The sequence below is a fragment of the Simochromis diagramma genome, unplaced genomic scaffold, assembly GCF_900408965.1.
Source record: "Simochromis diagramma unplaced genomic scaffold, fSimDia1.1 OVJJ01000501.1, whole genome shotgun sequence".
Taxonomy (NCBI): Eukaryota; Metazoa; Chordata; class Actinopteri; order Cichliformes; family Cichlidae; genus Simochromis; species Simochromis diagramma.
In genome coordinates, this window is record NW_024387320.1 from 5,477,998 (window position 1) to 5,618,671 (window position 140,674).

Here is a 140,674-nt window from a genome sequence, read left to right on the forward strand (position 1 = left end):
TTATAATACAGCTCACTTAAGTCACAATAAAAGCTTCATGCAGACAGTGTCACCTGCAGGTTAGGAGCCTGCTGCACTTCAGGCCTAAATTTCATGCTCCATTAATGATATTGTGCCCTGAGTTAAACATCTCATACCATCTGAAAGATGTGCTGGAAAAGGAAAAGACAGTCATTCGTTAAGCCCTCACTAGGTGTCCTGAGGGTATCTCAGTGTTAAATTCTGCAGAAGCTCAGGAAGACACGAAGGGAGAAGATTATCACCAATCCTACCCATGCAGGGTCTCTACTAAAGCCCCAAAATGGGCTTCAGCAGTACCCACAGAGAGATTTAAAACCTGGGTGTACAAGAGAAACATAATACACAGCACATTGTGCATTTGAATGATATTTTGTGTTCTGACAAATACCTGAAATAAAATAAGTGAAGAAAACACCAGTGGCAGCAGCAGCATAAAAAGTTGCACATGGTAGTTTGTAGTAGCGTGCTTGCAGTTCTCTGGGTTGATGGGTGTGTGACATGAAAGGTCTTAGGAAATCGAAAGTGACGACCCAGCATGGAACATGCATGGAAGTCACTTCTCAAAAATGTGACCTTTTTCTGGTTGTTAAGTCAGGGGTGGGCTAAAAAAAAGGAGGGGGTTGAGGAGAGAGGGGAACAAAGTGATTTGAAGAGAATTACACAATACTCAATGGTGCAACTCCAGTCCATAAAAGAACACCCCAGAAGGCATATCGTTTTAAAGGCACCCTCACGGTGGAGGGGAACCAGGGGTGTGTTGGTGAGCCAAACTGGGAATGACTTCTGGTGTCCACAACATGTGTAGGATAGTCAGCGTGGTTCCACAAATGATGCCCAACCAAATTTGGGATGTTTTTTGCTGCCAAAATGAATTGCGTGTGAAACTTGCCCCACTCACACAAGACACACAAAGTGTACTTTATTAACTTCACTGTGCTGCTGTTTATTTGTTTGGCAGCCAAATAGAAGAAATAATGACTGGAAGAAACAGCAGGTTTTTTTTACTTTAACACAGAAATGTCAAAAAAAGAAAGAAAAAAGAAAAGAAAAATCTGTTCTTATGTGCAGTGCTAATTTTGGGATAATTGCAATATAATATAAAACCACTAGAGGGTGGGCGAACATTACAAATCCGAAGGATAAACTAACTCATAAGTTAGCAATAAGCAAAAGCTTTAATCATTTTAAAACTTCTTTTTTTATTAAAACTGTTATGTCTGCATTATTTGCGTTTGCACGGGATCACTGTGGTAGTGTTAAAATTGCGTGCTTGTGTGAATGCGTGCATTTGTGTGAGTGTGTGCGTGCGTGCATAAGCAGTCTGGTGGACATACCGCAGGGGACTCCTGCGCTGTCAGTGGGCCTCATGTGGCTCGTGTCTGGTCTCATCAGTCGCATCAATCGCCGCCTGCCCTACTCAGGCCTTGTCCCCTTTGCCACCATGCTCGCGTGAAGACTTTCCTTTCACACTTTGGTTCATATTTGTCACCTTTATCACTGATGAGTCCTTTGTTGTTTTTCTGGAAACAATTTAACTCCGCTCGCTTCGGAGAGGCGAGGGTGCTACACGACTCTTGTTACTATGGGAGAGTAACGAGACTGAATGAGAGCGTATGTGCGAAAAGCAGCCGTTAGAAGCTGTCACGGGTGTCTGTGATTAGCAGGCCACGATTTCTCTCACATTTCATTCTGGGCCTGTCTTAACGTAGGGGATCACAGCCTGTTTTTAACACGCACCACACCATTGCGTGTCATCGTTTCACAGCAGTGGACATGCTTTGAACTTACTGTATATGAACTGTATGCCAGACTCTTTACGTGTATGAATATATAAAAATCAATACAAACTCACAAGAGTTGCAACAAAGCACCAACAAAACGGCCCATCTAACTAACTTAAAAGTTTGAACAAAGTTTAAAAAACCGGCATAGTTTTTAGGTTGCAAAATGTGCACGTGGTTTTAAAACGAAAAGAAATAAGTAAGAAAGCGTGTTTTTGTACATGCTATTTTGCTTTCTAATGCCACTTAACAATATACACTAATCACACTGTGAATAAATGACAATATTATACACACATTTATCTGCAAAGCTACATTAAGCTGGAATATTCAGTGTGAAATCTTGTTACATTGGCGGTGCGCTAAACCACCATGAATATCAGCGTTTGCAGTAATAACATGTTAAATACTTCCTCATAACATGACAAAGTTTTCTGTGAACCCCCCCCATTATATTTATAGAATTATAGAACCTCATGTCATGTCGAACCACCCACCACCCCAGCTGCGCAGAAACTAGCACTAGAGGGCAAAGGTATTCAGTGATTTTCTGTTTAACCAGAACAGATCCGTTACCGGAAAAAGGATCTGAGCTCGGTTAACACAAGGTTTGAAGTTAGTGCGGTTTGCAGGGGTTTTCATTTTCGTAACCATTACAACAGGAAGCGCGCAGCTGAGCAGCACCATCTTCAGGCTCAGCAATGAAACAATACTTAAGCACTCTAAACTCTGACTTATATGTTCTTCTATGTGTTTTCATATTACCTGGACTGCTGCAGGTGTATTTTCTGATGATTTGTTTTTTGCAAAGAAGTGTATACATTTTAAAGAGGATGTAGTAGTTAGTGAAACTCTGTTTAAAAAAGAAAAGAAAAAAGAATAAAGAATAAAATGCAAACAGCAGATAAAAGAAACACACACAATTTTATGAAGCAGTAAAAACAGTATGCAAACATGAAAATGCAAAAACGTGAAGGTAGACAATAATATCAATGATATTACGAGCTATTCCAAAAGCTTTGTGTTTATGGAATTCCTTGTCACTGGTCTTCCATCAATATTTGTATACCAAGCTTAAACAAAGCATGCATTCATCTGCAGCCGGTGACTCTGATTGCGTTTAAAGATGTGGCCTTGTTCCGCTGTCCACGCCACGGCCAGTTTTCGGGTCATCTGAGGCGATGTGCATATTTTGGATGTCATCTCGGCTGTTGTATTATTGTTTTATTCACAAAGCATGGACTAATTATTTCAACAGCTCTCTTCATTGGGGAGGAGACTGACAGTTGCCGTCATTGGAGTGATCAGTCTGTTCCTTGGACTCAGCCGAGGCTATTTGATGTATATTAACAATAATTGGTGCCACCGCCACAATGATGTTTAGTAAACCTTTGTGCTATTTTCCAGGAGGATGCCCATGAGGAATTTTTTGAGTAGCTGCTCTGTCTACAGACACGCCTTCAGAGGCAGGACAGATGAGATGACTGCTGTCGTCTGCAGATCAGAGACACCACGACCTAATCATCATTATCACCTTAAAGGGCATAGTATCTCTGTGTTTCTCTTCTGATCAACAGAACCACTAATACCCACTAAACACCACACTAATTCTATTACTGTAACATTTAATTATTAGATCATGCAAAAGAGATTTATAGAATGTGGCACTTGTTATTCTAAATAATTGCAAGATGGCTTTGGAACATTATTTAAATCATTATTTACCCATCTTACAATTGTGACATGCAAGAAAGTCATGAGATTAGGCTTGATTAGGTGTGTATATAAAATAGAAAACTGCTAGCATGAGCTAAAATGATTTTTTGATTATTAAAAAAAAATATGTTTCAGTTAAAACAAACTGTTTTTGTTTAGTCATTGAAACTTTTTATTGCCTCTGTAAGAAGTAACCGTTCTGGTTATACTTTCTCACTCTTCCTGGAAGACAAGGAATGATTCAAATATGTGTGTTTTGTTATTTTATATCAGCTATCAGATTATTTGGTAAAAGCACAAGTTGGTTAGTTTGTGAGGGTTTTTTATTTTATTTATTTTTTGCAATCTGGCAACCAGTGAAGTAACAGTGTCTCAAGTTCCAGCATCTAGCAGTGACTCCAGCAGGTTTTGAGTCTGCCAGATTCTACAAGTGAATGAAAGGCAGATGTGTGGTGACAGCACTATGCTCATTAGGCCGAATCAGCCTCACACTGTGACAAGTGGCCAACTTGAGGCTTCGCTCGTCACTCACTGCTTACTCCATTCAACCAAGACCAGCTCGGACTGTCCCACACCTAATTTAAAACCTTTAACTGTTCTGGCCTTTTCTCTTTTGCCTAAAACAGAACTCTAGGTCTGGCAAACTAGTTCAATTTTTACCAATAATCTCCTGCTCAGGCATTTCTTTAACTCCTCAACTCATTACCCAGACCTAACCGTGATCCAAACGGCATCTCTGACTCTGACCACTGGTCAACCCCTTCTTCGCAATCCCAGCTGTGTGGTCAGTGCTGGCCCTCAGGACCTCTATCCCAGGGCTGAAGCTGTGCTATCTATTTCAGTCCACTGCAGACCAGACAGCCGCCACTGTGGCTTCAGAGAATTCTCTGGCCGGCGATTGCTGATGGTCACCCTATCCTCATATGCTTTAGTATCCCCTTTGTCCAAACTGCTTAGCATCTGATGGGTCGCTCTAAGCCATTACGGCCAATCTGCAATTATAGATGTGTGGCTGCTGGACACAGAAACAGATGTGCTTTGATCTATTTATGGTGTGGGTGGATGGGCTTAGTGTGGGGTGTGTGTGTATGTGGGGGGGGGGGGGGGGGTGTTTATAACAGCTTATGTCCATGCGTGGGTCAAGTCGTGAGGGTTTTGACATCTCTTGTCTTTACGTTCACTTGACATGCACTCGTGTTTTTCAATAAACAAGAAGTCCAATGATGAACGATCACTGAGAGAGAGCGGCAATCGCAGCTGTTGTGGTCGTGTGTGCATTTCAGCACATATTCACTAAAGTGTGAATGCTCTGCATGTGTGTATGTGTGTGTGTAGCACTAATCTCAGTATGCCAGCTGTAACCAAGCATGTGCAGAGGTGAGAACTTGTTGCATGGAAATTCAGACAAGCCTGCTACACTAAGTAAAAAGGAACCAGTTTGAGCCCCATCTGTTTAAGCACCGAAATTTACCAAAGGGCAAAATAGTTAGTGTTGCAGTGCATTTTTAACGCCTTGTCTGCTTTTTTTTTTCTCCTCAGATTGAAGTGCTTTGGGTGGTGAAAAATGGAAAACAAATGTACTGTTGACAGCTTTCCTATGCCCAGGGTGTGTGAGTATTTATATCATAAAGGTGCCAACACATCCTAGTTTTACAGGCTGACCATCGCTGCGAGGGGGGTGGGGGGCAAATGGGGAGCAGGGGGGCTATCCTGTAGCTCATTCTGGTAATTACTAGATCAGTGATGAATAGGCCTTGATAAGCCTGTGACAAATTACCTTACAACAAAGTCTGCTGTTGCATGAAATTTTTATTCATTTTAAAAGAATTTTGCTTTATAAAAGTGGGACATCTACAAATGGAACCTGCTGATACCACATTCACTCCCGGCGTGGCTACAGTACAGTCTGGACTACATTGAGATTGGTGTAATTGCTGAAAGTGCCGTGGCTGTTTTGGTGTTTCGAGCCAGAGTTTTAAGCTTCACTAACTTCCACAGTCATTTTTCTTTCTTGTCACTTATCTTACTGTCGCCGCTTTGCTTGTATTAAAAATTCACGGGTCACTTGTATGGCATTTAGTGCTTGTCTCCAGTGTTCTGCATGCCCATGCTAAGTAGTCAGTTGTGACCACTTTACACAGCAGCAGCAACGCCTTGGGCGAACTGTGATTTCATAATAATATGGTGTCAGTGGCAAGCCTGATGGGAAAATGGTAATAACTCCACTACCAATATGAATAATGAATGGACTCATATCATTTCATAAATCGGATGGGATGTACAACATATGGAAATAAGCATGCATATTTTTTTTGCCAGTGGGTTTTACTGTTAAATAAAAGCAATGCAGTTTAAAGTGCTTTTGCAGGCCAAAATACTACATCATACATAAAACAGTGGGCAGCATGCTATGGGAGCCTACTGTCTACTGTACATTTGACAGAGCGCATTTGACAGAGTGCACAGGGTGAGTCCAGCACTGACTTTGCTTTGTAAGGTGGTCTGTCCTGAGGTGAACCATGTGTACACAGCTTTAGGTCCTCTCTGATGTATGTGTTTCTCAGTCAACTGGTGTCGTGTTTCGAGGCCACCATCCCACTGTGTTTGCTCAGTGTCAGTGTACTGAGGCAAGTACCGCTGGAACACTCTTTCATAAACCTACAAGCAGTTCTTAAATTTCAAGAATTAAGAGTGCTGTGATGTTCATTTTTTGTTCGCCATCCAAATAATTTGTATCTATTTAACTTTTTTCCCCACTTGAAAGCATACTAGGAGCCTTGAAGCTCTTTTCTGAACTGAGTGGTTTCTATCATATTTAAGGCCTGAGGTGTCAAAACCAGTCATTAAGTGGGAATGTGGGAAAGTGTAACTGAAGCAGGCCCAAACATGTTTACTTATTGTGAAATTATTCGCATAATTGCTCAATCCCTCAACAAAATACCCAAGAAGTTAATATTCTGAAGTCTGGCTGAACCTGCTCATTAATTCAGTTAAATGAAGTGAAAGAGGCAGAATCAGAGTGAACCGAACGGGAAAAAAAGCCCTTAAGACCATTTCCTATGATTTGGCTAGCATGTGGTAAAGTCCGGGGGTCAGTATATGTCTTTCCCTTTCTTGTTCCTGAGTTTTTTCAGTGTATTAATCTCACATTGGTTTATGCTTAAATCGTTTCCTTTACTGTTCCTTCCCTCTCTCCTTATTCCTCTCATGATTGCTGGGTCAGTAACTTGGTGGTGGATTGGGTCAGGGGGCACACTCTGGTTTTGTCCACCAGCTCTGGGCTGTGAAGACTAATGCCTCCTGACACTCTCAGCTCCATCAGTCCTGGCAGCATCATTTTTGTAATGCAGAAGTCATCAGGGCCTAGGATTGCGTGAGGGCTCTCATCTGGAAACCCAAACAACCTTAACCTCATTGAATTCCTGTTGATGCATACAAAAATTAATGACTGGTTTAAGTTGCTACTTTGTCTCCTGGGATTACACCATATTCCAAGGGATTGCTTTACAGGAAATCTCTCTAAGGTTAAATAACCGATCTGGTTTTGAGGATTAAATAGGAAAGATTTTAAAACCCTTGATCGTGTGTATGAGTTGAGGGTTGTTTTTTTTTTTTTTTAATGATTTCAGTTAAAAGGCCAAAGTTTAATCTGAATTGCATGGCCTCTTTGACTGGTGTGCTGGTCGTTTCCAACCACACTCCACTTCCTTTATGGGCACTCAAATGAATTGTTGCTTAACCTGCGCAGTGACCCTGCCACATGCTATCTGCACCCCTCTACGCAAGATCCACCACTACACTATTTCCCTTCTGGGCAAGGGTTTTGCTCAGTGTCAACCAGAGCCACACACTTGTGAAGGGAAATCCATAAACCTTGTGTTAGTGCGGAGAAAAAAAAGCCAGCACCAGTGCTTACTCATCTGTTAAAAACGGAGTGATCTGCAAAGTTTGTATGAGAGGGTTTTTGACGGTGCCCTGCTGCTTTGTCAGTGCAGCACATGCTGCAGGCACTGGCATCCCCTATTGCCTTCCAGGTCATTGGCCAGGCTCAGCGGGAGGTGGGCTTCTAGCCCCATGACACGTCCCTGATTCACAGCTGGATCCGTAACAAGGTATCATAGCAAATGAGTCGGTAAAACATCACTGGTTTGAAGAGCATGGAAAATTGTCATGATATCATTTGTAATTCCTGATCTGGACTGCCGTTGGTAGAAGAGAGAGAAAGAGAGTGTAAGAGAGATCTGATAATAAAGGGATTTTATTCCCCCGTATCATCACCACCACCACCAACACCACCAGTATCGCCCCCTTCTTCCACACACCACTCCAGAACCTGACCTCCAAACTGATGCCTCAGGGGGGAGATTCAAGCTAATGTAAGGAGGCAACAATTAAACATCTCATGATTCTCAGCCAAGTGGCTTATAGGTGTTTCCCTTGTAACATGAGAGCTTCATGACACATTGTCCACATCCTGAATATGGTTTTTGCTCCTCATTACAAACGACTCATGAGTGGTCGTGATGTGTCAGACCAGGCCAGCCCTGGTGTGTTGTAATGCTAGAAGTGATTTTAGGAGATTTTATCTAGGTTAAATTAGTAGCAAATATGGCTAAATATTAGAAGAATTTCAACAAATTGACCGATATTCAGATTTTTTTTACTCAATAAATATTATAGTTTCAAAATTTTGTGCAGCGTCTTCTTTCAGAAAAAAATATATATAATTGAAGTATATGTTTTACAGATCACTGGTAATGCTGCAAACAAAATGAATCATTTCAAAAGAAAAATAATATATATCTTATTTATATTTTGTTTTATATAATTACAATAAATCGTCTCTTAGCCAAATCGTGACATTAATAATAATGAAAATCTTGGCACAGACTACCTTGATCATTTCTTCCCTACATCATCAAAACAAAACAAAAACTTGCTGTATTAAAAACAGTTTGCAGTAACACTGGATATGTAAACCTTTATGATCTTTAACCTTTCTATGCTTAGAGTACAGTTGGCTGTGAGGCTGTGTGCGGGTTTGATGGATGCAAAGAATGGACAAACATCAGCTCCCTCTAAAACCACAATGGAGACCTTGGATCTAAATGTCATGGTTTCATAACGGATACACTGACATTTGTGTGATGGGATTTAGCCATGGGTTAATATAGCCATTGCTGGCACACCGCATTGATGTCCATCTCACTTGGGCTGTGAAGTCTATCTCACCATTTTCTCTTTCTGGTGCACTCGCAGAGGTTTCTTTCAAAGGGATGAATTGGATTCTATGCTGGTTTAAACCAATTATTTTATCAGAAAAAAACTGTTTGATATGTAGGTTTGTTTTATATGATGTTAATGTGCCTCAGGAGCTGTTCAGATCTTTCTTTTTTTTTTGGGTGAGTGTTGGGCTTGGGGAGGGGAGGGTGCTACTGGGGGAAGGCAGGCGATCAGCATTAAAATCAGAGCCATGTAAATCTAATCAATTATACAGTTTTTCAGATAAAATGTTGGTAAATCAAAACACATTTTCCAAAAGTCACAGTATAATGAGAAATTTAAATTGGAAACAGAAACCATTTGTTTATTATAAATGCCAGGGTGAGGTGGTGACTTGCCATCCATAAATTTTGTTATCCTTTCATATTCCTTTTATCTATGACTACAGCTTTGGCACTCGTTCAAGATTTTAATGAACCCAGACTTCTGAGGCATCAAGGCCTAGTGATGCATTGTCCATTTGGATGGGGGGTAGGGGGGTACAGAGTGGGACAAAGGCAAAAAGCTTTCTCCTTTGACATAATATTTTATATTCTGTTGCCTTACAGGGGGGTCATTAGGTGATTGCAACATTCAACAACATAACAGATTGACAAGAATAAACACATATTCTGCATATATCTGGAATTAATACCAGACTGATGAGCTTGTGCATGTGTGTGTGTGTGTGTGTGTGTGTGTGTGTGTGTGTGTGTGTGTGTGTGTGCGTGCATGTGGAAAAGGGTGACTTGAATCAAAAAATAATTTTCTGTGCTTCATGAGGACACGGAGAACCCTCCTGCTCTGGCGCGACCTGTTGTCGGCTGCTTTCTTGGGCTCAGAGGTTCCTAGGGGAGACCAGAATGGAAGTTGAGCATCTTGCTGTGATCCAAAGAAAGTGTGCCAAATGCTATCAAAACTGGATTAGTAGACAACAATTGTGTTCGATGAACAGAAGGGGGAGGGAAAGAAGTAGTTTCCAAGTAACCCATGGATGGAATTTTCCAACTCCATCGCAGTTTTATCACATGTAGAAATGACCTTTCTTTGTTTAGTTGCATGTTTTTAAAAATGTAAGTTAGCCTATCTAAAAAAGATTTCAGATTTTTCAAGTGACAAAGAGGAACCAAACTACTTTTTTTTGTCATGTTTTCCATGTATTATTAGTCTATGACAAAGATAAAGTAAATAATGGCAATCCATTCCTTCAGTTGTCCCTGGCGTTTTTGGCTTTTTAGTCTTGAAGGTGATGCAGTGTCTATACTTTAACCCCGTGTCAAGGGTGTAGTGTACTGTATATTTAATAATAAAAAAAGAAATTCAAAATGTAAAAAAAATGAAGAAATAATGCAGAATAAAAAATACATTAAGTAAAAAGTACTTTAACTTAGACTTTCTACTTTATGTAAAACTGGGGCAATTATCTTATCTTATTATGAGGAGAAAATAAAATATTTTGTTTGGTATGATCTGTAGTGGATAGATTTATTTCTTTCATTTCTTACATTTCAAAAAGCAAGATAAAAAAATAAATAAACAAATCATGAACTTGAGACGTTTTCTCGACTTTTTCTCAAGTTAAGCTAACAGATACATTTGGCTCTATAGCCCTCATGAAGTAAACCCTACAATAAATCCAGCAGCACATTCACATTTAAATTCAAACACAGCCCAAAGGCTGTCCTCTGAATGCTGACATTTGGAGCAAATCTCCTGCTGACTTAATCATGGCAAATACTATGTGTCATTTGTGCACCACACTTGGACCTGGCTGATGGTAGCTGTAGTAATTCACCACTGCTGCGAGAGACAACTCCTGGGGTGACGTGCCTTGTGCTCAAATCTCACTTTCACTTTGTTTCCCCCATTTCCTTCCATTTGAAGCTCCGGGCAGTCTGTGCCTTCAAAGAGCAGACAGTTCATGTGAGGACCAGTTCAGAGAGACAGTACTCTGAGATGATGTGTAATCCACAGAAACTTTGACTTTAGTTTTTAAGCAGCTGCTCTTATTTTGTTGAATTACTCTTTATTTCTGCTACTTTATCACAACTGTTGGACTGGAAACACATTTCATCCGCTGCACTTTATCCTCGACAGCAGTCTCAGCCAGTTACTCTCTGTTTACCACCCCATGTGCTAACAGCACTCCAGATACGCCCCTTTCCAGGCTGTGGCCAATCACATGATTCAAGCTGCACACACGCGCCGCTAGTGAAGCCAATCGCCGCTTGCTCTTGTAGCGTCATCGGAAAACATGGCGGCGCACATTACTAGAGCTGTGAAACAACTTGTCCCACAGTAAGTCAATTTATTTTCAGTTTATCTCGATTGAAAATGATGATTTGACCTGTCGGCTGAGGAGGAAAAAAACAAAACACACTGTAAATATTTAGGCGCTAATTTTTATGAATAGGTTTTCCTGCACATAGCGTGCAGCTAGCAGCTGCTGGTCAAATGTCACTTGTTTTGTAGGCGGTGGAGAAGCAGCTGTGTTTGTAGCAACATGTTTTTACAGCCTTGCGTTTTCCAAAATAACGGAATACACAGTTTTTGTTTATTTTTATTGTAGCAACGTGGTTGTTATTTGTTGAACGACTTTAGTAATGTAGTGTAAGAATGTGTGACTCATTCTGCCCAGGGTCACAGTTTTACAGCACATCTAATGTGAGGTGGGAAACGAAGTAAAAATGTTACTGGGGCCAAGAGGTAGTGTGTAATTTGATAACTAAGTAAAACATTAAACACAGACCGTGTGCTATGCAGGTTTGGCTTTTGTGAGGGACATTTGCTTTTTTTAATGCAACTTTAATGCGACTTTGCAAAGAAAATATAATAACATAAAAGTTTGACAGTTATTTTCTTGCATTGCGGTAGTCGTCCTCCACTCCACTATTGCCCCTTTTCTTTCCCGTAACTTTTAAAGAAAAAGTTATTTTACTGCTGTTCTCTCTAGTGATCATCTTTGGATGAATTCCCATCAAAATCCAAATATATCACCACACCTCTTTTTTTATGTTTTTGTTTTTCAGAGACAGACATTTCTTATGTTTGTGTCTAGTGTTTGTCACTCACATTTACAAGATTAGATCACAGGGTGCATTCTGCTCCTTGAAAATAACCTGGGGAAAAGTTGCCTTCCTTTGGCAACTTTATAAATATCTACCTGGGCTTTGCTGTAGCTGCATTTCATTTTCTTTGCTGTACTTTCGGTCATAAATTGTGACTTCACGGTGACTCGCAATTTTCTCCATAGGCAGCAGAAGATGGTGACAGGTCAACCTTTGCTCTAAATGTGCACTGTTTGATAGACATTTAACACAGTCCCATAATGACAACGTTCCCTCCTTTCTCCTTAGACAGTGGATAAAAGGCCCGGCTTTAGAAACGCATTCGTCCTGCAGTGCTCACTTTAGAAATGCTGGAGCCAGTTCAAATGCTGGATATCAAATGCTGTGCACTTACGCATAACATGGGATACTCTATCATTTTACACTGTTGCAGACTTCTTTGATATGCTGTGGTTGAGTGATGAATAAAAGATGCATATTCATATGAAAATCAAACCAAAACCACATCATAATTGGAGGAAAAGTAAATGATCCTCACTGTTAAAGGAGCTCTGTGCAACCTCGGAGAGCCATTCTTATTAATGATACTCAAATGAGGCTAGTGTACTAATCTTCACCTGCTCACTGACACAAGCAAAATTCTAGGTGAACTCACATCAGTGACATACTCTAAGTGCTCAGCAGCCTTACTTTGATTATAGGAATATAACCAGAATACAAGCAGTTGGCAACCAGTTGAATTGAGTCTCCTCTTCCAAAGAGGTGTCCTGCAGATGAGTTGTGCTCAGCTTGTGTGCTGATGCTGTTTCACGTTCAATTAATGGGCAGTTTGTGAGTAAATGTTACAAAAAATTCAGTGCAGTCATCGTGCAACCACTGATTTTTTTCTCCCTTCCTAGTTGCAAGGAAGTTGCCAGTTTCCAGTTATGCTGCTGTGATAAATGCAAATGCTAATGACTTTTGCGACATATAATCAAATCAATGGAACAATATACCAGCCCTGCAATAAACTGGACTTTCTTCAACAGTTAACTCAGGTTTTTAGGTGTGGTACTTTGTGGTGATGCTGAGTGGAGGTGTTTCTTTTAATTTAACCTCTAAATGTGGAAAATTTGTGCTGAATTGATATAAGTATCTGGAATACTGGTAGACCAATACAGTGCACATAAACTGGTCATTACAGTCATAAAACTACATTTATGGAATTGCGCCTGATTGAATAAAGTGCCTGTTACATTTTACAGTTAGTCTTTTGTTATTATCTTTGGACACTTTTTTTGCCATCAGAACTACCTTCGTTCTTTGTGACGCATATTCAACTAGGTATTGGAAACAGTCTTCAGAGATTTTGGTCCATATTGACATCACAGCATCACGCAGTTGCTGCAGATTTGTCACCTGCACATCTGTGATGCATGTCTCCCATTCCACTACATCCTTTGTCACAATGTGTGATATCTTGTTGGAAGCACCCTTCAGAAGATGGGTACACTGTGGCCATAAAAGGATGGACATAGCCAGCAACTATACCGGGGTAGGCTGTGGTGTTTTAATGATGTTCATTTGGTACCAAAGTGTACCAAGAAAATATCCCCAGACTATTAGACCATCAGTATTCTGAACCGTTGATACAATTCAAGATGGATCCATGCTTTCATGTTGTTTACACCAAAATCTCCCCCTACCATCTGAATGTCACAGCAGAAATGGAGACTCGCCAGATCAACTAATGTTTTTTACAATCTTTGCTACGTTTTTAGTGTGAAAGTTCACTAAAGTAAACTGCAGGGGGAAACTGAAAATGTTCCTTACAGCAAACCTAATGAGACTCTTACATATGGTCATTTTAAAGGAGCTAACACAGGAAAAGTGGCTAAAGATAAAGCTAACCAGAGACCAGAGCATGTTGGAAGGCAGCAGGCTCAATAAGAGCAAACGATCAAAGGAGTTATGGGAAAATTATGGAGATGAGTGAAAAAAAGAAATGGTTGACGTCCGTTTATCTGCTGAAGCTATAAACATACTAGAAAATGATGTAAGTACCTGAAATTTGTTTTGTTATATAATTCTGGGGAACTTGCTGTTGATTGCTAAGTAAAACCTGTCATGTAAACGTGGGTGTACAGCAGCTCATTTTATCAGTATGTCTTTTCAGTAGAAGAGCACTTTATTATCAGTTGTTTACTTGATATACATTTGGAGAGATCGTGAAGTTTAATAATCTCTTTAAGTTGACTGTATATGCAACGGTATTGCCAGGTCACACTTACCAAAAAATCAGAAATTGGAATTAGTCAAATAAATTGAAATCAGTGCATCTCTACACTGGTATCAACAAGGAATTTTCACCCAGAGAACTGCCACTCACTGGATGGTTTCTCTTTTCTGGATCGTTCTCTGGAAACCCATGGATTGGTGTGAAAATTGCAGTACATCAGCTTTTTTTTTTTTTTTTTTTTTAATATCTAGGCAAGCAAATGTGGCACCAACAACCATAAATCACCTTTCGTCTTCACTCTGGTACTTGATTTGCTCTTCAGCACATCATCTTGACCATGTTTAAGTGCCTAAAATGTTTTTGGTTGCTGCCATGTGATTGACTGACTAACAAGTAGTTGAACAGCTGTACCTAATGAAGTGGCAGGTGTGTGTACCTGAACAACAGGCACAGCACAGAGTAGGAAATGACAACAACCAACTTTACCCAAATGTTTGAGAAGAGGAAATGTCCAGACTACAAATAGTAGAATAAAAGAAGGTAATTTCTTTTTGGTGACCAGCGATCTGTTGAAAATTACTTTAATAATGACTTTGTGTTTAAGAATGACAATTTTCAGTCGGTAATTTAGCAACTTAAATACTTTTAAAGTGCTTCATCATATAAAAGCATATAAAATTCTAAATCAAGATTGGAATTTGTCTAGAAGTTTGACAACACATTAGTGTACTTACATTCTTACAGAGACAGTACTCTTGTTAGGCAGGTATGTTTTTCTTTTTCGCTTCTTAATATTGTCTACTAGCATGATATTATTGCCAAATTAACAGGAGGCGAAAACCAGTTAAGCTAATGGGTATGCCTTTATGGGTTTGTAATTGGTATTCATTAAATTAGGAAATAATACAAGATTCACTCATATATTGGCACTGATCACCACCTGCACTCATGTATATATCTTTCAACGTAGCACTCTTAATTCTTACTCTCATGTATATATCTCATGTATATCTCATGCACATATCTTTCCACGTAGCACTTTTAATTCTTATCCCTACTTTTATTTTTTCCATGTCTATTTAAGTGTTATTTATGACACCATGTTTGCACTGAAGCACCGCAGCAATTTCCTAATGTTGTAAACCTGCTCAACATTTGGCAATAAACCCCATTCTGATTCTGATTCTGATTCTATAGCTTTTTCAGCTCAGTTGTTTGTTACCAAATAATAATAACAATGGAGTCTCTTCTTCCTGTGTGGCACCTGTCAGGCTTGTGGTACTACAGAGAAGATGATGTCCCAAGTCACTAGGCTTCATCCTCTGCAACAATAAATGTCTTTTTTTCTTTCTTTTTTTTCAATCTTTTCATTTTCTTTTTTGCTCTTTTTTGCATTTTGTTTTTGTTATTTCCCATTTTGTTCTCTTTTTTAACATTAAACCAGTGGAAAACTGGAGCAACTAATAAACACTGGCCACTGACATAGGTAAATCTCATTAGTTGTATGCCAGTATCGGCCAGTATCAGCTGATACTGATATTTGGCCAATGCAAATGGACTAGGAATAGTCGTAATTTTCATAAATAACAATTATTAAGTTATTTAAAACAAAATAAACAAACAGTATATGTGACTATTTTGTGTTAAATATTTTGCATCTTATTACATGTAAAGTGTGTGTGACACTGAGATTAGATGTGACTATATAAACAGGAGAACTCCTGTGTGGAATTCCTGCCAAAATAAATGAAAATGAAGTCGATGTGTAAACTGCCAGGTATGTGTAGTCATTTGAGAGCAGTTTGGTGAAGAATAGTTGACTGAAAATCTCTCTCCTGCGAGCTAGCACAGCAAAACATGCCAATATTGCTGTAAAACATGGCACACAAGGGCAATGTTATAAGATAGTCATGGGATAGTTAAGAGGGGTATAATGATTCCAAAATCAAGACACAAATGTAAGCAATATTTCCATCTCCACGTATCATGATACCCATGTGTAGCTGTTAATACTCGGTCAGATTTTTCAGCTAACAAGTGAACTGCGGATCTGTCATAGTAATGGATTTAAATGTTTGTTTATGATGTGTTAAAAATGTAGCTAATTCAATTTTGCTGTCATTTATCCCCACTAAAGAAAAAGGGGAGCAATAGTTTTTGTTCATTTCTGTAGGAAAACATAAGAATGAACAAATTTAAATGTAAACTGTCATAAAACAAACAAACAAAAAAAGACCGGTGCTGCCTTCCAATCTGCTCTTTTGATTTTAACCCTTTTTCTTGCTTATGACTTATAAGTTCATAGAATTCAAATATTATATTGCTGGGATACTACTGCTACACTTGAGTGTGTTTTTGTTAGATGGTTCACGAGATCCATTGACAGGTGGTTAACAGTCAGAGCTGCTTATTGCTTTCCTACATTTGTAAATTGTCATGCATGTCTCTTAAGAGGTATAATGAGACACTTCAAACAGTTTGCATGTTTGTCACAAAGAACTTTTAGTGAGTTTAATATTCTATTAATGTGTCTGTTCAGGTCAACAACATCGTGACATGTGGCTCTAATTCAAGGCATATGAATTTCCAGAGGCACAAAGCTGATGATCCTGCCACATTAGAGTGTGAAGTGACTGTCACGCCAGTCTGGTGTGTGTGTCTGTCTTCTTTCGCTTGTGGGGATAGCATGAAAACGTTTGAAAGAAAATAGTTTCTTTCCTAATCTTACCTAATATTTGCTTAGCATGTCATGTTTTTAATACCACTTTGATAAGAGAAACTGTTTTAGTGGATCATTTAGAAATTGTTTTTCTCATCTGTGCTGATATGAACTGCAGAGGCATATTAAAAAGTCCACATTCTTAATAGGTTTCATAGTGAATTTGCACTGGTGTCTCTGGGAAGCAGTACCTGAATGGTTAAATGGAGCCCTCTCAGATGGCTGGAGCTAGGAGAGGAATGTGTGTGCTTGTTTTATGGACAGCCTAGAGCCCTCGCCCTGGCATTGGCGGCAGACTGCTCTTTGTCACAAACACCCTCGTGTCAAAGATGCAACAGCATCCTGGAGGAAACATTGATTGCTGCTATGAAGTCGACAAGTGATGAAAGTAGCCTAGAGGTTGTCAATTAAGAGAGCCAAGGCCTGGACCTTATAAGTTAATGGGCAGTTTCCCCTCTCAGGGCCTGCTAGGGCTTTATAGCACAGCTTATAAAATCCTTAAGTGTAATGCACCCCTATAACGTTTTCAATTAAGAGAAAGGGCATAAAGCAGCGCAGACACTTGGCAGTCGTGCTAGAATGTTTATAAAGTGGCATTTGGCATAAATTGTGAGGGGAATTTTCAATTGCCCCAGTTGTTTTAAGCAGCAGCTACTGTGCAGAATTTTATTTTGATGGCACTTCATGCTGACTGGAAGCATTACAGACTTCCTGTTGTCTTCCCATTACCAGTTCTTTTAGCTTGGTCATATGGATGCACAGCCAGGAGTTTAAAAGCTTCGTATTCCAAGTTATAAAAGAGATTAGAAACATGCAGAATTTGAATATACATGTCTAATATTATAATGTCTTAATTGTAGCGCAAAGTGCTATTCAGTCTGAATACATTAGTAATTTCACACTAAATTGGCTAATTTAATTTCAAAACTATATAATGCCACAGGAATTTTCATGCAAGGCAATTAAGGAAAATAAAATAAAAACCAACATTTTATTAACTGAAAAAGCAATTAGCAGTTGCACGCCACAGAAAGCCGTGTTTGTAATGCTCTTAGAAGTATACAGTTATATGCAATAATTCTAAATGGCTAACGAAAATCCCTCTGCTCATCTGGTGTCCTCTGTGGCTGAGCTTTCTTTGGCTTCCGGTAGGAAAATAAATGAGTGTTAAATAAACACCAGAGTGTTGACACTTCATTTCCTCATTGATTGGTGGTGGAAGCTGAGCTTAAGGTGTGTGGCCGTAATCCAATCAAGCAAGAAAACAACCGTGGGGACCTTGAGTGAGCAGGTTGGGCAAGTAACATCAAACCCTTCCTTTCTTTATCTGTTTTTTTTTTTCTAAATCTAACCTTTTTTTTTCTTTACTTTTCATGTTATATGTCAGCTGAGCTGGTGTTTTATCAAGCTGAATTATGCAACACCCCCAAAATACAGGATATGACTTAAATATACCAACTATACTGATACAGCATTAGTGTCTATATTTAAAAGTGACTATCAAGTAGGGGCTTTTCACTTTAGCCTCAGAATCAATAAATTGCTCTATTACCTGTTGTTGACCCAGCTAAGCTCGCCTTTGAAATCTGTTACAGAGCATTAACACATGTTGCTGTGTGAAAACAAAGCTCTGACGACTGGCGTGGGGACCAGCTGAGTAAACAGGGATGAGAGAGAAGAGCTGGCAGAGTAGAGAGGCCTACACTTGTCCCTTAACTGACCAAGGTGGATCCATACGGCCAACAGATGGATATGTTAACCTGTATCTACAGAGGGGGAGGGAAAAAAAATCTAATCAAAACAAGTATCTCTGCTCTAGCGCTTAAGCCTTTGATCAATAGCACATCTTCGGCTCCAGAGTAGGACTTCTTACGACCTCGGTGCGCACATGGAATTGCATCTGTATAAACACGACCAGGGAGGAATGTGTGAACAATGCAACAAAAGAATTTTGTTCTAGAGACATGCGGTGGACTTGGCTAGCGGGTGGTTTATGTGGTTAAGAATTTGAGCGTGGTGGTCGAATTGAATGAGAAGCTGGGGAAATATTCTGTTATTAATGAAAACAAAAGTGGGGAAACTTGTGTTTTTGCTTTTTAGAGATGTGAGCCAATCCAAGTGCTGTGATGAAAGTATAACGTACAGGTATTTTAGTTCTAACCGCTGAAAATGGATGTAATGCATACATTATATAGGTTTTAGTGGCATAGTGGAAGCTGTTAAAAACTAAATGTATCAGTAAATCATGATCGGCATGTTTTTGATTGATTAAAAGCCAAATTATAGGTCATTTCAATCTCTTTTGATTGCCATGACTCGTTTTAACCTACTTACAACTGATTTAACTCTACCGAAGCATATATTGTACAGATGACTGACAGTTTCTCACACAGACTCTGTTTGGTTCTTGCTGTTTAGCCCATGTACCATTAATTGGGTAGCAGTCAAAGTTGTGTGTGGGCAGGATATTACTTCCAGGTTTGGAGTTAGCTCCTCTGTCAAAAGGCCAGAGTTTTTTGGAAGCCTGTTAAATTCATAGAGATTTGGATTCAGTTAACAACTCAGAAACCTGTAGGAGTAGATTTGTGTCACTGGGACTGAGCGGTTATTAACAGGGAATGATATATCTTGTCTCATCACGTCTTCCTCTGCCACGATCGTGTTTAGGTCTTCTCACGGCACCAAGGTTGGCTCATTGCCATGGTGATGGTCGGCTAGTTCCAGCGCGATGAGGTGTAATTTACCCAGCATTTCCTGTCTGATACACAGCAAACTAATGAGTAAGAGGCCTGCTTTTATAGCAAAGTGTTGCTAACTGGGCACAGCAGGGGGGGATTGAGTGTGTGTGGTGTATGTGTTAGCGCTGTTCCCTGTATCATTTTGCGCTAGGAAGCTTATGTGTATGTATGCCTATATGTGAAAGTATCTGTAAGGGTCAGTGTTGTGGCCACATGGCTGCAGTTCTTTGATTAACCCCTCGGTGTCAGTGTTGACAGTGGGTCTTCTTATGAGAAAGTCTTTTAGAGAAGCTTCTGAGTTTTACTCTATTAGAAGGTGAAGCTTTATCTCATGAATTTCCCTCATTAAATAGTCACACACTGTCACTAAGTGACTGCCCAGAAAACCTGATTTGGAACATTAAGAACTATGTCTCGAGATAAAATTCTGGCAGGGGCCCTTTTCCTCATATGAAAAAGTACCTGATTACCAAGAAAACAAATATTATAAATAATATGTACTAATAATAATATCAAAACCAGAAGCGATATTAGTGGTGAAACAGTGAAGCTAAAATTAAACTATCAAAAAGAGTTCAAACTAGAGCTGCTTTGTATGCCCGTAACAACCAGTCAAGTTGCAGTTTACATTCATGTCTGCAAAAAAACTGTGTCCCGATCAAGTGTGAATGTAGCATTGTGGCATCAAATACCTTTAGATGTCTGATATTTTGCTCTACGTCACAAACTAATTATTGAGTTTTGGTATAAATATGTTTAGTAGCATCACGGTGAGCTTTGACCACACGTTTTTTAATCTGATCATAAGTTTGTCGAGTTTGAACCTTTTTTTCTATCATATGTAATGAAGTTTACTCTGGTATTCCTGAGTGTATTCTCAAGAAGGTGTGCTACTCTATATGATTCATAGAAAATTTAAAATTTAACAACACTTAAAGCTAAGCCTTCGGGTGAAAAGAGTAGATAACTTATTCTTCTTTCTGAATTTTAAAAAATAAGGAAAGAAAAATATGATTTATTTGGGTGGGAAGCAAAGAGTTTTTGGTATTTTGCAGAATTTCAAACTTGGAAATTTTGGTTTTATAACTTCTCATCAAATCCCTGGCACCAGCACTGGTTGCAGACAGGCAGCCTCCTGTTAGCACTACACTTCATTAGAACCAGGTTTCAGTGGTACCACACACGTTCAAACAGCAGGACCATCTCCCCAGCATCAAAGGATATTTTATACAAAGGCTTGTCTCTGTGTCTGTCTTCCTATCACTGTCTGCTAATGATGCATGCTGCACACATTTAAACATTGATACCTTCCCTTTTTACACTCTCAAACTCTTAAAGCCAGATTTCACTTCTCTTTCTCTCTCTTTTTGGCTCGCTTTTTCTCTCTTGGTGTCTTTCTCTCTCTCGCTCTCTCCCTCTCTGCCGTTCGTGGTGTTTGTTTGGCTGCTGGGTTTTGTTTGTTTATTGTTTCCAGATGGCAGACGCAGACTTCATTTGTGTGGCTTTCAAGTTCCCAGAGAGCTTTTTACTGCCTTGGCTCAAGCGCTTATCCTGTTTCCTCTAGCCAGGCTTTATGATGGGCCCTTTTATATGTAGCAACTGGAAACAACTGTCACTACCAGTCTACGTCGTTGGAGATGGGGAGAAAGCCTGGAGAAACTTTCTTGCTTATCATGGGAACATCTTCATTACCCGGAGAACAATGGAACGTCAGATGAGGACAATGTTTTGGTTTTTTTCTGAGAGGGCTAAATTTTCTAGTGTCATAAAATTAGAAAGAGTACACTTGATGTTGTTAAGATACAGTGCACAAAATGAGAGTAGGGTAGCATGCTTATAATAGTGATGAAGCTGGTAGTGTTTTTTTTCTTTTCTTTTTTCCTTTTTCCAGGACCTCGCTGAGTCTAGTCTGGGCATCATTAAGCGCTGTGACATCACTTATTTACAGGAACCCAGGAGGGCAACTTGCCCAGTAAATGTGGGGGAGGACCAGTGCATGTCTTTACTCATCGGATGCGGTTTTAAGACGGGGCAGTAATCAAAGCTCTCGGCTATATAAAACCCACCCCTTCTCCTTAAGGAGGCCTTTTCTTCTGGCTGCTGCTGAATGGGTGATTACCTTGGCATACCAACCTGCCTAATCCCATTTCTAGTAGTGATTTAACAGAGTATAAATGGACAAAGCATTGTGTTTACTCACCTACCCCACAAAAGCTTGTCTCTGCGAGGAAATATAAAAATCTTTGGCCTGTTATTGTTTTGGGCTATTGTCAAGAAAGTCGGGCAAGCAGTCATATTTCCTGAAATAAACACCATTATTTGGCAGATTCTGGGAAGCCAGCTGTTTTGCTGTTCCATTCTTCACCCACTAAAAGTGGTAGCACGTGTCTCTGATGATGTAATCGCTAATCGCAGGATAAGTCCTCCGTTTGTTTACGATCAGCAAAGTCCACGGTGACTGCCAAGGTAGAAGTAGCGTTGACATATACTGTAGGTTGCAAATGGCAGCACAGTCATTTTACTGACCCACTTGTGACCCTGCACAAGGGGATCTGAGCTAAAGTGTGAGGGGATCCGACTTTAATGTTCACATAATCAGTGGTGTTTGTGTTTTACCACCACTGAGCGCCTGGCTGGCCAGCTAATCTCATCAGGGTTTGGGCTGTGGTGCTGGGGTTAGGGAGAGGACAGTCTAGCACGACCCATATCTCTGTGCCAGGAAGGCTACAACACTCCGGCTCTACTGTGCCGTACCATCAGAATTTACTACGAGGCCCTTTGCCAGAGGGTTTACTACTGAACTGTCTGGCTCAACAAGATAATGCCTCTACTAATGCCCTCTAAAGACACAGACACTCTCACATAGGGTTTGCTTTACAGCACACCAGAACCCTTACTATTAGCTCATGCTCATGTTGTGGAGCAAAAACAAACATTGCGGGCAAAACAATTATACAAATAAACAATGTTTAAAAAGTCAGAAGAGACACTTTTACCTTTTGATTTGACAAGGTTGGAACAGTCTTATCACACTGGCAGTGGCAGTGTTTTCCATTCAAGATGTCCTAATTGAGTGAATAATATCCATCCATCCCTTTTCTTCCGCTTATCCATTTAAAGGGTGCGGGGCAGCTATTTAAACCTATGATCAAACTATCTCGGCTGCTGTAAATGGAAGCTACTAAGAAGAAAACAAACTGTTGGATCAAATAAATAAAGTGTTGGCTTTTTGCATCAGAATAATGCACCAACATGTAAAGAGTGCTGATTTTTTGTTTTCTTTTGTTAGCAGGATTGTTTAAAAAGTTCATGTTATGGAGGGATTTTTATGAAAATTTTACCAGAATCATCAACTGGCTTTTATTTTATTTTTTTAAAATCTTCTGGTTAATTCTGAAAACCATGTGCTTTGTTATTTAAAGTTCAGCAGCTCCTTAGAAAGCCTTATTGCATGTTCTCATCTGTTTAGCCTTCGGCTGTCTATAAAAATGCTTTCTCTCGAAATCTCCGACCTACTTGCACGCAGCTTTTTACCATTTTAGTTTTCCATATGCTGACATTTGATTACATAACAGGTGAGACTAAGTTAACAGTGACATCATTTGAGTACGCTTTATATAAAACAACCCAGGATAATGGCATCTCTGACTATTGCTATAAAAAGTCATCATGACTAAACATGTACCAGGTGACCTGCCCTCAGGCTGGGCATAAGGGTAGGGTTTGGTTGAAGTCCACTCTTTTTTTTCTTTTAAAGAATTTTTGTCTATTTGGAAAGCGCAAATAGAAAATCTATGTTGCTTCTTGATAAAACAGAAATCGGCCACAACCTGAGACGAGGCACAACTAATCTGATGGATGAAAGGAAAAAAAAGTAGGTCATTTCACCTAAGTTCACCTAATAAACAAGTATCTTGTGGTACAACACACTTGTCACAGATTAAATGTGGAGTATCAACAATGCCCCTCTCATTTAAGAGAAAATAAGCATTTCTTCTTGATGTTCTTGATTATAAAAGATGAGTGGGAGGACCCTGCCTTGTGGAATTGTCCTTAAAAATGACTTGTAATAGTTTACTGTTTAGACATAAAAATTCCAGTTTTAGACCCTTCTTAATATTGTCGCATAAGACTAAAAGGTCTTACAGTATGTATTAAAGTTTGCTTGAAATGGCCTATTGCACACATTGTTGTTTTAGTCAACTGACTCCGTTGCAATCACTTTTCTGCACCCGTGAGAGGTCAGAAACCTGCTCGGTCCTCTCCCTCAGTGCACCATCCAACCACAACATACACACATCCACACTCCAACATGTGCACGCGCACACACAGGAAACAAATCAGCAGCTGGCTGTTTGATGGTCTAATTTAAACCAGTAGTTATTTTTGAGTCAGCTTCAATCCTCTGACATCTCTGCAATTGTGTGGATTGACACAAGGGCATAATAAAGGTAGTTCCTTTATGCGAGGCATGGATAGGTTTCCTGTTTTGATGTTAAGACATATTTCTAAATATTTAGTTTTCCATTTTATTGCAGGGCTAGTTATTGATGTAGCGGCCAGAAATAGCAGCACCACCCCTTTGCGAGCACCTCTCCATCCACACTTCACGTTTACGAACGTTTCATCTGCCTCGCTCAGCTCCAAGTAAAGTTCACAGCTAGTATCAATTCACACCAAAGCTAAACCTACCACAGTGATTAAAAACATAAGAGAAAATCTGCACACCCACCTATGCTTACTTACAAAACTATCTTACAGTAAGACATGTGGGTTCAAAAGAAATATTTGTTTTTCACCCCGTAGTGAGGAGAACTGCATACTGAGGCATCAGCATCATCCATCTTTGCACAGGCTGGATAATACTTCAATTTACAATAATTAATGCAGGATACTCAGACATCCATCTGAGAACACGTGTTCAGATCAAACAAACCATTTAGGCGAGTTAAAATTCTCGCCCAGCCTAATTATCACCTAATAGTTGATGTGACAACAAACAAGTAATTATCTCTTCTTCTTCTGTTAGTCTAACCCAGAAAAGGAGGTACCTCTGTGTATGGCAATAAAGGGTTAATGTGTATGAAATTTAATCCTGGGTGCTAAATGCTTTAAATAGATTTTAGCATAACTCTGCCCTCAAACTCACAATTTTAGTTGACAGACAGCCTCGTTTCTGATCAGTCGATCAGTTATTCAATCAGTCGATCAGTCAGTCGATTTTTTTTTTTTAAACAAAAGACAAAGCAAAACAAAACAAAACAAAAAAAACGCTCCTTGATGTGAAATGTTAAAGACTTGAATGCAGACTTGCACACATAGACACACAAACACAAGCAGCATGGTATATTAGCTTAGCTTTGAAGTGCATGGATTGACAAAGAGACTCCCTCCAATCAAAGGATTACAAACTCCAGTGGAAAAAAAAAACAAAAAAACGTGATGCACAAAAGGTGGCCTATGTTCTGTCTGTTTGTGTTTGTCTAAAAGAAAGTCTGTTATGAATTTGTAGTTTGTGTATCTACTTTTGATCTAAATGTACCACATGATGCCTGTTCTTTAAATAACAGAGTTTGTTAAAGATGTCCTACCAGCTTAAGCTCTGGCGTACAAAAGAAGTGTTTGCTGTTGGGCTATATTTTGCATGAATGGTGGATGATGCACCGAATTAAATGGCAGTATAGGCCAGACCACGAGCAAATTGCCATGCCTTTTAGTCCCATCTTCGCTGATGCGGTACTTCCTCAGGCTTTTGTCTTCAGTTTGGGGCACAGCTGTCAGGCTAGGTGCTATCCACGCTCCCCTCCCAAAAACCTCAGTCCACGCGCCACTGCACCCCAAACGCTAAATAGGAGCATTAGACACACCATGTTAAGGGCTGCTGGTGTTTGAGCTGTGGCTTTGGGTGCTTGTCTTGTCCCACGGCCAGAGACATGTGCATTATCACACAGGCACACTCACAGCTGCACACCACACTGCAGAAGTTATCCTTTGCTCCAGATCCCACCATAAAATAATAGATTTATTCAGTTGTGTTAAATGTCCATTGTCCTGTTGCTGACTTCTGTTGTGTCTGTGTGTTGGCCATTGACTGCACTCTGTCCTTTACTTTTTCCCACCCAGCTACAGATCTGCACAGTGAAAACACCCACAAGGCCTATCTACCAATGTGTAGTGTTGCAGATTTTGATTATGCACCACTGGCATCACACCTCAGCAGGATATATCCAAACATGAAAATTAATTCACAGCTAAATGCTACTATATGCAGTCCGAGAGGGAGGGGAAAAGGAGAAATCAAACACAGGTTTACACAAGTGAACAGCCCCAGCATTAAAGAGCCAGCATTAAGGAGCCTAAAGGCAGGCAGAGAATGCAGTGTTCATTAATGTGCAAAGCAAACGAAACCTTACTCCCCCACCCGTCACCACACAAAACAACACATGCATGCAAACATGGATACACGCACATGCGATGGTTGTTTCGGAAGAGGGAAGAGCCGTTTAATTTGGGGGAATTTCAACTTGTGTGAAACACTGACCTAAATAAAACAAATGTAAAATACTTCTCCAGCTGCTTAAAAATCAGGTTAATGAAGAAGAAGAATAAAATCAGCATAATGAGCTGAAATTGTAAACAGAGTCTCACTCACAGGAGAGCTCCATTGATGAGAAAGTTTGGAGAAGCTGCGTGCTGTGTTTATATTGCAAACTTTTGGGGATTTCAAATACCAAGCAAATGTTTTAACTTATAACATTTATTTAAAAGTCACACCACTCTCACATTCATGCATTTTATTTGGCTGAAGGTATTCTATCGGGATGACTTTAAGCTGCACCTATAACTTCCATTCAGGCTGTCTGTTATGAACTTAAGCATGAAAGTACTTGTGCATGACTTTGTCTCAGAGCAATGCAAATGGAATTGCCCCCTGATGGTTTGGAATGCACCCAGCTGGCCTTTAAAAGGTGATAATTGGAAAATACAGGATGAAGCCACAGTCAAAGTAGGGACCTTGTGTTGGACTGGGTTAGCCACTGCAAAGATGGAGAAGAAAGGAACAAAAGAGATGTACAAGGAAATATAAATGGGAAGAAATACATTAATTTGGTTTTATTCTTTGGATTGCGAAGCCAGAATGCACTTTAAAGTGGAGGAATACTTGCTGTTCCTTCTTTAGGAGGCCTTGTTAAATACTATATTTGCTGTAGTATTTAACACACAGTATTTGAAGTGAATTCTCTGTTCCACAACTAGGAGGTGTGAACTAAAGATGTCACTGATATTTGTTACTATGCTAATGACTAAAATGCTACATTTTGAAAAGGAAGAATATAACCTCTGACTTGGCTTTATGTTTTTGGATGAGGACGATAGGCATTTGTCATTTGCACATTTTCTTACTGAAACTGCCATAGTGAAGATTTGGCATAGAATATGATTTTAATATGGAATTCCACCAACAGGATTTAGAAAGATTGATCACAAACCTGCTGAATGATATTGTTCTAGTTCCTGGGGAAGACAGAAACTATTGAAACCCAGGCCACCAAGTTTCTCAGGTGGAAGCGGCAGTACCACAAGTGGTGGTGACGTGTCATTTTGCAGTGTTACTTAAAAGGAAAAAAAAAAATCAATTGCCCTAAACATTTTAAATTCACGGAGGTTTATCTTGCTGTAATACATTAAATCTCTGAGATCATCAGGATGGCAGTAACAAAATTTGTCACACAGGTACATCATAAGCTGCAAACACACTGGAGAGGTTTAGTCATTGCACTTGGTTTTGAAGCTGATGGCTGATCAATTTAATATATTCCAGCTGCCTGGAATATCTAAAATTTAAGACAAGAATAATGAATGAGTCAAGCTGTGTGTCATCATGCTGAAATGAGTCATCATTTCTGCCAAAAGCTCTGGTTGGGTGAAATATGGCTACCTGGTTATGTGTCAGTCAACGGTATTTCTGACTCTCATTGGTAGTTACTTCAGTCTTTTGCCTCGAAGTTGAGAAAAGCGTTTCTTATCCACGTCCATCGCCAGCAGTTATTGTGCACATAGTCGCTTGAATTCATGGACCTTCTGTTTTGTCTTTTCACCAGTTGCTGCAAATCACCTCCAAGTTTATGGTGTAGCTTTAGCCCCCCTGAAGGTTGTCTGTATCACTGTAAGATGGTATAATGTTACCTAGCAACCAATGACCAACATAGTGTTTTTGCAACTACAACAACTTCTAAAAGTATTGTATTATTTTAATTTGGCAACAATGGCATCACATTTTTATCCACAAATCATGACTTATGAATGATGCTTTATGATCATCATGTTGCCTAGCAACCATCTAATGCACTAAAATGACAGACTAAACAATACTGTAGCATGGCTATGTAGTAGTAAAAGTAAAACTGTTAATGCACATAGGACCCACCTGTTTGTGATTTAAATAGGCCACACCATGAAAACCATGAAAATGGAGGAGAAATGGGAGAAATTTGTCTTTCTGGCAGAAAACCTTTCACAAGTGCTAAAAGTTGTGAAACCCAAACCATGAAATTTTACTAAACCTAGTAAATTTAACCATACCAAAGAAACAAAACCATGTGTTTACCACCTCTGCCACCAACCAAAACCCCACTGCACTTGCAAAAAGACACCACATATCACTAACCACTTTGTTTTGCGCGTTCATTTTCTAAATACCATGATGTCTTTCTGTTGATGTATTTTGTTATTTATTTATGACAAAGTATTGCATAGGACAGAAGTTTTTATCCACTTTGACAAAATGACCGTAGAGCATTTTTGAAAAGTCACTTTTATTGTTTGGCTTCTTTTTAATCTTAATTTAATGATCTGTTTTAATATTTTCAGTTATTTATTTGTTGGCAATTTAAATACACAGTACCGGTTTATGAGCACTGTTTTTGTGATTTTTCATGTAGTAAAATCAACTCATGGAACACGCTCAGGTTTCACACTTTTCTGTAGATGCTCAAAGTGTATGTGAAGAAAAGCTTTATTTCTCAGCAGTGCACAAAGTCTAACATGGTGTGGGATCTTAGTCTGATTTAAAACTGCTGTAGTATAGAACCCATCGCCCAATGCAAGCAAACATTCAAAAATGTTGCCTATAATAGTTGTCTAAAGAAGGCTTCAGTTAACTCATTAAATTTAATGTGCCATTTTTCCATTACATTTTTGTTATTTGTAATCAATTCACAGGAGCATGCGGGAATTAATTGTGGAATCTGCTATGGGGAAGTTAAAATACACGTCTTTACTAATTCATAAAACCTGACACAGCATTCTTTTACTTCTCAGGAAGGAAGTGGAGTGGGAAGGTCAGGGGGGCGATACAGGAGCTCTTCCTTTTTCAAAGCATCATTCAAAGCATTTCTTCACTCCTCGTTATGTTAGCCTAACCTAGTGTAAGCTTGTACATCCGGTCTCCATTACTGTGTTCTTTTCTAAGAGAATGACGGTGATAAGGCTCTTTTGAAATCCTGTTTTACTGGGACCCAAAGGAAGGAAAAAGCCTGAAACCAATACCGAAGTGAATACTCGGCCAGGTTGTGTTTTTTTTTTTTTTTTCAGATTTCTGAGCTTAAAGTAGAATTTTTCATAAGTCAGAATTTCCATTAAAATATTTTTGTATCTTTGAAATACATTTCTCAATCTTAACGTCACCAGGAATTGGATAAATAATAAGAGTTAACTTGGCCTTGTGAAATGACCATATATCTGTGGATTTATAAAGATTTCCATATCATAACATTTGTGGAACACTTTGATCTTTAGGCAGCAGTCCAGTCAAAACAGCACGTCAGTCCTCATGCCCTGTGTCAATCAACAGACATTTCCAGTAACAACATGCCAACACCCATTCTGCACTGATCAGGAAACTTTTGCTAACTCCAAATGGAATCTTCTTAATGGCTTCCTGTACCTGACGCCTGCTATTGCTCGATTTCAGCATTGGATCAGTTTTACTATGCTCACAACTTTCAAGCTTGGCATTACGTTTCTTTTGTGTTCAGAAATCACCAATAATAATACTGTCACTGAAGCACTGGGTCCCAGATTTGCTTTCATAGTCATAACGTCATTCTTAGACTGGATTTAACCAGGATAGTCATTGATATCCTAAGATTATATCATGATGCATTGCAGCTATTATGTACTAGTTATGAGAAAAGTCCTAATTATGTGATTTTTTTTTTTTTTTTCTTTCGGCATCTTATATTAATATGTTTGGCATTACTTCTTCTAATTGCAAAAGCAAATTAAATCCCTAATATATATCCCTTTGAGGCACATTCATATGTTACAGCTGGGTAAAAGCAGAAGCGACTTTTGGGTGTTGAGCATTCATCAAAGTTACTGGGATACCACCACTACTTCTGTCCTAAACATTGCATGTGTTTCGGCAGTTTGTTTTCTCAATAATTCAGTGACTAAAATACATTTTGATTTGTAAAACAAACTCTAAAAACCCAACAGTAATTGTAAGTGTAGAATTTATAAAATGAAGCAGCTAAAGAATATTATTTTTTTCATTAGGTTGCCCTGGGTAAGGTCTATTGAATTTCCTAAAAACAACTGGAAGACGTGAGCTTTTTTTTGAAACCTTTCAATTAAATATGTTGTTATGGTCACACCAAATTAATTGGAATGAGATGTTAATTGGTCCTGGGACTTGTTACTGTGCTAATAGACATTAGCATCATGTGGTTAAAGTACAGCTTTTTGGCCACATGCAGTTTTGATTGTTGCAGTAGCAGTATTAGACAAATTGTACATTTTTGTGTTGTTGAAATAGGATCTCATTTCCTTGTTGGATTTCTCTCATTTCAGTTGTTTGTGAGTGATTCAAGTCAAAAATCCATCTGATGGCCTTTGTGAGCCACACTCAGAGATGAACTTCGAAATATGAGGGAAAAAATTATGGCCTTTAGCAGAAAATGAAAAAAAAACATTTTTTTCAATGACATGAAGTTTGGCAGAAACCTTTATTTTCTTGGGATTATCATTAGCAAGATAAGTAACATGATTTTGACCTCATGTGATGTGATCACACGATATTTGTATTTGTTAAATTATGATGGGATATTTGCATGGAAGTTTTTCTCTTTTTTTCTTTCTGAAATCCACACATGGCAGATTAGCACGCAATCACCTCAGCATCAATTACAAACGTGGATGTTTTTGTCAATGCTTTTGACACATTGGCTTATATGAAACTGGGCAGCAGTGACTGGTGACTCGTCCAACTTGTCCAGCTTCAAAAGTGTCACTGGTCATGGTCCTTGCTGCAAATAAAGGCTGTTTTAAAACTAAAACTTACTGTACAGTGTGAATTAACACACAGCCATGTTTTTAGAAGCTAGCCTTTCTAGTATGATAAATCTGATCAACTAACTTAACACCAAGAACAATAAATGCATGTACTATTAGTAACAATATAGTTTAAACCTGAAGTCCTCAACTCAGTTTAAAGGGGATACCCACGTGCTACCAGCTCTGTTATATACTGTTCTAATATACTTTTTTTCCTGAGTAAAAAAATGATCACTTTTATATTAAAATGCCTAAAAGACCTGATTTAATATTTTAAGTGAGTTTATAACCTGTATAATATTTAATGTGGTCCTGACACAAGTTGATGATAAACAAAGTGAAAATGTAACTCAGAGTTTAGTTTCCATGATCCTCCCAGTAAGGGAAGGAAGGGGCACTGGTTATTTCCCACCCTCCCTCACACCACACCCTTAATGGAGAAATAGTCCAAGGCTGGGTCTTGATGTTTCCCTGTGACCTATAACATTGAAACTGGGCTTATGTTAATGTTTTTTGTTTTTTTTAAAGCATTGCATCTACTAACACATTATTACTGCTTCAGTTATTGCAAGTATAACAATAGTTTTAGTCCACATTTAGACATATGTCTTTATTCTCTTAAAGAACATTCACAGTATGCTATACTAGGGCTGGGCGATATGGCCTAAAATTCATATTGCAATATAATTTGAAGCATGTGCGGTAACGATATATATCGCGATATATTCTTTTCTTCTGTATAATGTATTTTCCACACTATAAGGCACACTTAAAATCCTTTAATTTTCTGAAAAATCGAGAGTGTGCCTTATGTGTGAATTCTGGTTGTGCTTACTGACCTCGAACCGATTTTGGCATGCAGAAATCTGTTAAAAAATGTTTTAGTACAACTTTGGTAAGCCGCACTGCTTGATGGATTGTCAGAGCATTACGGCTGCCGTAGTGAGGAGCTTCGCGGAGTAATCTGGGTCCAAAACACTGTCCCCTTCAGGTCCCAAAGTCAAACGAACACTGAGAGTTAAAAACGGTCTAAATTCTTTCATCTTTAATAAAATCATCAGCGTTGCTGCTTTACCAGGTGTAACAATTAAGTTTAACATCCAGGCATCCATGAAAACAGAATTTATTAAATTTAACGGAGTTAGAAGTTAACAGGAAGTTAGCTCACTAGTTTCCACCTAAACATGACATACCATGTTCTGACTGAGAGATTTTTGAAACTAATTAAAACGTATAGCTCTGCTACCACTTCCAAAATAATGAAGACAGAAAACTAAACAGCAGTGGGGTTTGCAGGGTTACTGAAGTTGGACTACCTGGTATATAATGTTGTGCTACATGATTGCTAGCAACACAGCTATGTTAGCATAACATTAGCACAGTGAAGCTGGAGGATGAACGTCAACTTTTTTCCACTCGATAAAAGTTAACGCGAGGGATTCTGGTGGTTGGGGACAAATGCAATCGTATAGCAGGATGCTATACACGGGCCAAACTTCAGTCAGGAGAACAACTGAGATCATTCATCCACAATACAAGGTTAGTTATTAATATACTGCAATATGGGGGCGACCGTGGGCGACCGTGGCTCAGGGGGTTGGGAATCGCATCTGTAACCGGAAGGTCGCCGGTTCGATCCCTGGGCTCTCTGTCCTGGTCGTTGTGTCCCTGGGCAAGACACTTTACCCTACTTGCCTACTGGTGTTGGCCAGAGGGGCCGATGGCGCGATATGGCAGCCTCGCTTCTGTCAGTCTGCCCCAGGGCAGCTGTGGCTACAACTGTAGCTTGCCTCCACCAGTGTATGAATGTGAGAGTGAATGAATAGTGGTATTGTAAAGTGCTTTGGGTGCCTTGAAAAGCGCTATATAAATCCAATCCATTATTATTAATATAGAGCAGCTGCGAGAGAATTCAACATTAATGAATCAATGTTACGGAAGTGGAGGAAGCGCAGTTTTTGGCTTTCCCCATATTTCAAAAGTGCTTCATCTCTTTGCTATGACTCTCAGCATAATTTGCAGATGATAATTGTTGTAGCCACTGCGATGCTTTCGACCAAAACAGGCGCAGCTTGATGACATCATCAACATGCGCTATCGCGATAGAGCGGTATAGTCAAAATCTCTATCGTTGGCCAAATTTATATTGTTTCCATCATATATCGTTTATATCGCCCACCCCTATGCTATACTTAAATTACTATGACAATTCTATTCATGTTGTGTGTCTACAGTGTGATTTCTTAAATAAGATTACACTGTCTAATACAAATCTTAAATGTAACGTATACACATATCAAAAAGTATGCATCTTGGCAGTAACCATTAGCAAAATAAATTTAAAATATTTACATCAATATGCAAAACAGTTACAGACATTAAAGGTTCAGCAGGTAGAATCAGGAGTAATATATACAAACAGGCCTCAAGCTAACAGGCTAACCAGCACTCAACATGGTGGTAATGTATAATAACAGATTTGGTGAGTTTCAGAACTCCTATGGTTTCTTTATCTTACAAACTGCTGTTTGACATGTAGAGAGTGAAGTGAGTAAAAAGTAATGTCTTTGTTATTAGGTACTGATAGACAATATATATTGCCAATTATAGTGTATCAGTTTTCTTAGGTTTTTTAATTTTTTATTTTGTGGAACCAGTTGGTGTGATTGCTAACAAAGTTAGATCTTTCACTAGGTTATTCCCCCAAATGAGTTGAAGATTTTAGAATTTCACTCCACCATGAAACGTACATTAAAACACCAAACCAACACTATAATTTAGGGAACCAAGCATGGTACAAAGCAGGAGCACACACAGTGAATGCCGCAGTATAAACGGTGCATTACAAACACAATGCAAAAAATCAAAGACTTTGTCGGGAAAATCCAAAAAATATGATAAAATAATAATGAAGTATAAGCTGCATCGGTTCTGGGTATGTGGAAAAGAAGTGTGTATATGACTCCTAGTGTTTGCCATAGTTCCCAGGTGATTTAAGGTCTGCACAGCGTGGAATAAATGACTCCCCATATTTTCCACAAGATCGAGACTACCTGCAGAGCCAGCGATAGGTGCTAAGCTAACGGGTGCACTGAGAGCACAGGGAGACCTACTCTGCCACTTCTTTATAAGGAAGCTGCCATTTTGGCTTTTAGCAGTGCCACATTTAAAAAGAGTAGGGAATCCCCATGGCAAATAGGAAGATTTAATGTAGGTGTGAGCTGAACACTCATTTAAAGATTAAAAAAGGAGAAGAAAAACAAAAACGCAGTTTGGCGTCAGATCGCCACAATATGTAAATAGCGAACAAACCCAATTGTGGTACACAGGGAAATGTGTGTTAAACGCTACCTACTGGGTTTTATGAAAGCCAAACACAGACTTAAATAGACATGCGGAAGGTCCTCAGGTGGAGAGTGTCCTTGATTCATCAGTCCCATCCTCACATCTATGTTGTAGGAATTTTCATGAGGCTCTGTCAGACAGTAAAAGGTTAAAGGAGTTCATCTGGACTACATTCAGCAAAGAAAAAAATTGGATACAAGATGTAATTGGGTTTTTTTTATAACCTTATTTACATTTTCATCCTTTTGTCAACTAGACATTTTAGTATTGTGCTTTATTTATTTTTGTTTTTTAATCTGCATATAATCTACTTTATTTGTAAAATTTACCTTATCAAACAGTTCTGGTGTGGGGGAATATGGGAACACCATGAAATGAAGGCAGCGTTTGTAGAGCTCCTGCACTTTCATGGGGTTTACTGACTCATCAGTGGCTGTGTTGCGGTGAAAGCCGGTACAAGAATTCTCTCCATGTGGTGCGCAACACCCGCCGAACACAGAGCTCTGACAATCTTACTACCCAGCTTCCTATTTGCATCACAGCTTTTGCTACAGGAAATGTGTTGTTGATTTAATGATGTGGTGGTGTTTTTAGGTCTGTTGTTCGGGAGAAACTGCTGGAATTCACAAGGTTATAAATGAATGTGTGTATTAAATTCGGATACAACTTGCTTTATATTAGCAAATAATTTCATAATAGTTTTGTAGCTAATTTGCAATCTCAAGTTTGATATCCAGTGAAAACAATACTTAAGAAAAATGATTGAAAGAAGTGTATTGCTGGCCCCTGTTTACTTTGTTTCTTGTTTTTATACTTGCCAAAAACTCTAATCACTTACTTAGACAAGCGAGAATCCAGATGTTGTCGTTCAGGGCTGATGCAAAATGTACAGGCATACCTTATTAATGCAGGGTCCCACTGGACCAACTAGAAGGGCTTTCAGCTTACAGTCCTTTTTATGTGGCATGTAGGGAGGGGCTCTGGGATGCTTTGGGGGGTTGTGGCCTATATAATACTTCCATGGTTTTGGCAGTAAGATTTTCAAGAAACTTCCTGGTGTGTCAGGATCAATCAGGCCTAAGCCAGTCTTAATTAAAGGCTCGGGGCTGGGCAGAAGTCGAGGGCAAAAGGCATCCCCGTTGGTTAAAAGAATGAATTGTCTGTCATTACAACACTATGGGGAGTATCAGCTTTATTACTTAAAATTCCTCTTTAAAGAGACTGACCATTCAGGCTTTGACGTGCACAAATTATAATATAGTAGTGCCTCATAAATAGCACAGTCAGATATCATTCTGCCATCTTGTGACTTGTTGAAATTGACAAGTTGAACCAATTTCATGTATACAAGAGGATGTCCTGTCATGCATATCGTGTGATTTTGGTTTTGGACATTTGACTATGAGAGAATACCAATGTTCACTCTGTTATGAGAAACCTTCATTCAGCTCTGGTTACTGCTTACCGTTTCTGTCACAGTGAGAAGTACTTTATAGTGCACCGTCTAAAAGCCCTTCATGTGTAGTCCTTTTTCTCAGCGCTTTTTGAAGTATACATATGTTAGGATCTTGAATCTAAAAGTCGAATTTATAGTAAAAGATGTCTTGTTAGCTGAAGCAGATTTATTTATAATAATAAAAAAAGATGCAGTTATTATATTAGACCACTTGGGGGCACAGGCAACTTACAGGGATGGAGCTTGAAGATGGGGTGTGAATGTTGTACATGGGGGGGTTCATTAATTAAATGGAATATGATCCAAAAGACTCAATGCTCTCTCATAACACATCATATCCCACAAGAGAGAAAATAAGGCAAATACCACAGATGTCCCCTTTTTTCCCTTTCCTGTTTTTCTGTGGTTATAGTTTCCTCCAAATCCAAACGTCAGACAGACAACGCCTTAGTATGTTTTGGTCTCCTGAGTGGATCTTTCCAGTACACCCATCTGTCAGACTTTTTTTTTTTTTTTTTTTTTTTTGAGGTCTGAGGAGGGGTATGGGGGTGTAGTTGTGTCTGGGCTCGAGCGGGTAAATGGGTGGGGGCAAGGAACCAGACGCACATATCACATCACAGGCCAAATATCCTAATGCTCTGATCTACCTTCTGATCTACTGTCCCAGTCATATCCATATCCAGGTTCATATCCACCCAGACACAGCCCAGCCTAAGTGCTTGCATAGTAGGTCTGTTGCTACCATGCTTTATTTTTAAAGCTAACCCATATAAGTGCTTTCCTGCGTTATTCACTCTGTTCTGCAGCAAAATTAACCAATGCTTTTCCACGACCAGGTATCATGTCATCAACTTCATCTTCAAATTGTGCGGTTTTATTTTGAAGTTAATTTGAGGCGCTAGTGTTGCTGAGCAGGGACAAGTGTTCTCACCTGCAGAACTGATACCCTTAATGCATTCATATAATGGACGGTTATGTAACACTTAGCTAAGATGGAAAGTATAGCCACCTTGCCCGTCTTAATGCATTCAGGCTCTACGGTGTCACGTGGCTCCAGTGGTCCACAGGGCTCAAGATGGCAATGCTGTTTAGCAGTCAGGATATGTGTGTCTGTGTGCTGGTTAGAATATGTGTCTGTGTGCTGCAGTGTTTGTTAGATTAGCTCAGATATGTGTGTCCATATGGTTTGGCGGTGACACATTTGAATCCTTCTGGCCTGGTGCCAAATGTGTGTAGATGATGCTGTGCAGTGTGTGGATGTGTTTGTGTGTATATGTGCCACTGTCTTTACGCTGAACCTTTTACCTCACCTTGCCTTGTGGCGTTTGCTTCCAGATAGGCCTATTTAGGTCTTGTGAGATCATATACCCACAGCATCTATCATGCAGCCAAACGAGGTGGGAGGTGGATTAGTTTGGCCCATGAGATGCTGTCATGGGAAGATGATGTCGTGCATGCTAGCTTCCTTGGTTTCCCATTGGTTGAGAGGCAGCGAAAAAGTAAATGCCAATCAGTGCTACCTTGCCCCATATCTCTCTTTTCTTCCTGTGCTACTGTGACACAAACCTAGTGACATGAGTTGCGGAGAAGGCTCCCCACCTCTCCTCCGCCTCTTTTCTTCCGAGCACTGTAATCCTGACACTAAAAAAACGCCCCTCAGAGAACAAGTGTCAGCCTCAGAATAGAGTGTGCTGTCAGCTCCCCCTTTCCCCCCTTCTGGTTCGCATGTTAGAAAGTGTTAATGTTGATCGAGGTGACAATTAACTATGGAGTGATCACAAGTAATGCCGCTCACTCTTAGTGCTGATCACTAAAACGTTAAGTAATTGATCTCGATATGACTGTGACTGGGAAGATGACATAATGAGGCAGTCACTTTGGTGAGTGTCGTGTAAGCTTGTCCACCAGATGTACTTCAAGCCTTTGCATATGCATATTTGAATTACTAATATCAGCAGAGCATCTATAGTTTTGCCTTTGCTTTAAACCTTAATATATACACATATCTATCATATGTCTACATGGAATGATTTTCTTGGAAGGAACTAAATTTCCTTTTGAAGCAAACCGTTATACTGGGAAGCACACCTATCTACTGTTGCTTCTACTGAGATGGACCTCTGATGGCTGATTCTGAAGAAAAGAAGAAATATTTTGGGGACACGGCACAAGATACCGATTGCATTTTAGCCCTTGCTGTCAAGTTGTGAAACAGCCTCTAGATATTTGCATTAAATAAATGAGAATGTCTCTCATATCCAGCCCTGTGTGGCCAAAGGTTTACTGTCGCAGATGCATGCTCCATCTGGCCCTCTCCTTATCTTCATTCTTTAACTGTTCAGGTACACAACCATGGTTGGTGATTATTTTGCATAACATTTGTTAGATGCTTAAAATGGAATATTCCTACTTTAGTATTAGAGTGAAAAAAGATACATTAAAGAAGTCCTGTTAGACGGAGCTGTCACAACATTTCCAAATTGAGTCATACCTCTTTGTTTGTCTAGCTTGGGATTTTGGGTAATACAGGGTTGAAAGGGGTCAAGTGTTCCCCCTATCCCAAGCAAACATGGACATGGTGACAGCCGATGCGACAACAAATCTCCACGAGAACTATGCTGTCCTGCCAACATTGTCCCCGCCTCTCCGCTACCAGCACAAACCCCTCACCCCTCAGCCCAGGGCTGTGATCCTGCATAGCCAGTATAATGAAGCCATATAAGCCTGTTATTTGCTGCTTTACGGCTTGTTTTATGAAGGTGAGCTGACAAGCAGCTCCCAGAATGGTTCCTGCCACTTTAACAGACAGCATTACCAAGAGAAAAGGAGCTGTGAGGAGGGAGGGCAGGGCTCACCGGAGAATGTGCTGGGGACCTTTATGTTAGCCCTGCCAGGGCTTTTGATGGGTAGAGGTCTGGCTGCAGGCTATCACTGGTAAATTTTACGTCTTCCATCTTTTGTCAGGGGGACATTATTGACGTTTGACCTATGTTACTATTCCCACCTCCTCTTCACTAATCAATTACCACATCGATCCATTAATCAGACAGGGTGATGGCCAGTGAAAGGGCCCATGGGTATGTGTGAAGAATTGTGGGATAGGCCTCAGGCTATCGTGGAGGAGGGCCTACATTTGTGGAGTACAGTGTTTAGAGTTTGGCTTAACAAGTAGTGCCAACCGTTGATTTAAAAGAATAAATGTGACTTAATACAGAAGATTTCTTATTCAAATGATGAAATGTCAATGTTTATACATTTGAAAGCTATTTAATAATTTATGCAAACTTGAGCAGATTATGAAAATTGCATTCATTTTGCACTAATCATGGTTTTTATTTTAAATTGAGCCAACCCATCTATTGTCACACACAAATACATACACACATGGCTTTTTTCTGTTTCATCATATTGATGAAAAAAAAGTATTTCATGTACTGGGAAAAACACAGCTTTTTTTCAGCTTAGATGTATTCAGGCTCAAAAGCGTCATCTAGCTTTGTTATTAACGAAGCATTATTTAGTATGACTTATGAAATGCTGGGCCAAATATCAGCCATTACACTGTTGCTCTAAAAACAAGGATCCTTTTGAGCGCAAGCAAACATTTGTGTCCGTCTGACTGTTTCCATGGAGGTTGGGCAGTAGCATAATTGTGTTTAGGACACAAACAGAAACAGATCAGACACACAGACAGCCAACAGATCAAAACGGAAGCTGTGGGAGAGGAATCCACCACGCTTTGATTAGGTTTGGTTTCGGTTTGGTGTGTACAGACTAAAGCCGTCACCCCAGTCTGTCTCTGCCCTTGCCAAGTTGTTTGCCAAAACAGGAAAAGATTTGGGAAAGAAAGTTAGAGAAAAGCCGTGGGCTGTTTCACCCCCCCTCCTCAACACACACACACACACACACACACACGCGCACACACACACACACACACACACACACACACACACACACAGTCTGACCAAGGTCCAGCCAACTCACCCAGCTCTTGTGGGTTTAGTGAATTGAGAAGACACTTCTTGTGTGGATTTTTCAATTCTTCAACATGTCATTTGGCTGGGAGTGCTATTGTCCCCTGCCCCTTTTCTCCCTGCTCCTTCTGCTGAGACGAGTCGTGTCATCCCCTCGTGATCAGCACTTTTGTTGCTTTTGTTTTTGGCCCTACCTCAGAAGTCCATCTTGTCTTTTATGTCACTGCCTTTCATGCATAAGGGAACAGTTGTGGCCTGTTGTGGGGCTGTTCCACTGCATTTCCACCAGTGGGGTTTCCTTTCATTCTCTTCAAAGTACTACAATGGGGCTCTGAAGGCCTGAATGGCCAATGCAGAGTGCACAATCCTACAGAGCCCGCTCATTTTGTTTTGTCAGAGTCAATAAAAATGCTAAGTTAAAAGCTAACCCCCTTATGCCCTCCTCCAATAGACCGACTTGTTTGACCTTTAAGTCCCCCTCTCAATTAACTTTTAATAATAAATTCATTGATTTAGTTTTTTGTCTTAACACTCATTTCAAGTAGATTATTCTGCATGTGTTTAATGTTGTGTTTTCTTTTACATTCTGTATAACTAATTAATCAAACTTATAGTGTGCATACAGCATGACATTGTTGAATACTGTCTTGAGATTTGAGCCTTTGACAGACAAAGACAATGCGGGGAAGCTGGAGTGATATCTGCCAATCATCACGTAACATTGCAAGCGACTGCAAAATATAAGACCTGTGTCCTTTGCATCGTGGCTTTTTGCTGTCCTGAGATCTAGATTAAGATGTATCTATTCAACCAGTTTTATGTGGAAGGATAAAAAAGAAGAAGAAAAAAGGCTGCTGTCGTCTGTGAGCATTACGATGGAGGCCTTGCATAAAAGCATTGTGGGCCAATTTGTGAGCTGGAAGAAAGCCGGGGACTTTGAGAAGGATTACAGGTAGGCAGACATTGGCTGCTGAAGATAACTGCCATGACTTTGTCCTCATTGTGTAGATTAAGGCATAAAACCCAAACTAATGAGATTGGAAAGGGGAGAAGATGTGAACGGGAGGATGTGTAAGGTGAGGGACATTGTTACTGGAAATAGCTTTTAAAAGAAAAGCAAGAAAGATGTAGCATGAGCAATGTTATAATCTGACATTTTCAATCTCTGCTGCAAACACATGAAGGTTTCTTTAGTTGAATGAGTGAAGACTTGGGTTAAAGAAGGTTTTTTTTTTTTGATGTAAAATTAAATAATTTAATCTTTATGTTGGCAGTGGAACAGCACATGATTCTATTGAGGGGATGTGGATTATTCAGAGCAAAATGAATAAAACAAATCCTATCCCTTGCAAAGTACAGTCAATACAGACGTCAGCAACAAAATGCTAGCGTGGCCAGTAAGCCATTGTCTCTCCTGCTTCTCTTGGTAAAAGAGAGACTAGCCCCCAGTAAATTCTGAAACCCCCAGCTGATCTATACTGGAGGGGAACGGATTGCTCATCCTGAGCTCCAACTTGCTAGAGGGCAAGCAAAGAAAGCAGGGGGCACAAAAGTAGTAGAAAAGTGTTTGATTCTTTCCTCTCCCTGTCTTGGGTGTCTCTGGTTAATTTTTCAACATTTCTCTGCCATCCAGTTGTGTCCTCAGTCCTGAGGCAGTGTGAAAAACAGAAAACAAAAAACCATGCACATACAGCATCATGCTGAGAGGAGGACCATGTGCGGGGAATGCTTCAGCTCTTTCATTCTGAAAAAACAAAAAGTGTCAGACAGGCAGGTGGACATGAAGGTAGGTAAATATTGATGACTTTTTGACCATTTTATTTCCCACCCGCAGACAGCTTTCTGCAGACAGAGGGCTTGTTGATGCTTCAGTAACATTGATTTCCTCCCTACTCTTTATTCATCTTTAGTTTCACCAAATTTAATCTTGAATCTTAAACGCCACAGACCTCGGAATGTAGTTTGCATATTAAAAAGTAGCTGATTATTGTGGGGTAGAAACACAGATCTTTAATTTTGTGCATTTTAGACACAGCTTCTGCCTGCACCACCATGCTGGAGATAATTGTAGAAATCTACATATTGAGAGGGAGGCTGTCACTGGCGTCTGTTTTGGAGTGGGCCTCTTGTTATCTCCTGTAATTCATGCAGTTGGATGAATATGACCACCTGAATTAGGCTATTATGCTGCCATGTGGAGGGCAGTAGAGTTACAAGAAACTGTGATCATCATGTCATGATAATGAAGCAATTACTACTGATATCCGGAATACAATATTGAATGCCAGAGTACAATAAACAGTGCTTTGAAACTGTTATGTCACACACATATCTTATGACAAATTGATTATTAATCATGGTCTACAGTAGTATGCAGTTAAACCAGCAAGAACATAAAGTAAAAAATTGTAATGATAAAGTTAAAGAACACTGTTGTGTCCCAAGTTTGACCAACCCCCACAAACACACACACACACAGATACAAAAAGGTTAAAGAAAAATTAGATTAAATGAAATTAAAATACTGGATTTTTAGTATTGTTAAAAACAAATGTAATCATTGTAAATACCATAAAGACTAACATAAGATATCTAAGCGTTGAGATTTTTTGTCTTAATGACTCCAAAACCTGTGTATTTGTGTATATTTTTTCATACATGTACAAGTTTCATTGCAATAGTGCATCCCCATACCACTACAGATACACTGATAAAAGTCCATCTCATCTTTAGCCCACCTTTCAAAAAGCAATTCCACATTTTGGTTTATTCAAAATAAGCCTATATTATCCAAGAAACAACATTTCTCCCAGAAACACTTCATTTGTTGTCTGTCAGACTTACAAATGTTTGCTCATCGGTGGAATTTTGTCCATTCTAAAGAACAAGCAGGGAGGATATTTGTGGAAAGCTGTTCTTACAATGTTTGTGGTTTATTGTATTCATATTTTACTCAATTCTTTCCAACTTTTTTGGGGGAAAATGTTTTATAGAATTGAAAGATAATTTTTTTTAAAATTTAAAATATAAATTATGTAGCAATAAGCTCGTCTATAACAAACAAGGCCTTTCCTGCTCAGTGAAACTATTAGTAACTACTACTAGTAGTATAGCTTGAGATTGCCATCTTTGACAGTAGGGTCTACACTTTCCCAACCTCAGCAGATGTTTGTATCCATATCTTGACTGCTTCTCTCTCCTCTGAGTAACTGTGATCATTCCCACAGCAGCAGGCTTTGTCACTTAAACATGCAATACCACCCAAAGCTGTGGTGAACTTTCATGTGTTCACAGGACCCCCAAATGCCAGAAGCAGAATCTGAAACAGAACACAAACTCCTCAACGGTCTAAACAAGTCGGCGGAAGTGTGAAATCCTTACAAAGTTTGACATTTCTTAGTGACATGCCTGTTACCTTGAGAGATTGAGAGACACATTGATGCACCTGCCTGGATTAAATAACAGGGGATTTCAGAGATAAGGACATGAATATGGTGAACGTGTACAGTAGTCAGAGTGGGGTAGATAAGATGTGTAGTTCAAGGATTTGTGGTTCAAGGTGGATTTATTGTAGTTGGAGTCTACAAAGATTCTGACAGTGAGTGTCACATCATCAGAGGCTAGTCTGTTTGGGTTGAAGATCAGTTGGTTGTTCTGTACTTGTGAACAGCTTTGTCCAAGACACTGTCTGGTGTTGACGAAAGACACAAATCTGCATGTAAAATACTAATTGACAAGTTACTGTTAGATGGCTGGTCCAAACATAGTATACCATAGTCGGGGTTTGTACCCATGTACAGTCTGACACTGAGCTTACCACCCTTTTTACTGCATTCTACCCACCACCCCCACCTCTTTTAGTGCCGCCAGGCCTGTGTCTGTTGCTGCCTCTCTAATAAGAAACATTCGCACCCAGCACCATATAACCCACTAACATATCGCTACCTCTGATCTAAGACCAGTAAACACAGTCAATGAGGCAAGCCTCAACCACTTTACAGCTGCTATATGGTCACATAGCCCTGAGTTGTCATAACCCCTCATGTAAAAAACCAGAAAGTAAAAAAGGAGTATAGGGGAAAACAGCACTCTAGGGACTCTTTAAATATGTAGAATGCAAATATATCATGCATTGATCTAATAATGTGGAAATATCAAACAGATGTTGTATGATGTAAACAGAAATCTAGAAGTTATGTGTGTATTTGGTTAGGATGCTCAGATTCCCATTTGTCGGAGCTCTCCTTCATTCGCTGTTGTGGTTGCTTGACTATATAAGCAGTTCCTTTAGGTTTTCATGAAAACTTTAATGCAAGTTAAATGCATGTTTAATGCAAACAACCACACTCACCATCTTTAATCCCAATGCCAAAACAGCAAATTAAATTAAGTTCACCATTTTCCGTCAATGACCAGTTACAATGTGAAAAATGAACTTTTTGGTTGTAACTGAGCAGAAAGTTAATCTTTATATGTTACAGAATCTACCTGCTGCTTCTGTCTTCTCCTACATCATCTATAAACACTGGTGACCTGATGCCACTGGAAGCTATTGACGCTCATGCCATTGCACTGGCTCCACTATGTTTTACAGATGATGTTGTATTCTTCAATGATGAGCTTTTACAGATCTTCTGTGTATGCATTTTCTTCTTCCCATCATTCTGGTACATTTTGAATTTAGGGTAAAGATGGAGAATGTTTTTCACCTGGCTGGAAGTCAGTCCTGCCAGTTACTGACCAAAAAGCTCCCAGGAGTGGTCGATACTAGCAGCTAGTATCGACCACTCCTGGGAGCTTTTCAGACATTCAGACTACACCCATTATGAAAATATTATTTTTAAACTCCATATGTATCATATATCATATCAAATCATACGGAGAGTTATGAGCACATTAAAATTTAACAGAAGCGTAAATACCCTGTCTAATCAATGAGTCAGGGCAGAGCTATGGATGTAGCTGCACTAGTCACTGTCTTCCACATGTAGATTTTCCTTTGCACCTGGGCGTCCTTCTTATTCTTAATCATATAAACTACAACACCTGTAGGTGTATGCTGCCCACTTCAGCACTGGAGGAATTGCAGACCGGGTACATATGTGGCCTAAGGTATCCACTGTAATGAAAAAGTACAGTAGCGAATTCAGAAAGAGTATTTTTCTCTATGTCAGACTGCACCTAACTTTGATCTTGACTTTCAGTTTGATTAAAACTAAATGAATTTAAAGTTTCTAGACTGTAATTATCATGACTGTGTCATTAACATGTTGGTAAAATGCAGTGCTTAACAAATTTGTCATGAATAACAAGAAAACACAAATAATTTATAAATCTGTCAAAAACCTGTTTACAGCTTAAAAAAATACAGTTATTTATTGGTCAAATAAACTAAATTCACAGTTTTGTATCCAAATTTGAGCTGTTACAGTGAGAAGTCAGAAATTAATCAAGCATGACATCCAGCCAAAGTATTTTTTTCTGATCAGGAAATGAACTGTAGTTTGGCCACTTAATCAAAAAATAATAATTTATCATTTTTTGTCTTTTGTCTTTTTTGTCTTTTTTCAGTAAATTGATTGGATATCTACTGTAATTATACCTTAGCATTTAAAATATTTTGATTAAAGGGTTACACACATTATAAAAACAAACACAAACATTTGTTAGTTACCAATGTTGTTAATTTAGGGCGGCTGTGTCATAAACCTTACGCTGGGTGGTGGTCTAATAAATTAGTTATGCACTGTGTATCCTGTGAGAATCAGCTTTGTGGCAGTTCCCACTTTGGTATGTGTCTCCAGAGCCACATTTTGGCATTACAAAGCCAGCCACTCAAGTGTTGCAATGCAAAATGACCTCAAATTTGATTTTATTGTGCAAGGTGCTATTTCTGCTTGCTGAGTGTCAGTACATGCCACATATAAATATAAGAACTTTTCACATTCATGGCATTTCACACAGTCTTTTTCAGCGTGTATATTGCTCATGTTCACATCATGATGCCGATGAAAAAGTGATTTATCGATTGGTACTTAGTATAGCGTTGTAACAGTTCCCCTGGTGCAGTGTGCACAGAATAGACTCATTTCATTTTGAGACTCGCCTGGATTCTTGGACCCGCTGTCTTTCTTTCTAGTTTCAGTGCTGCTGTTTTTCATCTCTTTCTCACCAATTTTTGGTCCTTTAGATTTAAGTTCCTAAACGTATTGTGAGCTGTACCCATTTTAACGGGTCTACAATTTGCATGGGGTTGGCCGTAGTTCTCCCTTCAAACTTTGTCCCCAAGCCTTTTGTAAACACACTCAATGCCTGGAAGCACTAAAATGCTGGAAGCATTTTAAATTGGTTTTAACTGCCTGCTACAACTGCAACATCTCAGTGTAGATTAGGCCTTATTGGGACTGGAGGGCATGTGGAAGCGTAGTTGACAGGATTAAGTGGCTATTGAAGTCACTTTAGCTCCTTTAGAGAGCGAGAAACATGAAAAGAGAATAACTCAGCCCCTCTTTACAGAAGGGATATCCCCTCACTTGCTTTCTTTCTTTCTTTTGCCCTCCTCAGGCAAAGAAAGACACCAATCTACCAATAGGATCCTCAGACTTCTGATACCCAGAAAGAGTACAGCAATGTTAAAAGGTGTTTTCAGGAACCTTTCCATAGTTGCAGGAGCTGATGAATGTAGTACCCTATTATTTCTGTGTCTGCGCAGCAGATTCTAGGTCCTATTGTAGTCTTTAGAACTCTGTTTTTGGAGCTCCTGCTGTCAGTGTCTCAGGCATGCTATAAGAGGAATTTTTAGTGACATAGGCTTTCATGATGGGTACAGATATAAATACAGCATTGGCAACTACAATTAAAAACAATGTAAACAACTTCTTTCTCAACAGAGAAATGAACTGACAGTGACTCCCAGGCTTTGAGCCTGTGTGCACACAATTACTTTTGGGTTTTCATTCACACAGAATCGATTTATTTGAATATCACATTATCTCCACAAGAGGGCAAACCATATTAATGAGAGACATAAATATTTATTTATACAGAATGGACATCCGGTGCCCTGAGAGAACTCTGCTGTAAGAAAACATGAAACAACAATTGTTTTCATTAATGCAAAATGGGCAATACTCAGGAAGTGCTCAAATCCTCATAGATCTGTGCTTCATGAAGTTTCCCCCCAAGCTTCTCATAAGGTTTAATAAATATCTATTCAGTCAGCACAGATCAGGTTCCACAGTTTCGACCATATACCGTCAGTCTTTCTGGAGCTCAGCTGGGTTTTGAACTCTCTGCTGTCATTACAACACGATTGTTGTTAAAATGTTCCAGACCTGAAGTGACCCCACCTTCTTTGAGCAAAGGATCAGCAGGTATCGGGGAATTTCCTTCTCTGTTTTTTTTTTTTTAAATATTTTTTTGGCTCGATACCAAATGTTAGCTGACTATAATATCTATAATTTACTTACTACTACCACTGACAATGCAATTTGTGACTTCGTAACATGGCATACTTGCAATTTAATTTTAAATTGCATTATCTTTATGTATACTTAGTCATTTGGGAATTATGTGACTAAAAGAACACATTATTATGTAAAATTGATTTTTACCTTCAGAGCTCATGGTAGGAATAAAGATCCGCACTTTTAAGACAAGTTTTTCTGTGACTCAGCACTAAACAACAGTGACTCTGATACTCATTCACTTTCTGCCGTGCCTAGATACTCAGCAGCGTGGCAATAATTAGCATATGAGTGGCTCGGTGTTTGGGTGAGTTTGTTCTCACAAAGACTGCCAAAGCACAGGTCAGCGTCTCTCATTCACTTCAATGAAAAGCTGAAGGGCAAACAGAACTCCCAAAATGAAATGCATCCAGACTTTCACTCAAGTCTGAGCGAGTCCTCCTCACTGGATCTCCATGAGTGTTATAAATACTGTACATATATTATGAATGCAGCAACAGCCTTTAATTATTCATGGCCCTTAGCTACTTATTGATACTGTGTGTGCTCATGAGTAATATATGCACCAGAGACATGAATTAGTGCATTCATAGTACACCTGCCTGCCATTTCTGTGTATGTACTCTGTGCACCAAAGCATGTATGTTTATGTCCTTACATCATCATGTCCTTATGTATGTGTATGTTGTTGTTGACAGAAAGGGCGGGTGGCTCCGGGCCGCAGTCTGGCAGTTGTATGCTGAAGCATGGCGTCATCACTATCACTCTGCAGGCTCCTCTCTGCACTACATACCCCGCAGGGCAGTTCTCTACTGCCCTGGCAATGATGAGCGAAAATTGAAGAAACTAGCCTCACTGGATGTCGACTGTGCTGTGCTGGACTGTGAAGATGGAGTAGCCCTCAGCAAAAAGGTACATAAGTACTAAGATGCATGCTTGTAAATGAAATTCAGCTTGGTATTAATAGGATAGCGGGGAAGCCAGAAACACTCCCATAGCTGTGTGATCTTGGATATATTTTAATTCCCATATCTCTCTATCAGACAGGTGCTTGGTCTTAATCACTCAAAGGAAAACTACCTAAGTGAGATGTTTATAACAAGCACATTTCACCCCATTATGATAGTATAAAGACAGCGCTCCCCCCCCTCAACCGCATTAGAGTCATTTAAAACAAGGTGACCATGTCCCACTGGGATAGCAGTGGGAAAGCACCAGATGCAGCAGGTTAAAAGCATTCTCCTCCTGCCCACGCTACCTCCTCATTGGCCCTGCTGGACTGCCCATGAAATTGTGATTGGAGAGTGGGATAAAGAAGGGGCCCGGGCAAAAAGTTAACTAACAAAGGTTTTTAAGTCATGATAATAAAGATGATTGATATGGCTGGAGGCTGTTCCTGTAGTAGACAAAGACAATAAGATGATGGCCTGTGTGACTGACAGCTAAAACTGTGACCCTGTGATGGTGTTGGTGGGATGTAAGAGCTTCTGTCTTTATTGTGTGATAAAGGGGAATGTGGAGAGGAATGCAGCACTGAAGGAGCCATTCAGGCTTCAGATGCTGGACTGTTGCACTGTCAGCAGGTCCATGTCCCCATCTTCCTTGTGTTTAAGCAGAAGTGTTTTGCTCCAGCATATTCTTTACACCAACATATTCATTTCACCTGAAACATGAACATTTTGGGGGGCTGAATTTGTAGGCAACAATTGCAAATTCAGAATTTTGTTTTTCTCATTTTCAAAAGGTCTCCTCTGTGTTAGCTACTGCTGGGTTGTGCCTATAGCCCCAGTATGTGCTTTTACAAATAAAGTGAAAATGTACATAGCTACAGGATATACCCATTTATTCAAACTGCAGAGTAATGTCCCTCAGCAGGCATACCACTCTACCTTCCACTACTACTTCTCTGAGTAATTCACATAAAAATACCAATACATTAACTTCTGGAAAATAGTATTGTCCACCAGTAGTTTCCTACCTAATAATCCCATTACTTTCTCCTGTCTGCACTACACTGCAAAGCAGAACATAGCGTCAGAACAGATTTGAGCTTTTGACACTTTTTGACATGTTGGCTTTCGGCACAGTGTGCAAAAAGTCTTGTAGCCTATTATGTGTTTGCTAGGTCGTGCTGTGTAATATAAAAATTAGTAATATACTCAATAACAAAATGCACCTTCCCTACTGGCACCCTTTCTTCACTTTCCACACTCTTGGCGTCTTTCTCCACTGTGGCAATTGGAAATCCATGGGGGATGTTGTGTAGTTCTACCTTCCCTTAAGATGATATTTTTTCCTTTTCGATGAACAGTACTTTGTGTGAATGTGTGTGTGTGTGTGTTTCTGTGTGTGTGTGTGTGTGTGTGTGTGTTTGTGGGTTTCTGGGAATACCACAAACATTTGTTTTGGATTTATAAATTTCTATGTGGAAATGAGTTGACTGAAATAATTGTTTTACTTTTCACTGTGTGTTTAAAAAAAAAATCTTTTTCAAATTATTTTCATTACATAGCCTGGGAGGATATTTATCGCGATTTTTTTTTTTTTGACCCCTTTAAACCATCAAAGCCAGACTGACAAAATATTGTGTCTTAAGTCTGGCATTATTTTCAGCAGTTCTTGTGGAGAGAAGCAAAACACGTGAGGAAACAGGTGCTGATACAAATTTTTACATTTATTGTTTTTGAGAAATTAAACAACTAGTTAAAGGAGGTGAAAAATCTTGTCAAAAGGTGTTACATGCTTCAGAGGTGATGCACTTCTAATGATGCACTTCTAATTGATGCCTGCTGCCTACAGAGGCTGTGTAATGGCTCATATTTGATGCTTTATGGTTATATCTACATCCAAAGCATACTTTTATGCTTTTATGATTATTTTATTCAGTTATGCATGCATAAATCCAATAATTGTTTATTAGGCTCTCAGTGCTGCTAAAACACAGACGAATTACCTGACAGCTCTGTACATAAACACACCTGGAGTCAGTGAAAGAGAACTGATGCTGCTCTTTTGACGGACGTTGTGCGGACCCTGTGTAATGTGCGCACACAGGTTGGTTGAGAGACTATTTACAGTTTATTGACATGAAAACTCAACACACCACTAAAAATATTATTAAATGTCTTCAAAGGAACTTTTCGTTTAGTGCCAAAAAAACGTTGCCTGTTACTTTTTTCTTCCACGTCTTCCTGTTTTTATGTGCTTTCTCTTGCGGCTCGTGGCTCACAGTAAGTTTAGTCAAGTACCTACATTAAAATTTTTGCCAATTTTTGATGCGTTTTGGCTCCTGCTTAGTTTTAGGTTTGGATGTGTTTGTTGGAAGTCGCTGTGCCAAAAGCATCTGCAGAGTAAATGTAACTTTATGCAAATCAGATGCAGATGCTGCTGCTGGACACGCATGCATCTTACTGCCCAAGTAAATACCAAGCTCGATTGAATAATGCACTGACACAGTTGTGTGTACCTAGTGAATGGTAATTTGCAGGAAGCGTTGAAAGCATACCCCGTAATTGCTTGTCAAAAATATTACCCTTACCCTGTCTTTTATTAACTCAATTTGAGCTGTGCGTTGGGACCAACTGATCTATAAATGGATGAGAGTTAGCTATTACAATGTGGGTGTGTGTCTGCTGACAATTTCAACACCGTATAGCCTAGAAACGATTATCTTCACCATGACAACTGCACAGTCTGCACTGTGGGTTTGGCAAGGCATGCCAGGCTTCAACAATGTCCTAAAGTCTCATAATGCATATCTAATGGGAGCAAAGCAATGACCCAGCTTGCTAAATGCCATTCTGAACCACTGTTTTGGTGAATATAACAATGGCGAGATGGCGAAATGTTGAGTGCAGTTACTGAGTATGCATGAGTAGGCCTTAAATGGGGCTACTGCCCACCACCACACTCCTATTATGTGTTCATTAATGTATTCTTTTCATTATCTTTCACCTTCACCTTAAAACAGGAAAGGATGTTCATGACAAAAAGGTACGTGGTGAAGGTCACTCTGGCCCCCCCTCCCCTTTTAAATTGAAATCCAGGAATGCTGGCTTTAATTGCCTGCCACTTTGACTCTAAAAATGTCTGCACTCCATCTTGGCAGTAATGCTGGCAGCTTAAGAGGTAGGGAGAAAAGAAAGGGAGTAAAGGGTAGGAGCCACCCAGAGCTTGCTAACTGTCGCCACGGACCCAGAGGGGAAAGAAGGAGGAGGTGAGAGGGGAGGGAAGACAAGGCTGACTGCTCTAACACTCTTACACATATCATCATATCTGTATGATCAGTGGGGTGGAGGAAAAGGGAGGGCAGGTTGAAACCCCAGAGCGGAACTGACGGCTACACCTGTCCTCTCTCCTCCTCACTCCCTCGCCGTCTTGTTCTTTACCGTCCCCCTCTCTCGCTCGTCTCCCCTCTCTAGGGTCCGCAGGGTTAAGATTGTTTATGTCTCTCTCCCCCCATGTTCTGTCTCCGTCTCTTGGTGCCCTTTGGTCCAGTATTCCTCCTGGTGTTTCTCTTTCTGCCTCTCTTTTCCCCACATGGGTCCCTCCATCCTCCATGACTCCCCCCTGCCTCCCTGCCGCAGAGATTCTCTCCTAATCCCTGGAAGTTTGGAACTAATGAACTAACTGCTGAGCCGCTGCCACGGAGCTTGGTCCCAAACTATACTGTACTTCACACTCGATTTCCTCTCCAGATGGCATAGTGGCGCGGCCGGCACAACGGGGAGCACCTCTCACACACCCGCACGCGCCTGTAAATGCACACAAGACCAGCAGAATACAAACATGCACACATGCATGAGTGTGTACGTGTAGTCACATACGGACATTCGCACACAAGTACACACAGATAAACACATACACAGATTGTTACAGTTGGTATCCCACTGTACATCAGTGTCCTGCATTCATTTCAGTATGTTACTGAACCAGGAACAGTTGTTAGGGCTTGAAAGGAGGTAATTCACTTTAAAGTGTAGGTAGTATATACAACTAAATAGAAAGTCGGTGAATAAATGCAGTAATCAGAGCCCAAAGTAGTGTTTAAAGTGCTAATATGAACAGAAATCGGTCAGTAGTAGACTGTAAGATTAAATAAACAGAAGGTTGTGATTACAGCCATACACTGTACCTTTGGTTTTGCATTATTAAATCTCATTTATATATAATAGTCTTACAGAAGATGCACAAAGTCTTCAGGCCTCCATAGAATAAAATGCAAGGCAAACTAAAGCATTAACACATGAACAGAATATTGAATGTGACATTTTTACGACAAAAATAAACAAATAAACAAAAGTCTTGTTTGTTGGAGGGCAGTTGTATATAGGTGGATAATAATACACAGTTGTCATGCGCCCCCTGTAGTCTAAGAAAATATGATTTTTTTGACCAAATTGACCATATTTCACATTTTCAAAATGAGTAATCAAATTATATTTACAGCACTTTACATTGACTTTACTTTGTGCTCTACTTAGTGACTTAGGAAGTGATGGTTAAGTGTACATGACAGCATCTAATTCGTAATGCATAGTGTTAAGCCAGACATTTCTCTTTCTTTGTCTTTTCTCTGTAATTCTGTTTTTACAGTAACACTAATATCCACTGGTCTTGGTACTTTCAGTTGAATGACACATTGTGGAGTGGATGTCATCATTATAGTTGTATATTAACTTTATCTCATTGTCAGTCAATGCATGAGCTATGGTCTATGCATGAACTGTGTCTGACACCAGAGAATTGCAACTTAACATAAATTATGCAGCCAACTGTCAACTGATACGTGACCTCAGTTCACTGCTCACTGTGTTGTTTCAGAGGACACTCAAAGGCCCGCTCCCTGTTTAAGTGGATTCAAATGAATAAACTCTTGACAGAAAGTGTTCCTGGGGAATAATGGTAACCGGTAGAATTATGAATGCTAAACATTTCTATTTAGTGTGTATTATACAGGATGGGACTGCACACGTATTTACATCCTTGTACGTGTGCTTGTGCATGTGCTCTACACCTCAGAAGACCCCAGAGACTCCAGAGAAACTCCCAGTCTGTCTGCCAAAACTCACAACTGAGATGTAATGCACTCCGCCAGAAAGTAGACCCTGTCCTGGCCATACGAGAAATACCATCCAGTCCAAACCTTACTGTTTAGAGTGCGTGCGTGTTTTAAGTGTCATTTGTCAGGAATCAATTGGTCTGTTTGTTGAGAGAACCATGGGTAGAGTAACCAAGTGGTCAGGGTGTACAAGGGAGGGATGACAGTCCTGTGATTAGCATCCTTTGCGATGAAATGTTGATGTATTTGTTGATTTTTTTTTTTTTAATTTATTAATTTTTTTAGCAGCAATACTTTTGTGTGTCTGTTTTTTTTTCAGTTTCAGAAGTTGTACACTTGCTATTAACAGCTTTTTTTCGGCCCCTCTGGTTGCGTTTTGAAACTCATTTGTGCTACAGCTTCAGTGGACTGAGTGCGAGGAATGAACCTGAGCAAGGCAGTGGAAAATGCCGAGATGGAGAACAGAGAGGTCCTCTCTGCCTCTCATTATCCTGTTACACTCTTGTGTTTTCACTGGCCAGCACCACTCTGTGCTACGTGGCTTGCGCAACCCACCCAGTGCTTAGAAAGTAACCCAGTATGAGTAGTGTTGATGGAGAGGAGTACAAGGCGATGAAAACATTAAAGAATGGGAGGAAGAGAGGGGATGGAGCAGATGGGAGGATGAGATGGGAATATACTTTAGCTCTTATTTCACAAGAGATTTAAATATAAAATTTAATATTGTGTTTAAGTATTGGTGGGCATTAAGGGAACAAGAACTTGAATTACTAGTTAGCGCTATAAATAACATACACTAAAGCCTATGAAAAAGTTTCTTGCTCTAAATCATAATCACTTGAAAATAACATTTGTATATATAACAGTGAAAAATGGCAATATAAGTTGAATATGTCTGTTTTTTGCACATCTTAAATGTATGTCTTATTTTTAAAAAATATATCGTTCACCAGTTCTTGTTTTCTTTTATTTTCTTTTTGCTTATTTGTCCTTTAATTGTTTCATCTATTTTGGGGCAGATACTAAATTGTAGTAGAGGTAAATGAAAATCCACTAGAAAAAGAGAGCATATTTCTCCTTTACTGGCTTCTCTTCATTGGCTCCCTGTTAAATCCAGAAATGAATTTAAAATCTTTGTCATCATATACGAGGTCTTGAATATTTAGGTCCAATCTTTTTCTAAAGACCTTATAGTACCATATCAACACAATAGAGCACTTCGCTCTCAGACTGCAGGCTTACTCGTGGTTCCTAGGATATTTAAAAGTAGAATGGGAAGCAGAGCCTTCAGCTTTCAGGCCCCTCGTATGTGGAAGCAGCTCCCAGTTTGGATTTGGGAGACAGACACTATCTCTACTTTTAGGATTAGGCTTAAAACTTTGCTTTTTGACAAAGCATATACTGTAGCTAAAGCTTGATCAGGTGACCCTGAATTCTCCCTTAAGTTAAGCTGCAATAGGTTGTTGGGAGCTTCCCACGATGTGCTTCTTCTTCATTCACCTTTTTCACTCAGTGTGTTTATACAACACTCTGCATTTAACTCCACAGCATGTCTTTGTCCTGTCTTCCTCCCCTCACTCCCAATCAGTCATGGCAGAAGGCCATCCCTCCCTATCCAGTTTCTGCCGGAGGTTTCTTCCTGTTAAAAGGGAGTTTTTCCTTTCCACTGCCTCCAAATCGCTTTCTCATAGATTGTTGGGTTTTTCTCTGTTTTATTGAACTGAGCTGTAGTTTAACTGCAAATGAGCTTTAGTGAACCTGTATATTAGTAGCATGAAGGTAAATTAACATGTTTTAATTGGGATTGTGCTCACTTGGTCAGTAACTATATAGTGCAGCCTTCAAGAGTGCCTACTTTAAAACAGAACCCTAAAATGATTGTGTTTAAGTCTGATTCATGGTTGAATCTCAGCAGGAAATTAATTATAGTTCTGTGGTAATGTTCAGAGAATCTGTACAGCACACAAATTTCACCTTAATGCATTTAATATACCTTCCACATTTTCTTACCTTGTTTTTTCCTGATATCTCTAATTTTAACTGTGTATGCGTCCATTCCATTTTTTAAACTGCTTAGTCAATTCAGAGTTGCGAGAGGGAGAAATGTGGGAAGAAATACAGTCATTCACGTTCAAATTCACATCTATGGTCAATTTAGACCAAGGGAGACACTAATGAACCTAACCTGCATGTCGTTGGACTGTGGGAGGAAACCAGAGTAGCTGGAAAGAAAGAAGCCACACAAGCACTGGGAGAACATGGAAACTGCACATAGAAAGGCCCTACTGGCAAGGGGATTCAAACCCGAAACCTTCTTGCTTTGCTTTTAAATGCACTTTGGGAGAGAGCTTTAGCAAGTGAGGGCACACTTGGAGAAATCCCAGGTATATTGCTTGGTTCTGTATAAGTGGGTGGTTTTAAGGGGTGCAGTCTGTAGTAAAGGGTGTGGTTGTGAAGACTGGTGAGGTACGAGGTGCTTTAGGGTGGAGTTTGAGTGATTATAATAAATTTGAATCAAATGCATTGTGACAGGGACTCATTAAAGGTTCGGGAAGACTGGGGCTTACTGAGGATTTTGGATGATACACAATGAATATGATAATGTCAAAATTGAGTCTAGATGTAATGAATGCATGGATGAGAGGTTTAAGTCTTTAAATCAGCTGAGAAGCAGTAAAATGGTCAGACTTCATTGGTGGGCGGATAGTGAGAAGACAAAAAGCATCACTCAAAAAGCTTGTAAATGCAGCAAATGTTATATAAATATATGTATGGTGAATAGGGATGGATACCGGTACCCATCTGACAAAAACGGTAGTAACCAGACCGAAAAGCAGCGCACATTTCGGTGCTTTATTTCGGTGCTTTTTTTTCCCCTGAGATGCCCTACACTTTGGATTCTAGCCAATCATTTTACCTTTCTATCTAAACAACATTGACTGGAGGTTAGTCCTGTGCAGAGTGTGAACCAAAGAATCATCTGCAGTACAGGAACAGAAATCTCATAGATGACTGGGGATGGGTACTGGTATCCGGTGCCATTATTGCACAGGTCCTGACATAAACGGTAGTAACCAGACCAAAAAGCAACGCACATTTCGGTGCCTTTTTTAATTTGAGATGTCATACACTTTGGATTCTAGCCAATCATTTTACCTTTCCAAGGATAGTAGGTGGGCCCGGGTACGTACGTTCTTTTAGAGCAGAGCTACGGGTTAAAAATGCCCAAGGCGAAGCGGTCAAAAGTCTGGCTGTACTTCACAGCAAAAGATGCAAACTCAGCAGCCTGCAACAAGTGCTTTAAGGTGATACTGTGCAAAGGAGGTAACACCTCGAATCTGATGAAGCACCTGGCGACGCATAGCGTTTTTTTTTAAAGCCGAGAAATGCGCCGTATTTGATAGCTTGCTGCAAGACCTCACACCGAGCACATCTACTACGGGTGTGTAACTATGATGATGTTTGCTAGTTCACCTTACGTGCATTAATTTAATAACGTGGTTAGCCTACTTAACGTAAATTACACACAAACAACATTAAGCTACTCACCCAGAGAAGAACGGCTGCTGCTGCCATCATCATCCGTCATCATTTCTGCTACACTGGCAGGGCTAGGGGCCAGGACTCTCCTCTTCGGGTTCTTGGGGGATGTTGCTAACTCCGGGTCCAATAACAGGCACCACACCTGCAGTAGATGTGCTCGGTGTGAGGTCTTGCAGCAAGCTATCAAATACGGTGCATTTTTCAGCTTTTAAAAAATCGCTATGCGTGGCCAGGTGCTTCATCAAATTCGAGGTGTTACCTCCTTTGCACAGTATCACCTTAAAGCACTTGTTGCAGGCTGCTGAGTTTGCATCTTTTGCTGTGAAGTACAGCAAGACTTTTGACCGCTTCGCCTTGGGCATTTTTAACCCGTAGCTCTGCTCTAAAAGAACGTACGTACCTGGGCCCGCCTACTATCCTTGGAAAGGTAAAATGATTGGCTAGAATCCAAAGTGTATGACATCTCAAATTAAAATTCGGTCTGGTTACTACCGTTTATGTCAGGACCTGTGCAATAATGGCACTGGATACCAGTACCCATCCCCAGTCACCTATGAGATTTCTGTTCCTGTACCGCAGATGATTCTTTGGTCCACACTCTGCACAGGACTAACCTCCAGTCAATGTTGTTTAGATAGAAAGGACACATACCAATAGAACTAAACACACACATACACACAATTCTGATATTATAGAGCAGTAATCAAACTATAGTGGGTTTGTTTTGGTTTTATTTGTTTATACATGTTGTTATTTGGTTATTCGTCAAATGGCACTGTTCGATGTTCTTAGTATCTGCCAACATATTGGAGTTACTTCTTATAATCAACAGACATTGATCCAAAGCTCACAAAGAACTGCCAGCATTGCTGAGAGTTTTTGTCAGAAAAAGATGCTGGTTTAGGAGGAAGGTCTTTGAATGAGCTGGGTTCTTCTGTAGTTGCAACAAGCACTGAAGTTGTTGTGATCACCATGAATTTGGCAGTCTCCCAACTCAACATGACAGCATTCCAGGAAATACAGACGAAATGCGTCTGGGATGTATGAAATGGAACTACATTTGTGACTTATTGAGGAGCTGCCCACGCTTTTCAGAAGTCTCTGTCCTACTGCTTGTCTTGTGTAAACTTATTATCCTCATTGGCTTGGCCTATGGTATTGATTAGAGAATAGTCACAATGTTGCATCAATCCAAGACAAAAGTAAATATATTGTATAGCCACCCTCAACCCCCAAAACAACTCTGACCTATTGAGTGGTCCTCAATAGGTCCCTGTTACAGAGTCATGTAATAGGGGCCCTAATACAACCCTAATACGGAGTCATATATATATATATATTGTATTGGCCATAAACTCAGAAAAATGTGTTTTGAGGTATCAAATCAAATTGTAAACAATTAGACCAGAGAACTCTGCTTTGGTTTTAGAGGCCCAAAAGCTATCCTGGAATAAATAAAGATTTTTAAAACTACAAATATGAAATGATAAAAAACCTGCAGTATCCAAAAGATCAATAGTTTGGCACTAGTTTGGAGAAGACTGGTGGAATCTGAATTTTTCTTATTTTACAGAATGTAAAATAAAAATGTAAACTGTATTTTTTTCCCCCATGGATTGATATGGTATCGTGGATTTCAGCTTGTAATGAACTGTAACCAAAGATTTTTAATGAGCTCCTTTCATGGCTAATTAAAGTGTGTAATAACTAGCTGTTTTTTGCCTCATGCTGTCAGCTTTGACCATCAATGACAGGCAGGTTTCATGATTTACAAATTTCTCCTCCTCTTTCCTGCTAGTTATGTCTTGTTGTCTGCACTGACAGTGTAACAGATAACACAGAGCGCCTCCGACTGACAGAGTGAAGGCCTGAATCTCCTCCTGCTACGTCTCAGTTATCTGCATAGCCTGAATTAGTCAGTCATCTCACTCCCACTTTATAGAGTGCAGCATGTCACTTGTCAAAACGCATCCACGATAACTTGAAGCCTACAAAAACACACACACACGCACACAATCTGGCACACACTAACAAAGACAGATGAACAAGTGCGGACAGTTACACTTGAGGCTGGCAGCCTTCACCTGCGAGAGTCTACAGCTCATTGTAAATGGCATCACGAGTTACACAGCAGGGTGCAAAACAACGATCTTAAAAGGTATTAAAAAAAGGAAAAACAACTACACGCATTGTGACTCATGATCTTGCACTTCTTAGACATGAAACCCTATATCCACTTTCAGGCTAAAGATACAGCACTCTACTGTTTGAAGGCACAATGGAAATGATAAAAGTGGGATGAACATATAAGCTGTTCTTGTGAATGCAAGTGCACAGATGTGAGTAATTTTTTTTAGAATGACATTGACTTTTTAATGTTGTAAATAATGCTAATTTATGACATCTTAATGTTTTTGCTATTTACTATAACTATAACAATATTATAACAATATTGTATGAGGAAAAAATAAGTCTAGCCCAAATTATGCCCTTTAAAAAAAAGTCACATATCCTCTGTATATCCACCATAATCATGCCTCTACTGAAAAAACAATTCAAGCTGAATGAAGGGACAGACTGTGTGTACACGTATACATGTATAGACTATCCAGAGGGGGTGTTTGACGTTCCCTGTTTCAAGCAACGTGGCAGAAGGGCTGGAAGTCCATGATCTGATGCTGAAGAGGAAGTTGGTCCTGCTGTGGACTGCACATATACCAGTTTGGATGCTGTAGTCTGATTTGGTGTCTACAAGGCGGTAGCCATGCTGTGTCACATATATACAGCACTCTGTAGGATTCTGAGTGTCAGAGCTCAGGCTGTGTGTTAAGAAGCTGCCCTCGCTCTCCTGGAAGGTCAGCCTCTCTGCACTTGAAAAGCTTCTCATGTGCATCTATGCGTTCGACGGCCCTGCCTGCCTGGGTGACTGCTTGCAAGCTTGCCTGCCTGTGTGTCAGCCTCTAATGATGAGGATGATGGAGGGAATCAAAGAGGGGATGGCGCTGACGTTGGGGCGAGCTCTCCATAGGACACCAGGTGATTGGGGAGGGAGCTTTGAAGCAACTTGTTGGATGGCTGTCCATTAATGTAAAATATCTTCTTTTCAAAGAGCTTTATTCAAGCTCAGAGTAGCGGAGCCCATAGGGGTCAAGGTGTCTGGCAGAATAATCTCTCTCTCACTTTAGGCGGAAAAGAAGATAAAAGTAAGGATAGTGAATAGTGACCTGGGGCCTCATTTATAAAAATGTTCTATGTTTGAACTTAGTCTTAAGATCATGTGTTCAGATGTCTAGATCGCGTGCTTACAATCGATTCATGAAAGATGCTGAGGACTAAATAAAGGTGCTTAGATGGGCTCTGAGAATGTCATTTTCTGTTTCAGATCACAAAACAACTTAAACTGACCGCACCTGCCTTGTAGCTTCCCATTTTATAATGTTTAGTGGATAACAAAAACAGAGAGATGCTATTTTGAAAGGCAAGGCAATTATGTGCAAATAAAGTCTGTCAAATCTGCAAACTAACTTTTCACTGTCCTTCCATAACTCAAGGACAAGAAAGCCTTCGGTGTGACAAACAATTCCTGTCACCTTTCACTAACATATCTTATTGTTATGTTCGTAAATGGCAGCACAGTGGCCTTCAGTGTGGAGTTTGCATGTTCTCCCAGTGTTCGAGTGGTTCTCTCCTTCCGTGTACTCTGGCTTCCTTCCACGGTCCAAAGAAATGCACTTAGTGGGTAAATTGGCCATAGTTGTGAATGTCAGTGCAAGTGGTTGTCTATTTCTTTGTGCTAGCCTGCATCAGGCTGGCCACCTCCAGCCCTCCCACGACTCTGACAATGACTTGCAGAAGAACCACAGGCCTGAGTGTCTCTACGTAAACAGCAGAATAATCACTTTTTCAAAATTCAAGTTTTCTTGGTACAAAATAACTCACTGTTATAGTGTTCTATGTTTTCCATCTTTAAGGATTCTTAAAGGATTCTTAAGATGAAAATTGATTGTAAGAGTTTTTTATATGAGACCCCAGCCCGTCTCCTTGACCACTTCTGCTGCCGTGGCCTTGGAAAAGAGAAGAAAAGACATCTGTCCTTTTCATGAGTGATTTCTGCTTACATAAGAAGAATTTTATACACGCGGGTCACCAGTATATCAGGTTGAGCCTTGAGAAAGATATTGGGAGCGTTCCCGTCTCTGATCTGAGGACGTTATAAGCACGCTTTTTGATCATTTCTGGGTATCTATTTATATAATTTGGTCAGGGATCAATGTGACTCCTGGCACATAAAACAGCCAGCAGTTCTCACAGATCAATTTTCTCTAGTCACCATGAACTACGCAGGGACAGACAGAATTTTATCCACCAAGTAGCAGGTTTATGAATAGTGAGTTATGGTTGCGTAAATCGCCTCCATCCGTTTCAAGTTACTGCAATCGAGTTGCGGGTCTGTGTTGGCTTATGGGAGCGGCATTGAGAAAGGAGGAGAGAGCAAAATTTGAGTAAGAGTCAAAGATCACAGTGCCCTCATCATATGGTGTGACAATCCCTCTTGTCTCTTTCAGTGAGGCAAAAAGGAGACAAAGATGACACACAGCAGCTCAGCCTGTTCATGAACCCTATTAAATCCAAGGAAATCTTTGATATGTACTCTGATACCGCATTTTATTGATGCTGGGAGGGTGTTTACAATATCACATACAGTTCTGCATTCCAGGAGATCAGAGCTAGGACTGGTTTAGTCCTTGTGACCCTTGAGAGTACCCCCTAAACTCATACAACTGAACCAAGGTTGACTCTTGTCCGCTTGAGTTTTTACAAGCGTTTGTGATATATGGGCTCAATATGTTATGTCTGTCTATATGTTCTCTTTTATGCACACACTTATTTTAGTTGTCAGTCTGCTGATTATCACCCTGTTTAGATGCACTACTATATGCTCTGCGTGATCCAGGGAGTTACATCACATGGCATCGTGCCACATGTGCCAGCATTTTTCGGTGCAATATTTGAATTACTTGAAATTTATTTCACGAGTTATCGGAACATTTTTGTGGTTCACCCAGCAATTGGCATCAGGTTGAGTGTACATTTCTTAACATTTTGTTAGTGGTAGTCTTTGAATCAGGAGAAAAATCCCAGTATGAGAATTCCCAAACACACACACATTTATACACAAGCACTCAAAGGCTCCAGCTTCTGATCTGAGCTGACAACTCCTAAGCCACCGTTTCCTCATGCTGCTTAACTCAGACCACATTTCTCCCACTGAGCCTCTCTGCTCTCCCTAGTCTGGCTTCTCTCCCCATTCCATCCATCTTTCTCTCCGTTCCTGTAGCCAGCATCTGGTTTGAATATTGCAGTGCGTGCTACTGTGTTACCGATAGAAGTAGGGAGTGTAGGCTTCTCTTTGATTTTTCATCATCTCTCTTCCTGCTCAGATCCTACGATGCCTACGTTGAGAGAACAAAGCTGAGTGTGCAGCTTCTGTTCTGACAAACTGGATATAGATGCACTACAGAGGAAAAAAGAGTGCAGATGTATGTTATGTTATTTTGGTTTTGTATTTTCATGCACGTTTAATGTTTCATTTTGAGGTCATTCATTTCGTATTTGTGTGCTTTGTCGGCCGCTCATTTTGATCACACAGTTTGTGTTCATAATGCGAGGTTTATTTTCATGCTCATCTCAGTGTCCAAATTCACTTTTGTAGTTTCCTTGATGAAAACTGAATTTTTCCAATGATTTTGCAAATTTTAAGAACTTGCATTTTGGTATATGTTGAATCAAAGTAGGTAGTTTTCAGCACCAGAGAGATTTTTGTCCCTTTTAAGCATTTTGTTTTAGTAGATAACTACTATAGCAATGATGAAATCTAACTGTACGTGCTTTCAACATGCAGAGTTTTTAATCTAACAATGTCACACACTTTCATTTTTTATTTTAAAACAACTATATGCTGCATATTAAAATCATGGTTTCTTTCACAGACAGAAGCCAGGGAAACTATTCCGAGGATGTTAGCGGAATTGGACCTGGGCCGTACAGAAAAGTGTGTGAGAGTGAACTCGGTGTCTAGTGGCTTGGCTGAGGCGGACCTGGAGGTAATTTTGAAGGCCAAGGTTCTCCCTCGTGCCATCATGTTGCCCAAAGTGGAGGACACACAGGAAGTGCAATGGGTGAGTGAAAAATCATCATCGTCACGTATAAATAACTGTTGTTTTTCAAAATCAAAATAGGCTCAAAGTCACAAGTTGAGTTTTTTTCTGAGCCTGTAAAAAATGTATGAAAAAGTAAATAAATTAAAAAAAAACAGCAAAAAAACAGCTACACTTAAAGTTCCCATTGCATTTCTTTCTTTGAACTCTGACAGTCTTTTAAAAAGCACTGGTGATCTTGCACAAACTCATGAAGTAAGAAGAAACCTCGGGAATCTTCAAAGCAGTCATAACAAGCTTTCCCGTTTCCAAGTAAAAGAGGGAATCGATCCCTGTCAGGGACAGACAGAGTGTTTTTCTTGGCTGCTGCTCAAGAAACAGATGACATTTCTTCGGTTTAACTTCAGAAGCCTGATAACTTTCTGTAACAGCGCAATGGTGCCTTCTGCCTCTGGTGAACTCACGGAGGACTGCTGTGAACAGTGTCCTGTTGTGTCTAAGAACTGATTTAATCAAATGTAATACCCGATAGCCAAACCAGAATGCCTCAGATTCATTACTTTCTCTTATTCTTATACACCTTTAAATATAGCATGTTGCAAATGTTTACACATGTGCAAACTTGCAAAAAAAGGCAGTGCAGTCGTGGTTAGGCTATCAAAAACTGAAGCCAGATATTAAAAAGGTTGATTCTCTGAAAAAGGTCGCTAAACTGAATTGATGAATCTAATATGAAGCAATAGTGTTAGATGTTTTCCTGGTATTGGCCCTACCTCTGCTTTCTATAGATTAAAGGTAGGGCCAATACCAGGAAAACAAACCAAGATGGCCAAGACCAGGAAAACAGATGTAGAGAAGTCGAGCCCCAAAAAGTCAGCAGACATTGACATCATTAATGCAGACCTGTATGATCAGCTCCAGTCACATGCCAGGGTAAACAAGATTTATTCCCAGTCTACTTACTGTTTGCATCGACATCATTTGCTGACCTTCATTTTCATAAAAAAGGCACGGTGCTCGAACTACGTCGAAATGCTTTTCTTGCTGTCACTTTGCATTGAGTACCCCAAACAAGCAATGCAAAGTGGGGGATATAGCTTTTAAAGTAACGTTTTTTGGTCTCTACTATATCAAGCCGCATGTATTCAGAACAGTTACAGTTGATTAAACAAGCGCGACACGTTGTGATATGTTTAGAGGAGAGGTAATCTGTAGTAAAGGTGTATGTCTAGTCTGCTTCTTTTTTTTTTTCTTTTTGCCTCTGTGTTATTACATACATGCACGCACGCACACATTTGTGCTCATACTTGGTCTGAGGGAAGGAGCAGGAAGTTTTTAACTAGTGGCTTTAATTATAACATGTCTATTTCCTGCTGCCCTTTCTTTCTTGCAAGTATAATTGCTGACAGGTGTTCACTAATTCTCTCCCCTAGCTCCTTTCTCCCTTGGCTGCTTTTCTTCACTTAAGAAAGTCTTTTTTTTTTTTTTTTACTTAAAAAAAATCCACTTGTGTTGTTATGGTGACTCAGCCAACTTAGAAAGCTTTAAGTTGTGGATAACTGTCTGTTTATGTTATGTGGTGTTTTTTTTTTAATATTAATGCAAAAACTTAAGTTAGCCCTTTATATTGTTACTGTACCCCTTGAGAGAAAAAGCCTGTAGGTAGCTTGCTTGTTTTAAGCATTTGAGTTATTTGCCAGTATGATTTTTGCATCAGTTGGTGCATATGTACCCTTAGACAAAGTGAACTTGGTGGCACTCGATGAGGACCTGAGTCTTATCTTTATCCCATCCCTCCCAACTTTTTCAGTCTCTAGCCGCTTTGTACTTTTTTTGTGCGTCTGTGTGCGCATTCATGTTCCATGTGTTGTAAACAAGTGTCTGATTTTCTCCACTCTTGTAAGGCAGTGCAGTAAATCCCCTCACTTGTTTATTTTCCTCCCTTTTTATTGATATTAGCTCAGGAACCTCCAGACTGATTTGTCGCTAAAAGATGGACTTGCTTGTTTCTCTTTGTGTGGAAATCTTTTCCTCTGTCTTTCTCCTCTCCTCCGGCCCTTGTGTGACTGACAGGCCTTATTGGGCTGTAACAGGCGTAACTCCCTCCTTTGTTTGAATACAATTCTCACAAAGATTTCGGAGCCGTGTGCATTCTTTGCCCACCACACTATTTGGTGTGCACTGGGACCAAAAGAATCGCACCCTGTCCCGCTCCTCCTCCTCTGCTCCTCCTCCTGTCCCCTCCCCTCATCCCTTTCTCCGCTTCCCCTCTGTGAAATGAACACTTCAGCTGGCCGGAAACATTTAATCTGGCCCCCTTTTGAAGAAAATTAATTGAAACTTGTCCCACTATAGCCTCCTTTCTCTAGCTCTATCTCCCCCTCCTTCTCTTTTCATGATTGGGTGGCGAAATTATCAGAGGCCTTGTTTGCAGCGTGGCTTTGAATGAAGAGAAGAGGTGTTATTTCTTCTTTTAACGTTACTTCTTTTTTCCCTTTTTGGGCGGAATAACATTTTAAACAGGACCTAGTTTTAAGAGCCATTGATAGCTAATGGTTGCTGCACCCATCCGAGTACCAGTGAACAAGGACTGTAGTACCTCTTGTATGCAGTGTAAATCAGACCCTTAAAGTGTATAATAGCTGAGGAGGAGAATACAGCAGAAGGACATAAACATGTAATCAGAAAGCCTCGGAGGCTTTTCAGCCGGCGGTACTGCGTGGAGCTGTCATTTGTTTCCCTTTGGTGGAAACCAAACAGTCCACTCAGCCTTGTTAGGGTTTGCATGGCGCAGCGTTTTGGTGGTAATCTCCGTGTGTAATATCAGATAGGTTTCCCCACAACAGGCCATATCTATCTAGTTTCCTCTGTCACAGAAATAGGTTTATCTACACCCTCTTTTCACACTCCCTCTCGGACCCCCGCACCCCTTCCTGTGTTTGTGAAGGGGGGGGGGGGATATTATGCTAAGCCCCCAGCGTTAGTTTTTATGTTGCCATAGCAACCTTGCTCCCACAGGGTTGTGACCTCAGATGATTACAGTACAAAGCCTATTGGGTCTTGAAAACCTCTTTGAAGATGAAAAGACTTTGATGGTTTGTATTTATGCAAATCTCTCAGATATGATTTATCCAACTGAGATTGAATGGAGAGATGATTAAAATTGCCCCTATTTTTTGAAATCCTTCAATGGAGGCCCACTCTTTCAGTTTTGAGAACAAGAGTGGTGAGTGTGAGCGTGGGGGTTATTTTGCTCTTCGTTTAGAAAAATAGTAGCGCCGTACCTGAGGTTATTTATAACCGTCCTTTCTTTTTTTTTCCCCCAGTGTGTCAAAGAGGAAGAAAACGGCATGGGGGGGAGGGTGGGGGGGACATGGAGGTAGACATTTCTACTCTGAGCTTTTGCACTCTCTTCTTTTTTGTCTTTTTTTTTTTTTGTCTGGCTTTGAAAGGAAATATCTGACGGAGGGGGCTTTTGTGTGTTTCCAGATGATAGATTTAGGAATTTGGGCTACCCCACTGGCAGTCCAGGGCTAGCTGTGAACTGGTCTGTTGGAAAAAATTGGAATGCTTTGGTCTTCAAAGAATTAAACTTGGTTTTAAAGGCCTACTTAGGTGAGCTTGCATATTAGCAGGAGTCGTGCAGGATAAAGGCCTCACCAAAATGTCACATCACACTCTGATTGTTGCTCCAGTCTCCCTGTTCCCTGCCACGGAGGAGGGACGCAAAACAGAATAATGTCACAGTAAAACACACTCAAAGACATCCTAAATCTTGTTTCTTCTCCCCTTTTCCGTATTTTGTTTCTTCTTTGGTTTTGCTGTGTGTGAGTGTGTGTGCATGTGCTGGGGCGTGCGTGTGCACATTTACATGTGTGCACACAGTCTCGGGGGAGCACATTCTGTAGTTGTGCAGAGCCTCTGAAAGAAGGTAGAGCAGAAGACTTCAGACGAAGGGGGGAACCCTGGTGATAATGTAAAATATTTCATTTCACTTGCTTTTGTTGCCGCTCTCATGTGCTTGCTCTCTGCGCTATTTGAACCCTCATAGATGTGCCTCTGAATAAGGACCGAAATGGGAACAGTGCAAGTAATAAAGGTGTCAAGATTTGTATCAAAAGTGAGTTTTTGCACATTAAGATTTTTTTTTTCTCTCCACCTTCTCTGTCTTATCCCACAGTGACTTTTGAAAGATGTGTCAAATCATTTACGATTGTTACTGCTGAATATTTTTTTTCCTTCCAGTTTTTAAAATCACACACACAACCACACAATCGCTCTGTGCCTCAGATTTCTCTTTCTGTTGCGTTTTCTCATTCGCTTAACTAATAGTGCGCTGATAAGTCCACTGAGGGTTGCAGCAGAGTAGATGCACAAATTATCCAAGAAATTGTAACTGGGTTTAAGATGATTATACATATGGAAATTCAATATTCCTATGGTAAGTGTTAAGACATGTATCGAATGCTCCAAATAAGCACAAATATCCTGTGTATTATCTTGTACAGGGTAGTGAGAGCAAATGAGTTTATTGCATTCGCTTCACAGAAACAGTGGGTTTTGTTAATGAGTGCACGAGCATGAAATGGTCCCCGTGTGCTTAGTTTGTTGACAGGTTTCAGCACCACTTGAAAGGATGGGCACTGACAGAACCCATTCGCCTCATCACCTTTGTGGAAACCGCTGTGGGCCTGCTCAATTTTAAGGTAAATTACAAACAACATCTCCCCCCCTCCACACAAAAAAAAAAAAAAGGAAAAAAAAACTGCATGCGTAAGACATTTTTCTGTTTGTCCATTGTTCACTTTAGATTAAAGACTGCATCAGTGAGCAGAGAACTCCACATGTCTAAAATAAAAGGGATTCAAAGCTTTCAGACTGTCCCCCTCAAAACGAGCCTTTTGAGGCTTTTTTTTTTCTACCTCTCCGTCGCGTGTCCCTCTCTCTGACTGTCCTCTTCAGACACGCTGACATTTTTTAATTAGAACCATTTTAATATCGTCACAGTGCAAAAGTTCTTAATGATATTTCAGATAGCATCAAAGTGATTTTTTTTTTTTTTTGGTAATAGTACATCACGACCTTCAGCTACACGAGAAAAGAGGGCACGGTTTGGGGCATTTGGGGAGAAACCAGCTGTCATTGCGTCTTCTGATTTGTCTTTTAGTTCTTCAGCCTAATTCTGGGACTGTGGTTGGAAGTATATGTGTTTTGGTGGCAGGGGGTGGCTCTGTGTGCTGTCTTGAGAACACCCTGTAATTTTTTTTTTTTTTTTTTTTTTGCCCAGGCTGAACCCAGGGTTACAAGCATGAAAAAAAAACTCGCTGTGGCACAGCTAGTGGTGAAATTAATTTGGAGGCCAACAAAAGCAGGAAACATGTTCATATTGTTTCACAGCCTTCGCCACAGACAATCGCATTCAAAAGGGTTTCTTTCTTTTTTAAAGTTTTACTTTCCCCCGTAATAATTGGAGCCATTAGTCTTTGCTTTTGTTGTTGTTGTTTGATTTTTTTTTTCAAATCTTTTTTGAAGAGCAATGAAATATAATTTGAAAATCTTTTTGTTTTCCTTTAGTAAAATAAAGCAGCTCCACGATGTGTTAGTGATTCGTGTTTTCTTAACACAAACTACTGTTCTGTTATATGCAAAAATGTAAACATTTAATCATTTAAATTAAGAAAAACAGGAAACATTTAAGGTTACTTTACAGGTTTTAAAAACTTTACTGCTTCAGTCTTAACAAATTAAACCGTGTGTAAAATAGCAGGGAGGCTTGATATGCAACTTTTCCTTAAGAGCCGCGAGCCAGGTGTCTGTTTACATACCTGCAGGTGGCACCTTTAGTGGGCTGGTATAATAATATGAGTCCTTGAGGAAAGAAAGCTTGGAATGTAATTGGGAGAGATAAATGATGTGTGTTATTATATTACCTTTATGTTAAAGATTTCAGAAAGAGTAATTAGGATAGTTTTGTGATGACGAGTGTAAAATTAGTAGCATTTGTTACAGTTTAGCCTGTTTTCGTCTGTTTTACTTTAACCCATCTCAATCGGGCTGGTGTTTGTTCTTTCCAGGCGGTGTGTGAGGAAATTCGCTCGCTTGGTCCTAAGGTTGGTCTGCACCATGATGGCGTGGTGTTTGGCTCTGATGACTTCTGTGCAAGCATAGGTAGCTATTTCACATTCTGACACTGCTGACCCCAAATTCTCTTATTCTCTTCCTGGATTCATGGCAGAGAAGATCAATTTGTGTAAAATGCACAAGCTTAGTTGCTAGTCTTTAAATATAATGCATGTCACATGTTCTCAATTTTGAACACACAACTGCAGAACTGCAGGAAAAGGGAAGACATTTTTTTCCAGTCGAAATAAGGGATGATTTACAGACGTGGGATACCTAAGTGATAAGTGTATAAATGTAAATGTGCTGGAACTCAAAGATCTAATTCACTGAATCAGGTCACATGAGTAAAAAAGGACATTGTGTCAAAATGATTATTCTTTGGTTTTTGTTTCTTGTCATTAAACCCAATGAGTAGGTTTGTTTTAAAGCACAGAGTTAATGGGTAATGAAGCACAGAGACCAGTGGTTAATAATCCCAATCGACTGTTTGGCAGCAAGAATCGGAAATGACAGAATAAACCTTGATTTTTTTTTTTATTACATAAAAGGATGTGTCAGTGTACTTTATGTAATACCTGCTGCTCATCGCCCATCACCGTTTCATCTAACCTACACCTACTTACAGATCAACAGCGTCTCTTTGAGATCTTGTCTGGCAAACTGTGCATGTGTCCTTGGACTTTTTTTATAAGGTGCCACACGGACCAAGGATGCCAGAGAGCTCCTTTATGCAAGGCAGAGGGTGGTTGTGACTGCCAAAGCCTTTGGGCTACAGGCTATTGACCTGGTCTACATCGACTACAAAGATGTGGAGGGGCTGAGGCAGCAGGCCAGAGAAGGCGCTCTCATGGGCTTCACAGGTAAAGTTTCTTGTTTCTTTATCTGAAATCTGCCCTTGTTCCTTCAAGTCATGACTTGAGACATCACGTCTGTCACTGTGATTTACCTCTGATTTCTGCATTTGCTTCACATTGTTCTCATCTGTTGCTCTTACTTTACCTTCCTGATTATAGCATGGCAACGGGCATCCCTTACTTCCTGTTGCAAGCGGCATACAGGCAGTTCAGCTTTCACTCCCTCTGCCCTCTGTTACATGTGGGGTTGTTTTTGTTTTGTTTTTTTCTCCAAATGAGAATGGGGGAATGAACCAGCTGATAAATGCTTTAAAATGTTACATGAAACACTGTGGGAGGTGACAGAGCATCCTTTGGCTTTTCATTTGTTATTTATATACTTGTATTGCACACTGCAATGAAGATCTCACATTTCTTTTGTGCCTGTATGAATGGGTGTGTGTGCACTTGAGTATGTATAATTAAAAGGAGTTATTAGTGTGTGATAGTGTGTCTATAGCCAGGTCATGCTTTTTGTGTGTGCGTGTGTCTGTGTGTGTATGTGTGTGTAGCCCTGCAGACTGCCTGCAACAGACCACAGAAGGCAGGACAACCTGTTCCCACAGTGTGTTTTTGCAGGCACTGTTCTTGCAATCCTCCAAATAATTCTTTGATATTTTTGTACCATTTTTTAGATTTTAAAATCCTAAATATATGTAGCTTTTCCCCCCGTGTGGTGTAGATCCACATAAACTAAGGCAACACATGACTGAATTTCATGGATTTGTAATGGCTAGGATTTTTTATTTTTTATTTTTTGCCCCAGTTTCAGATCATTTTAGCAGAACAGCATCGGACATTAGTCGCCAATCACATTGGGAAAAGATGGAGAAAAAATAAGCACTGGCACAAAAAGCGTAAATCCCTTTGTACACTCTTCTGAACATCTACTCGACACACACGTTACCTTGCACTTAAAATCAACAAATCAGTCTGGAGTTGAGCTTCTTTTGTTGCTTTTGATTTTTTGGTTTTGGTTGTCTCATACAGAAACCCTTCCAGGTGACCTCATTTGCCACCTCTATTCTCTGGTGCAGCATGTTTGTGTGCATGCTTTTGATTGTGTTTATCTCAGAATTACTCTATATTGCACTATAGCCAAGTGCCTTTTATTTTTATTTTTATTTTACATTTTTCTTGTTTGTTTGTTTTAATTATGCTGCAATTTTACTCAGAATGTATATTATGTTTAGTACAGGGGTTCCTCACATTAATGCCATTATTAGACGTGTAATATACTGTTTTTGTTTAGTTGTTGGACTCGGCGTGATTCCAAGCAAACAGAGAATCAAAAGAAATCTGAAGTGTGGTTTACATGAAGCAAACGTTTTAAAAACAAATTAACAGAAACGGTCATTTGAAGAAATAAATGCTTTTGATTTGATATGGAGCAGAACTGTTTAAAGCAGTGGATTAGTGGCTTTCAAGCCATGGGCACTCTGTATAATCTTAGTTAGTAGCTATTACTGGCCCGAGTGTGCTTAAGCAATAATGCGGTGCAGCCAAAAGCTTCTACCTGTGCAGTAATTGACCTTGGCACTAACTAAGCCGCATACAGCACCCATTAGTGCTGAGCACGGAACACACTGTTCAAACGTAAACACTCGCTGCTGTTTACTGGTTAGCAGAAATTAAGCCAAACTCCTATGCAAATATATGTTGGGGAGGAATATCATCCGTTGAGTTCTTTATCAGTTCACTCTTTACTTTGTTAGCACTTTTTTTTAATGCGCTATAAATCAGGTTCCTGTTAAGGCTCAGTGATCCCTGTGAAAATGTTTGCTGCTCAGAAACAGCACTGTTCCACAAATTCTCTGCTCTTAGGGACCACATTTCACTTCCATCCCTGGGACCCTGCCCATCATTCGCTTGAGAGCACTTTGCTAAATAGCAATCCTCCAATGAGATGCCAGCACCACATGGCAGGCCGGGATTGGCTGGAGGGCATGATTGATGTATTTTAGGAGAACCAATGGGTTGTAACTGAGGGCACCTGAGTCACCCTTGTCTGCTTCTTCGCTCTGTCATTCTCCCCTTGTCCTAAACAACCACACACACCCTCACACTGACGCAAATAGACACCCTCTTTCCGTATTATAAACCTGGTGGTTTTCTGTGTGGAAACATGCCCCCGTCTTCTGCCCAGAAGTAAAACAGGTGGCAGAGAAGGGTACACACACACACACACACACACACACACACACACACACACACACACACACACACACACACACACACAAAACATACACTCGTCCTCTCTCACTTCTGATAGAAGGTAAACATACAGGCACAATGTTCCACTGAAAAATTATCACATAATATTTGCTTTCTACCTTTTTTTTTATGTTGAAATGAATCAGACTAACTGTTGCAGTGGCATATGCGCAAACACATGCACACATGCACAAGCCTGCAGACATACAAGTACACATTCATACACAACTCCAGAGTGGCCTGGGGAGTCCTCGGGCTGTTTGTTCAACAGAAAATGTGCTGTCACAATCTCTGCTTCACACACTGAACCCCCATCAGCAGTCACTGGCAGTTCGCAAATACACACACACACAAACACACAGAATGGGTTTTTGAACATATTTTGTCATATGCACACTTTCCTAAAAGGTGTCTATTTATTACAAATGGCAGTTTATGAATTATGTGGGCTCATAAGTAATTGTTCGAGCCTTTAACGATGGCGTGTTGATTGTGCGAGCGCTGCGGGTTTGTCTAGGGTTAACCAGGGTGAGTGGAGCAGGATGAAGAGAGGGTTTCTCTCTCTCGCCTCGTCTCCCCTCCTTGCCTTTCCTCCTCTCTCCTGGGCCGAATCCCCCCCCCTCCCTTTTTTTTTTTTTTTTCTTAGCCCGTGCAGCACGCCCGCCCGCTCAGCCACCTTGAAGGATTTGTTGTTGGCGACAGTGCTAAGCCCTAAAGTGTCGAGTTCCTGCTGGCTGCCTCAGAGCCGCCGTTCTCACCCAGACGTTTCATAACCTTAACTTATCACTACAAGTTTGATCTGCAAATGTACATGGGATTATGTCTGTGGCGTTCACCCACATTTAACTGAGAGGAAGTGGGAGTGGGAAGGTGGGGGGATTGTGGCAGATGGAGCCAGAAAATCCATGTTGGGATTCTGTTTAAGATCAGTGTCATTGTGAAGCCAGGGTTGCTGATCATATGGCATCCTAAAATTAAATATAGAAAAATGATACATGTCAATTCAGACATTGGATTATTAACTGTTTCACTGTGGTTATAAAATTAACACTTCATATACATTGCACTGTCTTATTTAGCCTTGTTTTTCCTTGTCAATTTCCAGTGATTTACTTACCTGTGTATGCCCACAAACTGTTCTTTCACAAACTGTTCTTTCATCAGTAAGTGTATTTTTTTTTTTTTTTTAGATGACTTCTGTCACATAATGAAGTCTTACTAAGCATTTAGTGACATTTCTGCTTAACAGCAGGGCTGCAAGCAGAGCGGAGACACGTTTTATCTGTCATAATGCACAGCATCGTCTGGCCCCGTTCAGCTTCCTGACTATCGTCATTCTGAAACTTATACAATCCTCTCTTGCTTCTCCTCTCTCATTGCCTCTCAGCCTCAGTCCTTCCTAATTCTCAGCCTGCTTTTCTTTTTCTATCATCTTTGTGCAGCAGTTCACATGAAAATTAGCATTTTATCTGGTTTTAGTCGTGCACGAATTGTATTACTTCTATATCAACAAGTAAAAGCATTGTTTTTAGAACACATTCTTCTTCTTCTTTTTTTTGGTTTCATTTGAAGGCACTGAAACCCCGCTGTTATAATTAGCACAGTTAATTTTCTTTTTGTGTGTGTGTTTCTCCGTAGGTAAGCAGGTTATCCACCCAGGGCAGGTCCAAGCTGTGCAAGAAGAGTTCTCCCCCAGCAAGGAGAGGGTCGAGTGGGCCAAAGAGCTCATTGCTGCTTTTGACCAACATCAGAAGGAGGGAAAGGTAATGTTAACATCCTTTGAGAAAAGTAAAACTGCATTTTTTTTTTTTCAGACTTTGAAAAGTCAGTGGAGTTTCTCTGTGATGGCAGTGTTTTGGTCTAAAATGTCTTAACATTTTTTCTCATAGCTGATAAAATGTAAGTGTGAAGGTGATCTTATTAATTTGTTATAATTCATCAGCTCCATAGATGGGTGTGTCATTTGCCTTAAATGTCAATTTTTTTTTAACACAAAAAGTGACTCTGTATATTCTTCTTGGTTATTAGTTTTTTAGTATTGGCTCTTAATCGATTTTTTTAGCAACTGTATTCAAGCTGCAGCGACGATTGAATTCCATTTTTATTCTTTTATACAGTAATATTTTTTTGTGAATCATTCAGAAGATGCACTGACTGAAAACCTTTTTTATAAATGATGTAAGAGTATTTCAAGTGATCCCTCCCCCTTAAATGGTCGTGTCCAGGACAGTAAAATATCTGTGTCGACTGTCTGTTGACAGGTCCGGGGTCTTTCTCTGCTCTATCACTCAGACCGATCTTTTGTGATACACAATTTTTGTGATACACACCTCTGTAGTTCCAGAGAATACGTACTGTACACCCCTGGGTGACTCTCAGAGACAACATAGGAGGGTGGAGGGGTGGGGGGAGCTGGGCCAATTAAGTGTACAATATTATTGTTCCTAATTTAGTGCATGGTTGGATCCTGTGTGCTGAGCTCTGTGGTCTATCTGCTGAGGTAATACACAATCTGCCTACACCTCTCTCACTGCCAGGGCTGCTCCTACTAAGCATCGCCCGAGGGATTCATATCTTACCCATCCCTCTGCTGTGTATGCATGTGTACGTGTCTTTCTGTGTGTGAGAGGGGAGTGTGTACGTAATGGTTTGAATGGTGAGCAGGATTTGTCCCTTTGTCTTACAATGTGACAGGTGCTTGCCTTTCATAATCTTTACCTCCAGCCACTGACAACAATTTTGACTAAAGGTTTTTTTTTCCTGCAGATTTTTTGTTTTGACTAATATGTCTGCTGCTAAATGTCAGTTTAAATAACACTCGAGGGTTATATTGTACGGCAGACGTTCCGAGCATTCGTCATGCAAATCAGGATCAAATGCGTTTTATTGGGCACGTCTGATCTCATGTTTCTCTCTGTGTTCTCCCTTGTGTTGCAAACCTGTTCAGGGTGCGTTCACCTTCCTCGGCAGCATGATAGACATGCCCTCGCTGAAGCAGGCTCAGAACATAATAACACTCTCTGCCGCGGTGCCAAGGAAATAACACAACTGGTGAGAAGAAATGGCAGGAACCACACGACTAATCTGGGACGTGGAGGTCAAAGGAAACTGGAAAGGCTGCTGATCTCGTGGCTAAAGTGACATTTCAAAAACTTTTCATCCATCGTCTCATTGCTTCACAAAAATGCAGTGTGGAAACTGTGGATTTCATTTGTGATTTTTGGTTTTATTAAGGTTGATTTATGTAGCTTTTTTCCCTTTTTTTAAAAAAAAAAACTGTTGTTAATTTTGCTGCTGAGGTCCAATTCACATTGTTTTCAGCAATACCAACTCTGCAACTATCATTTGTCGACAGTATTTGCCTCTTAAAACTCACTTACAAGGACTATTGCCCTTGCAGCTTTCTTGGCATGCTCTGCAGTGTGTGTGTGTGTGTGTGTGTGTGTGTGTGTGTGTGTGTGTGTGTGTGTGTGTGTGTGTGTGTGTGACCATGCCTCCTCTTTCTCCTAGGTCATGATAAATGCTCTCCCATCTCCACGGTCCAGGCAGCTGGGCAAAAGGGTAAACAAACACAACAAGCCACTGTTGTGGATCTATTCATTGGGCCCCAGACTTCAAGTCAGGCCTCAGCCCCCTGCGCAGGGTCTGACTCACAAACATCAAAGTCCTGCTTGCTTTTTAAAAAAAGAAAAGAAAAGAAAAACCCAGATGGAAGCGAATAAACTCACAATTTAGCTTTTTTTTTTGGTATCATTCTCCTTAGTAATGGCATGCAACTCTCTCTGTGACAGCTGTGAGCCTGTGGTTGATTGTGTGTTGATGGAGAAGGCGTGTGGCGTCAGGCTCACCATTAACTTCGACGAAAAAAGTACACAAGCTGGTAGCAGTAGTCTTTATATGAATCATTTATCTTGAGATTAAGGTGATCCGATATTAAATTGGCATCTAAGGAACTTTAATCTTATAAACAGCGAAACATAAAGATGAACTCGTTAGCGAGCGAGGCAGAGAAGTTTGTGTCATCACAAACAGAAGCATAAAGGGGCTTTGTGAAGTGCTTGTCCGTGTCTGACTTGCACAGACAGTGAAGTGGGTGTGATGTTAGAATGAGACAGATTAGTGGCCATGTTGCTCCAGCAGACCAGGACTGGGGCTTTGTCTCTCTCTGACTGTGGATAGGAGGATAATTGGGGGGGTGTTGAATGGTTAATAGTGCCATTGGTGACCATGGTAATGAAAGGCGCCATACCTCCTCTACCCCACCTCATCCACTTTCTGTCTCTCCCTCTCTCTCTCCATCTCTCTTTCTCTATCTCTATCTCTTACTGTATGATCTATTGTGTCTGGGGCAGGGTTGGTGTCTGTGCCAGGCCAGGCCCAGACAAAAAGATCGAAGCCACTCCTGGGTCCAGCCAAAGACCCTAACAGTAAGCTGTCTCTTTGGCATTTGGCCACATAATTTTTTTCCCCACCCCTTCAGCTTGTGTGTGTGTGTGTGTGTGTGTGTGTGTGTGTGTGTGTGTGTGTGCGCGTGTTTGTTTGTGTGTGTTTGTTTGTTGTCAACCAAATTATACCCTGAATTTGGTGGAAAACACTGCTGCTGTTTGACTTCCACTAAATAAACCTCCTCCCCAAAATATTACTTAGGTAGAGTTATTTTGCGAGGCTTTGTAGGTCATTCAGAACAGATCTCGGGCATCTTTATGCTCATCCTTGTGACAAAAACTGTGGTAATTAAAAGAGATGAGTTCGTTTACCTCTGGGTTGCATTATGAGCTTTGATTATGGTGTAACTTTGTTTCAAAATCACTCAGTGGAGACTTTCATCAAACTTTGAAGTACTTTATTTTAACTTTTTAAACTTTTAGGTGTTTTGTTATTGATGCATTTTTGATCTGAGTGAGAATTTTTAAAAAAGTTGCAGAAATAAAGATAAAGCAAATGAATAAAATGATTGACTGTCTAGACAGCGTCAGTCCCCACTTTTATATAATGCTGAGTCTTAAATATTCCCTCCATCTGTATACTTTATCTTATGTATTCAGCAAACACACCTTGCTTTTAATGTGAAAGTATGCAGATGGATGAAATATTTAGTATACTTTAAATACATACATTGATTATTTTGATTAGTCAAGTTTTAGTTAGTTTTTTTGTAGCATTGCCGCCATTAATAAAATAACTGTTTAGAGCGCAGTAGAATGAGAGTCCAGCAATGACAGAGCGACCAGTCTGATGAGACAAGCTGGCTTTTCCAAGTTGCTCTGTGCCAACAGGTGTCCCCACAGACAGGAAGGCAGATTTCAGAGCAGAGGAAGCAGCACATGGCATCATGCAGAGACAAAGCAAAAAGGGCAGCTCGTCTGTGGCTGATCAGGAAATGATTTGGTCACTTTATGTTTTGAAAAAAAAAAAAAAGAGCACAACACCCTCTGAAGGTTAATGAGCCACATATAATATCATGTTTACCTTCCGCCCAATGATCTTGTTATTATTGGGTATTTTTTAATCCCCCCCACCCGCCCTCCCCTCCTCATCTACTGAAAGGTGAAACAAATGGTATTTTTGCACTTACTTAGATGACTTTCCAATTCGGTAACATTTGGAAATGGGGGGCAGGCAAAGTGAACGATGTCAGTGACATCTCTGTAGATTAGAGGAATGCATCCCTGTCTGCCTGTGTAATTCTACATGACATTTCTATTATGTGTGGAACTGATAAAATCTTCCCAGCTCGCTCGACTGTTGTATTTAAATACATCTCTCCGGTATTCCCAGAGAGATTAAATTACAATTAACACGATTATAACCTCACAAAATTGTGACGGGAATCAATTAGGCTGCAAGCAGTATTTCATAGCCCGGTAATGTGTTGGTCGAGATTGCTTTCATAAATAATGAGGGACAGCGCAGGCGGAGAAAATGCATGTATGCAAAACACTGTCAGAAGAAAATTAAAACGAAATGTTTTACATATTTTTCCATTAATCTAAATGGGACCCGTGTGGCAAAGATAGTTTTATTCTAATTCCCCAGCCCGGGGATGCCCAAATAATGACTTGATGTTATAATAGACTTGTAATGACAATATATGACAAACTAATTGCAGCAGAAGATTATTCTAAAGCAATAAAATACCTCGTTATTGCGCTTGGCGCACAGTTTGAGAAGTGTAAAGCTATTAGCAAAAACGGCTTTAAAATAAGGTGTGCACAGCTGCTCAATATAGAAACATTTCGTTTACGATAATTAACTCTGTTTCAATATTTAGTAATATTGTTTTAAATAAATGAGGACATTTTCAAAGTGACTGCGATGGGCCGTGTTTCTACGAAACTGTGACGGCACTGTTACAGTCGCTTCTTAATTTTCATTATATCACTGCCCTCAGGCTCACAACCCCGCAAAAATGTTATCCCTTACCACGGACTGCTTATACAAAAAATAAATTATATATATATATTTTTTAAAAGGGCTTTAAATAAAAAGAAATTACTTTCTTTTTAGGTATCATCATGGCCTTGCAGAAATACAATTTTCAGGTGTTTTTTCTTTTCTTTTTTTAAGAGTAAAAATGTGGCACGTGTATTTGAACTGCAGGTTGTGTCAAGTCACACAGAAATGCTCTACCTTTACTTTGATTTAGGGCTCTTTTTTCTTTTAATATCAGCTGCTGTGTTCTGAATGGTCTGCCTGCTTGGCAGTGTCCACACAATCTTCACTAACTCGTTCTTGGCGGAACCTTTTAAATTTCTCCCACTGATGGCAGGGGCATGTCCACTCTTCTTCGTCTGCTCCCCCCCCCCCCCCCCCAACATTGCGTTTGGGTGATATGAAATGAAATTCATCGCCGGCCCTGTCTGTGCTGCGTGATTCATCTGGCACATGTGGACCATTACTAACTTCATTTGAGGAGACCTTTTGTCTGAGTGTCCCCGTCACCGAGTAAAGTCCGAGAGGATGGGACGGCGTGGGAGGAAATCAGGAGAGATATCAAACCCCAAGTCTCCTCTCACTTTTAAATTGTGCCATAAATCTTTCCTTTAAAAAATGCAGTGTGTCTAAAACTATTCCATAAATTATAGAATTTTCATGACCTTTTTTTTTTCTTCCCAATGCAAGCCGAATAATGACGACACTTCATTCTCCTCACGGGTATAAATATTGTTCTAGTTTCTATCCACCTGCTAAAGACCCATCCTGACGATGATGGGCGGGATTTAACTGTATCTATTGAGCTGAAGCCCCCAAAGCCGCGCAGGCCTCTGAAGGCCCTCTTAGTTCTTTTGGATGTCCGGGGTGTGTCCGTTTAATGTCATCTGCATTTAGTGAAAGAAGATTGTGCAGTTTATTAACAGATGTCAGGCTGGTGAGATCTAACCTTTGGACGGGTTAGAGCTTGCCTTTGCCTTCAGAGCAAATTAGGAATGATGCCCTCAAAAGTTAAATTATGTTCAGATTTTATTATTTTTAAAGGTAAGCTTTTTTAAAAGAAATCTAGGTGACTTTACCTTCCTCCAGGCTTTGTCTTGCTCGAACTTCCCCCTCGATTCACTTCTTTTTAACGGGCTCAGATCAAAGGGGACGACGGAGACCAGTAAAATCGGCCCGCTTTGTCTGCTGTTGCCAGGAGTAAGGACGGGTGTCCGGGAGGAGGAGAGGGAAGAGGGGTGGCATGGTAATGAGCCTCCTTATAGAGGCTCAAAAGTCTCAAAAAGTTATTTTCCCCCTCCTCTCAAATGTCCATCTGTCGTCACATTTTAGTATCTCTATTTTTATTTCGTCTATTGACTTTACTGGATAATGAGTTTCAGTAGCTCCTTATTTTGTAGTCGACTTCATTTCCGATGAATTACAAAAAGCAGTTTTAGAGCAGGCGTACAAACAGGAGGCTGTCGTGTGCTGTCAGAATGTATATATGTATTTCTTCATATCCCATCTGTGGGCTTAATGAGACATCACCTCCATATTTGACTATTTTACCTGAATAAACTATGAAACCGATTCTGCTTAGTTTTGAGGGGGGAAAAGCCACTCGGTTTTTGTTTGTTTTATTGCAATGTCCCTGAATGCATCAGCAAGATAGACCAGTGGAAAGTTTACGCAAGTGGGGCTGTGTGTGTGTGTGTGTGTGTGTGTATGGTCTTTAAAGAGGAGGGCCAGACATCAAATATCACACCTGCCTCTAAGAGTCGGTATCATCTCCAAATGTGTGATGGGTTATATATTTATGACTTGACAGCGATTAAAAAAAAAAAAAGTTGAAAACAAACTTATTTATAGAAAGATTTACGGCTTCCTCACAACCTTGCAACTTTTTTTTTTTTTTTAATCTTTTCTTTCTTTCTTTTTTCCTGGCAAAATATCTGCTGTGGTTGGGCACTGATGCGCATCCTGTGATCCTGCTCTCTACACGCCGTCCCTTTGTTCTGTTTACCTGAGCAATATCAATATCTGCTCATCCTCTATAAAAACGCCTTCACACTGGCTTCATTTGTCGAGTCACACATGACGGTTTGGAGCAGAACAGACAAACACAAACGCACAACAACAACAAAAATGACAGTCGGACCTGTTAAAATGGAGCATAACTGACGAATAAGAGGCTGTAACAACTTTATCCTTCCGAGATAAAAGTTTAAAGGCGCGTTAAAAGGGTTGTGTTTCTCTGCTGCGCTCACAATTTGCATGGGAGAACAATACAAGGGTTTTGCCTTGTTAAAAAAAAATCACTGAACTGTTTTAAAAGCGTCATAAAAGCACAACGCAACGACGTGAATAAGGCATTATTTGCACTATTTTTATTTATTTATTTATTTTTACAATCTCGACAAAAACAGAAAATAAGGAGGAAGGGGGAAAGCACGCACTGATGTGGACCTTCCTCCCACTCCTCTCTCCTCTTTGAGCAGGTGGAGGCCTCGCACCTGCACCTGCGCACACAGCTGCGCGCACCTTGTTATTGCTGCCGCTGCTTGACGCACAGATGAGCACAGCGCAAACCCGACAACACAGTCCCGACAATATAAACCTCTCCAGTGCCACAGTTCTTAGCCTCAGCATGTTTCACTTCATTTTATAGAGAGACGCCAAAACATGCTCTCTTTCCAGGAACTGGATACGTATAAGCAATTTTCTATCCAAATAAGAAAGCAAATAAAATGCCTTCACCAAATTATCCTCCTCCTCCTTTTTAAAATTAAAAACAACAACAACAACAACAAAAAACTGTTAAGTGGGAATAACGCTGTATTTATCCCGGTCGTGTTGCCGTCTATCTCTTGTTTGTCATGCTCCGGACTTCAACATGACACCATCTAATCCAATTAAACACGATAACCCTGGACTCACTATTATTCTCCTCTTTTTTCCCTTCGAGTTGCTGACAAGCACTCTTGGTTTTGTGTGAAAGAGAGAGTCAAGAGCCCTCTCTTAATCCCGGGCACGACTAGAAGTGATTGAAAAGTGAAAGAAACCCCTTATTGGTCCTCGAGCTGGATGGTGTGTTCTTTGTCCGGTCCTGTGGCTTTTTGTTCGGTACGGTCATCATGCATAGCAGCCCTTTAATTTAGGTCTTTAAAGGGAAATCACGTTTATTGAGTCGGTGGCAGTTATTCGTCTGCGTCAGCGAAGAATAGTTTATTGAAACAAAATGAATAAATCTCCAAACATCTAGAGTCTCTTTATTATCTCGCTAAATGGGAAAAACTTGTAATCCAAACAGCCCGCTAATTGGGATTTAGGAAACATTAATCGACGTCTAAAGTGTGCCTAATTTGCCCTTTTTTGTTTAAGCAGATTAGGCCTGTGTCTGTTATGAAAAAATAACTAGATAACATTCAGCCCTGGCTTTTCGTCACCGCCTCCAACCCCTTAAACCTCAAACACAAATAAACGACTGGTTTTACGGCACCTTCTGGAATTAATTACTTTTTCCCCAGTATTCATTAAGCCACGTCTGGAGTAGAAACTTCCACCGATTCTTAATAAAAATACAATAAATAATCATAAAAATTGAAAATTCAGATGAACGAAATCAAAGTTTCAAAATGAACTCGCCACAAATTAAATGCGTTCTTTTAAAAGTCGCGGGAATGCATTGCTGAGGATTTTATTCAGAGCTTCGTCTAAGCAGGCCGGTATAACATATTGTGGATGTGGCAAAAATGACAGGTAATTGACATTAATCCGCTCGCTCTGAGACTCAGGGGGGATCTAAAGTAAATGGGGATACGGTTAATGAAGCACCACTTGCCCTTTGGATCTCGGTCACAGTGTGCGGCGGGGAAGTTTGAAGAAACTTCATTCGTTTAACTTTTCCGACGTGCGTCATAAATAAAATGACGCAGGAGAGGGCTGGTGTGGGACTGCGCTGCAAATTAACAAATGACAAACATTTCGGAGTGTCATTTGAGCGCATTCTGTTGCAGAAGAAGAAAAAAGCCACCAGCGACTCGGTGCAGCTTACTCTTTAAGTGATTACTCAGCGCATTGCGCCGCTTTAAATGACATCTCAGACGGCGTCGCGAAATTGGCGCTTGCCTAACCAACTCCAACCGTCCAGCAACCTGCATGGTCGTCATTATGCTTATTATCATTCATATTGGGAGCTCTCCCCATTGGAAGTGTGACGAGACAGACAGAGGCCAGGTGAGAGCGGTAGGTTTTCAGAGTGAGGAGTCGGACCTCGCCTCTTCACGCCGCTCGGTGCTACAGGGGCCTGCTTAATGAGGGCGCCTATGGGGGCCCTCCTGGATGGAGAAAAGTGTCTTAACCTCGTCACGGCCGGTCAGAATTGAAGCACCGACACCTGCGCGTCACCCTCCTCCTCCACCTCCTCCTGCTCCTCCCCTCTAGCTCCCCCCCGGCAGGGTCTGTCACAGCCCCGCATCCCCGAGAGTTCATACTCTGTGTACAACTTTTGACAACGATAATGACGCGCATGGTGATGCTGAAAATCTAAGGAGGGGCTGTAGTAGGGAAATAGGAACTGTAGTAGTAGTGTGTGTAGGGGAGGGGGTGATTCTGGCTTTGCATTTCTCCTCAGGACCAACACACTCCTGATAGAAAAGCACCACTCTGCAGCCTCCCCACTGAAGTGATGAATACATAATTTGCAGGCTGGTCTTCTCACAATCCGATTCTGTTCAAATGCCTATGAAATGTGCGAGTGCTGGAGCTGTTAGAAGTGAACAGTGCACCTGCATAATTACCTCACGTTATGTGATAAATATTCCCCAGGTGAGAGTTACAGGTTATGTTTTACTTCTTTTTTTCCTTTTGGTGAACTATCAGTCATGTTAATAAAATATCACCATCTCTCAAGGCCCGTGTCACTAAGATGGATAAGCGTTGATGGTTTGTGAGCTATACTGTCATTTACAATGGCGAATGTCTGTGAAGGGCCAGAAAGGTCCCCGTCCCCAGTGGAGCTGGCCTAATTATACAATTAGTCTTGTGATTGGGACAGTCCCGCGCTAAGTGTCCTGTGGGACAAGCAGACACATTATGGCTGTCATCAGTGTCTTCACAGCAAGTAAAAGAGTGCTGTTTATGTCCTTAGATGGAGGTGGAGCGTTGTGATTTCTAGCCAGCGTTAAAACCAAACTTGCCCTTAAGTACAAAGTGTAAGGGAAATGTATGGCGGATGGAAATCTGTCAGGACACCATTACTGCCATAGGTCATCTTGGCATTCAATCGTTCATGTCTTAAGCCTCATCTGGGGCCTCAGCAGACCCAAACCACATCTCTTTGAAGCCCCAGGTCACATTGAGACCCCCATATCTCAATCTTATTGCCCATCCAGCCATATTTCCTTTCTGGCTTATCCCTGGCCAGTTGGAAACATCAAGACTCCACATTTTCTTCTGCTCATTCAGAGCCATATCGGTCACTGCCAAACCCAAGTATGTTTAAAAGAAGGGAATGGGTTTTCAGGCTGCTTATGATGTTTGGGATCCACGCAGACATCTCCATGAAGTCAGAGGGAGGTATTGGCACTGCATGGTTGAGGAAGCAGTGGTGCCTCCATACTCGAAGCTTTACTGCTAGCACACTGCCTTATCACATTGGATTAGAGCTCCTGCAGTGACCTCGAAGCTAAGGATGATTGGTAGCCAACTTCACCAGTTTGCCCATGATGAACATATAGTGCTTCAGCGATGTAAAGACAGCGAGATGTTCGCAGGCAGAGCGCCAGTCACACTCTTATCTGGTGTTGGCACAAATAGCTCCTTGTCTTTTCTTTATTGACAGGACTGTGTCTTGAGCTCTCTTTGCTCCTCCTTATCTGGACATAACCCTCTTTTGTTTTTTTGTCCTTCCCAAATATGCCCCGTCCTCCCTCTCCCCAGCTGCGACAGAGTGATTTTCACTCTCTAAATGCTGACCTTTTCTGCAATAAACCAGATGCATCCAGGGGCCGTCTTTCTGATGTTGCAAGCATGATAGTTCTCCACAAATCTGGTTCTGATATCAATCACTACAAGCAAAAGAGAGGCTTTCATTGCCTTTTTTTTTTATAAAAGGCAATGAAATAAACTGGTGGACTGGCACTATGCTTCTGAAATCATTCTTAGCAATCAAAGATGGGTTTTAAGATATGTAAAGTGAGAAAAGGAAGGGTATTATATGGACTTGAATTTGATAAGCAGGGATTCAGGTGGTGAACGTAATCCCTATTTTATGGAGAGGCCTCCTTCAAGTACTTGACCCAGGTCAGTGCATGAATATAAACTGGCTATATTATGGAGCTTGTGTCATGCCTTTTCTCTTTTTTTACTTTTTTTTTTTTTTTGGAGTTCAAATCAAAACATTTTTAATTTGATTGTGCTTTTATATCTGAAAGCAACCCTCATTTATGTGCCAGATATGAATCTGTTTCTTTTAGATATACCTAGTACCCTGTAAGCAGTTCCATCCCTGGGCACGAATCAAAATATCCTTGACTTAAAAAGTCCATCTGCTTCGCTTTGATTGAGCATATAGTTCACTGTTTCCCTCCACCCCTCTCATCCCTAGTTTCCAAGTACGATGAAGCCTACATCCTGCATTTAGAGGCTTTTAGGAAAGCCCTGTCATTCAATAAGAGACTACTGGGGCAGCATGCTCACGCTTATCTGCACTTTAGTTTCTACTTTCTGGCCGGTGGGCAATATAAGGGCCAGGTAGCAGGGCCTGGCTCATGCGGTTGTCCGTGGACGACCTTGCTCTCCTCACCTACTGCCTTGGAGTGGCTCCCAGTCCTGGGATGGGGGCTTTGGACCAGCACCAAGTCTCTACCCCCACAGATGTTACTGAGCCACCAGATATTATGTCAGTTTCTGAGTGATGTATCACACTCTTCTGAGTAGCAGTGCACCTGCAAAGTACCCATGATACATGTGACAACATAGGAAATCAGTTAAGTAACCCAGTCCCTAAAAGACTTAGTTAAAATGTTATAATTATGCCTCTACCAGTGACGCACTGATCGTTCATCCCAGAGATTATCTACCTCCTAAAGGACAAGGTAAAGAACAAAGTGTTTATCATCAGGAATGACTAACGTAGAGCTCACATTTAAAACAAAACAATACACAAATGTTTCTTGTTTAAGCGTTACAATAAAAAAATATTTATTTGGCTTGAAAATATGCCACATGTAATTGTTTCAATTCATTCACATAGAATTATATTAGCTCTTCAAATTTAATTTCACAGTGCTAACATTACAAATATCCACATGTGTATTGTGTTTCAAAGATGCCTGGCACTTGTTAGAAATGTGTTCTGTGAGCAGGGTTTTTACACTTCATTTGTGCTTTTTTTTGCTTGAGTTTCTTTTTCTTGTGCCCCTCCAGAATATTTTTTAGGCTGAAAGCACAATAATTAGTCTTAATTCGATTAGTGTAATATATATAAAATATAGTCCTTATGGGGGACATTTTTTGGATATGTTTTGACCCAAAAAAGCATTTAAAATTAAGTCATGGAAAGCTTTTAAAAATGACTTTGAAACAGAAGAGCAAGCTCTTGTGTACACTCTGCCTGTATTAGTGGTACCACTTAACAAAAAGTTAGTCTAAATGTCAGAGCAAGAATAATTTTCCTCATCACTCAGGTTCTGTTTATATAAAATGATAAAAGCGCCCAAACCTGCAAAGCTCCTACATGTCTTTGTAGAACAGGCAAAATATTATAATGGGGAGAAAAAAACAACAACATATTTTTGCTATTAACGCTATAAACATGATGATGTGCTCACAGTAATTGATTTAATGAAGTTCCTATGAAACTAAAACCAAGTAGGCTACAGGTCAGTAGAGTAACCCCCCCTGCGTGCCCACTGTCAGATGTTTAAAGTCCCGGACTCCTTTGGGAAAGACATCAGGGCTAATAGGTGAAACCACAGCTGTTGATGTCGGGCTGAAGAGGAGCGACATGCAGAAGTCCGAGAGCACCGAGTGTAAAAGCAGACGAAGAATTTTCACTTCTCCAAGCGTTCCCAATCCATGTTTCTGGAAAAAGATTCATTTCCCCTCCTCAACAAAAAAAGAAGAAAAAGAAAAAAACGCAGATGTTTTAAATCGCATCCTTTAACTTGGAATTCTCATTGTTTTCCTGCAGGTTGGAGTGCAAAGTATAAAACTTAATGGCTGCAGAGCAAACTGAAAAAGGGGCACTTTGATTCTGCTGGAGGAAAAAGAAGAGGAAAAAAAGGAGGGGGTGGGGGGCATCGGCTCTAAAGGCAGCCTTGGAGTTGCGAATGTGGAAGTTAAGCGGGAGCCGTGCAACTGAAACTGAGCTGCCTTGTTTTCTGACATGCTCATGAAACTTAAACTAGCTAGTAACCAGGTAGGGAGCTTTGAAAAATGGCAAAATGCCTGCACTGCAAATATGAAGCCAGTAAAAACAAAGTTCCCACTCACAGAAAGTTATGCACACAAACAGGTGGAATCCTGTGGCAAGACGCTCTTTAAAGCTGTAAGTGCAGAGAAACTGAACGTGCTCGCAAGTTGCCACCATCATTCAGAAACATCAGTCTCCATTAACATTTGGCTCCACAGCAAGAACTGGCAGATAATGTAACGCTATTAACACGGTCTTTTTACTGGCTGCTAGTTTATAAGGTTGATTCTCTTACTGATAGGAAATATTTAAAAAAAAATAAAAACCATTTCCACCCATCAGGACGTTTGTTTGAGCTGAGTAGGTGAACTGTGCACTTACTTTAATAAACTGGTATCCATTTGACGTGAAATACCTGCAGAATCTCGACATGTCAGATTTATTTAGCCATATTCCGTGTCTTATTTACAGGAGTGGTGGCTTACGATTATCACCCTCGTCTTCATTCTCATATTGAGGAAACGGGGGAAGTGTGATTTATTTATTTTTAGGTGAGATGGTAAAACGGGCCAGAGGTATCACAAGGTGTTGCTGTTCTGCTGTATGTGAATTCTGGGAGGTGGGAGGGTGAGAGGGGGTTAGTGTGAAGAGGTGCCGTTTGCGTCTCCGCACCTGATTTCTGCTTCCCCAAAACTAAAAGTAAAGTTAATTAAAAAATATTTTTTTAAACTCAACTTCTTTATCCTCCCTCTTCTGTCTCTCTTTCTTCTTGTACTTTATTCCCCTCCAAACCCAAGAGCACTTTTCTGTTGCCGTAAAGGTGATCCATGCGCACTGCAGTTTCTGGCGCAGGTACTCGGATCAAATCTCTTGCAGTCTTGAGTCGAGACTCTTAACTTTTGTGACCAAAAAAAAAAGATCACTTCACATGCAATTTTGGCGAGCATTGTGCCGGTAGTATTCAGGAGATGGATAATGCTTGTAAACTCTGACAAGACGGCGTTTGTTTTGCCTCCACGCTCGTCTGAGAAATTATCGTTCAACCCCCTTTTAAAGGGGCGCGATTGAGAAGCAGCGGCGCTCTCACTGCGACTTCTTGCTTTGTCCTCTCCCAAGTGGCGTCTGCATGTCTGACTCTGCCGGTTACTGATTTGCAGGCAGTATGTTAAGGTGGCCCATGTAAGTGATTTCCACGGACATCCCTCTTAAGGAGAACAAATCGTTGACAAAGGAGTGCCTTTCCAATTCAACAGCGTCGTTAGGACAACCAAAAAAGTATTTCTCAGATAATAAGTTCTACTTCAAAGCGTTTCTCACTGAAGGGTGACCGCTTCACTCCTTTTTTAAATGAACTCTCCCTCCTTTTAATGTCTCTGGTTATTTTTCATCGTGTTTATTTTGTAACATTCATTGAGCATTTGTTTCCAAACAGGACATACAAGAGCACGCTACTCTCTTGGCCCCTACCCCTTCTATATATATAAAAAAGAAAAAAGTCGAGGCACAAAACAAGAAGAGGCCCACAAGTGCGTATAGTTTGAATGAAGCGGCAGATAAAGTGTTTTCTCCCCCCATTTTTCTTTCTTTTTTTTCTTGAGAAGGCAGCTGTAAAATTGATCAAGCTTGTGTAATACAAACTTGCCTTTTTATTAAAGCTTTGCGGTGCTGCTGTGATTATTATTTTTATTATTATTATTATTATTATTATTTCCTCTTTGGCTGTAAAATTTGGTTCATTTAATGTTGTTTTACGCGCCGGTGACGATTCCCTTGTGCGCCTTTTATTGCCTCAGTCCCCAAATCCTCCCAGGCTGATCCAAGTCAGGTGTATTATCAGTTAAATCTCATAATCATTTCTCATTGTTCTTTTTTTATATGCGAGTGTTAGTTGATAACAATTTTTCTTGTTGTGATCACAGGAATCTAGTTGCACACATACGCTCACAGACTGGTTGGAATTTAGGTGCCAACCTGTCAAAGGTATATTTGTGACAGCACACACATTTCTGGAGAGGGTACATCCTATGCTTTGATTATAATTCATTTAGTGGCAGTTAGCATTTTTTTTTCTCCCCTTTTAACCGGACATATTCAAATGCGAGCGTTTCACTACCCAATTGCCATAGAAATCCTAACGCACCATGAAGACTGTCAAAGCAGACAGCCTTCCTCTCAGAGGCTGCAGCCTTTGAAGTGGTGCAGAACTGGCGTTGGTCAATTTTAATTCTATAGACTGGACAGGCAACTCTTTGAAAGTGAGATTTCGCGTTTTAATGGAGGAAATAAGAGGGGGAGCTTGTTTTATACACTCTATACAAGGCTCTGCTTATTGTCGGATATCTTTTTATCTTTTATTTTTCCCATGAATGATTCATGCCTCGGCTGCTTTGTGCCGTCGCGCCTTTCAGAGGTAGCGCCATCAGGGGGCTATAAGTTTTCCCATTAGCTCAGTGATTAGTTTGTACCAGCCTCCTTGGCCCGTTAGGCCTGTTTCTGAGAAGAGTTGGATATTTTATAGAAACGTCAGTAAGGCAGGTGAAGAGAGCTGCTTCAGCTTTTTCACTCGAGGTGAGACTGATGTTGATGTTTTGCAGTCACTGTGTGTAGTCCACATTAGAAAGACGTCTGCTAAATCACATAGCGTAAAATAATAATAATAACAAGAAGAAGTACAGGCACAGTCCTCCTATAAAAACTTCTAAGGACAAAACAAATGACCCCTTATAATCAAACTCACCCGTAAATCATGTTAATGATATAATGTGACACTTATTTACTGTATATGTCCTGTTTTTATTATTAAATTTTAGCATGATTTTTTTTTATATTGTAAATTAATTCTTGAACATCAAAGGTCTGCACAATCATAGCTGATTCATCTCTCTCTCTTTTTCTCCATCCATTATTATCCAATGGCACCATGCACCTCAATATGAAAGACAGATCACTACAAAAGGCATGCGGGGGGAGAGGGACTTTTCACATTACACAGCCTATTCAAGTAAATGTTTCTTCTTTTACAGAGCACAAATAAAAAATATAAACTCAAAAAGTTAAAAGGTGAATCTGAAAAAAACAAAACAAAAAACAACAAAAAAACCAAAAACCATCAGCAGGGTACTATGCATCACCAAAACTGATATTATTATTCTTTGGTGTTTCTGTAATTCCAGTACAACATTGAAACCAGCAAATAAATTACAATGTACAAAACAACATTTTTTTTCCTTGTAATTAAAAACTACACAACATTCACAAGCATCAGCACAATTACATATGTACAAATCCTACAGGATCAAAGCCTGTCAGTGTAGACATTTAGGGTCTCAAGGGACTTACTGGACTCTTTAACAAGTGTTAAACTTGTGTATTTTGCATAAAATATAGTCTTAAATAGTTCTTAAATATTACAAAATTCAATCCAAACACATGTATAAATCTGATAAGGTAAATGCGAACCCTTAAGACACTCAGATGTTTGCCTCCTCTCCTGTTTTTTTTTTTCTTATTAGTTTTTTCAAAGTTTGTACCACATTTTAAAGAGATTAGCTGAAATAGAAAAAAAGGCCTCCTCTCTAGCCTCTAGATTTTTTTTTAATTCATTATTTCTACTTGTGGAGCTACAAGCAGTACCTTCTCTTTAATGTGACACTGATTGATTGCAGTGAAGTTATTAACTGCAAGAGGATGTGAAAGATGTCATTTCAGCACACCAGTGGAGTCTTGAGTTATGCAGTTAATTAAATCCTGCATTCATCTCGTGGAAAAAAATACACACACATTAATCTAGTTCTAGTCCGACCTGATTCAAAGAAAAAAAAAATATATATATATATATATATATATTTTGGTTCTTTCAAATTGGAAGCAAATTTTGTTCTTTCTTTCAACGTCAAATCTCCGTTTTAAACTGATTGTTGGACAGTCGTGATTTACATGTTAGGTTAAGGTCAGGGGTCATCTGGGTTAAAGGGGACAAAAAAATTCTTTCTTGTTTGATGAAGCTACATTGTATCCACACTGAATGTAATTTTGCTGTTTTTTAGGACAGTCAGTTAGTATCACTACTGATCAATATCTCAAGTGAACCGGGTGGGGGAACAACACAGATGCACACTTTAACGGGTCAACTAGATGACAAGTTTGAAAGTCCCCATGGATGTATACCAGGTATCAGAGCATTGTCCTCGGGTCTGAATTTCTGAAAGAGTCCTCGTCGTCTGAATCTGTAGTTGGCACGTCGCTGGAGGGGGTGTGAAGGTGGTTGGGCCCTCCGCTCCCCTGGCACACGTACCACTCGTTGAGGTTGGTGACCTGAGGGGAGAGGTTCGAGGAGCGGTTCCTGTGCGGTTCAGAAGTAGGGCGAAAGAGGGTCTCCGAGAGGGTTTGTGGAGGAAATATAGGTGACATTGGTGGCAGGGGGCGGAGGGGACTTGCAGTGCACTTTCATGTGTTTCCGCAACGAGCTCGGGTGTGTGTAGGATTTGTCACAGCCGCGCACTTTGCAGTAGTAAGGCTTGTCGCTGGTGTGGACGTGAGAGTGCTTCTTCCGGTCGCTGCTGTTGGCGAATTTTCGGTCACAGCCGTCAAACTCGCACTTGAAAGGTTTCTCTCCTTGAAGAAATGAAACACACAGATACTGTTACGAGTGATAACATCACGAAGTTAAAGCTTTATGGCTTTTGTTTTTGTTGTAGTTTTTTAATAAGTCAGAATAACAACTGGACATGAATGCTCTGTACTTATTATACTACAACTTGTCAGCATTCCACCTTAAATAAATACAAGTGTTCAGTGTAGAAGCCTGTATGCCTCCGCAGACTAAACGTCCATTACACCCACTGCTACACACCCACTTTATATTCCCGCGTGAACACGTGTAACATGCCTTTAGGCCCCTCTAGTTTACAGGGGATGTGTGTGTATGTAGTTGAAAAGGGGGCAGTTCGGAAAACACCAGGAGACCTATATGTGCCGTACTGGTCTCTTTCTCCCACACACGCACACACAAAGATGCATACAACCCCGTCACGCACAACAAACAAACAACAACAAAAACCCGGAATGGAATGTGAAGTCTAATGCATCCTGTATATTCATAGCAATAATTGGTTAGAGTATTTCCAAGGGGTTTTCCACGTTTTTTCTTCAGTGAATTATTTATTTCCCCTGTGGATTTTACATAATTCAGTTAGGCGAAGAGGCCTATTTATACTGGTGGCAAAAAGCCAAAACTGGGCTATTTACTGGTCAAAATTTGACTTTCAGTCTATTTAAAAAACATAAACAGCTCTCATAAAGAGCACACATTACAATTTAAGGAAGTTGTTCGGCTAAAAATGACTTTCTTATCTCTCAGCAGCTCTGCCAGACTTTAGTAGACAGAATATGAGAGCAAACTGTCTTTCTCTAAAGGCACTCTCAGAGAGGTAGTTGTAAATATTTTGCACCCCCGATAGGTTACCAATAAATCTGTCGAAGCCTAAAGCATGTGTTTTTTGTTCAAATGCCATCTGCCATGTGCATACACTCATCATCAATATATTAACCGTGCTTTTGCGTAAGGATCCTACGCCCAAAGACAATTACATTTACGCGTGTTCTGTCGCTGTGCTGTAGGTACGTAAGCACGTTTTACAAATCATATGCTCTAATCCTTTCACGCCTACTGCGAGTGTCTTGGTGAGTAAGGGAAAAAAAAGTTTATATTTAAGAAAGAAAATGGAACACGGTAACTCACCACGCGAATTCTTTAATCAATAAAAGTCTTTTTTTCTCGCTTCTGCGCGCAATTACGCACGATCGTTTCATACGTCCGTTTCGAGTGTGAACAGTAAAACAAGATCGCCTCAGACATAGTCTCATTCTCTGCAACCAAGCCATGTTTTTTTCAGACTGTGGTGCGTATTCTTTATTCAATTTGAAGTACTGACCTGTGTGAGTTCTCTTGTGAATTTTTAGATTCTCCGATCGCGCGAACACTTTCCCACATCCCGGGAAAGGACACGGGAAAGGCTTTTCTCCCGTGTGAACTCGGATGTGGTTTATCAGTTTGTACTTCGCTTTGAAAGCTTTTCCTTCTCGTGGACATTCCTCCCAGAAACAGACGTGGGTGCTCTGCTCCGGTCCCCCGACATGCTCCACCGTGACGTGGTTAACCAGTTCGTGCATGGTGCTGTAAGTTTTAGAGCAGGGCTTTTTTTGATTTTGCTCCTGGTCGATCCATTTGCAGATTAGCTCTTGCTTTATGGGCTGCCGCATGTATCTTAAAAACGCCCCCGCGGCTCCGTGAGGAGCAGAAGCGATGTTCACACTGAGGTTCATGGAGTTGTAGCTGTGGAGAGAAGACGGTCCATAGTGCTCTGGCCTGTGCCCGAAGTGCTCTGGCCTGCCATAGATGTCCCCCGGTATACCCAGGCGCATCTGCCCGTTGAGGGCATGGTGGTGGGCACCTGGGGACGCCTGGTCGTGAAGTCCAGTGAAAAGTGAATGGGCCCCACTTTCCGTGTGCCCATAAGCACCTGTTGGGGAGATGAACATGCCATGGTGATGAGGGGAGGAGGCGGAACTATGCTGGTCGCCAAGTGCATGCATAGCAGAGGCTGAGAGTTCTCTCCTGAGGATGAAGTCCCTGCTGCTTGAGTAGCCTGAGTGGGGGTGAGCCACGGGGAAACCAACTGTGGTCTGAGCAGAAGTGAAAGATGCCGCGGTCTGGGCTTCGGGATGGCTCTGAATGTGCTGAGATGGGCTAAGTTTGAGAGCATTTGTCTGTGCCATGTGCTCTGGTCCAAATGGAGTGAGTGCCACTCCGGGGTCGTTGCCCAGCTCCCCAGGGTGGAGGTGGGCATGGTGGGAGAGAGGGTGATGCCCCCCTAGCCCCGGGAAGCCTGTCATATTCTGATGAGGAAGGGGTTGAGTCGCTGCCAAATCCGCTAATCTTATCGCCGGATTCCTCTTGCTTAAAGGGGGTTCCATAACTACACTGACAAGTCCATCCGCACTCACCGCAACTGTTTTTTTCCCACCACACTACGCTCTCTAAAACATTAGGAAAATATGTATATAAGGGGTCTATAAGTTCTTTTGTCCGGCTTCTAACTCTGCTTGCTCCTTTTCCCACTCTGTCCTCAAGCGATTGGCAGAACATACAACAGTTGGAGGACACAGTGGGGAATACAGTTTAGAAATGGCACTGCGGGTATTGGACGGATTTCGGTGACTGGCAGTTAGGAGAACGAAGCGATTGGCTGTCGTTCAGCGCAGGGGCTCAGCAGGGTTCCGCCCCCTCACTCTCTTTATTGCTGTTGACTCCAAAAAGTTGTACTCAAAGTTACCAGCAGATCCGTTTGGGCGGCTTTGTGTTTACTGCTGCTGGTGCATGTGGATGACCAAAATAACAGTTTGTGTGACATGTGCAACCTTAGTCTACTCCGGCTTGGGTTTATCCACATTTTATTTCTGTTTGTTTTTTTTGGTTTGTTTGTTTGTTTTTTGTTTTTTGTTTTTTTGGGGGGGGCTTGTAGATGCTGTGAAATATTTCAAGTATTGATATGTACAAATATTCAAATGTGAAGTGAGTTCTGTTTTTTTTTATTATTATTCATACGTACAAAGACGTAGTATAATTTGTCACAAAATACAAGAGTGGACGCCCCACGTTCCTGATAAGTGGAAGTTATGCAAATCTTAATTTAAAGTAAAACACAAATACAATTAAACATTAATGCATAAAACTGTTTAAGTACTCAGTGTTATATACATATGACCGATTCCCCCCATATATTGATTAATATGAAATAACTTTGTGTTTACAGGCAGACATTTAATTTTAATGTTGAAGATTAAAAATATATATATTTATGTTCACACATTTTACCCCACCCACCACACACAAAAGATGGGAAAAAACTACAAAAACTATTACAATTATTAAAAATAAAAAATTTATAAATAGAAAATCTAAGCCAGGTTTTTTTTTTTGCTTGAGGTGTTAAGGTCCAGCAGCACACTAGGACAAGAGTAGCAGAGCCTAACCTTTCGTTTTATTTTAGCGAACTGCAAAGGCAACACTTATTTTTAATGTATTTATTTTTACACCCTTCTCCTCAGTTCATTTCACCAGCTCTTTATTTTTTTACCAGCTTTTTAAAAAAATAATATTGGTTATGACTTAGGTTGGCAGACATTTCAGCTGTATTTAAGTTTACTTCATATGAGAGATTATGGCGTGACGGTGTAACCCCTGCTGACAGCAGTACGTGTATCCATCACTGATATGTCTTAATTCACCTTTCCAATCGAATTGTGATGTCTCGCCTCAAACCGCAAATCAGCATGTCAGCTAGTTGTGTCAGGAGTTTTATTGTACACCTTAAACAAAAAAGAAGCCGACTTTGAAAATAGGGAGAATCTGAAATATTTATTAAGCAGTGCATTTTTCTTCCCCACGGACACTGAAGTTTTGTAATTGATTTTCATTATGTTGGAGGAAAACCTCTACACGTTATGGTCCTGTTGCACGTGCCCCCCTGCTGAACTGATTTATGAGCTTGATAATCAGCAACTGAAGGTTTTGCTTTAAGACCTTTCATACGTGCAAATAGGGCGCTGCAGTGACATTAAGTATATATATATATATATATATGTGTGTGTGTGTGTGTGTGTGTGTGTGTGTGTGTGTGTGTGTGTGTGTGTGTGTGTGTGAGAGAGAGAGAAAGAGACTTTTCAAGATTAGCAGTTATAGGCACCCATATTATTGTCGCTTGTTGTGTCAAATGTATTTTTATGGGAATTGTAAATTCACACACACAAAAACATCCACCCACGACCACGTGTGTGTACCGACTGTGCTCTTTATTAAATAAATAAATTATTCCCTTCTCCAAAGAGAGCTTCTGGAAATCCATAAAACACAGGAGAGTAGTGAGTGCATTGTTTATGATTTCTCCAAGGGCCCCTGATTTACGCTCACCACATTAAGCAGCACATTGGGTTTAATATAATTTACACACTTAGAAATTCATAAAACAAATGTTTCACTTTGGTGGTAAAGCACTGGTTGCTAGTTGGCTATAAATATTTTTGCTTTGATCGTGGCAATTTAAGGATATTATGCACATTACATATCCTGGTCACTGGCAAGTAGTTTCCCCATTTCTAACATGAATCCTATTATAAAATGATTAAAAAGGAAATACATTTTAAAAAGTAATAAATAAATGGAGTTTGGGATTTGTTGAATCGGTGTAGGAATGGGTTAATTTTTATTTACTTATAGTTTCCAAATAACCCAAAGCTGTCGATGCCTCAGACAGAAGAGGGGGGCGTCTTACTGCTCTCTCGCTCTCTCTTATTCTCTCTCTCTCGCTCGCTCTTTCTCTCTCGCTCCCTCTAAAACAAAGACGCTTTGTCATAAACAGGGTTATTTTACCAAAAGGAGTCAAGAGGGCAACATATGTGGTCTTAACAGGTCAGAGGTCAAACATGCATGAAACACAAGGTCAAGCAAGCCACACAAGTAACCTTGCAATGTGTCAACATATTGATACTGTCAGACAACGGAGAGGAGAAATATGCCTTTGGCATCCATTATAACACACGGGCAGAGCGCCCCTTGCGCGATCGGGATTGTTGGGTTTAATGTTATAAACCTGTCAGATGGCTTTTTCTTTTTCTTGTATTTTTGTCAGCTGTAACTGTAGATTGTGTGTGTAATATTTCACGTGATTTATTTGTTACGTGTGTGAGCATAGTGAGTATTGGTACTTCTAAAACCTGTTGAAATACTAGTCTGTGGGGGATTTTGAATAGGTTGGAGGCTTTTTCTTTTCCAGGCAGAAGGGAAAACCCACAGCCTCTTGATGATTGATTTTTTTTCTCAAAATTTTCTTTCTCCTTTCCCCTATCTGGGGAAGGTTTTTGTGTGTTTTTTTTTTCTTCAGAGAAATAAAGAACTTCTTATAGGGGTCGGCAGACGTGACTTTGAACTTGGATCAGCTCCTGCGTTTCCTGTGGTGCGAGTTGAAATAGACTTGGAAGAATGGCATACAACGCTCAGCCTGTCCCACTCAGAGCTAGGAGACACAATTAAAAAAAAAAAAAGTTTTTAAAACGTTTCCCTGGTCTTCACCATTATTTGTCGTCTAGAGTGCACCGGAGAAGCTGAGACAGGCAGAAAGCTGTGTTGTGTGACGGAACCGCAGAGCTTGTGGGATTTTTTTGGGGGGTGAAAATGTAAGTAAACTTCCTTTGACTTGCATGTGAATAAGCAGCTTTGGTGCACGGCCTGTGTATTTATGTGGCTACAGATTCAGTGTGTGTTTGTTGTGGGAAGGTGTCAGTAAATAATTCAGAGAAGTATTTTGGAGTATTTGACTTCTGTCTGGCTGCGTGGGACACCAAAAAGGGGAAAAATGAAAGAAGAACAAGAAATCCAATGTAGACATTACTGTGCTAACGTGGGGCAAAAAAAATCCCTTTTTTACTTACAAAAACACACCATATGTCACTATCAACACATCCTACTTTATGGCCGAAAATGCGTCACTGACAGTTCAACACAACCTCTACCTTATAGGTCACTAAGGGTTAACTTTCACCTTAGCCCAGTTCACCGCTGTAACATGTAACTTAATTGGTGTGGTAAAGTGAGAACCACCAATGAAGCAGAACTAGCGACATATACAACCACTAAAGAAACCGTCAGCCACCACTGACGGCTGCCCGGGTGAGACCTGGAGCACTAAAGGCCCAGTTGTGGTTGTACAACCAGTGGAAAACCACTGGACTCCATATGGAGCCACACATGCTTTTTCAGCTGTCATGAATTAAGTGACTCAAACTTTATTTATTTTTTTCTGGTAAGGATGGATAGATAGTTTTTTTTATAGCGTTTACTGAGATGATATGACTGTATAGCGTTGTGGTTAATTGACGATTTATTTTTGATGTCAGTTTCTGTAAATTAAATACAACATCAGCGCTTTTTAAAAACAGGGATACAGTAAAACACAGACCACTTACGTCACCTCTCCAAAACTACCTAATCAATACCTTAATCCATTATGTCAACTCTTACTTTTTACAATCTTCACTATTTCTCATCAAATGCTGTGTTTGTATCCTTCATACTACAACTTCCCTCAGAATATAAACAACAAAAACAGCTCTCCTCTCTCTTGTCGTGATCCTTTCGCCCGCACACCTCCCAAATCTTCTCCTAAAAGTAGGCGGTAATTATTAGTGGAAAATGGCGTTGCGCTATTAAGTCGCCAAAGCGCTACCTGCTATTGGAGGGGCACCTGGGATTGATGAGGCGCGGCGGCCAATGAGACTGCGAGGAATGAATGAACGCTCTCCAGTTAAAGGGGGCGGAAGAGGAGGTAGAGCCAGTCCACGGAGAAACAGGGACCCTCCGCGATAAACACGGGCAAAGCCAGAGAAATAAATACGTGCGCGTTTGGGAACGGCGTTTTTTGAGATGCCCCAGCTACTGTCTCTCTGCTGTATGCAGAAGGCACCTAGTACGATAATTATTTAATTCTTCGAGTCGATTTTAACGCAAAACCCCCCCCAAAAAACTGCCGTAGTCAAGAGAAGAGGACACGAGGAAACTCTTGGATTTTTAAGTCACAAGTAAACTAGAAGTAAATTCAGTGTTCGATAAGCCGAGATTTCCTCTTTTATTATTATTTTTTATTTTTTTTACATTTTTATTTTTTCTTTTCTTTTCTTTTTTTCCAACTCTTGAGCGGAGCAGCGCTTTGAAACACGCCTGATATGTTGTTTCCAAGGCTGGAAGTTCAATCGTCGCGTGTCAGCACCGAGATTTGATTTTTCCGTCTTCTTCTTTTACTAATTTGCTGTAGCTTCGAGCTCTGCGCTGGTGTTTTATATTTTAAAAAAAAGAAATCGCTTTGAAGACATAATGCTACTGGATGCTGGTCACCAGTTCCCAGGACTCGGAGTGGGCTCGTTTGCCAGGCATCACTCAGCCAGCGAGATGCAGGAGAGAGACTTGAGTTTGGCACAAAATAGCTTTGTTGACTCTGCACACATGGGTGCGTTTAAGCTGAACCATGATCTCTCCCCAGGACAGAGCTCTGCCTTCACCACCCAGGCGCCGGGCTACCCCGCAGCGGCTCTGGGGGCTCACGCCGCCCATGTCACCTCGTATGCAAGCTCTCCTTTCAACTCCACCAGGGACTTTCTCTTTCGTAGTCGCGGCTTCGGAGAATCCTCTCCGGCGAGTAGCCAACACACTATTTTTGGCCCCACGGCGGGATCCCTTCATCACTCCCACACAGACACTCAAGGCCACATTCTGTTCCCCGGGATCCACGACCAGCATGGGTCCCACGGATCCCCGAACGTCCTGAATGGGCAAATGAGGCTTGGACTACCCGGCGAAGTTTTCGGACGCTCCGACCAATACCACCAGGTTTCCAGTCCGAGGACCGACCCGTATTCGGCCGCGCAGCTCCACAACCAGTACGGCTCCATGAATATGAACATGGGGATGAACATGGCAGCCCACCACCACCCCGGTGCCTTTTTCCGTTACATGAGGCAGCAGTGCATCAAGCAGGAGCTCATCTGCAAGTGGATCGACCCCGAGCAGCTCAGCAACCCCAAAAAGTGTTGCAATAAAACTTTTAGCACCATGCACGAGTTGGTCACTCACGTCTCAGTGGAGCACGTCGGTGGTCCGGAGCAGACCAACCACATCTGCTTCTGGGAGGATTGCTCCCGGGAGAGCAAACCGTTCAAGGCAAAATACAAACTGGTCAACCACATTCGGGTGCACACTGGAGAAAAGCCTTTCCCCTGCCCCTTCCCTGGCTGCGGGAAGGTCTTCGCACGGTCGGAAAACTTGAAGATACACAAGAGGACGCATACAGGTAATTAAAATAATAATGCAAATAATAACGATCGCGCAAGCTTTATTTGATATAAAATTGTTTTATTTAAATAGTAAGCCCGGTGTGGGTGCTGTCACCGAGCGTACCCGAGGATTTATTTCGCTGTTGTAAATGCGTGTCTTGCCAAGACAAACACACATTAAGATCTAATTACCAGCGGGTATTTTAGGCTGCTAAAGTAGTATTCCAGGATCACATCCAGGGCAGAGAGGGGGGGGGGGGGGGGGGGAAGAGAAGAGAGAACAAATGCGTTTAAAATGGTGGGATACTTCATTTCTTCGTTACACGGCTACTCTGGGCCCGTTCGAACTCTTCTTCTGGTGCTTTAAAAACGCACAGAAAGCAGTTTAGTTGGCTCTCTGGGAGCTTTATTGTTCAGGCTAAACTTTAGAAATGGGTCAAAGGGAATAGAGAGAGCGCGTTGCGTGCGTCCTAGAGCAGCCAGCCTCGTAGTAAAATCACATCAGCTCATTCATGATACTCTCTGCGTGTATGTATGTGTGTATTTCGCGTCTCCTCAACCCCACCCACCCCTTTTCCATATAGGTTTTTCTCCTTGTGTCCTTATTAAATATTTGTATTTAGCTCTGAAACGATTTGCACTTGGTGTTTGCTCGGGGGTTGTGTGTAGATTTAGCCGAGCACAGTAGCAGCAATGCTGCCAGGAATGCCTTTTGTTTTCCCATGCGCCTCTCTCATATGTGTTGAGGTGCTAGACAGGGCCATTACCAGCCTCTCACATTTTGACTTATTTTCTAGGAAATACATTACGGTGCCGTGCCATGAAATTGGCCACGTGCTAATTAGATTTTTATTGTCTCCCGGCAAATGATATGCCTTCTGCAGGCCTACTGAGGACGGCCTCGTCGTCTTTCTCCCACCCCCTTCCAATCACTATGCGCATTATTTAGGCTAAATAAGACGTTGCAGCACCCCCACTTCGTTTTAAAAGACGCTTGAAACTTTGTCACAATTGTTACGGCTAAACGTGTTGCTTTTAACCCTGCGTTTTATTTACATTTTTTAAATGGATGGCATCAGCAATACTCTGCACTCAACTTTTACAACAGACTGGTTCTGCACAAGCTCTTGTTGTTACACACTTCAGCCTGAGGCAGTCTTAAAAACATCTTTTCTTTTCTTTATTTCTTTCTTGCAGGAGAGAAACCGTTCCAGTGTGAGTTTGAGGGATGCGACAGAAGATTTGCAAACAGCAGCGACCGAAAGAAACACATGCACGTTCACACGTCGGACAAGCCATATCTCTGCAAAATGTGCGACAAGTCTTACACACATCCCAGCTCTCTACGAAAACACATGAAGGTAAGTAAGGCGTTGAGGGAAGTGTGTGTGTGTGTGTTCTTCTATTTTTTATTTATATTTTTGTACAGTCTAATACCAGGTGGTTTTTAGAATTTATCCAGTTCTTTGGTGCTTTTATAGTTTAACGTGTAAATCCGAAAATAAATATGTATTTTTTTTCTTTTCTTTTTTCTTATTTCTTTTTTTTTTTAGGTCCACGAATCCTCTCCACCAGCGTCAGACTCATCACCAGCAGCCAGCTCTGGTTACGAATCATCCACACCTCCAGGGCTGGTGTCACCCACCACGGAGACTCAAAGCAACACCACCCTTTCCCCAGCCTCAGCTGTGCACAACACCACCAACCACAGTGGCCTGTCCTCCAATTTCAGTGAATGGTATGTTTAGGACTACGCTGAAATGAAGCAACACACACTCGTTTCACTGAGTTTTGGGACATGTGCACACAGGAGGCACACGAACACTTCTTTATTTTTTAATCTTATTATTTTGGATTTACCAGGGAAGATGATGATTACCAACAGAGGAAAAATATGTATAATATTTGAGGTGTATTTCATATAATGTAAATAATCACTAAAAGCCCAAATTCCATTTGGTTGTGATAGTTCGTCTGTCTTTGGTGTGTTGATGTTCCTTCAATGGTAGCTATTTCTCTTAACTGGACCTTTTAGTGCACACATTACAATAAATTGTACTATAATGTTGAATATTGTGATCCTAAGGCAAATTGATTGTACTATACTAAACATCTATAAACTGGAAAGAGTGCCAAAGTTAACATTTAACTCAAACAGACCACAATATTATGCTTGTGAATGTATATTTTAGTTTGCTGGGCTTAACTTGTGATGTTTTGTGCTTTGCAAATTGGAATTGTGAAACACTATCTGGAAGATTGTGAGGACAATAAACGTTGTGCCGTTCGATTTTTTTTCTTTCCTGTAACTACACCCTTCCTTTTGTAAATATCAGCTGCCATATTTATCCATTTGTAATTAAATTATGGTATTTACTTGCTACAGATGAAACAGTATTTATAAAGAATGTTTCTTTACTATAAATATGTACAATTACGAGCTAAACATGGGCAGTTGTTTCGTTATGTGCTTTTGTTCAAAGTTTTAAGAGGTGTTTTCTTCCTTATTGTGATAAGAATTTTACTGCATACAAATATAATAAAAGGTGTTGCAAGTGCTAAATACCCTTTTGCCTTTCCTCCTTTTTACGCTGCTGGGTGCTTGGTGCAGTTTGTAGTGAGTTACACGCAGTTTGGGATTTAGTCTGGTTTGGAATGGGTCAGAGAAGTTTTATGACTTCACAATTTTTTTTCTTTTCTTTTTCTAAACTAGTCATTATCTCCACTCTAAATGTCTATGCTGTCAGCTCTTTTCTTTTCGGTGAGGAAAAGGCATCGTGGAAATCATGCTGTCAGGCCCTTAAGACAATGGGGCTGTGGAAATAAATAAGAAGTCCCGGAATTAAAAGTGGCCTGTGTGCGCACACAGTCTGAATTTTCTGAAAGCCAAACTATTTGAAATAATGAATTTAATTTCTAACTTTTTTTTAAAAGAATGATTCAATTCGTATATTAGTTTTATTTTAATTAAAGAGGAAAACAAACCAATCTACGCAATTTAACTTCTGCGCACGTGAACGCAACAAAATGCGTGCGAAAGCTGTTCGGTTCGCGCAGGCGTGTGGGGGGAGCAAAAGCTTTTCTTCTCCGTACATCATTGTCTTATCCCTTTTAAAAAATTTCCCAAACCAGGTGCGGGTTTTTTTTATTTGAAAATAGAAACTGTAAATATAACCCACCCTCCCTCCCCCCACGCTGGACACTTCACTGGACAGGAGTTTAGTGCAGCCGTGAACTTGAACTTGACACAGCTTTAGTTGTTTTCTGGGAGCTCATCTTGGTGCTCTGGTTTCAGCCTGTTCTTGGGGACGACCATGTGTTTCCCGTAGTCCTGCTATTAATATAGATGGTTTTTAGTGCTCGGATGTGAAGGTTTGTGTTGCTGCTGTTAAACTTAACGACTCAGATTAATATCAGTGTCACCTTGCAGCCTGTTTACACCCAAGGGCTAAATGTCACCGTCTGAGGCCACGACAAGTGCTTGTCTAGTGGCGTGACGCTTTGAGAGACGCCGGCCTCTGCTGTATTGCGCATGCTTACCAGAACGAGCTGCTGTCATTATTTTTACATGAGTCGTGCTTCATGGATGTTGAGCAAAGAAAAACGCGAAGTGGGACTCGTTATCTTTTCCAGACCGCTGTAGCAGCAAGTGGCACTCTGTCTTCTTGAGCTGTTAGCAAACTGCACACTGAGTTAGTGCTCACATTTCTTGGCTCTCGGAGTGATGTGGTTAATGAAAAGATTGTGGATCCTCCGGGAAGTCAGGCTGATTACGACCAGACAATATTAACTAAAAGCTGTTAGAACCTTATAAAAATATGTTTTATTTCTCCCCCCCTCTCTCTTTGTCTCTCTCACTTTTACAATTCTTTAATACAGCTGAGTTTTGTTAGACTCCTTTCCGCCTGACATACTTGGATTATGTGCCAATCAAGAGCGCAAACTTGAATTTGGTGCTGTTTTATCATTGTGGCAGAGATGGACGAAAGAATTATTAGTTGTGGATTTTTTTTCACAGTATTTAGCACTTGAAATCACCTCCTAATGGCCTTTTTAGTGGCTGGCCCGGTGACCTCCTCGCATGAGGAAGGTATGACCTGTGGGGAGTGGGAAAGGTCAGCTCCACACAGTGTGTCGATGTCGGTTCCTGTTCGGCTCCTGCTGTGCTGATATTGATCCGCAGAGAAGGAAGCGGGTTTTTTTTCCTTCTCACATCTCTTTGTAGGCTACATTGTGTACTGTTAGGATAATACTGTAGTGTATACTGTAAAGGCACACTCGACTTGCCTCACTAGGGCCCTTACATATAGGTCTGTTAAAGTCTTGTGATGTTTCACTCCACAACGTGTTATGCGTCGTCTCGTCTCTCTTTATACTTACTGTACTGTATATAACAGAGATGACAAAAAGGTTTACTTTGACTTTGACAAAGTGTCACTTTTGCGGTCAGACTATATGCGGACAGCAGAGGTGAAACCTGTTAATATGCATTAAAAAAAATGCAAAAATTAAAATAAATAAATAAAAATTGGACGACTATTTGGGGGTGATGTTTAATTTCCGAGATGGAGAATACAAATTGGATTTTAAACTGCTACTGAGACGCAATCAGCACCCTGATTGCTAGACCATCGTCGCCTTTGCGACCAACATGTCAGTAAAATAAAATCAGCGTGGAAACAACAGGTTTCACTCACATTATAGGCTGCTTTAAATAATGGCTTCTTTAACAGACAGCGTATTGCGCATTTATAGAATACAGTAGATAACGAAATAGAAAAAAAAAATGACAAGTGTATTTTTCGCCTTTATTATGCTACTTAGGATACTATTTGCACCCAACTTTATTTGTCATTTCTCAGGGAGAATGGGGATAGTATTACACTCAGTTAGGGAATTGTGAATGATGTCCTCGGTCATAATTAGGGACGTGTTTACGGCAAACAACTATTAGGTACAGTATTTGACTCGAGAATATCTAAATTCAGCTGCACCGGAGTTGCAGTTCAAGATGTGAGCTAAAAGGGAATCTGCTGACTGGAGCTGGTTTGAAGTTTGAGTAACAGAGGGAGGCAGCTCTGGATGGGACCGTGGGCCTCCTGGGAATTAAACCAAGTCGTAACGCGCGTGTCCTGAGCTGCTGTAGTTTGTTGGGTTTGCAACCACAGCAACACATGAGACGCGTCGTTCATTGGTGATTTCAGGTGCGCTCTCTCTCTCTCTCTCTCTCTCTCTCTCTAATACACGCTAAGTGTCCACGGTTTGCTTTCAGCCAGTACAAATATGTACGTGAAGGTGCTTTATTGTAACACGTGTGGCTGTGTGTGTGTGTGTGTGTGTGTGTGTGTGTGTGTGTGTGTGTGTGTGTGTGTGTGTGTGTGTGTGTGTATTTCTGGTTAGAGGTCTTGTGGGGGGAAGAAAAGAAATAAATAAAAAATTAAAGTAACAGCAGGCCCATCGGTTATTACCACAGCATAAATTATTGCTCTTTGTCATTCATAATTCATATTCATGGCACCCTTTGCTTGTTTGTTTTTTTTGTTTGTTTTTGTTTAATGTCGAGCATTTTGTCCATGTATTTGTAGCGAAGGCTGCGGACAGAGCTACACCTGTTTTACCTTCCCCTGATCAGACAGGCAGCCAGCGTGAGGGTAAATAAAACGGATCCGGTTTACTTTGAGATATCAAACGTCACGATGCACATTATGAACGCGGTAATGATGCGGAGCACTGAGGGGCAGTGGGTGGCTTAGTGAGTTTTTTTTTTTTTTTCCACACTGACCGACGAAAGGTAATGAGAGAATCTTATAAAATAAAGGTTTCAGCCTGTACAGGTTTAACAGTCATCGATAAGGATGGAATGAATGAATAAATGCTACTTTAGATCTTCACCTCAGCAATGCCATATGTTTCTATTATTTATGGACTTTGATTTTTTTTTTTCAAAGCCAACCGGTTTGTGAAGTTTGTGAAGGCCAAATTTACGATTACAGTCAGACATGAATTCACTGAATGAATACTATATATATATATATATATATATATATATATATATATATATATATGACCCTGCTTTTCTTTTCTGCTGCCCTGCTTCGTTACCAAATCTCTGAATTGCTGTTTTAGTTGGCGTTGAAAGAAATGTCATATCACGATGCAGGCAGGCTACTTCCCAAACGGGCCGTTCTCAGTAGAAATAACATGAGCGCTCTTCGGTCGGTGAGCATGTTTGGGCAGAAAAGTTTTAAAGCAAAAACGTCACATCCTTTAATTGAATTTGAACCGTTCTAATGAACGCGTCTGTTCGCCTGCGCGTGTTATTTATAGCCGCTCTGTCACTTCAAACAGTGGGCGTTCCCACCTTAAAGAGAATTTTAATACGTGTAGTAAATGTCACGTAGGATTTCCTTAAAGAAAGATCAACAATGAAAGAGAAACGGTATAGAAAACGAAAAAAAAAAACCTTACAGTCACAGCTCACGTTAGTTTTACTCACATGATGTAAAGAAAAAATGTTTTATTATCTTTTTATATATGAATTAAAGTTGGACTGACAAGATTAGTTTAATGCTGATATTATGATTTGCATGTAGACTTGGGGGAGGAGGTGTGACAAGGCCTTCCTGGTCTCCTCTCGTAAAAGTTAATAGGGGTGTCACTTCAGTGTGCAGACAAGTGCAGTCCACTTAATATCCAGAGCAATAAATAGCTTAAGTAGAATATAAACATATTCACTATGTCAGATAGATAGATAGATAGATAGAGGGCCTTGTATTATGAGAAAGTGCAAAATTTATATATACAGCAGTGATAAAAAATAAAGAAAAGTAAAAATGAAGTTATTTAATTATTAATTCATCTTTTATTTGCTATTCTCTGAAGCGCTGGGGAGAAAATGTCTTTCTTTCTTTCGTTCGTTCTTTCTGTCTGTCTGCCCGTCTGTCTGTCTGTGACACGGCTTCTGTTGTTTTTGTACTGAAGTCGATGCACAGTCTGCCTTCCTGTACAACGCAGCTCTCATGGCCTTTCATCTGAGTTCAGCGGCCGCCTTTCTCACACAGATGAATGTGTTTCTGTGAAAGAGCCGGAATGGCTGTCACTTCTCCTGGCACGATGGAGAAACAAACAAAACCCCCTACTCCTTTAAGGAAGCTTGGCGCAGGCACCTCCCATCGGACACAAACACTACAGAGTCAGAAGCACAAATAGCCTTAAAAGCTAAACACTCTCCCTTTCATGCAGAAAGCTTGGCATGACTGGTCCTCTTATGCACACAGAGAAACACAAAGTGGAGAGGTGCAGAGTAAATGACATACTCGAGCTGGACTGACTTACTGTTGTCTTCGTCCCCCCAGAAAAGAGTTTGAAACCCACTAATCCCTCAAAAAACTCTGCATCCTCCCCTGCTGCTGTTTTTGCAGTGAAGTTCTGGAAGTGGCTCCTACACATCACTTTGCCAATTCTGTTTATTAAACAATAGATAATGTGCTGCTAATATGAGACGTTTTCAGGTAACTCCTCTTTTTTTCTTTCTCTCTGGCCAAAGCCAAGACTCTTCAAGACAGGAGCAGGTGTAGCATCAAAGACCAATTATCTGCATGCTGAAAACAAAGCTAACCAGAAATCAGATTATGTTATTGATTTTTTTTCTCTCTCATGTATCCACAGTTTGCACATTTTTATACACACAGAATGTGGAACATGTGACAAGTTCATTGCAGAATGTTTTGAGAAATTTGCAAGAAGTACACTACTCCCTGTCTCTCTCTTTCTCTCTGTCTCTGACACACACACACACACACACACAGAGACTAGGCCAAGGAAATTTTCAATTTCCTCACACCTGTAAACATGCTGTTTTACCTCAGCTCTTTTGATCTTCAAACAGACCAGAGCTGTGCCCTGGGGGACCCCGTGCAGAAAGGGTGACTAGGTGGTGTGTGTTTTCTGGTTTATAGGAATGCTGGCCGGTAATGGAGCATACCTCACGGCCATTTTGCATTTCATATTTTAAGCCCATGCTGTAGTGGGTTCCTAATGAGGAGCATCTCAGATGAAACTAAAGCCCGATCACCTCACAGTCAAGTTCAAGAACAAGGACTGCAGCCTGAATGCTGAAGTAAAAACTGCCACTTTAGGTCAAAATGTTTTTAATGCAACACTTTAAAATAATAGTACCTGTGCAAAAAAGAACAAAGCATTTTAAGCGAGTCAGAAAGTGAGTAGAAGGGTTTCAAAGGAAGTCATTTCACCTCTTGTGCAAATACGATCATGGTGAACAGTCTAAGCTGATCATTTATGAGGTGTTAGTCTGTATTTTTATTTAAAAAGACTGCACTGATAGCACTTGAAATGGGCAAATTGAGGATTTTTGCTTAAGCTGTAGCGAGCAGCATTTGATTTGTTTCCTCTCGACAGTGACAGCAAACTCAAAAGGTCGCAGCTAAAACGTTATCGCAATATGAAAATGCAATCTGTAAGTCACTGCAAATCACGTTCACTCAGTTGATCTTCCCATTTGAACATTCACTGTGACAGATTAGAAAAGTTTCTGAGGGACCTTTTTTTATTATTTTATTTTACTTTTTTTTTTCTTTCAGGAAAGCGATTCATGCCAGCGAAGCTTAGGTGCGAGCGCAGTGCTCATGCCCCCCTCCGCTGTCACTCACATTCAGATCAAGAACGATCAGAAAACAAAAGTCACTGCTCATATTCAAATATTTTTATATGACATGACACAGGAATGAGTTGAATATGCCCCCTACTAATTCCCCCAACACACACACACACGCACACACACACACAGACACAAACGCAAGCCTACAAACCTTCTGTCAACTTGTGTGTCTTCTCATCTTTTCAGATTTTGTTTATTGATCTTCTTCTCAAATCTTACAAGACAACCCCTGACATGAGCTTAATCTAAAGGAAAGCAGCGAGGAGAGTTTGGAGTAAATCTTCGCCTCACTTTGAGATGATTTCATTTCTGATGTGTTGCGACGTGACTGTGTTGAATGCTTAATATCTTAAAGCACATCAGTGGTAAAAGGCTGTCTGACTTCCACTGGTTTAACTAATAAGAAAGAAATGAAAGTGGACAGAGATCAAACCAGTTGCGGTGGTCGCGACGCAGACTCTTATTCACAAAGTCATTATCACTCTGATCTTAACAGCATTTTCACAGTCTGCTTCTCTCCAGAGGGTTCCTCTCACCAGAGGAGACAAACAAATAACACACGTGTGTAGGCTTTGTCACATGCAAATCAGCAATCCTCAACTTTTGTTTTTCCATTAAATTCACCATTTGGTCACAGGAATGATATATGGTATTGATTATATTTCTTGCATATTCTTCTTTTATTGGAAATTTGGAAGTATGACAAGTTTTCTCCAGTGCTGGGCTTTCTCAGCAGGGTACCACTCAGACATTGTCTGTTCTCTGAGACGAGGGTGCACTTGCTTACCTCTACTTCTTGAGTTTAGTGAGCTGGAAGGAGCTAATTTCATTGACTTTCACCTCCTTTTCTTTTCTCTCCCTTGTACACCACAGTCCCCTGACAGTAAGACTTTTCTGGTCAGTGAGTGTATTGACAGGCAGTCAGTTAGCACTTGACATGTCAATGTCCAGTCCAGTCTTGGTCTTGTTAAGATTCTGGGTGTTTGTGTATATTTCTCATTGGCAGAACTGATTTATCTGACAGCAGTCTGGGAGATTATGGCAGATTTAACCCCAGTGCAAAGTATCTGTACCCAGGAATAAACTTAGTTTGGGTAAGGTCACCAGGCCGAGGTCATTATTTACATCGGGACACTGGATTGCACAGTCACTGATGTTTCAACATTTTAAAAAATTTACTTTGCATTGTTTAAACAAAAAAAGTTTGCTACAATGATAATAATTATTTGATGTAGGTGTATAAATGAGTATATGCATACCTTCCGGCCCCACCAACCCTTACTTAACAATCCAAGATGGCAGCAGGAAGCATAAGTAGTATTAAAACTGCACAGCGTTTTTAAGTTAAAACAAACAAACAAACAAAACAGCAGTTATTAAAAAATCAAACCAATCCTGTTTTTTCTTACTTTTCCAACATTATTACTGGATTGCACTAATTCAGGAGCTACACGACTCCTGAGTTCCAACATCCAAAGTACCTGGAACGTGGCAGAAAGCCTTCCTCCAGAAGGTCTCATCTTTTCAAGCTGTTTAAGTACTTCCCCACGTATAATCTGGGAATAGCTGAAGTTCTGCACCATATTAACACCAAAATGGTGGTAAGAGCCATAATGACAGTGACTTACCGTCGACGTATATCTGTTATGTGGGTGGTGGTAGGTGCTATGCAGTGGGAAGAGGTTGTTTCTCCATTGTTTAGAGCTGCTTTGCCAAGGTTCCAACTCTCTATGCACAACAAACACAGAGCAGCGTTAATGTAGCTTTCTCATCAGCAAAACATCGGACAGTGTCGCTTACCTCTGCTTTTTCTGTCTGCACAATCCAGCTAACGAGGCATTGTGTAGCACTGACATTGTTTTCTCATTGAAAGGACTGACGCAGTGTACTGCTGCTTCAATGACTTCTTAGTGCTGTCTATACAATGTTTATAAGCCACACACTGATCTTCCCACACAAATCATGGTCTAATATATGCTTTAAAATACAACAAGCATTCATGTATCCGACTGTTTGCATCCATGGTAATACTCCTTAAAAACTAAGTCAACAAATAAAGGAATATTACATTAACCCTTGCAACCCCTTGTAGCAACCCTTGCTGGATGCTTGCCAGTACACCTTCCAGCCACACTACTCACGCGCCCCTAAATAATCTCCAAACAACCCAATGCTTCCTGGGTAGAGTCACTCAGGATACATCACTGCGCTGTATTAAAGGAGCTTGTTTTACCAGCTACGTTCCTCTGTGATGCCAACATCACAGTGATGGAAGGTGCTGTCTGGGTAACTTGGCAGCGGTGGCCATGACAACCTCACACGGTTAATAAATTTGAGAGGTGCATCACCAGCTAAAATAACACAAAGCATGGCTTGCACCAGCAAATGTGACACTGCTTTTGGTGCTTGCAAAAGTGAGAACAGGGGTCATAATGGGCCCTTTAGTTAGCGATGACTGTGGCCACCCATGGCCATTTTCTGACTAAGCCCATGGGCACAGAAATACAAGGCTTTCATTTATAAATTCAACTCGCCATGATTGAATTTGGCTAAATTTCGTCAATCCTTCTAAATGATTATTATGATTATTTTACAACTGTATTAGGAGCTGGGATTTGTTTTCCCGAAGTTTTATCTGCTGGGTCATCACTGTTTGGCTTGACACAGATGGATAGTAGTTTGTGTTGTCTACACGTGTTGTCGACAGACAATCAAAAGTGTCAGGGCAGCACGTTTGTCAGTATGTTTACGCTCCTATCAGTGTCAGGTGCATGCATATATTCTTGAGAGATCCATATTAGTCTTACAAAATATGAATATAAACATGACTCCGAAAACCACCTCACACAAGAGTCTTTTCAGAGACAGACTGACGTTTCCTCCCGCTTTTCTCGTTCACCCGCTAAGGAGGCGTTGATGGGTGCGTGGCGCCCTGTTCCAGGAGCGTTGGCTAAGTTTACTTCCCACCACGAGTCTCCTGAGCCACAGGAAATGAGGCTCTGCCTGCCCTTCTGGGCCCCCACCCCTCACACCCACCCCCCGAAGCGTGGTACAGGAGTGCCATGTGGGAGTCCCTGTACCGCCAACACTTAAGAAATAAATCAGACACACTGTTGACAGGTGCTTACAGTGAAGCAGGAGGATGGGGAATTACATGTAAAGAGTGGTATTCATGACATGATATTTTCGTGGCTGGAGGAAAAAAAATGATTTGGAGGGGGGGATTTTTTCTTTTTTTTTTCTGAAGGAAGTACAGTTTTCAGTTTAAACACACTCGGATTGAGTGAGAAATTCCCCCATGAATTAAATATTTGGAAAGTGTCATCGCTAGTTGTTGATAAAAGGCAATCCTATGCTGCATCACGGGGCAATGTAGATGACACACTGAGAAGCATTCTTGTTTTTGTCAGATGCACAGAAAGCTTCTCAGAAAATAACAGCCCATCTCCCCTCCCCTATACACATGTCTACATGTCTTCCACACTGACTCAGATATTCCATATTTAATGGAAAGGCTATAGACAGGCTGGTGTGAAGCTAAGGGTGGAATTAGTAAAGCTTTAACACCGATACCTTTGGGACTTGGGCCTTAATCAGGTAGCTGAGGTGGCAGAGCCCAGGGCAGGAGTAGAATTATGACTATTATGGCATGTTAGCACATGTCTGAGGGTGGAGTGGCCAGACAGATGAGTTCATTGGTGGCAGGATTAGCTAGCTCCCATGCTGATTAGCAGCTAACTACCGAGCAGGCCTTACTATGTCCTTTTTCACATTGGCCTCTTGATAACAGCAACAGATCAGAAGAACCTAGCAACAAATATCTGCGTAATTATTTCAAAGGCACTCAGTGAGTCATTAGTAAATGGTGTATTATTGCTGTTTTTAAAAAAAATAAATAAATAAATATATATATATATATATACATTTGATGTTTTTTCATGAGCTAATAACTCTCTGGTTTCATGACTTTGCAGAATTGAGTTCTGATTATTCAGCTACAACACTTTATTATTGTATATATGATTACACCATAGCCTTTATGGCATCTATTTGCAATATGCAATGGCGTTTTGACATTTTGACGATCATTACAGAAGATCATTTTAAGAGAAACTAAGTCCTTGTTTCACTCGTAGTCCAGAGAGAGCACTAGCAAAGACGAAATGAGGCTCACAGCCGCTAAGTGCGCAGGAGCATGTCGAGCTGCCCTTGCAGGGTCACAAATAAAAATGCCCTTTCAACTATTGGATGTTGACTTTGGAACGGGACATTATCATTAAAAAGCATAATGCGAAGCAAATAACCTTTTGAGGGGGAGACTCTTCAACGTTGAGCTTCTCACTTGTCTTCCAACATGTGTGTGAAGACATTTCATGCTTTCTGACAGTGTATGACCCTGCATTGTCAGAGAAAAATGCACTGTAAGCTGCTAGGCATGTCAAGCCACAGTATGGGGTCCCTACTTGTGCTATAATCCCAGCCATGGCCTTTTAACCCTCTATGGCTCGCCATTCTCTCCACTGCTCTCTCCCCTCTCTGCACCTGACAGTAGAACATGGAAAAACAAATAGAGACCTTGAAAACCATAAGGCACTGCTTGTTTGCCCTCTAAGTTGTACCTTTTTTTTATTATTTTTATTTTTTTGCCCAGATAGCTTCATGGTCTGTGTTTGTTTGTAGATTTACCTCTGTTTTGGTTTAGAAATATAAAGTCTTCTGCAGAGATGGCCCTTCCAAATTCACATGCAGCCCAGGGATTCTATTGATTTGCTGTGCAGAGTTTGTCTCATCTCAGATACAAGGGCTTCAGTTTTTTTTGTTTTTTTTTATTCAGGTGAATGTTTTCCCACCTGTCAAAAAGTCTTTGCAAGATGAAATACTGTTTGACATTAAGTCTTTAGATACAGTCTTTTACAGTTATCTGACTACTTTGAAAGATACCCTAGAGCTAATTTGCAAAAACTCCACCAAAAAAATCTTCATAAAATCTGTGTTTAAGCTCAGGAGCGGTTGCCATATCGCCGGGGCGTGTTTTGTTTTGTCATTCGGAGGTCGTTTAAATGCTGTTTGTTTGTGGAACAGCCTTAGAACATTAGACACTAATATCATGATCAAATGTAAGATTTGGATTTGCCAACACATTTTGCTGCCCTCCTCCATAACAACCGCAGCTACTTTGTGAACCTGATTTCACTTTTCTCCCTTACCTCCCACCATCCCCCCTACTTTTGCTAATAAAGCCACGTTCCCTGCTGATGGAAAATTGTCGGTTTACCTCGAGCTGCAGGGGGCCTGGCAATCAGTCCTTAGAAAAGCAGTGCCAGGTTAACCTGCTGTGATAGTGGACTCTAGGGACAGTGCCCCACCTCTGCTTGACATGCAGAGGCTCTGTGCACCGATAAGAGGCACGCCTGATGCACAATAGAGTTGTTACCAGCCTCTTCAGTTTAACATTATAAACAACAATCTTCTGATAGGAACTGTGCATGCTAAAAAATTGTTTCATTATTATTTTTTTCTTAAATCATGTCTCATTCAGTTTGATTTGGACAAAGATGATGTGTTTGTTTGTTATATTTTTATATTTTCTTTTTTGTCTTTAAAAAAAAAAATCAAAGTATTTTCTTCCACTCTCTAAGTTCATGTGTAAATGCCTCACTGTTCTGATTGCCTTGCTACCTTCAAGGTAAACGTGTATGTCATACACCAGAAACACTTTTGCACATCCCCAGAGAAACTAATAGTGGGGCACTACAGTATGGTTGTTTGCAAATTGAAGATTTGCATTTCTGCTCCATTTTAAAAAAAAAACACAAGCACAGGACGAAGATCAGTATACCGGTAGGTCACAATCAAGAAGTGCTTTGAACTCGTCTTGATCTGAGCCCTCCACAGCATTTGGAATGTGGATGGTTTCTGAATTATAAAAAAACAAACCTTGCAAATACACACTTTACCTTTCGGATTTGCATCCACGTCATGAGCAAACTTTTCTTGTGGAGCAGGAAGTATTTTTGACCACGTTTAGCTGCTCTGCTATTGTTCCCAGCTCCCAATCCCACTTTCTCGAAACTGCAGCTACAGATGGAGCACCAGTTTTCCCCCACAGAAGGGGTCATTATCAATCAGGCTCCAGAACATGTAGTGTCGGGTCATTTTGCCCAGCTACAGCCACTACAAGGCTGAAGTGTGCAGTTGGCATGGTGTCAAGAATCAGGGTGTCATTTGCAAGCTAATCACATTTTTCATGCAAACCCCTTCGTATCGACTTGACCATATTTGATTTAATGAAGTGAATTAATTAGACTGAATTGAATTTAGGTACTCTTCAGATAGCAAAAGAGTCAAGCAAGCATTCAGTGACATGTCACATTATGCTTCACTTCTTGTTTCCGTCTTTGTCCTTTTCAACTACAGCCTGGCTCAGTGGATGACATTTCTAGGGTCAATACAGAGCTCGTTTACCGTGGTGTGATAATTATGGTAATCCTTGAACTGATCTAAGTACAGTTACCATTCAAAATACCATATTCAGACATGAATAATATATCATTAAAAAAAACCCTGTGCAGTCGCAACAGATTGCAGGATATGCAGAAGACTGCACACAGCCTCACGTGCATCCCCTGACGAGGAAATTTAAAGGAACCCGAACTTACTAGCAAATATGTAAAGGATGGTATAAAGATGATGCTCCTAAAGCTTCCTGACTTGTATGTCAATTGGCCATCTTGAAAGGTGTTTTAAACCCTAAAATTCATCTTGAATACAAAGGCTTACCAAAGAAGCTATGAGCAAACGCAGCGGTAGGCTTTAATGAAAGAATGGACAGATGACAAAGCTGAAGCAACAATGCCTCATTTTGTTAAATGCCACTTCCCTCTTCTCTCTCTCCCTGGGTGTCTTTTTTGCTTCCTCTACTTGTATTTCATGTGGGAGGGACTAATGGGGGATTTATACTTCTGTGTTAAATCTATGCTGCAGGTAAATCATAACGGCCACCTCTGTTGCGCACCTCCCTAGAAAAGGAAGTACATGTCCCTGGTGATGCATCCTGCATGCTAGCAACAGCAATGATCATTTGAGTGACTACATCGTAGGCTCTACATAGATGCACTGATGAAACGTAAATTAAGCATAATGCAGATTTTATAGTATTATATTTGATTGAGTATGCAACCTAAGAAGATGTGCTTGTGTGCACTCCTCCAAAAACACCAACAGAACTTAGCTTGAAGATGTGTATTGCTGACTGGTTAAAAGGTTGGCTACAACACGGAAGAGAGTGAAACAATTGTTTTCAACGCTCATTTTAACTCTGACCTTTTTTTGTTACTTATACTTTCACTCTTCTTCACCTCTGGTTGGAGGACCAACAACAGTGCAAGCAAAAGCAGCCCAGAAACCTGTTGTTTGTGAAGCTGCCCCCTGGTGACAGGAAACAGCTACAGACAACTGTCTCCAAGGCTGTCCAAAGACTCTGCCAATCCACAACCATGAAAAGCAATAGAGGGTGTACATGACAAATGAGGAGAGAGAACATAAGCACTGGAGACACAGGGATGAGGAAGACATGAGGAGAACCGAAGGAGCACAATAGTGCCCATGGCACATACAGATTCCATACTTTATGCTGCTGCTGTCGGGGATAGGTTTCTTGGAATTATACCCCCTGCTGTTCACTTTCTCTTAATTAGCACCGCATGCTGCAGGTAAATTTGTTTGTGTTAGCATGCATATACAGCTGTGAGGAGAGTAGGCACGTGTCATTTGTTTTGTCAATTGTAATTGCCTTGTTTATTTTTATGTTTGCAGAGCCTAATGCGTGCATGAAATAGAAGATAGTATACAGAGAGTAAACGGTAGACATAGGCATACTTTTTCATATCATAATCTTCTGGTGTCGCTACCTTGGGCTTTCCCCAGACCTGTACGAGGGAGCTCTGTGGGAGAGAGCTGGTTCATTGCATTTTATTTCCAACATTTTATCATGTTGACCTAGTTTATCCAGACCTAAAAAAAAAAAAATGCATCTTTTAATTGCTGTACCAGTGCAAGCTGCTTTGCAACCCACCTCCATCTTTCATGATCTGTCCATTTCCATATATGACTTGGAGGTGCGTTCTCTCTGCCTTATGCTAGTCAACATGAATTGATCTGGGATCTATGCGTTGTCTCGGTCTTGAACCAGGGATCTTGCACTTGTTAGACAAATGTTTTAACTATTGCAATATGGAGCCACCCCCAAAACACATCTATACTACTGAATACTGCTGAAAAAAATACAGTTTCAGAAATAGATCAAATCAAATTCATCCACAGAATGCAAAAATGAATTTCTTAAATACAGACAATTAAACATAAGCTAAGCCGATAACATATTCTTCTGCTTTGCCACTTCAGATAAATTAGTGTTTACCCTTTTTTTGGCCCCTGGCTTTAATTTGCGAGCAACGCTGACCTGACCCTGTGTTCGGATATTCACTGCATCCCTTTTAGTCGAATCATTTAATTATACCAATCTACCCAGGGTGCCAGTGCAGAGCAGCATCTGAATGTTGCTTCTTCAATCTGCATGTATAAACAATGTTGGCAGCCGGGTGGAGCTACAATGACCAACACACACTTTCGGGTACATTAAATATACTTTCATGGACATCCGTGGAAAAGCAGCTGTGTTTCTTTTAGGAACGAGCTGATCCATCAGGGGAGGAAATGATGAGAGGAACCACAAACTCTGTTAATTGGGAGGAAACAGCAGTTGAGATTAGTGTGGAGAGGAGATGAGCGTGTGACCATTAAAAGGCTCCCCTCGTTCTTTTTAGATGTAGTAAAACACATTGCTTTCGCACTTATCAATGACAAGGTGTTTTTTTTTCTAGTGTTTTGTGGCATATGTGAGATCACAGAGTCTTTTTTTCTCTTGCTAGACTGTGTTGCTTAAGTGTGCTTAACTACACTGAAATAAATTCTAGGGGGGAAAAACTCAAAATAGGAAATCAGCCATGACACTAATTTGCGCGAGCAGGTAGTAGGAACCCAAATGTTTGATGTGAAGCAAGGTGGCTAAGTGAGTGAAAAGGAATGAGTTCATGCTTGTCATCAAAAGTTGTTCATTTTCTGCTTGCAGGCACACATCTTGAAATGCAGTGAAACAACACAACTTTGTCATTTTAAAAAAAAGGTGACATTTATGTTCTTTATGGCTTCATTTTGACGTAAGAGTGCTTTTACAGAATCCGGATGCATTTGTAATTTCTGGCACTTAGAGTACAAGAAAAAGCTGGGAGTAGAGACACAGGAGGAGAGTGAAGGAGAGTTAAAAAAAAACCTATCATGACTGCAAAGAAGAAGACTGCTTTCTGTTCTCGCGGTCTGCATCACTGATGGGCTTTAGAACTGGCTGTCGAAGCCTTAATTAACGATCGTCTCGAGACCCGGGGATAGTCACCCCCTCCTCTCTCATTTAATCCTTTCATATATTTGCATCAATATCATAATACAAAGTTATTAGAGAACAAATTGAGCTGCCTGCACTATTATATTGTCTGACAGCGTGCAAGGCATGGCGTTTTTCTGACAGCACTAAACTCAGACTTGTACAACTCTACTTGAAAGCGACATGGAAATGTTACAAGGTCCAGCCTAGTGAGACTGATGTTAAGATTCTGACATAAACGTGACCAAGGTGCTTTAAGACAGCATATCAGCATGTCAAAATGCTAAATTATTTACATAAGGCCCAAGGGGACATTCAAGTTCTCTACTCTGCTTCAAGGTCCTGCAAAAGAAAAGAGGCAACTATGGACAATAAACATGGCGATTTAAAATAAAATAATGTTAAAAATATGCAAATGTACCTTAGTCACTTAGGCTACAGACTCACTTTCCAGGTTATCGCAGGTTCATTCATTTTAATGACTACTATACTGGAGCTTCAGCGTATGTACACACTTCACGGCTGATTAAAGTATAAGCTGACTACTGGAAACTGCATTTAGTCTTCCGTGCCTGCAGTTCTCTCTCACACACTGCGAGAGATTTACCACCCACAACAAATTTGCCAAGTTAGATTTAGTCTCAAGCAAGTGCAGATAGGCTGAAAACTGGATGAACTGGAGGCAGGTGAGCTGTTAAGAATTTAATCACTAAGTGACTAATTTGCTTACTTACTGCTGCTCTTTTTCTTTTCTCCGATTTCAAAGTGCCCTAAAGCCTTGACTGTGCTCTGCTTTGTACACGAGGACACAGAGAGCTGCAGACCTGGTGATCAAGTAGTCATTCCAGCTGCCGATGGCCCAGTGTAATGTAAACTCTCTGCTGACAAGTCTGCACAGTTACAGAAAACAGAGATGCGTTCAAATGTCCACACGGACAGTTGTGCTCACTGTCTGATGACAAGGTCTACATTTTTCTGACCTCAAGTCTGTGTAGGTTCTCTGTCATCCAGATCATGGCAGTCTTGAGAGCTTGAAAGCGAAAGGCAAGGGGCCTTCTTTGGGTTTGTGAAGCCGTTTCGCCTCCTCATCCAAGAAGCTTCTTCAGTTCTAAAAATAAAAGGTGGAGGGTCCCAGGTATTTAAATAGTCGGGGCCATCCAGTTTGGAGGTGTTCCTGAAGGTTGTTGACCCACTATTAAGCATGTTAGTCATTACATGAGCCAAAGTGTGAAAAAAGGAGCGGGTCATTACCATTACTGGGGGGGGGGGGTTTAGGGGATAAACCACTGCGAGACCTTGCCACACCCCATCATTTAACCTATTGAGGTCACCTGAGGCAAAGTGTGTGGGGCTCTCAAGACTGTCAGTGGTTGACAGCTGGTGTCGTAAGCCACCGCATCTGTTTAATGATGGTCATTCACAGTGGATAAAGATGTCCTCCTTTACTTGTCTGTCAAACCATCTGTCTTCTCGGTCCAAAATGGGAACACTGGCATCCTTGCAAGAGTGTCCCTTCTCCTTTAAATGTAGTGAGTCTTGTCCTGTTGAGGTGGCTCTCCTGTGTTGAGCCATGTGTTTGAGGAGTGGATCCTATAGCTTTCTCCTGGCTTCATAGTGTGTTCCATTTAAGCCAGAAGTTGGAATTCCTGAGTTCTTACCTGGAATTTTCAACTAAAATACAGCCTCAAGTTAGAAACTGAACATGCAACTCAGAAAGGTGGAGCAGTCCCATCAACCCCATCTTCGCAATCCAAAATGGTGGAAGTGTATGCAAACATTAGTAAAACTGTGAAACTTGTAATCTGTTATTTATTTGTTACTGGATAAATAAGCCATACAATGAGCATTCATTAGCCTCTATCCATGCTGCATGTGTTTCAAAGGGGCAATAAACAAGCATGGAGTTTTACTGGTAGTGTTGCATGACTGCCTCTACCGTTCTAAGGAGTAAAGCAATTCCTGTTTTTGCCTTTCTGACTTTACTCCACTCAGAAGTGATGTCACTCCCAGCTCCAACATCTGGCATCCAAGGCAAATAGTAAAGCAGCATTAGAGGATGCTAGCTGCACCATTTTAAAGTGCCACTGTGCACTCTGCTTTGACTCTCAGATGAGTGATTGACGTGACCGACTGCTCTATTTTTTCCTCAACACTCATCGTCATCATAAAACCCCAGACCTAGCACTATGTTTTTGAGAAAAACAAATATTTTTTTTTATGTCTGTTAGTTACTTTATTTTTCAGCTCTTGATTGACAAGATTTGGTGGAACCGTTTTTGAAACCCCAAAATCACATCCTGTGTTAATCTTTGATCATACTGTGTTGTGGACATGGACACATTCACTTTGAGATCCGATGACCAAACAGCCATTCTTGTTAACAGCCTGCTGCTTTGGGCGGATGTGTAGTTGATGCATTTTAATGTAAATTCTCTGCTAACGAGTCAGCTGGGGTAACAAAAATCAAGCAGGCGTATCTGTAAACTGAATGGACCCTAGCATACTCGCATACACAGCTATGCTATAAACTATATTCAAGGCATTAGGAGCTTCTAACACCCAGTGACTGATAACCACTTTTTTCAATAGATATTGGCATCATGAATTGTTTTGTACAGGATAAGTGTGGAGTGAAAATATGATATTGTGACAACCCTGTTTTTGGCAACCATTTATTCTCAAGTATAAAAAAATAGGTTACTCAATGAGAGTTAAGACTGTCTGCACTGAAAACTAAACAAGTTAAATTACAACAGTTTCTCTTTTCAAAAATACACAGAGTAGCAATAACAGCTGCATAGTGTTGATATGAAAAAGGGTGTTTAGCAATTTCATTACTTTTTGTACATCAGACGGCCTCTTGTCAGTGGAAGAAGAACAACCTAAATCAAATGTGATTCTGATTGTGTAAGAAGAGCCCATGACTGTAGGCAACCGCCTTCTTACTTAAAGAGTAAATATTTTTTTACATGAAATATCTGATGGCTTCTGGTATTTGCAACAGCTGCAGCTCGGCTGGTCAAGACTGAATATAAGAAGTGTCCATTTTTAGATTTATTTTACATGCGCACAATGTAAGATGGACATGCTGGTAGCTGGGAAAATGGCGGCAGAGGTTGCTGGGATTGGTCCTCTCCCAAAAGGCTTCCATGTCGTGCAGCAGCCACAACATGGAAGCTGAGGAGGAGAAGTTGGAGGCAAAGGAGGAGGTGGAGGAGGAGTACAGAGGCAAGCACAAGCTGTGAGTTTGAATGAGGCAAGATTCAGCTCTCAGCCGGACAGCAGCTTAGACATACCCGAAACTCAAAACCCTGGAAACAGTTGAGATACATGGCTTTGGTTAAAAAAAAAAGGGAGCAGTGGAAAGAGAAGGACCAATAAACTGAATGAAATAAGACAAATGGGAGGGGGAAGTGGGATGTCATATGTTAGGATAGGTTTTGGGGTCACAGGGGTTCATGGTCAAAAAAAGGGCAAGTTTTCTGGAGTGTGGATGAGAAAGGAAAATGGTCACGAACACGTTCATTTGTACGACAAGGAAAGGATACGTGGTTAAAATGTGAAAAAAAGAATAATGCATATGGATGTATTGATTTAGCGCAACCAGTGTGGTATTACTTGAGTATTTGAATTGTGGTAACACAAGGGGAACCATGTAGATTAGAATTCAGGTCATTATGTTCATTTTCTTCACCATGCACCATGTAACCATGCATCATGCCCACCACCGCCACCTACTTGTTAAATAAGACCCATAAGCATATTCGCCATCTTCCACCTCACCCCTCTGCATGCAAAAAGGTATATATAATGGGAGAATTTTAAAAGGCAGACTGAATTATTTAACAAAACATGCAGGGATGGGGGTGTGAGGGGGACAAGAAAACCACTGCGGGAGGTAATTCAGACCAAAAAACGACTGGGACCGTCTTGTGTTAACCGAGATTATGCTCTGTGGCAGAAATACAGTGCAAAAATTCCACTGTCTCCAGCTTTCATGTTGTGGATGAAAATGAGATGAGCTGAACGAAGACTTGCAGTGGTAATACGGTGATAAACAAACAAAACGCCACATGAATACCCAATTAGTGCTTTGAGTGAGGACCTAATAGCATGCTTGGGTAGGTTTAGAGTAACCCAAACCACTGCCTGGCTATTCTCCATGGGTTCACCGGTTCATAATACATGGTGACTTTCCAGATGCAGAGCTTTAATGCCATGACAAGCAGTTTGCATTGATTTTTTTTTCTAGTTTTTACGCAAGTTCACTCTTATGGGTTTTGACTAATTTGAGTCTGGAGATGAAAGAGTGTTTTCTCTCTTTCTCAGGAGGACATATTTGAATTGGTGTGTATTCTTTGGCTTTGTGAATATCTTTGTTATGCTGAAATGATCCCTAAGCTTGTTTTTTCCAGTCCGCAGTTCCCTAATGGTGAGTCTAAGGAGCGAGTTATGCATGTATGTAGCCATTTATGTGTGTAAGTGTTAATTCTGCTGCTGATCTCAAGCCAAAACTGTAATAGGGGCAGACGTGTTTAATTTATTCATTATATATTTATCTGTTGAACGCTGGAGGATTCCACCTACAGCTGGACTGTGTATTTCAACTGCATAGCTGCATCACAAGGTCTTTTAGGTGTGGAGAAGAAGAAATAGTAAGAAACAGAGCAAATGGTTTCCGAGCCTATGTTTCGTAAGCGCTTCTGTTAGTCTCTCATTTAGACAGTTTCCTGTCTCATTGAGCCAATTTGTCAATCCATGTGTTTAACCAGCACAGTCTTTGTTGTCTCAGTCGCAGAGAAATTCATATCAAATTGTCTGTCTTTCCATTTGTGAAGCTCACCTGTCTCTCCAGAGGTGTTCTAATATGGCAGATGGTGCTAATTATCAAGGGTCACACACACACACACACACACACACACACACACACACACACACACACACACACACACACACACACACACACACACACACATGCATATTATTTAAGGTTATTCATGGGGTCACAATACCTCTTAAATTAGCGTCTTCTTTTTCTTTGCAATATATTTTGCGAAATCATACAGATGCTGCACTTAACAGAGGATGAAATTAGTTGATGACGTTGCACAGAGTGTAGAGATTATTTTTACTGCACTGCATTTTTCATCAACTACTAGCCCTTTAATAGATTTAGTCTTATTTCTGTGCAATGACTGTCATTTTTCATTACACTGCAATATCTACTCGGATTCCTGTACCTCCAAAAGAGAACAGATTAAATTTCACTCTTTTTATAAAAAAAAAAATCACCTCCTCCTCTTCATGGACACACACACACATACACACAGAGTGTGTGGCATATTCTTGGCCCTGTTTAAATGTCCTCCACTTAACAGTGACTGCAGTTCTTGGTTCTGTGCATTAACCTTTGCAGTGGTATTTAATTAAAGGTCCACACCTGTACCACCACCTCCTCAACCCCCCATCTTCCTCAGCAGAAGTATAGCTAACTGAGCTCATGCTGTAAATCCACGGCAATTAGCATGACCTAAAAACACCACGAGAGCCTTGACACTCACCGGCACATTCTCCTTTGCCCTGTAGACCACTAGTTCTGCCTGTCCTTCTTTTTGACCCGACTGTGGTGCAGCTGTGCTCACACACAGTAGGATCCAGTCGATTACTGTGGCCCTTCTAGTTCATGGGGCCCTGAGGGAATACATTAGGACACAAGTAGGGGTCACAGGTCCCCCAGGTTCCTTGAGGATAACTTCTTTGTCATCCATCCCCAAATCATCATTACTCAAATGAGCAGCATAGACTGTTGTTGGATTTAAATTGTTGCCCTTAAGGATGTCTCTACTTTGAGTCATGTTAAGGCATTCTGAGTTTCCACATAGTCAATTAAGGTTCCACAGCTTCTTTAAATGTTGTTTAAATTACTTGGTTGTAATGACTGTTCGTGCTCATAGTATACTGTGCCTTCAGGAAAGAAGCAGCACTTGTGTAATAGAGTAAGCCAAGCTAAAAACACCAAAAGGATATTTAATAGGAGCCTAAACTAGTTTGTAAAGGTCACAACTCAGTGCTGCTAATTTACAATGGCCGATAGGTTTTATGAACAAGGTGCTCTTTGGAATACATTTTTGATCAACTAAATGAGTATTCCAGTAAATGTTCATTAACAATGTTGTTTGTTTCACTGTTTTCAATTGAATATGCTTTTAAAGCACAGTCCTGACTTCAAGAATTAAAGAACAACTAAACTTTATTGGTATTTTTTGGCAGTCAGAGGCCATGACAAGTACCCATAATACTATGATAGAACACATTAAAATTAAACTAGAGTCCTCACTTAGTTTTAACAAAAATGTCCTTTTGTTGCTAAAACCTAACCATATGCAGAAGCATGTCCTGGCTAAATTTAAAACACAACCTCAATATAATGAGCCCACCACAGGTTTTTCCAATTTTTTTGAAAATGCTTCTATACACATCAAAAACACACAAACTGGTAACTTCCCTGTTACAGGCAAATCAGGACAGAAAACCACAAAAATGAAAAATCTGTTTCTATGACTTCCAGACATTTTAATGAATTGCTTATTACATTTTCTACAAGACAAAGTTTGAGTTTTGGGTATCACAGAACAAACTGATGCCACAAAGTAAAAAAGTGTAAAACTTGATACTTCCACTGTTCAGGTGCAAGAAAAAGACTTTTAGAATATGTTTGTCAGTCATATCATACCATTTCTACAAAGCCCCTCCACCCCTGCTTATAACAGATGTAATCAAGTCCAAATTTCTGGCCAATTACATTTATTTATTTATTTTCATTTTCCCTCTGTATACCACCATCGTGGATCTTAAATCCAAAATCAAGATGTCATTGAAGTGAAGGCTTTTAGCTTTAATTCAAAAGCTTTAAAAAAATATGTTGGTTGAAGTGTTAGGGAATTATAGGCACTGTACTGCCCATTTCCAGAGACTCTAAAGCAACTGTACAAATGACTGACATGTGGCATGTTCCAGCATACAAACACACAATCAAACCTACAGTCTTACATTCATTCCATCATAAACACGTCCATTTATGCAGATGTGAACTGTGGCCAAAAAATAAGGTGAGAAAGATTAAGGAAATGCTAACCTGTGAAAATTTGCTGTCATTTAAAACAAACAACAGATTTATCCAACCTAATAGGCTGGATAAAGGTGTTCCAAAGGTTAGGCACTATAATTTCCAAAGACGAATTGCTCTGGATTTAAAACAAGGGTCGGGGATCCCAAACAGACGAGGCCTGTTCACTTGTGATAAATTAAGATGAAAGATCTGGAGTAGGTCCCAAGCACTGAACTTGCATTTGGTAGCTATTCAAAGGAATTATCAGTGTGAGGCCCAAAGTGACGTTGATGCCAGTGAGAGAGGCAACCATTACATTGAAAAAACAAAATAAACCTGTGAGACTTTGCAAGAAAACATCTGAAAGACCTTGCAGAGTTCTGGAAAAATATCTTTGGACAAACGAAACCAAAATGACCTTGTACCAGGAGGATGGGAAAACTAAATTATCAGTAAGGAAAGGAATAGGTTACAGTCTGAAGCATAACACATCATCTGTCAAACATGGTGAAGGCAATGTTATTGTGTGACTGCTCATAGAAGTAGCTGGGGGAATTATGATCATGTGTGTACAGGGCTCCCTGCTCAGATTCAACCAGATGCTCCAAAACTAACAGACAGCACTTCACAGTTCAAATGGATAATGACCAAAAGCAAAAACAACCCATGAGTTTCTCAAGGCAAAGGAACAGAAAAATCTTCTGATCAGTCACCTGATCCCAACCCAATCGAGCATTTACATATTTACTCAAGACAAAAGAGGAGGAGGCTACAAATAATTAACAACTGAAAGTGACTGCACTAAAGGCCTAGCAAAATATCTCCAGGGAAGAAACACAACATATGGTGATGTCCATGGGTTAAAGACTTCAGTTAGGTTGCAGTTCCAGACTGCATAGGTTTCCATCCATGAATTAAAAACAAAAACCAATCCTTACATTTAAATGTGGTTAATTTGTCCATTTGTTTTTGACCATCTGAAAATGGGGGGACTATGTATAAAAATGAGACCAGTTGTGAGGGTACTGTCAGGCAGAAGAGGAGTCCTTGGCAAGTGACATGTATCAACAGGCTGGAAAAGAGACCATCGAACAACACTTTTGACTGGGCTCCAAGCAGTTCTGGCAAACTGTCGGGTGAAAGTCTTCTAAAAATTCCATTTGATAAATAGAATATAGATTACAGTACTGAATCTGCGTTAGGCTTATTGCTGCTGTTGTATCTACAGATGCATTTGACTACAGAGAGCCTGCGGAGAGGGGTTAACCACTGTTAACCAACTCCAAAATCCCAACTGCACAGTGCATAATGTGGATAACAATGTGTTGGTCAGATGCTCACTGGTTGGGAAGTGAGCAACAGCAGATATAACCAGTAATGGTAGAGACACGAAAAAAAGTCAAAGTCAGAAAATCTTTGTATAAATGCCCTTCTCTGCAGCTGGCTGATGGACCAACGACACAAACAAGCATAGCCCACACAGACTGGTTGTATTACATATTTTTGACACTGCCCTCCTCTGACAGAAGACACTCTTTACAGATAGACAGACAGTCTGGAGCTGCTCGTGAATTGCCAACAGACTGCTCAATCGCTACCATTCCTGGACCATAATTTTACCATTAGGCTTTGCACAGTTGCTGTACATCTGCAAGCCATTTTGCAGAGCACCTTCTCCCAAAATCCTGCTTATATTCCATTATTTATAAGTGTCAGATCTGTTGTTACTGATGCCTGCTCAGTTTTGTGATGGAGGTCTTGTAGTTTCATTCCCAGCCTCCAGCTTTCCACTCACGCACTTGCAAAGACATAAAGGTTCAAAACAGATCCAGCTTGCCAAATCTAAATGACCAGAGCTAAAATACAATCTCTCAAAGACTGTAGTGGTCTTGATTGAATTACATTTTACTGAACAGTATTGCATTGTGCTTATCAGGAAAAGTAGCTTCTTGCAAAAAATTAAAATAGAAAAATAAATAAAATGACCATTGAGAAGTCATTATAGACTCTTGCCATATTACGCTACTACCAGAAGCCGATTAGCAGATCTTTCTATGTGAGCAAATCTATATTAGAGTGCTTTCAGAACTGCTTATAATACAGTGCAGCTCCTGCAATACCAGTGATAGCACTTATTGACCAGATAAATGTCTTGTATAGAGTCGCAACCACACACATGATTAGGCACTCATATGTTCACCCATGCACATATGAGCGTATGCATGTGTCTACACACACATACACCTCACTTTCTTCTGTGGACCCCCTGTGAGGTCAGAAGCACCAGTGCCCCTGTGGTTTTCTGCCCTATGGTATCATGCTGGGCAGATATTTCTGTCTGCTTGGATGGCTCCTTGACATGGTGTTTATTTGGATTGGCAACTTGTTTTCATTTGAATCGATATGCAGCGCAGAAGAAAGAGGAGGTTGACTTTGAATGGGAGTGGCCATCAGGAGCGAGCGCAGATCTGCTTTGACATGAAGAACACGGGCAGACGATGCACACCTGAAGGAGGCGGAGCGGGGAGAAGTGTATCTCCTCAAATTACGCATGCTTTCAAATAATGGATTTAAAACAATAAAATAAAAATAACAACAATAATAATAGCTGTCATTTATGAAAATGCTGTTTAATAAGATCCTTGGTTAAAAAGTTAAACCAGAATAAATGAAAGTCAACAAAATTTAATTGGTTGTATTTGAATGAAATAAAAAACCCATGTAAGCGGGCTTCTGCTGCTAGGCAGACAAAATATTTGTTTTGATTGTTTCTATTTGCATCTTTTTGTATTTGGCTGGATTGAACATAACAAAAAAGCAGTTTTCTTCGGAACGCTTACCCACCAGCGCTGCCAAGGAAGGGCTAATAAAATGTCATCAGAGTGAAATGAGAGTTAAGTGGAGGGGAAAAAGCTGAATATTCACACTCATTTGGCTGACACCTGGGGGACTGAAGTCACTCATGGCTGCATTGATATGCATTGTATTATGTGCTCCTCGCCCGTTCACAGTGACAATCAGCGGCTTTAACACCTTTGCTATAATTTAATTAAAGCTGTGATTGTCAGGGTGAAAACTTGATTTGCACACGTACGTGCATTCACGTGTGCCTGCCCACGCATATGCACGGAACACAAGGGTCAGTGTACCTAGAGGAGGACCAATTATTTCTGTATGGATAATTAGACAACTTAAATGGCCTGAGCAGAACACGGCAGGCAGGAGAGGGAAGTGGCAGGCTGACACGTTTATCAATGAATCACCACATTTTCTACATTAAAGTCTGGAAGGTAGCCCTCACCTCAAGCAGATGCCTTTGTGTGAGTTTTATAGTAGCATTGCAATCTCCAAAAAGAGCTAACAGTGGCAGTGACAGTGCTCTGCATAGGTAGAATCCTTCAAACAAGAGACTTCAGGCTTGTCGTGGTTCAAGAGTTGGGAGTTCGCCTTGTAATCGGAAGGTTGCCGGTTCGAGCCCCGGCTTGGACAGTCTCGGTCGTTGTGTCCTTGGTCAAGACACTTCACCCGTTGCCTACTGGTGGTGGTCAGAGGGCCCGGTGGCGACAGTGTCCGGCAGCTTCGCCTCTGTCAGTGCGCCCCAGGGTGGCTGTGGCTACAATGTAGCTTGCCATCACCAGTGTGCGAATGGGTGGATGACTGGATATGTAAAGCGCTTTGGGGTCCTTAGGGACTAGTAAAGCGCTATATAAATACAGGCCATTTACCATTTGTCCTAGTTAGAGCAGAAGCTGCCTAGAGGCTCTGAGATTGGATCAACTTTCACTTTTCTAGGGCCCTCTGAAGAAAAGATGCAAACTTAAGTTAAATGTATCTACACTAAGAACGGCCCCATCTAGTGCAAAAGTGTATCAGTGTATTAGTAATACTGAATAAGAACAAGAATGGGTCTGCAAAGGACCTGTATGAAAAGAAAGTAATGAACACGCCAATGTAGTTTAAATTCTGCATATTTATATAGCTGCTTTATTCCAGCCAAGAAAGCTCTCACACTGAGCTCTATAAACACATGCAAAACAAATGGATCCAGCTATCAAATATTTCTAAAAAACCATGGTCATCTTTTAATCTTTGCTTAAAAGAAGGTCTTGGTGGCATTTGTGGAACATTAAAGGGCTGCAGGAAGAAAGAGACAGCGAGGTGATGAAAGTGTCGTCAGATTTTTTTGAGCAAGGGGGATCACTGTGTTATTTCCTTCACACCCTTTCATTACAGACCGGTCTTCTAGACCTTAATGACCACAGTATTTTAAACACTGACATCTTGTCGGATGCTGGTTGCCACATTTTTGAGCTGCCACCTCAACTTAGTTCAAACAAATAAAAACATTTCACAGGGAAGAGATACAGTTGCGATGTAGTAATAATTTGATTTTCAAGATAAAGTAATGTGGTTTCACCTCAACGTTAAGAGTTACATCCATTTGGCTACATTGCAGCAAATATACGCCTGCAAGTAAATGTAACGCTACTGCATTTGAGGCTGTGAGGTACCGCTTGGGGACCACAGCAAATGTGATTGGCAAACACAATGAAAAATACAGTAGGGCTGTATTCAGCTCCAACAAAACAAATCAAAAATACGAACTTAGCAAAGCTGTACTGCATTAAACACCATGTTATATTACCCAAGTGTTGCACCTACCGAAGCAGATCCATTGTGTGTAATGCCCGTTTAATACGGTTTGGTGTGTATTCACGTGACTGCTGACTGAGTAAGATTTTTGACGCACCTACCAAATGAGAGAAAACGCGCATCTTTGGTTCTTGCACACCGTGTCAAACAAACTTGTGCTAGATTAGGAAACCTTTTCAGGTTGAACTGTTTTTCTGAGGAACCGACTTCCAGCAAGTTGGCCAGATACGGAAATGTAGCAGCGCATCACCACTTATTAATAAAAGCAAATTTAAAGCAAATGAATGAATAGATATTGAAGCTCTGACTGAATTCCTTCATTCAAGCAGGTATTTAGGGTTTTTTTTTTGTTAAATCTCCACTTTTTACAATTTTTTTACTCCTTTGGCTGTCCTGTTTTTACTTACATCACTTTAAATATATCAAAGTGAAGTAACTTGAGGCAGTGATCATAATATTATTAGCTTTTCTCTGAATCCACTATATCTTCCTAAATGCGTGCTTTGATTTCTGCCAAACTCCTTTAGTACTGTATAGATTAAATGCAATTTGATTTTGCTATCAGCAGAATCACCAGTGAAAAAGGGTAGTTTTCCTTACATAATTATAATCGTTAGACGATTAGTGTTTCACTTCTAAAAGCTCCTGTAAAGCTTTTTGCCTTACTTCACCCTTGTCTCCATGGAGAATGTGAGACAGACTATAGTGAAAGAGTTATGGACACTTAGGATTTCATCACATTAAAACGATTACAGGAGCACGCCTTTGTGGTTTTTTAAGTGCTAAAAATGCTTCCATAATGATGACCCAAAATGTAACGCTGCTTTTATCATTTTCAGCAGCTATAAAAAAACCCAGCAACTTCCACATACATGCAGGATCTGAACACACAGTTTTATTTATATATAAGCACACACTCACACGCATTCCCCAGGGAAACCTTCCCTTTGCTTCCCAATTCTCACCTACTTCTGCTTTTTGTCATGTGTCTCTTATTTGTCACAACATTCACATGTTACACTTTGCTTCAATTTGATGTGTGAGATGCAGTCAAAACCCGAACGCCAAACAAGTCCCCCAAACCCAAAACCAGTGTAAACATCTCCTCCACAACTGTACACCTGTTCATCACCTACCTCGCAAAAATGGATAACCACTCTGTACAAAAAAGAAGAAAAAAATCAAATTAGAGATTTGTGTTCTCCTCCTCTGCTTTCAACTCTCATCCCACAAGTTTCCTACTGGCAGCATAATGACTACCTTTATGAAAATGGAAGGTTAATCTAAATCCAAGTTAGCTTTTTTTCCATTCTCTTCTCCTCCTCAGTCCCCTCCTCTCTTTTTTGTCCTCCCTTACTCCTAACACCAGGTGCACAGTGCCCTTGCCTACATCTCTGTATTGTTACCATTTATCCTTTTATAAGAGTGCATTTCCTGCAGGTTTGCAAAAGCACAGAGGTGTGCATGTTGTGAAGAACAATACCTCTTCCTCCACGGCCTTATGTACCCCCCAAAGGATTCTTATCTTTGGGATTGTAATGTAATGAGTGGCCCCTTGAAACAAAAGGCCTGACAGCTCTAACAGCTCTGTGGCTCCCCAGGACCACAGTATTGTTATTAGATTCCCCAGGAGTGTTTGTGCAGGGGCATACCCCTCTGCATTTTGGTGTTAGCAAGACCCAACATATACACAGTATAGACATGCAGTGAAATGACACCAAAAGCTATGTAAATAGGAAAAATATTAGAACATTTTCATTTTAAAATGCTATTCCTGAAATTATTCATTATCATCCTGAACAGCAGTTTTGCATATTCCCATGCAGAATTGCACCAGAGCTTCTACCTTGTATTGATGGATGACATAAGTCAGCAGTGGCTTAAAACTTTAACAACTTTCGCAGCTTTCGCAGCTTTCGCAGCTTTCGCAGCTTTGACCTCTCCATCTCCTCTCATATTGTCCTTGTCCTCGGTGACAATAGGCCACCAGTGGCTGTGACATTCATCACCTGTTAGCCACACTTATCCATATGAATACACTATCCACTTCTATTTCTTAGCCTGCAGGACAACTTTAGGGCATGGGGGAGTTTAATTAAGACAATAGAGACATATCAGGAAAAAACACTGGCAAGATAAACAATTATTTGTGCAGGGTAACAGATTGTATTCATATTGGGGTTCATGTTAAAAGGTGAAAACAAAAACTTGAGTATATCAATTTGAATAGGGAGAGCTTTTTGTGGAAATTTTGCATTTAATGCTTGTTTTTCATTCAAAATTCAAGCTAACGCTGATTAGCAAGCTACTTTTTTTATTTCGATTTTTACTTTAAGAACCGTTTAAGGACAAAAATGTGCCTTGTAGAGAGCAAAGGCATAAATATGTAATTGAGGACCTTTTTATTTTATAATTAGAAAAATAAAAATAAAAAATAAAAACAAAAGGAAACAGGTAACAAAAACGACCAAAATAAAAAAAAACTGCTATCATTTGTGAGCTTTATTCATTTAACCTGTTTTCTATAAAATACGTGGAAAGCATTTTTATTTCTTGGGTGTGTTTGGATGAAAAGCACATCTGCTGGTTGACTCTTAACATTTTGTTTTTCTTTCAAAGTGACTTTAGTATTATTATTTGGAAGCTAAAAAACCTCAACACTGTTTTTTTTACCTACACACGAGACAGTAGCAGTATATACATAAAATATTATCTGTATAATTTTTCGTTAAAAATTTAACTCTGACACATTTTGCTGCAAGTGGCATCCACTGACACATAGCGGGCAAAAAAAATCAGTTGTTAAACGCTGCATGTCATGTCACTCCCTCTTCAGTGTGTGGTAAATATTTCATGTCTACAAGCTTCCGCGTTTTGTGAGTGACATTCTTTATGTGCTAGTGAGTCACTCACCAACATGATTGTGTGTGTGTGTGTGTGTGTGTGTGTGTGTGTGTGTGTGTGTGTGTGTGTGTGTGTGTGTGTGTGTTGGGGGCTGCTTTGTTTTGCTAGCTGACAGCTCCCCTCCCCGTGTTGGGCCTGGCAGATGTAGAGGTGTCACAATGTTGATTAATTGTTTACGGTCACCTGTCTGCGTGGCTGCCTGTCTGCCATGTTGCCGTGTGCTAGGGGGATTTAGGGTTGTGGGGTCAAAGTGAAAGAGGGGGCTAGCTGAAAAGGTGAGGGGAAAGGGAGATGACAGAGGGATGGCGTGCGGGAGCTTGCGCTAGTGTAAATGGTGCCACGCTATCAACCCGACGTCTTCAGCTGTGTCTGTCTGAACAGCAGTGTCATCATGTCGAACACGAATCACAGCTAGCCGGGGCCTGGCAGGGCCCTGCGCTCATACGCTGTTTCCTGCAGTTTGTGGTACTCCTCTCTGCAGTGGGAAAGGAGAAGAGGGGCAAGAGAGTGAGGGGGATTAAGAAGTTTGGGGGAGTTTCATTTTTCAAATACACGGTATTTAGCACAAGTTCTCCTGCTGGGTAAATTAAAACCCCCGATGAGTGTGTGATGTTTATTCAAAAAGAACTGAAGCCTCTCAAGTGCTGTGAAGAAATTTGTGATTAAGATTTTAAAAGCCAAACAAAATAGCCAACAGTCATTGCAGGAATCTAATAAGTTGTAGTAGTGGTGCGACTACTGTGATATTCACATTGGTGAGTGGTTCTGTCGATCAAAATATCATTTTTAATAAACTTCACTAGCATTTCTGATGTAAAATATTGATTAATATTTTACACAATTTGAGCAAAGAGGTTTAGTTCATCTAAATGAGACTCATTCAGCTAAGAGTTTTCATCTTTTTTGATTTTCCCTTTTTCTGTTCTGTCTCTATTCTGTGCTTTTTAGTTGGAGAATATTAGCGACATGACATGAGGAGGCTTGACAGTACGGTTCAGTACTGTAGTTTGCTGTGCCCTCATGTAGAGAGAAAGACACACTGGACTTCTGCATCATTGAGAACGCATATCCAATTCAGTTTGAATGGCTTTTGATTTAGCCCATATTATCCATTACTTACTTATTCATAGGCCACTAGGTTTTCTTCCCTTCCATCCATTCAAATCAATATTGCAGAACTCAGTTGTGAGTGTGGGTTGGGGTTTTCTTCAAAGTGGCAATTCTTCCAACCATCTGCGCCTCTCTCTCTCTCTCTCTCTCTCTCTCTCTCTCTCTCTCTCTCTCTCTCTACGCTTTAAACCCACCCTTAGTAACAAGCCACGGAGCACCAATCTGTGCCGTGATTCGGCCAAGCCCTGCCTGCCGACTGGGAAGGAACATCATCAAAACTATTCTGTGTTGCCATGGAAATAGAGACCTCAATAAGTTCATCTTTTTCATGTGGTTTTTTTTTTTGGCGCATGCTTGGCATTTGGTTGGTTGGTTGGTTGGTTGTTTGAATGAGTAGCAGAGCTACAAGCTGTTCCTCCTCAGTGTTTTTTCCCCCCTTCCACTCGTGCATGCATGCGTGTTCATTTATTTAGTCATCAAACATCAAGAAGAACCAGTTTTGCATCACCATTCTCCATCCTGTATCACGAAGGTGTGTTTCTGTCCTTGTCTATTGTCCCGTGTGAACATGGATGCATATAGGTAAAGTGTTGAATACGGAGGAGAACATGAGGAGGCAGGTGGATCACGAGTAGATGCAGTGCAAGGCTGCTTATGACTTAAAAAAAACACTCAGCTGGATGCATGAAAAGAAAATGGGTCAGCAGAATGCATTGGCTGCAAACAATTTGTGTAACAGATGTATCAATGAATGGGTTATAGTGCTCAGTTTCTCCTGTACTGCATGCCTTTGACTTTGAGTGAAGCACCGGCAGCAGCACTCATGTTCAGGGCTGATGCCTTGCCATGTCTGTAAGGAGTATTAGTAGTAGTAGTAGTAGTAGTGGAAATGGGTTCTTTGAAGTAACTGGATCTCCCCCTTACACTCGTAGAATACCAATGTATGTTAGGCAAGTCACTGCATGTGTGTGTGTGTGTGTGTGTGTGCGAGTGTGTGCGCGTGTGTGGGAGATTGAGATGAGAGGATGAAGGGAGAGAGTGAAAGAGAGAGAGCAAGATGTGTTATAGACATGTCACTGCGATGTATGATACAGCTTGATCAGATGGTTTCCAAGAAATTCTCTTTGATGTTAAAATTATTCATGTGAACTCTGTGAGGTAGCGAACACCAGCTCTCAGAGGAGGAAATGTGTGCGATGTCTCAGTTATCTCCACTGTGTAAGCCCTAATTCATAGAAGAAGAAAAAAATCATTGCTACAACCAAACTGATCTTTCCAAAAAAAGGAAAAAGAATACAGAATTTTGGGAGGAGTACCGAGTTCAGGGTGGGCTGGAACAGCTATATTCTGTGTAATTGGACAATTAAAATCATATCTTGGCATCTCTCTGCTGTCTGCTCTGAGGGGGAAAAAAAAAGAAAACGGGAGGTTGCAATGTGTTCTCACCCTCATCTTGATATGACTGTGGAAAATAATGCTATGTATCTCTACATGTCTGTGTGTGGTGAAGCAAGTGTGTTTAGTGGCCTCTGTGCTACTTAACAGTGTTAATATAATTCAGTTAAAGATGAAAGGCAGTGATGGGGCTCCGTGGGTTATTGTTGCTGAGAAATGGGGAGTGGAAGTGGCCAATTAGATCCTGTAAAATGTCATGAAACGCTGTTTGAGTGGATTTCTCTATTCTGTATTAATCGCTGTGCTGTAGGACGTACTTTTTAATCTATTTTTCTTTTATCGGTGACACAAAGATACAACACTGCTATTGTTTGGGTATTTATTTGTGTATTAACTCCTGAACATGATCAGATAAACACCTCCGGGTAACCCACTGCATTTAGTGAAAGTTCACTTTTGCCCGTTAAGCCTTAATAAGCGGTAAATATCATTCAGTTTAGAAATCTGTCTGCTGCTTTTAAACAACACGCACCTGTAACCCGCTAAAATCGTGTTCAACAACACTTTTATTTACAATTCCAAGGTGAAGTGAGGCTCGTGTGCTCTTGCTTATCTGCTTGTCATCAGGGCCCCCCTTCCTTAAGGCTGACCCTAACTAGATGTGGCTGATAAGGCGGGCCGCTAGCTGCATCTGTATGCCAGGCCTATTGTACTGCAGGGGCTAAGGGATGAGAGTGGAAAAGAGAGAGGGAAGGCGAGAGGAGGGAGAGGGGCGAGTTTGCTTGAATCTCTGAGAGCCCGCTAACCCCCTGCTCCTTTCCTGAAATGGAGATGTTATTACATTAGCAGCTAAAAGGGTTTATTCACAGTTAGTGCAGTTTAGGCATGCAAATGGAGGATTTCAGTGTGCTGTGTTGCCTGGAGGTATAGGACAGAAAGCACAGGAGATTTGCAAGGATTAGTTCCACAGGTTCCTTTTATTATGGAAAGAACCCTTTCTGAATGACGGGGGAGGAAAAGGTGAGTTGAGGAGAGAAGAGAGAAGTAGTAAGGGAATTTTAGGGATGGGGTGTTTTTTCTCTCTCTCTTCACCACATTAGCCCAGTAGTGAAGTATGTGAATGATTTTTGACATCTTGACTCTCACATGTTCTGAGGTTATGCACGCAGGATTGCTTTTTTTTTTTTCTTCCCTGCCTCAGGCTGCCGTAACAGTTGGTAAACAGTATGCAACTCCTCAGCTGCCCTCCTCGAAGGGTGTGTGTATCGTTGCAGGCATGTGTGCTGTGATATGTCTCACTAAACCCGATCCTGAAGCCCACTCCGAAATAAGTGATGGTTATGATGATGAGGCCTTTTGGCAGATTTTACAGTGCACACTGCTCAGTGCACATGAAATGGAGGGTGGCGACCCATTCAGATCACTCATGTAGTGGGTGCATGTCTGAGGGACTGGGGCGCAGCAATCTGATATGCTTGAGTTGTAAAGTTAAAGCCTTCATTATCTCGGCACGAGGCATAAGGTGTCACCTTCACTGGACCTGACACGTGCACGCTTCCCTAACCATGGGAGACCACACACAAACACACACACACACACACGCATGTGTGTGTGTGTCCACAACCTAAACCATGGGAGACAAGGTTGAGAGATGAAGGTTTTGAGTAGGAGATAGACAGAAAGACACTGAATTAATGGGTAATGGAAAAACCAAGGTCAGCCTAGCTTTGGTTTGCTGTAGTGGTCAAGGTGATAGGTCCAGTTGGAGGCAAGGGGACACACAAACACACACAGAAGGCCAGTGTCAAATGACTCAGGTCTGTTGTGCAGCAGGGAGGAGAGAGTGATGGCAAAAATGAAGGAGGAGATTGATGGGGATGTGCATGTTTCAATCAGGCTCTATGTGATGTCATCTGCTGAACTGCCATCTATTCTTCACTCAGACTGTTTGCTCCAACTTTCTCTCACTGGTGCGTATCACCTTCAGCAAGTAGGTATACAGTAAAAAGAGAATACTAAATCGAGCCTATTGTAAAAACATGATGTACACTTCTTAGGCCCTTTCAGACTGTGGTAAGAATGTCTTTAGTTTTAAGAGGATTTGGGTTTTTTTTGTCCACATGAGCATTTGCTGCACAATGGCCCTTGAGGTGAAGTGGCCTGTTAAACTCTATTTTCAGCTCAAGACATTGCTTAAGAAAAGAAACGTGTGAGCCGCTGAATAAAGGCTCACCCTTCTCTGTACCAACACCAGTCATCCGTCTTTTCTGGCACAACGCCTCTGTAATTGTCTACATTTGGGTGCTTTAACACTTGTGCTGTTAACAGCCACAAGTGTCCCCACACAACTGTGAAGGAGGGACAAAGCCCAAACCAATGAAGGAAGACCCAAACCAATGATTGTTGAGCGAGAGGTTCAAACAGGAATTAGGGTAATCAAACATGGTAGTTATAATCTGTTCACAACGCACAGAGATAAAATGGCCCTAACATGTATTGAAGCGATGCCAGGATGTCCATTGTTTCTGTGTTCTTCAGTTCATAATCTAATAACATGTGGTTTTACCTGCAATTAGAAAACAACATATGTCTCACTTTTACAATAAAGAACTAAGGGGACTCTTAAAAGTCTGGGCCTCATTTTGAAAAAAAAAATCTTCCTTTCACTTTAAACAATCTTAACCTTCATGTCAAAGTTTGTTTTTTTGTTTTTTCAACTAGTACTGAAGAAACAGTCTCACTAAAATGCTATCATGCTGTGCTGTAAAGATCTGAAAACACGAACAAATAAGACAGTACCCCTTACGCAGCTTATCTAGTTATAATATAGAAATGCAGTGTTTTAATCATTTTTGAATGACAGTGGGGTTCTGTGGCACAAAGGCTCTACACCAAATTACCGGATAACTTTATTGTTAGCTTTCTTTTCTCTGGAAGCTTCCATTTATATTTTTTCTGTTAATTTACCAAGCCCGTCTTCTGCAAGGAAAAAACCCCCAAACAAACAAAATTTACTTTACTTCAATTTGTACTTTTCTTTGTGCTCCTTTTACTAAGTTTTAGATGCCACACAAAGGGACAAAAGAGACAAGGAATAGAAAGACGGGGAGGGAAATAATACAACTGTGTGACCAAGTCACTTGTAGTCTGCTGTTTTTTTCTTTTTTGTATTCCTGCACCCATCATCCCTTTCCCTTGAATATATTTGTAAGTTTGTGTATACAAATGGAGTTTTTGAACAAACATTTCCCAACCCAGTGCCCCGGGCCTGGATCCAGTCAGAACAATAGTGGAGCTGCTCCCCCTGCTGCTACTAGATGGAAACTGCCTCTGGGCCTTTATCACTCTCTGCTCTCTCTCACTCTCACTCTGTGTGTGTGTGTTTGCGTTACTGCAAGGGGTGAGTTTGTATTTATTTGCTGGTGTTTTTGCATGTGGCAGTCAGAGCGAGCTAGTTACCCATCGCTCGGTGCCGTTACATTTGCACAGTAGATGTGTTCTGCTGCATCCTTCCACATATATATGCGTGACCTCAGCTCCTATTCTCTCACCCCTGTGCTGTTCAGTAACAACAGCTCCAGCATCTGCTAGCAATTGTTTGTGATGCTGAATGTTCCTCTTCCTTCTTGTCTGCCATTACAGCTATAAAAGTCGAATGATCTTGTGCTGCTTTTTGCCTTTGCATCACTGTATGGCGTCTTTGTGTGCTTTCTCTCTATTCCGGAGATAGATTTCTGGAATCTGTCCACATAAAGAACACATTGACAAAGCCAGATATGAATTAAAATAGATTATAAAGCAAAAACAATATAAAGAAATAACCTCATAAACTCTTGGGGAATTCATCGACCCTAGAAAGATTTTTTTTTTTTAAGTAAAAGTCATTAAAAGGCATCTATGCTTTATTTTCATTTCCTTTTCTTGTTGCAGTATACATCTAGAGAGTTTAAGCACCAATTATTATTTGCATTTTATCAGCCATATGGTCACCTGTCATGTTCACATGACCAAGTGATCAAAGGCTGGGATTTGGTTTAATTGTTCCCCACTGTTAGGCTTCAGCCAGTCAGGACTCTCGCCATCTCTGCTTCAGCAGGTGGTGTGTGTATGTGCATGTGTGTCTGCATGTGAGTGTGTGAGTGAAAGCATGTTGTGGAAGCTTAATTCCACGATGCAAGTTATGTTGCACTTGCATTAGGACAGTTTTGCTCTCGCTCTGGCACTCCAGACCAAAATGAAACAATGCAAAGAGTTATAAATAAATCAAAGCTGCTTATACCTACTTTGAATTCACAGTGTGGGGAATTTACCCTTATTCATATGCGGTACCCCGGAGCTACAAAAGGGAAGTGTGTCTATTCATTCAAGGTGTACTCTTAAAGACGAAATCGCTTTAAGCTACAATTTACAAAATAATAGCATTAATAAAAAATTGGTAAGTATATTAAAAAACACACCACTTTCTAAATTGGTGAATTGTCTTGACAGAAAAAATCCCTTTTTTTCTGCCTGCACTGCTTCCTTACATCTCTCAAAGCAAATACTATAACACCCTTTTAATTAATGTAATCAGGTTGGTTTAGTGCAGGATTTAATCCCTGTTGTAATTGTAAGTTAAGTCTGCTGTGGTTGCTTTTCCTGGGGTGGAGTAGACAAATAAAGGTCAGTACATCACGTCAGTGTTCCATGATAGCCTGGTTGAGTTTGGGGTCGGAGCAGGGTGTGGGGGGCATGGGAGGGTGTGTGTGTGTGTGGGGGGGGGGGTATGCTCTGATGGTTGGGCAGGAAGGGGGGGGGGGGCTACACTGAGGGTGACTGGAAAAGGTGGTGAGTAGGGGGTCCCCCTCACCACGAAAAGCTTTAGTTTGAAAGGGGCTTTGACCAGGCCGAGTGAGATTCACATTGATTGGGTTTTAATTTGGTGGAGGGCCCTCTTCAACCAATGCACCGAGCTCCACCCATCCCCCCTTAATCCAAATCCCCACCCACAGCACCCCCCTCACCCCCATCCCCCTTCCTGTCCCAATGAGAGTGAGGAGTTGAGGAGTCAGGGTGGTCTGTGTGGCTGGTCAGAGCCAGCTGATAGGAGTAAACTAAACTCAGCAGGCCTGTTGTTTGTGTTTACTCTCTCTCTCTCTGTGTGTGTGTGTGTGTGCGTGCACGCGTGTGTGTTTCACTCAGCTGAATAAAACCACCCTTATGTTGCCTCACATGTTCCAGCAACTTTAAAGGCTTTCTATAAAAACACAATCAATCACAGGCTACTTTCACAGGTGGTCTAAGTGTGTTACTCTCTTTGTGACCCCACTGCTCTAAATGCTAAATATGTGGTGTTTTTGTTATCATTTAGAATAATTATATTACATTTACCATTCCCCGCATATCCCTCTAGTGGAATTGAGGGTGTGAAAACCTGGAGTTCAAAGAGTACTAAGCAATTTAAGGGCATTTAAAGATGCAGCCTCTCCCTCCAGTGTTTGCTTTAGCAATCTAATCTCAACCCTAATCTCTGACAAGTTTTCTTTTTCTTTCCTTAATTTGCAGGCTCAAAGAGGACAGAGATAGAGGTCTAGTCCTAATTAG

At 40.7% G+C, this 140,674-nt stretch overlaps 3 protein-coding genes across 3 annotated transcripts; 2 read left to right on the plus strand and 1 right to left on the minus strand.

Moving 5' to 3' along the window:
• The first annotated feature begins 10,980 nt into the window (after positions 1-10,980).
• On the plus strand, positions 10,981-88,418 carry clybl (citrate lyase beta like). Its single transcript, XM_040005483.1, has 8 exons — positions 10,981-11,078; positions 47,800-48,013; positions 62,696-62,884; positions 67,468-67,569; positions 68,938-69,031; positions 69,679-69,846; positions 73,732-73,856; positions 75,041-88,418. The coding sequence occupies exons 1-8, from the start codon at positions 11,035-11,037 to the stop codon at positions 75,134-75,136; spliced, it is 1,032 nt and encodes a 343-aa protein (XP_039861417.1). The 5' UTR covers positions 10,981-11,034; the 3' UTR covers positions 75,137-88,418.
• Positions 88,419-90,519: 2,101 nt separating this feature from the next.
• Positions 90,520-93,987, minus strand: zic5 (zic family member 5 (odd-paired homolog, Drosophila)). The gene is given in 3 exon segments (XM_040005481.1): positions 90,520-91,276; positions 91,278-91,537; positions 92,857-93,987. Coding segments are annotated over 3 exon segments (1,482 nt in total). The 5' UTR covers positions 93,899-93,987; the 3' UTR covers positions 90,520-91,096.
• Positions 93,988-98,190: 4,203 nt separating this feature from the next.
• On the plus strand, positions 98,191-102,368 carry zic2a (zic family member 2 (odd-paired homolog, Drosophila), a). Its single transcript, XM_040005482.1, has 3 exons — positions 98,191-99,822; positions 101,003-101,166; positions 101,359-102,368. Exons 1-3 carry the CDS (start codon positions 98,850-98,852, stop codon positions 101,551-101,553), a joined length of 1,332 nt encoding a protein of 443 aa, XP_039861416.1. The 5' UTR covers positions 98,191-98,849; the 3' UTR covers positions 101,554-102,368.
• Positions 102,369-140,674: the final 38,306 nt, after the last annotated feature.

What these genes read in the sequence shown, in the direction of transcription:
- clybl (XM_040005483.1), top strand. Translation starts at nt 11,035, where the DNA reads ATGGCGGCGCACATTACTAGAGCTGTGAAACAACTTGTCCCACA. An exon ending in GAGTAGCCCTCAGCAAAAAG is followed by an intron (nt 48,014 to 62,695) that starts GTACATAAGTAC and finishes TTTCTTTCACAG; the next exon opens with ACAGAAGCCAGGGAAACTAT. An exon ending in TGACTTCTGTGCAAGCATAG is followed by an intron (nt 69,032 to 69,678) that starts GTAGCTATTTCA and finishes TTTTTTTATAAG; the next exon opens with GTGCCACACGGACCAAGGAT.
- zic2a (XM_040005482.1), top strand. Translation starts at nt 98,850, where the DNA reads ATGCTACTGGATGCTGGTCACCAGTTCCCAGGACTCGGAGTGGGCTCG. An exon ending in ACACAAGAGGACGCATACAG is followed by an intron (nt 99,823 to 101,002) that starts GTAATTAAAATA and finishes TCTTTCTTGCAG; the next exon opens with GAGAGAAACCGTTCCAGTGT. An exon ending in CTCTACGAAAACACATGAAG is followed by an intron (nt 101,167 to 101,358) that starts GTAAGTAAGGCG and finishes TTTTTTTTTTAG; the next exon opens with GTCCACGAATCCTCTCCACC.